A 144179-nucleotide genomic window follows, 5' to 3' on the forward strand; every position below is an offset into this window, starting at 1 on the left:
ATTTTATGACTATTCAAGGTGCCCTTCTCTAAATATGTTCACTATGCCCTGTAAGTCTTATTTGGTATGGATCCCACACACGCATACAATATTCTAGGATGGGTTATTGAACAAGTGTCTTGTGAGACATTCTCTTTACAGACTTTTCCCAGTGACCTACCAATAGACTGAAGTGTGCCATCTACTTTACCTACTACTGAATCTAAGTGATTATTTGATTCCATATTCCTACAGATAGAGAAACCCAGATATTTGTATGAGTTCTCTGGTCTCAGTTATTACTCATTGATATTGTAGTCACAGGGTGCTATGTTTTTGCATTTTGTGAAGTGCACAATTTTATATTTATGAACATTAGAAGCAGCTTACAAGTTTTTGCATCTATTTGAAATCTTATAAAGATCTAACCGAGTGATTGTGTGGCTTTTTTTGAAACAGTTTCTCACAGTGGAAAACTTCATCATCTGCAAAGAAGCTCAGGTTACTATTATTATTCTCTGCCACATCACGTCATTAATATACAACATGATCAGCAAGGGTCATAAAATTTCCCTGAGCCACACAATAAGTTACTTTCACATCTATTGATGACTTTTTATCCAATATAACTTCCTACATCCTCCCTACCAGAAAACCCTCATTCTAATAACAAATTTCATTTGATAATCTGTATAATCATACTTTCATTGGTAAGTCTTGGTGTGGTACTGAGATAAATACTTTTTGGACGTAAAGGTGTACTGGATCTACCTGACTGACTTGACCTGTGGCTTTCAGAATGACTTGTGAGAAAATAGCAAGTTTGGTTTCCCATGGCAGAGGTCATTCTCTTCCTAAAACCTCATTACACTTGAACTCAGAATATATTCTAAGCTTCCATGGATGTCAAACATGTCGGACAGTACTTCTGTGGATCACTTCTATGAGGGCAGTCAAATGAAAACCCAACACCTGCCACAACAGGACCATGGAATGGTCCTATATTTATCCCACTGGGAGATGGGACAATGAATTCCTGTCTTGTAGAAAATTATCAGTCACTGACAGGTCCACAACCATGCCCACTTTTGCACGTTGAGGAAAATGTACAAGTGTTTCCCAACCAAATCACTTAAGTGTAGCCTTTGTCCGATTATCAGTGTGGGGGCGGGTGTTATAGTGCAACAGGGTGATTCAGTGTGACAGCATTCTTACAGCACGAGGGGCAGGGCCTTCTGTTCAAGTTCCTCTAGTGTCAATGCGCAGCACTATGCACAAACCTACATGCACCATAAAGTCAAAATGTCCAGGAATGCTGTTGGACAGAATCATCCTGTTGCACGATAATGCCCACCGCCACACTGCCAATCAGATGAAGGCTACCTGGATCCTCCACCATGTGGCTTTCACATCATTGGTGACATGAAGGAGGATGTGTGTAGACATCGGTTTCAGTCAGATGAGGAAATGCAAGAGTGGGTCCGACAGTAGCCGAGCGCATTCTTTGAACCCAATTGATTGTCTTGTCTACCAGTGGAATAAAGGTCTTAGCGCATGTGGTGATTACTTTTGAATGGAACCATTCCATGGTCCTGTTGTGGTAGGTTTTCGGTTTTCATAACCCGACAGTTTGGTGGTAGGTTTTTGGAGGTACGTGGCATAGATGTTTAAGCACAGGTCATGTAATTCACGTGAATAGTGTGCTGCCGATTTGCAGACTCAGTGATGGTGCCCGATAGTGACCCAGATAGTTTCCATAGGATTTACATCATGAGAATTTGGTCACCGAGACATCAACGTGAGTTCACTATAATGCTCCTCAAACCATGTAGCATGGCTGTGGTTCTGAGACACTCACACTAATATCTGTATCACACATCTTGCAGTTGAATTAAACTGGGAGGGTACTTCTGGATTCTCATTTGTAAAGGAACATTTGAAAATTGAACTCAGCAGTTGTGTCTGTGTGTTGTTACCCTCTATATCCATCCCTGTGCCACCCTTGAGTGTCTGGACCTTGCTGTGGTTGACAGCCATTACATACAAGGGAGTGTTGAAAAGTAATGCCTACAAATTTATGCGAAAGCTCTAAAAGCTTTTCAAATCAAGCAACATTATTAACATTCTGCATCTTTACTCTTCATGTCTACATATCTGCAGACCTCTGTTTACATGGCGGTGTGTAGTGTAACAGTTGGTGCGTGAGAAATAGCATGCTGTAATTGAGTTTTGAATTTGAAGAGTTTTTCCACACATGAAGCACCCTCTCCTTCAGTATGGCAATGCCAGACCACACACAAGTGCTGTGACATCTGCAATAATCCGATACCTTGGGTTCAGTGTCATTGATCATTCTCTATACAGTCCCAACTTGGACCCACTCGATATTTTCATCAGTTTCCAAAATTGAAAAAGCAGCTTTGAGGACCTCACATTGATAGTGATGAAGTAGTGCTATCAAAGGTGAGGTGGTAGCTCAGTCAATAAAGGCAAACATTCTATAGCAACAGCATCAACAAACTGGGCTCTCATTGCGAGAAAAATGTTTGTCGCCAAGGTGACTATGTTGAGAAATAAATATGTAGACATGAAGATTAAAGATGTAGAATGTTAATAACATCTGTTTTACAAAAAAAAAAAGCTTCAAGAATTTTCACATAAAAATTTGGAGGCATTACTCTTCAGCACACCCTCATATGACCAGAATTTCTTTGGGTTTTGTAGGATATCTTTCACTAAGATTCTGCTACGGTTGTAGTTAAAGGCCTTCATGCACCACCCTCTTGACAGCCAAATGTGTTACACTCAGTATCTATCTATTCATTTATCTATTATATATCTATCTATAGGCCTATGCTTTGTATTTCACCTATTACACAGTAGTAACTTTCTTTACTAAGTTTCTTTGCAGAGACTGTGTACGATGGAGGGTCCCTTCCATCACATACTGTTCTACTAGGTGCATACGAATCCAGTGACTGGTCAACTGTTATGAGTCTGAGACAGAGCTACACAGTCTCTGCAAAGAAACTTAGTAAAGAAAGTTACTACTGTGTAATAGGTGAAATACAAAGCATAGGCCTATAGACAGAGCTACTCTACATGCTCCTCCCGAGAGTTAAATGCTTTAAGTTCCTCCTTGAGATGAGACTTAACTGTCTCTTTGTCTAATTTACTGAACATATAAATCTTTGTACGTGCTTTAGTTGCCCTTTGTACTTAATTATTCATTGTTTCTACAACCTTCTACATACTTCATTATTGCTTTTACTCTCTCATGAATTTTCTGTTGTATCAACAACTTGAAATACAGTCCTTGAAATTGAAATAAGAACACCGTGAATTCATTGTCCCAGGAAGGGGAAACTTTACTGACACATTCCTGGGGTCAGATACATCACATGATCACACTGACAGAACCACAGGCACATAGACACAGGCAACAGAGCATGCACAATGTCGGCACTAGTACAGTGTATATCCACCTTTCGCAGCAATGCAGGCTGCTATTCTCCCATGGAGACGATCGTAGAGATGCTGGATGAAGTCCTGTGGAACGGCTTGCCATACCATTTCCACCTGGCGCCTCAGTTGGACCAGCGTTCGTGCTGGACGTGCAGACCGCGTGAGACGACGCTTCATCCAGTCCCAAACATGCTCAATGGGGGACAGATCCGGAGATCTTGCTGGCCAGGGTAGTTGACTTACACCTTCTAGAGCACGTTGGGTGGCACGGGATACATGCGGACGTGCATTGTCCTGTTGGAACAGCAAGTTCCCTTGCCGGTCTAGGAATGGTAGAACGATGGGTTCGATGACGGTTTGGATGTACCGTGCACTATTCAGTGTCCCCTCGACGATCACCAGTGGTGTACGGCCAGTGTAGGAGATCGCTCCCCACACCATGATGCCGGGTGTTGGCCCTGTGTGCCTCGGTCGTATGCAGTCCTGATTGTGGCACTCACCTGCACGGCGCCAAACACGCATACGACCATCATTGGCACCAAGGCAGAAGCGACTCTCATCGCTGAAGACGACACGTCTCCATTCGTCCCTCCATTCACGCCTGCCGCGACACCACTGGAGGCGGGCTGCATGATGTTGGGGCGTGAGCGGAAGACGGCCTAACGGTGTGTGGGACCGTAGCCCAGCTTCATGGAGACGGTTGCGAATGGTCCTCGCCGATACCCCAGGAGCAACAGTGTCCCTAATTTGCTGGGAAGTGGCGGTGCGGTCCCCTACGGCACTGCGTAGGATCCTACGGTCTTGGCGTGCATCCGTGCGTCGCTGCGGTCCGGTCCCAGGTCAACGGGCACGTGCACCTTCCGCCGACCACTGGCGACAACATCGATGTACTGTGGACACCTCACGCCCCACGTGTTGAGCAATTCGGCGGTACGTCCACCCGGCCTCCCGCATGCCCACTATACGCCCTCGCTCAAAGTCCGTCAACTGCACATACGGTTCACGTCCACGCTGTCGCGGCATGCTACCAGTGTTAAAGACTGCGATGGAGCTCCATATGCCACGGCAAACTGGCTGACACTGACGGCGGCAGTGCACAAATGCTGCGCAGCTAGCGCCATTCGACGGCCAACACCGCGGTTCCTGGTGTGTCCGCTGTGCTGTGCGTGTGATCATTGCTTGTACAGCCCTCTCGCAGTGTCCGGAGCAAGTATGGTGGGTCTGACACACCGGTGTCAATGTGTTCTTTTTTCCATTTCCAGGAGTGTATAAGCATTACTAATAAAATTATTGATATTAATAGATAAGATGTAGTTCCACAACGAATAATTTGGTACTTGATTGTAACTTCCTTTGTGGCCCACTTCTACATACACTGATAAGCCAAAACAATATGACCACCTGCCTAATAGCTCGTTTGTCCATCCTCGGAACAAAATACATCATGAATTCTGAATACCAGGGACCCGAAAGTTTGGTGGTAGGTTTTTGGAGGTACCTGGCATAGATGTCTACGCACAGGTCATTAATTCGCATGAATAATGTGCTGCCAATTTGCAGAAACAGTGATGCTGCTCAATAGCGACCCAGATGGTTTCCATAGGATTTACATCAGGAGAATTTGGTCGCCGAGACATCAACGTGAGTTCACTATAATGCTCCTCAAACCATGTAGCATGGCTGTGGTTCCAAGACACAGACAATTACACTGCTGATAGATGTCATCGCTGTTGGGGAAGACATCAGGCATGGAGGGATGCAGGTGATTTGCAGCTGTCAGCATGTTTTTGATTACTACGACAGGTCCCATGTGAGCGCAGGAGATTGTTTCCCATAGCATAATACTGCCACCAACAGCCTGCATCCATGGCATGCTGCACATTTTGAGCCATTGTGCACCTTGATGACAGTGTTAGTGGTGGAGACAAGCATCGATCTAGGATAGCAAAAATGTGTTACACCTGATGAAGTGACACATTTCCATTGATGAAAGGTCAAATCCTGATGGTAATATGACCACCAGGTAGGTCTACTCTGGTGCTCCATGTTCCAGAAAGTGTGATGAACAGTGTCCTCTAAAACACTTGTGCATGCACCAGCATTGTGCTCTTTTGCCAAAGATTCCACAGATCACCATCTATCCTACTTTACAGACCAGACAAGCCTCTGGACACCAAGTTCTGTGAAGAGACATGGATGTCCTACCATTTAGTGCCTAGTGGTAGTTTCACTGTCCTACCTCTTTCCGTAGATGCCCACGACAGTAGCATGTGAACATTTGACCCGCTTTGCCATTTTCGAGGTACTTGTTCACAGGCTTTGCATAACAACAACCTGTCTACTGTCAAAGTCGCTTATCTCAATCAATTTCCCTATTTGCAGTCCCATACCTTTACTGGGGTGATCTCTGTTCTGTGCCTGCAACACTTACAAACTTTTGTTACCATGTCATGTGCCTGCAATTCCACCAGGCAGCATGATGGGCAGTGATGATCATGTTTTGGTGTATCAGTATACATAGCCACACCAATCCATATTGCATTTAATCTCCAAGTGTTCAATGTTATTTATTTCAATTAGAATGGCTGTGTCAGTGAGATACCAATCTACCAGTCTGAAGGTAGCCAGTATAGATAAATTGGTTTTAAGTGCTGACAGCAATTTTCACACCCCCCCCCCCCTCCCCCATCCCTACATCAATTCAACCTTCACTTATACAACTTGTTTAATTTGGACCATTGTATAGAAACAAATAGTGCCCAATGAGGTACAAATGTATCAAATCTGACCATTCTTTGCTAATTACTGTACATTCAAGAAAAGTTTGAGTGCCCCACTCTGTATATTCTTCCAGCTAAATGATAGCAGATTTAGAGGGTAGTCTTACAGCAGATGGCATTCAATCACATGACATTTATCTGCAACATCATGTGCCTCATTCAAAGTTTAGCCTGCATTCAGCTTTAACACACAAAATACTAAGCTATCATTTGCTATACAACTTCCATAACAACTAAGTTTCAGGAGGTAACTTCTGTCATTGGTTTACACGGGGAATTCGAACACTAATGAAATAAAATGATAAATGTTACACTAGAACTCTCAACATACCACTAATAGCAACTGGAACACTTCTAAAGGCATTGTGAAAAATGTCAAACAGGGACTTTTAACTCCCTAGATGTGTGTATCAAACATTAAGTAAAATACTAATGTCCCTAACATCTGTAACTAGAAATGGCACGTTTTGTTACGTCATACCCATAATTGTATAAAAATGTGACTGAATTCAGCTGATTTTTCAATTTTTTTGTCAAACTTCATTCTTTCTTCAGAGAACTTTCCTTTCTAAAACAAAAACATTTACTAATTGAGCTGCTCGGGGGAACAAAATGGTAAATGCCAAAATCACAGTTTCGAGATACAGCGCACTGAAAGTTTCAATTTATCTGCAAATCTGAATAATTTTTTTTAACAGTTCTTTTATTCTGTAGTGATTCAAACATCCATCTTCTACTATAAAGACATAAATGAAACTCAGAACTGACTAAAACAAATGAAATATACAAAAATTATTAGATTACCATACACCATTAACAACACATAGTGATAGAACATTACATATTAAATTTTACAGTAAGTCTTCAACAATTTACTGAAACTGCAAAATCATCCATCACTCTCATTACTGATGTCTTTTTCATCTAAAACTGTTGGCTTTAGTGACAGGAAAAATCCATTGTGGACAGGATGTATGTAATTTAGGAGCGACAGGACGTCAGCAACTTCCTTCTTTTCAATAAGCCTTGGCCCATTGTATTTAAGTCGAAGCATAGGAACTGGTGCTTGCCTTCCACGTTTCCTGAAGTTTATTTCACGCCAAATGTCATGACAACATGTCTCGCTGATGAATAAAAATGATGGATATTCAGAGGTCATCTTCCACCTACATATTTTCCTTAGGTTGACATCTCTGTCATCAACTGTCTTCTTTCTGAAGACAAACGCTTCTTTAGAGTGTCGTATTTGATAGAAATCCTCTCTTTTCATATTATATACAAGCCAACTTCTTGATGATCTCGCACCACTTATCTGGACTGTACACATCTTGTACTTGTCGGTGAACGTAATTTTCAATTGTACTTGAGGAACATAATGGTATGTACATGCACTTACCATTATGTTCGTGAAATGTACTAAAGACAGTATATTTACAAAATAATGTACCTCTGAGTCATCTGAATCCTTAGGAATGTATTCTGGATCCCTCTCGAAGATATTAGTATCATTGGAAGTATATTCCTCGTCTTCTGCCATGTTCACTGTTGCCATAATCTCAGAGATGTTTTTACTTGCCACCATTCTCTCTGTCACTTACCATTATGTTTCCGCAACAGACGGACAGTGGCGCTTACCATTAAGCTCCTCCCTGACATCTGTTGAATGAATTTGGAACTACTAGTAAGTTTACTGCATTGTGCATCCTACAGGTGGTGTCATTAGCCATCTACCGCAAAATACACGGCGATGGCGCTTACCATTGTGTTCCCCCGAGCAGCTCAATTCTGGAAAGTAGGATGACTATTGTCTGTTTTGTGTGTTTCTATTCAAAGTGCTAGAAATCTTGTCTTCTGAAGGTAAGGATTGGCCTGTCATTCTATTTCTCATTTTAATAAATTTTTGTATAGAGTGGGTATTACCAAATTAATTATAATTACAATTTGCAACTATTGTTATTATTCATATTTGTATGAATTATTCTTAAAACATTTCACAAGTAGTGGAAAATCACATTAGACTCATTGATCGTAAATACTGATGTATTCAAATATCTTTGAAGTGCAAGGTATGGTATCTTTGTTGTTGATTTTTGTATATCAATTATTCAGTTAGTTAGGGAGTATCAGTACTGTTAGTAGTAGGGTAGCAGTGAGTCATGGAATAGTACAATGTAAGTTTGTGTGTTATGGTGTAAAACACTGAACTATCTGCCATAAAATTGTGGTGCCAAAGAATGGATATTAGATTTGTTACAGACGACTGGAATTTGAGTAGAAGGAAATAAAAAGGCATGTTGAAATATCATCACGCAGCAGTGTCCTTATCTGTTACATACCAGCTTGATCTTACTGACATACGAAGATTTATAACCAGATAAGTATGTTTTTTAGTTTAAGTGTTATTTCAAACTTCCTTCTCACTTAAAATAGTTGCACCTAAAAGTGTGGCGTGAGAACAACTGATGACTTGTTACCAACGGTGGAGGGATTTATTATAGTATGGACTGCTGTAGGGAGAACTTAAGAAAAAATGCTGAATTATTATGCTGTAGAAATTACATAAATAAGGAACTTTCTTTTGCATACAACATGGGATGGAGAATTTCTGGGTGTTTAGGTGCAGAATGTCTGGGTATAAGTAAAAACAACAATTTAACATTGAAATTAAATAAATTTATTCTTCATTTCTTTAATAACAAATAAATTAACTGTATTATTTTTATTTACATAAGTACAGAATGTTCCTCTAGTGAACAATACTTATACCAGTCATACTGTAACTTTTATCGAACAGTCAAAATCAAAACTGCTAAGGCCATTTCGATTGAGGATATATATATTTTTAAAGGAAGAAACTACAATCTGTTATACAAAACATCTATAATTTATAGTTCTTTATCCAGTGCAAGTTCATTGCTACAGAATGTGAAGAATACCACTGTAACTTTAATGCAACCTTAATCTGTTGTGGAGGTTGAGGGTGAGATCCAACGATATGTACTGAAGGAATTTACATTTAGTTAAGTAGAATAAATTTTCTAAGAATTTGACACATTCTGCACAACAACACCTACCATTTAATGTGCTAGTACATACACAAGAAGCATCTGACTAGAAGCTTAACTGGTATACCATTTCTGCTGATAAGCAGGCAGATAACTACATAATCATCTGTTCAGCAGCATATATTGCATATATAACTGCAATTAACAAAATGGAAAGTACTTTGTTTTACTTAATTATAGCTTATGTTATCTATATCTAGTAGAATGAATAATACAACATGTCAATAAAACAGCAGTGATACATTTCAAGTACAAACTGAAAGGATTGTATTATAAAGTATAATACAATTAAAAGCAATTACAAAATTTTTAGGGCCTTTAAAACATTTTAAAGGCTGTGTATAATCCACTTAAATACTGGTGTATTTTTTTTAAAGAAATTATTAATTATACTATATATGTTACTCACTGTTCTTTGTGAGTGTATCATGGAATGTGTAAAGGAATGATTTTTTCCAAGTTACTACATCATAAAATGAGCTTTTCAGCATTACTGGACACTATTAACATTTAACTGTACATTAAGTGATATATTATTTTGAATAAATGGCACAGTCACTTTCTCTTCGGACACAGTGACAACATGAATATGAGAAACACAAAAATGAACACAGTAACCAACAAGACACATACAAAAATTATTTATACACCTGAAAAACAGTTTTAACAAAGATGTAACAATTATTTACATTTATTGGCATTTCATATATTATGTCAAGAGCCAACAGTGTTGTTAATGATTACAATAAACTTCAATAAACAATTTACTATTTAATGAAGATTTTTACTCTGAAAATGAAATCGGGGACTACGTGCCGGTTTACTGTATCTCCCAGTAAAACACAATAGCACACACAACTAACAGCATGCAATGACTTAAAAACATTTGTCTCAAATGAATATAGAACAGCCCGATCTTTCATAAGCATGGATTTGCAGAACATTTGCAGTGATCATTTATTTTTTTAATTTTCTTCTATTCCTCCATTTTACTCACCATAGGAATTCAAGCAAAGTATCTAAATTACAGAGTGCAACATTGAAAAAAGACAAAACATGCTCAAAATAATTTCGTGCGAGGTCTTTCTTGATAACTTAAATAACACTGGTAAGATAGCATAAATTCTTATTTCAACTGCTTTATTTGGAAAGTAACACAAATTTCTACACAATTATTCAAATTCATGGAGAGAGTACAGATAAAAGTTTTGCGTTATCTATGGCAAATAAATACACACAATGAAGACAAAGGAATTGGTATAGTGATTTTGATAAATACATAAACCCAGAACTTTATCACAGAGAACCTCTTATCCTTCACATCAAGCCACAAAATGTATAGAGGAAGATGAAATTTAAGTTCTGGTGCTGGAAGACTCACTAAGGAATACAAATGATTAATAAATATGCAAAAAACAATGAAGTACTGAGTGAAGAAATTTCACCTTGACAATGATGCAGTTAAAAGCTTCATAGTAAGAGAATTGAATCTATTAATAAAATATTGAGTACATGAGCACACAAGCTGAATGAAACTGTCAAACGATTCCTACCCTGATGCAGAATTTACCTCTCTCAATGACAAAGTGATTTCCAGTTAACTAATAATAAGTAGAAGGGAGGAAGCTGACAAAATAGAAAATTGTTAACCTTAGTATCTTCCTGGAAATCAAATGTACTTGTCATTGTAAATTTTACTTAAACATTTTCAATTTTACTTAAACACTTGTGTGAGAATGTTTTACTACACTGCCACATAAATTTTATGAGAGCATTTCAAGTCAAACTTTTAAAAAGGCACATTTTGTAACAAATGCTGATTCTATCTTACATGAGTGTACTCTGAACAACATTCATGAGAGATTTCTGCGACTAATGTCAAATAAAACAATCTTTTAGCACCTTATTTTTTGGTTACACATCACCAACGACCAGGTGCTTGATACACCTCTTGTGAATTTTAAATCAGAAGAAATGCAAATATTTTAATAAAATTAAAAATGTAATGTCATTTTGTATCAACACATTTTACCAACAGCTTTAGTAGCATACACAAATACAAACTAATTTAAATATGACACAGTAGTGGGTCACTGAGTAATTCTTCAGGAAAATGTTCTTTTCAGGTAATCTTTACACCATTTCCGGAAGTTATAATCTTTTGCACGCTAATAAACAATGACATTTTAAAAAATTCAATCTGTCTGAGTGCCAGACATTCACACAAGCACACACACACACAAAATTATCACAAACATAGTACGACTTTTACATCGTTTACTATGTATAGATTATTGGCATCTGTCGTGAGAACATACAATAGTTAACAAAGAGTATAATCTACAGAATGAAAATCTGTAGTATAATGCTTTATGGTTTACACTTGCTTCCAAGTAAAAAGACAGTCTACCAGTCTCCATAAATTAAGTTCCTTCTACAACATTAATGCATGTAGCTGTCTCAACAAAATAACAAATTTTGTATGCTACATGACAACTAGGATAAAAATACTGTTACACATGAATTTTACTTACAATACAGAAATTACATCTAGCTTATATATGTATGAGAAATGCACTAGTCTCCAGATATTATATGAAAAAGGATTTCACACATTCATTATCATCATCTCATTTCTTAATGAAAATGTGATGACAGAACAATATCAACACCTTTTAATAGACACTACTGAAGACCACGAGAAGAAGATTCAAGGGCACCTTCTTCCTCCAATTTTGAAAGAAATTTTATAATTCTGTACTGTTCCTCAGTTTGTCGAGCCATATCAATTAAAGCCAACAATTTCTTAATTCCTATAAATAACCTGTGCAGAAGAGAGAGAGCAATTAATTCTTTTATTTCAAAAGTACACAGCAACAATCTAACTATGCTATGTCAGAATAAAATGAGATTTAATCACTGCTGTTTTATTTTTCTTGTAACCAAGAAATCAAGCAAAGCAGTTAGGTGTCAATGTCTAAATTGAAACAGCTTTGGTTTTGTACAGTAAATTGTGTTTAATATCAATATAATTTTTGGCAAAGTTGACAACACATACTCTAATAATGTATTCATACTATATAGTGAGTGAACTTTGGTGTACAGTAATTCCAAACAGAGGGCTGGAATGAGTTTTTCGGTGTCTTATCATACACTATCTAAAGTAGAAAATGTGCACAGAAATAGAAAAGTCAGAACATTATGACCACTGCCCACCATGAAGTTTGACACCACTTGGTGGTGTTGTGGGCACGTGACAAGGTAAAAAAAGTATGTAAGCAGAGCAGACACAGAGTGAAGCTATGGGCTCACAATAGGGAAATCCTTTGAGATAAGTGACTTTGACAAAGGGCAGATTATCATCATACAGACCCTGTGAATGAGTATCTTGAAAACAGTGAAGCTGGTCGCTTGTTCCTGTGCTACTAGGTGCTAAATGGTTGGATGTCTGACTCCTCACAAAAAATGGGGTTTGGAGGCTTGTCTGTTCTGTAAAACAGGGTAGATCATGATCTGTGGCATATCTGCTGAAAGAGCACAATGATAGTGCACACACAAGTGTTTTGGAGCACACTATTCGTCACACATTGTTGAACAAGGAGCTCCACAGCAGACCTACATGTTTAAATTTTGACCCAACATCATCATCAATTACGGCTGCTTTGGGCATAGGACCGTCAGGATTCAACAGTTCATTAATGGAAACATGTTGGTTCTTTGGGTGAACCACATTTTTGCTATCCTAGGTTGACGGTCATTTCCACAAATGTCATCATTGAGGTAAACGATGGCTCGAAACATACAGTGGGGCACAGATGCTGGCTGTTGGTGGGAGCAGTAAAGACAGACAAACAAGCTATTAAGCAGGTGGTCATAATGTCTTGATTCATTTGTGTATGCAAGTACAGGGTGTTCAAAAAGTCTCTCCGAAGTGCCGTATGATTGTTAGCCGCGCGTGCTGTATGATCGTTTGCCTGTCTAGGTTACTTCCCTTCAAGTGGACTATCCCAACATTCCACTGTTTCATTTATCTCAACCAGCATCAGTAGTATCATTGGTGTGTGCCGTTACATGTTAACATGAACATTTAAGTTTAGTTCCTTTGTTTCATTTTTGTCACGGTTAAAATGCTAACCATTGAAGAACGCGTGTTTTAATTCGAACAAGTGTTCAAAGCTGGAGGTAAATACATAGTATCAGTTCGTCAAACATTTAATTCAGTTTTCCCGGAGACAGCACTCCATCGCGATACTGTGCGAGATTTAATTAACAAATTTCGAAGTACGGGTTCAGTGACAGATGCACCTTGAAGTGATCTGAGGATAAACTACTCAATATTTCCGATAAAATATCCACAAGTCTGAACAAGTCAGTAAGAAAACTCACCCAGGAAATTGATCTTAGTGTCGGAACGACCCACACAGCTGTAAGGAAAATTTTTTATCTTTTCCCATACAAAGTGACAGTCATGCAAGAACCGAAAAGTACTGATCATGGCAAGAGACTGTATTATTGTCAATGGTTCAAAAATTTCGTTTGACAAAATGGAAGGGATATTCTTAATGAAATGTTTTTCACTGATGAGGTGTGGTTTCATTTATCTGGGCACATGAACTAGCACAATTCTCATATGTGGAGTACTGCAAATCCATTGTGTATTCACGAGGAACCACTTCATTCTGTGAAAATAGGAGTTTGGATTGCAATTTCTAGACATCAGATTGTGGTTCCCATATTTTTCAATGAAACAATAAACGCACAACAATACTGCAGCGATATTCTGAACCCATTCATAGGAGAACTTATGTTAAGTGAAATACTGAATGGTTATTCTCAACAAGATGGTGCAACCGCACATACAGATCGCATTTCAATGTCACTGCTTGTTGATGTTTTTGGCGATCGCATAATTTTACAGGGACTTTGGCCTCCACGATCGCCTGACCTAACACCACCTGACTTTTTCTTCTGGGGTGCAGCAAAAGCAACTGTCTATAAAAACCGTCCAAAATCCATCAATTGTGTATTCTACAACGGGGGTAACACTTTCAACATTTAATGTGAAAATTTGTAAGTAAAAATGAATATTCAATAAATTAATAACTTTTATTTCACTAAGTTTCATTTCAGTATATTCACTGCGGCATATGGCACGCGCGGCTAACAATCATACGGCACTGTGGAGAGACTTTTTGAACACCCCGTAGAATCTTGTTATTAGCAATCCTTAAGCGTCACTAGGCATAAGAGTACCGTATTTACTTGAATCTAAGCCGCACCTGAAAAATGAGACCCGAAATGAAGGAAAAAAAATTTTCCCAGATCTAAGCAGCACCTGAAATTTGAGACTCTAAATTCAAGGGGAGAGAAAAGTTTTACACCGCACCCCCAAATCGAAACAAAGTTCGTTCATTGTAACATGAGAGACAATTTAGGTCCAATGGATGATGACAGAGCTACAGTAGTATGGTTCGAGTCGTAAACTTAACAGTTAAGCTTTACCAAGTAGCCATTACTGTGTGTCAGGTGCTCCGTCCGTATTTATATGGGTACCCTTCCTTTCTTATGTGCTTCGTCTGGTTTGAATCGATTGCTTATTTTGCTTCGATATGATAAGTGCCGTTCTCTTTGTTATAGGTGTTTACGTCAGTAAGCTGAAAATGCATTATTGTACTGTGTCATGCATTGTTTGTCACATTCTGATCATAATTGTTTATGACCTGTCACTGCTCGCGGCATGGCTTGCTTTTGTGCGTGCTACCACCACTTACAATAAAAAGAAGAGAGTAATTGTCTCATTAGGGAAACAATGGCAACAGACTGCCATTTGTTGTTACTTACACTGCTGCTTTCTTTCATAATGACCAACAAGAACCAAATAACAGACTGTGTATGATAGAAGATGTTCTGAACAAGAGGTTAGTGAAAAATTTTCTCCGTTTGAAAATCTTTGCAGATGCCTCTTTAGTACATTACACTCTGCACAGAAATTAAAGTCATCTTAGATTCAAAAATCTAGTCAGTTGCCGTGCATCATTTCTGACTGTATCATTATTCAGCATAAGAATAATATGAATATAAACATGACATGATATTATATGTATATTCTTTCGCGTTTGCTGTTGTCTCAGTATAGTTTCGTAGTTTATTAGACAGACAGGATTTAAATGAGTTAGCAGCAAACACGAAAGAATACATGGTATAATGTTTACATTCTTCTACCTTTTCTTTTAATTTAGTTAGGCCTACTGACGCAGAGGTTTTGGCGCCAGTATTTATCTTTGTGCCTGCAAAACATGCCTGTGTAGCACTACATATATTCGATGGCAGAAGTTAGTTGTGGCGGCACCTACCAACATTTTTCAGAACTTCCGCTTACTTTGCACTCGATTCTAAGCCGCAGGCGTTTTTTTCTGGGTTACAAAAACCGGAAAAAAAGTGCGGCTTCGATTCGAGTAGATATGGTATACACAGTTTTGAAAAGATTGAACTGTGAATTATTTGTTGCTATTTTAACACATTATCCTGCATAATATGACAAAGTACACATATTAGACACCTATCCTGATCAAATACAATACAGTGTGAAGTAGCCCACTTGATATGTTTGCCTTTAGTATGAGTATGTGTTTGTCCCATAACAGGTGCCACATGATTCACTTAATGCATAGTCACAGGATGAGATGTTGGATCTCATGTCCAAGCTACCCCTCTCCACTGTTGCACAGTAGTGGCAGAACACTGGATCTTTGACAAAAGTAGCAGTAACAGAAAATTCTCATCCGCTGTCTAGGACATGTGCCCAGGTTTTCTTCCGAGGCAACCCTGCCTTACCCAAGCTGCTGCAGGTAGCAGAATGTTTACATCTACATCTATACTCTGCAAACCACCATGAGGTGCATCACAGAGGGTATGTTCCATTGTACCACTGATCAGGGTTTCTTCCTGTTCCATTCATGTATGGAGCATGGGAAGAACGATTGATTGAATGCCTCTATGCACGCACTAACTATTCTAATTTTATCTTCACGACCCCTCTGTGTGTGATATGTAGGGGGTTGTATGTTCCTAGAGTAATCATTTAAAGCCAGTTCTTGAAACTTTATTAAGAGACTTTCTTGGGATAGTTTACATCTATCTTCAAGAGTCTTCAAGTTCAGTTCCTTCATTATCCCTGTGAAACTCTCCCTCGGATTAAACAAATCTGTCACCATTCGTGCTACCCTTCCCTGTATACGTTCAATATCTGTTAGTGGTATCTGGTATGGATTTCACACAGTTGAGCAGTATTCTAGAACTGGTTGCACGAGTTATTTGTAAGCAATTTCCTCTGTAGACTGATTCTGTCAACAAACTGAAGTCTACCACCTGCTTTATCTATGTCTGAACCTATGTGATCATTCCATTTCATATCCCTACAAAGTGTAACACCCAGGTATATCATTAACACTTTGCCATCTGCACGCCTCGTACAAATTTATTTGCTTGGAGCCGGCAGCGCTAATTGAGATTTCGTGGCCTGTCGCCAGATGTTCTTGACATTATCGGGAGATCGTAAATTGTTACGTTTTACTAATCTCATCATTAGTTCTCATAAGTTCTCAACCCTGTCCCCTACTTTCATGAAATTTCGAAGATATACATACGTAAATAAATACAAAATTTGTTTCTTATATTTGTTTATTTGCATTGTCTTCGGTACTCAGTATTTCGCTTACATATAACATGCAACAAAACAGTCACCAAGACAAAATGCAACTCAACAAGACTTGCACATTAAGTTTGTTGTGTTTTTAGTTGTTGTTGTTGTTTTGGGAACATACATGGCAGTGTCTTCATTTTCATTTATTTGTTTCAGGAATATGTAGGTCTATTAGTTGGTGTTATTTTATGTGACCAGAAAGTCTGTCAGCCAGATCATGATGAGACGTACGCGATGTAGTGGCAACCTCCAAGTTTTGCTCCACACAGTCTTCATAAATAATCGTATTGTCTCTTTCATCCGCCAAGATGAAAGGGCACAAGTACTTATAAGAACAAAAAACTTGATGTGTGTAACTTATTGTTACCTAAACAATAACACCACCAGACTTCAAAAGATACTAAAGTATTGTCACCGGCCACTGCACAATGCTATGCTCATGACACCATCGTGGTGTCGCTGGCCGTTGACCGCTATTTCGCATGTGACACCATTTGGTGTCACCAGGACAGCAGAGTGTTAATATACAACATAAGCATCAAGAGTCCCAACACACTTCCCTGAGGCACACCCGAATTTACTTCTACATCTGATGATGACTATCCACCCAAGATAACATGTTGTGTCCTTCCTACCAAAAAGTCCTCAATCCAGTCACAAATTCCACTTGATATCCCATATGATCAGATCTTTGACAATAAGTGTAGGTGAGTTCTGAGTCAAATGCTTTTTAGAAATCAAAAAATACAGCATCTACCAGATTGCCTTGATCCAAAGCATTCAGTACTTCAATTGAAAAAAGTGAGAGTTGGGTTTCACATGTTCAATGTTTACAAAATCCATGCTGGGTGGCACTGAGGATATTTAGTTTTGGGGATTACTTTTACTACCCTTCCCTTAGATGTGTGTGACCTGTGCCTTTTTCCAAGAACTGGGGATAGTTTTTTTGTTCGAGGGATCTACGATAGAATGTAGTTACAAGAGGGGCTAACTCAACTGCAAAATCAGTATAGAATCTGACAGGTATTCCATCGGGCCCTGGAGCTTTGTTCAGCTTCAACGATTTTAGCTGCTTCTCAACACCATTGACATTAATACTTATTTCCTTCATCTTTTCAGTGGTACGAGAATTAAATTAGAGCAATTTTCTTGTGTTTTCCTTTGTAAACAAACATTTTAAAATGGATTTAATCATATAATCTTTTGCTCTGCTACCCTTAATTTCGGTTCCTGTCTCATTCACTAGTTATTGGACACTAATTCTGGTTCCACTAACAGCTCTTACAGACGACCAGAATTTCTTTGGGTCCTGTGAAAGATCACTTGACAATATTCTGCTATGGCAGTCATTGAATGCATCACGCATTGCTCCCTTGACAGCCAAACATGTTTCATTCAACATCTCTCTACCTATAGCCCTACACTTTGTTTTACACCTGTTATGCAGTAATCTCTGTTTCTTTAGAAGTTTCTTTACAGTGACTTTATACCATGGAGGTTGCCTCCCATTATGAACTGCTGTTCTCGGTCCATATCTATCTATCCAGAACATGGTTAACTATTCTTTTAAACCTGAGCCAGAGTTCCTCTACATTCTCCTGCCTTGTGCTGAAAGTTACACGTTCCTCATCGAGATGTGACACTAATAATTTTTTGTGCAATCAGGTAGATGCTGTATTTCATGACTTCCAAAAAGCATGCTTGTTTTAGTTGTCCTTTGTACCTTGGTCATTGATACCAGTTTTAATGTGGACATCCTCAAAGAGGTCAGGTCTATTTGTTGCCATTAGATGCAATATATTTCCATCATGAGTGGGGCTCCTAGCTACCTGTTCTAAGCAGTTTTCAGAAAGGCATTTAGTATAGTTTCACAAGATGTCTTATCACAACCACCACTAACAAAACTGTTAATTGTTGGATGATAACAGTCTCCACCGTATGATTGGGGAACTTACCTAGAAGTGAACTGAGGTTTTCTCTAGTGTTTTTGGTTACAGAAATTATCATTTTATGCCCACACCTGATTCTGAGTCTTGCCCAAACAATCTCACATGCAGCTTCAATTTCTACCTCACTGGATTTGAGTTTCTTATCTACTGAAACAAATACACCACCTCCATTTCCCACTTGCCCATCCTTTCAATATACACTTGAATTTTCCCCAAAAATCTCACTGCTATCAATTTCAGGTTTACTAGAAATCCTGACAGTTTTCCAAACTTACATAGAGCAAGTGGAAAGGTAGATAGTGGCATGGAGTACCCACCACAACTCTTTTCTGTCAAGCTTTGGCCGTTGTGGCCTGAAAATCCGCATTTTTCCCTAAAGTATTTATATTGGCACAGAACTGTACACCTAACCTGGGCTGCCAAACAGCACTTGTCACTCACCCAAACAACAGGCTGCCTTCTAAAGTGACATGAGACGATTGGGATCGATAAAACAATTGCATGGTAGGATCCAGAATGCTGTCTTGGAGTTAAAAAAAAAAATCAGCCACTTGGTTGTATGCCTTTGCTCTGTTCATAATCTCTGTTGTTGCCTTTTGGGGCTTTCTCCATCTGATAGGTAGGTCCATAATTTAAAGTCATCACTAGTTTAATACTAATAAATCTGTAAATTCTTGCTGAGCAGAATCTGTAATGGCAACCTTTTAGTCTAAAGCCTCTTGCGGTGATAAATGCAGGGAGCATCTTTGCCTCAAGCCTTTTTAAAAGGAATTGCTTTAAATCTGTAGCTGGGAGGGGGGGGGGGGGGGGGCGTAAAAGAAGTGTTAATGCATTGTTTGTGCTAACAGTAATAATGACAAATTTGTCAAATGAAAAGTATGGCTATAACTTTTCCTTTGGCTTTTCCTTAAAAGGTAACCATTGTGGTGAGTAGTGGGCAGTACTTCATGTACAACTATCATTTCATCCTTTCCTGTTCCAGCTGCAAATGGCGCATGAGAAGAATGACTGTTTATCAATTCTGTGTGAACTCTGAGTCTAATCTTAGCTCTGTGGTCTTTCCACGAAATGTGTGTAGGAGAAAGCAATATATGGCTAACTCTGCTAGGAACAGATGGTCTTGGAATTTTAACATAAAACCACTCTGTGATGCACAACACCTCTTTTGTAGCATCTGCCACTGCAACTCAATGAACATCGCTGTAACATTTTGCACTTCGTAAATGAACTGTGAAGAAACTCACTTCTTGTCTATGGATCTTCTCACTTCCTCTATCAATCCTATCAGGTATAGAGCTCAGACTGATGAGCAGTATTCAAGTAATGATTGAATGAGGATTTTGTAAGCTACTTCTTTCTTTGGTGGACTACACTTCTTGAGGATACTACCAGGTGGCTATAATTAATCTGACGGTGCTCCAGTGCAACCTTTATATGTTGTAGGATGCTAAAACATCGTGGGTACATTCATTAATCAGTGAACTCGTGGAGTATGATGAAAAACATAGTTCCAATTTCTGCTACCAGGTGAAAATATGGTGCTGTAAGCAATCAACATGGTGTGTTGGGCAGGGAAAGGGCTGAAATGATCAAACACATGATAACAGTGGTTCTAGCACATTTATTAGGATATGGTCACAAGATACAACATGTTTTCAACATGATCTGTCAACTCAGCAACATGCTGCATCCCTCACACAGCATTGTCAACAGTTGCTCGCAGCATATCCAGTGTAATCAAAGTGATACATCATCGTATGCTATCCTTCAGATCAGACAGAGTCCAGACACATCCCTAATAGACATGACCTTTCCAATATCCCCACAACCAGAAGTCACATGGATTTAGGTCAGGGGATCCGGAAGGCCACAGACCTTGAAATTGCTTAGAGATGATGTTATCGCTACCGATGTTTCTTGAAACAAGTCTTTAAACAGGCAAGAGACATGGGGTTTCATCCTAGCTTGCACGAAAATAGTAGTGTGGACACAGTTTTGTTCTTGCAAAACTACAATCACGATGCACACACAGGTCCTTACAATGAACAGGTATCATTACACCTAACAGGTCCATGATGTGTCATCTCCTTGAAGAAAAATGGACTGAGAATGAAGGAGCCCGTAAAACCACACCACTCCGTCATGTAAGTTGAGTGCAGTCGATGTTCTTGCACAATATATGGTGGAGTAGAACTAAATATGTGACAGTTCTGTGCATTCACAGCACTGTGCAGAGTAAAATGTGCCTCATCCATCAAAATAATATTCCCTGGCCACATGTCAGCCACTTCCATGCATGCCAAAAAACAAAGGGCAAAGTCATGGTGTTGCAACGTACTTTGGGGCTCATTTGGTGCATATTCTGAATCTTGTAGCAATACCAGCGAAAATGCGCTGTAAAATCCATTTGAACTGTTGACCAAGGGAGATACAGCTCTAGCACTCGCTGCAGAATTTGAGGCACGTGCTGCACAGTTGGTCATAGCTACAGCATCTTAATGAACAATTGTCATGGGAATGGGCCGCCTCTCTCTTCCTGCTGCCCCACCTAATTCACCCGTTTCTTCAAACTTCTTGATCGTATTCTTTAGTCCATTTATTGACATGGGGTCTCTACGCAGCTGTTTCTGTCAGCGACATTCCCACAATGCAGTGCTGCTATTTCTGCCATTCTGATAAAACAACTTTACCAGTAGTACACAGTCTTTCTTCTCAATAGTCTCTGTGTTTCATACGGAGAACTTCAACCTTCTTAACTCCTTACAACAACAGTATGTAACAAAAGAAATCGACATGTGTCAACAAGTAACAAACAGAATACTGACATCAAAACAGGAAACATTTCACATTTTGACTACTTACAGTTTTTGCCCGATAGCGGGGAGTGGAACTATTATTTTTTTCAGCGTGCTCCATGAGCACACAGTAGTGGCATCTAACATACCTACAATGTTTCAGCATTATGCAATATATACAGCCCACACACCAACACTATGAACACTGTCAGTTTAATTACGAGGGTTGACTGAAAAGTAATGCCTCCACCTTCGTAACTCAACAGTTGGCAGCATTGGCACACGACAGGTACTGGCTTGTTCCGGAGCCTCTTCTCTACAGCTCCAGTTGGCGGGAAGCCTTAGCATTGAACAGTTGTGTTGTTACAGTATGAAGTATGGAACCCTGTGCAGACAGTTGGTCAATGCGATTTAAGCAGCATGCAGTCATTGAATTCTTGACAGCAGAAGGTGTCACCCAAAAGGAAATTCACGATAGACTGAAAGCAGTTTATGGTGATTGTGTTGATGTGAGTACTGTGCGTCATTGGGAGAGTAAGTTTAAATATGTTGAGGTGGGAACATCTGACCTGGGTGACAAACAAAGAGTTGGACATCCTGTGACAGCAACCACCAGGTTTCACAAGCAAAATGTTGACAGATTGATTCAGGACGATCGTCGTATCACTCAGAGAGAAACTGTAAGCAAAATCGGCATTTCACAAGAACGTGTGAAGAACTGTGAGATTGTGGTTGCGGAAACAGTGTGTCAACTTCTTCCAAGATGGCTTCAGAAAACTTTTTCATCATTGGCAGAAATGTATCCAATTGGCTGGCAATTATGTGGAAAAGTGAATATTGGTAATTGAAGATCACATTCTAAGGATTATTTCTGCATCTGATTTATTAAAATAGTCCCATCCAAACCCAATTAATGAAGGTGGAGGCATTACTTTTCATTCAACCCTTGTATTACCAATTAATCTCAGTCTCGCCTCAGCTCCACCTGCAATTAGTTTTATATGATTGTTCCAATTTAAATAACTTTGTACACATACTCCCAGGAATTTAATGGCCGAAAAACCTATTTTTAAGGTGTAAGGGGTTATTATCCTGCCCAGGGATTTACAATTCTATCACTACTCGCCATTCACCATCAGGTGGGCAGAGACTAGACAGGAAGGGCAAATCTGAAGGTGCAGCATCACCATGGATTCCTTGCATTAGAAGTGCCAAAGACTTAGTCTCAGGTGCCTCAACAGCATCACAACCCAGCATAGAAGCCTGAAGCCTGTCTTGGCAGCTACCAAACTTCCAACTGTTTCTGAACAGTGGCCAATTCTTCCCACATCTGTACACAACAGGCACAGTCTTTATCTATCTAACCTAGGTTTGTCTATACCACAGAGAATATAAAATTAACCCAAGCAGTCACTAGTTATGATGTAAGTACTTCTGCTATCATGTTTGTGATTATTAATACACTACAAAGCAGCTCAAGTGACACTGCTACTCTTCCAACATACTAACCACAGAATAAGTTTATGAGTGGTAGTCAGCACAGTTAAATACGCAGATTATGTTCACCTTTTTTCCACACAAAGGATAGAAATACTAAACTAAATCCTGTGTACAAATGGAAAAAAAGCAACAACAACAACCGCCGCTGCGCTCTCATATTTCTTTTGGCACCGATATAACTACCACCCCCGCTCCCCTCCCCATCACCACAGCCTTTGTGTGGTTTTTGTTATTCTGTTAACAAGTGAAAACATGTTTAACAATGGTATTACTTACCGCTGGCCCTGTATTTTCCGACTAATTGTAGCAACATCTTTCTTCGAAAAAACATCAGTTTCTTCTAGCACTGCTATAAGGTGCTCTGGTTTAGAAAGATTTGGTACATGGAGTACAGCTGTGAAGGCAGACATCATTTCCATGTCTTCAAGAACTTGCCTGCAATAATTTCACAATAAGTAATACTTCAACAAAAGTGCCCAAAAGTTCTTCACAGATATTTTCAATCAAAACAAAGAGATACATTTACCTTCTACTACTGGTGCACAGTATGAGGAGTTTCCTGCCTTTTGGTGGTTCTTTCTTCAGAAGCACTAAAAGTGCCTGAAGTGTCAAATTGGAATACCTGGGTCCAATAGGACCATAATCAAGTAAACGTTCAATATTATCAACAAGTATACAGCTGAGCTGTGACCTATATGCATCATCAAAAACCTGAAAAACAACATATTCACACATATTTACATTTTTGTATTTGCACAACAACATGAATATCTTTCACTACAAATTTATACTTCCAACTGCCATTCATATGCATCTCTGGCATAAATTAAACACACACCTCTGTAGACTATATGCCATAGCTTACATTCCTTGATTGTGGAGTATGATTCTACATGATTTTTAAAAAAAGCTGAACTGTAAGGTTGCAACTGGATTTAATGTTAAGCAATGAAACTTTTATCACACTTTAACACAATTTAAAGTAGTAAAAACAAATATGCACACCTTTCTGATTTGTAAACATTTTGCAGATTCTGTATAGCCAACCATTTCTTCAGGAGAACACACTTTGACAAATGGGAAATCTGAATCTTTTGCAAGCTGTGCAGCAATAGCAGTTTTTCCTGAATTAGGAGGTCCTTCAAGCAATACAGACACCAATCCTGATGTGTCTGTCATGCGAGCTTGTTGAATTAGAAGCATGCCATCTTCAAACACACCACTAACAGGTGTACCCCAATTGATAATACCACGTGACAAGAAGTGTTCCAGTACTTCTGCACTTGTACCAAAGGCCTGTAACCAAATAACATAATGATAATGAAGGTGTTTACTACTGATGACAAATATAAAATACAATGAACTGCCTTATTCTAATTCCTGGTCAACTAATCTTTCTCACATAAATAAAACATTGTCAGAGACATTAACACAGTTCACGCCACAATTCGTATTTAGTGACTGGCTTCAGTTATATTACCATTCTCAGACCAATTTAATATCCACAGTGAGACAGTAGCATTAATAGCGAAATACTCTCTAGTAACTGTCTGTCAAATGTTTAAAGGAAACAACTTCTCAGATATGCAAGCCATGTTATGGGTACGGAAAATAATATGACCGTATGCATATTGAATTCCAAACCTTTATATTTGTGTCCTACACTTATCCCTGTGTTGCCCCTGGTTTGAGAGATCTCCAATGTAAAATTCAACTTCCTGTGAAGCAATATTTTTCATTTAATCAGGACTATGGTGTACCATATTTGCAATCATTTAGGAGAGAGTTTTCTTCAAATTTATCCAAAGGAAAGTAGTCTGTGAAAGGCTAGTTGTGTAGTGTGTTTTGTGCCTATAGAAAAGTATGAAAGAATTTTGTATGAGATCTTTTTGGTGACACAAATGCTTAACATGTTTATATATAAAGGTGTAACAACTTCTTTAGGCTGTGACAGCTTAGCAAACTTCTCTGGTAAGAAAGTTTTGGGAAACTGTGCACTGATGGACCTTTTTATCCTTCATTTCTTGCTGTTTGATGATAACCTTAGTGCTCAAATTAAATTTAATTTTTGAAGTCATCCAATGCCTTTAAGATATGTTAGTGTTTCCAAGATAAATATCCAGAAGCACAACTATGACATCAGTAACAGAAACATCAAGAATTACATAAGTTGTAGAAATGTGATCCATTAATACTGTAAGTGCTGACATGTAATTTATTACTTTTTTCTGTGTAAGAAATCCTACAGATGAAGCTCAAGATATCGAACATTAGATCTGTTTCATCAAGGATTGAAGCAAGTATCAGCTGCACTCTCATTGCAAAAGCATAATTGCATAGACTGAATTAGGGGACTACAGCAAATGTATATCAGGATGGAGGCACTGACATTCAAACCTCATGCAATACTGGTGTACCATCTCAAAATCTAATTACAAAAATGAAATCTATATTTTCTAGTTTATCTGCACTGGAACTTGTTATGTGGAACAGACTGCTATGGCATTTTAGAAAAGTTTTTATTCCCAGTTCGTCTAAATAACCAAAAATAAATAATATTTTCTTACTGGCTTTATATCATGTTCCAGTGCATGCAGAAAGTCTGATCTGTCAACCAACAGCTTCTCCATTGCCTCAGGATCAACTTCAACTTTGCTTGATGCTTTGATGAGTCTGTTCATGGCAGTTGATTGAGCAGCACGCACCAGACCTTCCAGTTCAGCACCACTGAAATTTTTTGTCAGTGCTGCAAGCTCCTGTAACAGCAAGGCAATAATTAAATAACACACTACGACACACACATTTTGCTGGGATATTTATACTTCTGATTTAAGTAATTATTTCATTCCATGGCCGGACACTATCAAGTAAGCAATATGAAAGGGTTTCATTGAAAAGTAATTGAAATGCACACTTGTGTTTCTTTTTTAGTTAAGCAAAATATTGTACTATACAGGGTGTCCCAGCTATCTTGTCCACCCAAAATATCTCTGGAACAATAACAGCTATTGGAAAACAACTTTCACCAGTATCAATGTAGGGCTGGGGCCCATGAATGTATATATCTGGAGACATTCTAAAACGAAAGCATGTGTGTTTTTTAACACTAACTTATGTTTTTTTAAATGGACCTCCTATATTTTTTCTTCAGCAATCCATAGCATGACAAAGCACACACACAATGGCGTTGATTGCATTGCAATATTCCCATTACATCCCGAGATATTGAGACGCGAAGTTGACGCTTGAAACACCCGACATGCGCTGCTAGCGCACGTCCTGAGGCTCAGGCGTGAACCCCATGCTGCCCGTAATCGCAGCAGGATGGCAGCAGACTGTATTATTTGTTTCGGACCTCTTGATAAGTATGGAGGTGTGATTACACATGTAAATCACATCGCGATTACAGGCAGCATGGGGTACACGCCTGAGCCTCAGGATGTGCGCTAGCAGCGCATGTCAGGTGTTTCAAGTGTCAACTTCGTGTCTCAATATCTCAGGATGTAATGGGAATATTGCAATGCAATCAATGCCATTGTGTATGTGCTTTGTCATGCTATGGATTGCTGAAGAAAAAATATAGGAGGTCCATTTAAAAAAACATAAGTTTGTGTTAAAAAAAAACACATATGCTTTCGTTTTAGAATGTTTCCAAATATGTACATTCATGGGCCCCAGCCCTACATTGATACCGGTGAAAGTCTTTTTCTAATAGCTGTTATTGTTCCAGAGATATTTTGGGTGGACAAGATAGCTGGGACACCCTGTATACTTAAAACAAGCCGCAACAAAAAAATATTCAAACGCACAGTTTAATCTGCCAGGAAGTTTCATATCAGTGCACACTACACTGCAGAGTGAAAATCTCATTCTGGAAAAAAAAATATTCGTTTCAAAGTTCATCATCTGGCAAAATTCAGCCAACACCTCTTTTGCCAAGGTTGTTCATCAACCTCCTTTTGAGAGGTCACTAGTCAAACAGCATTACTGAACAATCCATCAAATACAAGGGCAGGTAAAATGAATACACACTGAATTAACTGTGGAGGCTGAGTATACAGAGTAAGACAAACTGTTTGATACATTCAAAATGGGTTCCCTCCCCATGCAACTAAGTAAAAAAAAAAAGTGGGAGTGGGTGAAGGTCACACAGTGCTATGAGAAAATGACAAAATAGCTGCAAGAATATGTTTACACAACAGCGTTTATTGAGATGTGACAGTTCAATGTGCATCTTTCATCGTATACATTATTACATTCATAGTACACTTTTTTTAACATTAAGGACACCAATAGTGGCTTTTGAGTGTTCTGATGATTCACCTCAACATACCAGAAACTTAAATACAAAAATACAGAAAGGAGAAAAACTTCTTTGCAGCACTACGGGCTTCCAATTACCTGTCTTTTTCCATAACATTTCTACATTGACCCCCTTTCATAAGCCAGCTTTCCTGCAATATCTTCACATCATATTAGATCATTTGATTTCTGACTGTATCCCTAACCATTCTGGAGTGGAAACTAAGTTAGAAATTTTTTTATACACTAGTAAATACAGTAAAACCCCTTTTTAACAAATCTATGGGGACCCAAATATTTTTTCCTTAAACAACAGTTTGCCTTCTTCTTCTTCTTCTTCTTCTTCTTCTTCTTCTTCTTCTTACATAGAAGGAGTGACCCTGAATCAGAATTCAGTCACGTTTAGGTTCAAATGGCTCTGAGCACTATGCGACTTAACTTCTGAGGTCATCAGTCGCCTAGAACTTAGAACTAATTAAACCTAACTAACCTAAGGACATTACACACATCCATGCCCGAGGTAGGATTCGAACCTGTGACCGTAGCGGTCGCTCGGCTCCAGACTGTAGCGCCTAGAACCGCACGGCCACTCCGGCCGGTTCATGTTTAGGTAATGTTAAGTGCTATTTAATTACAAAATTACCACTATCATGTGCTGCACATGTATAATTATTACACTTATCACAGAGCACATCCTTCAGTTTCTTTAAAAACCAAGATGACTTGTTTGTTTCGTCCTTCCAGCAAACTGTGGTGAAAGAAGTTGTCATTTTAGTTAGTTGATATAAGTTAAAATTGATTTAGTTACATTATAAGAGGAAAAATTTCTAGCAGCATAAATACATTGCATCATCATAGTCATAGTCATCCTCATCCTTGGCATCATCACCAGCAGTTCCTAAGTCACTGTTGCTCCACAAATATTTCACACATTTCACTTGCATCCATTTTGGATGTGGAAATAAGGAGATCAACATCATAAAGTCATAGAATATCACATTTTCATAAATACCAGTGATTCTTCTCCATTCTCCTGGAAAAACATTGTTCTCAGCAGCAGCTGATATGCTGCAGACAATGTTTGCGAAAGAATTTAACGCAATCTGTTATGTTATACTAACTCCATGCAACAACCTCCTCAGTTACTTCCTCTCAAGGAATGTAATCTACTTCGGCACAACTGCTACTCTGTATTTGGCATTAACGAGTACGATTCCCACTTAGACTTCTGCAGTTTGGAGGAACGAACATGACATTTATATGCCTCAGAAAATACAGGGCACCTGTCAATAATAAGTATAATTTTCCTTCCTACTGCACTAATCTTTTGATCTAAATGCCTGAAAAATCTCAGATTTCTGATGTCATCCAGGCACTATTGTTGTACATGTAAGTACAAAGTAGTGTTTCTGCATTGAGGTGACAAACGTCACGAGATGGTAATATGCACATATACTAATGGCGACAGTATCGCATACACAAGGTATAAAAGGGCAGTGCATTGGCAGAGCTGTCATTCATTTGTACTCCGGTGATTCATATGAAAAGGGTTCTAATGTGGTTATGGCCACACAATTGGAATTATCAGACTGAGAAGGAAATGATAGTTGGAGCTAGATGCATGGGACATTCCATTTTGGAAATCTTTAGGGAATTTAATATTCCGAGATCCACAGTGTCAAGAATGTGCCGAGGATACTGAATTTCAGGCATTACCTCCCACCATCGACAATGCAGTGGCTGACGGCCTTCACTTAATGACCAAGAGCAGCAGCATTTGTGTAGAGCTGTCAGTGCTAAGAGACAAGAAAGACTACTGGAAATAACTGCAGAAATCAACGTGGGATGTACATTGAATGTATCTGTTAGGACAGTGGGGTGAAATTTGGTGTTAATGGGCTATGGCAGCAGACAATTAAGTTCCCAAACAACGATGGAATTTTTATGGATGGCAATGTGCCATGTCACCGGGCCACAATTGTTCACAATTGGCTTGAAGGACATTCTGGACAACTCGAGCGAATGATCTGACCATCCAGGTCACCCAACGTGAATCCTATTAACATTTATGGGACGTAATCAAGACTTCAGTTCGCGCACAAAATCTTGCATCAGTAACACTTTCACAATTATGGACAGGTATAAAGGCAGCCCGGCCCAATATTTCTGCAGTCGACTTCAATGACTTCTTGTATCCATGCCACACTGAGTTGCTGCACTACGCTGGGCGACACAATATTTGGAGGTATCTTATGGTTTTTGTCACTTCAGTGTACATTTTCAAAAAATCTAGGAATTTTACATTTTTTTATTATTAGTGGACATCAACACCTCAATAAACAAACAGATGCACTTTGCACACTTCGTAGACTCACTTTCTGATGTCAGATCACATGACCCAAGTCGCATATTAGGCAGGATGGAAACTGATTTCTGATTGGTTCAATGTATCTGCCAGTACTACTAAAACGGAAGACAATAACTTTACTACAATCTCGGTATGTGTCGACTGAATTTATTACTGTTTACTCCATCACACAACACAAAGCACAGCATGTGTGACACCGAAGGAAATCAGAGATTCACTCTGACATGTTAGGAATTGCACGAAAACTGGATTTTAATGTGTAGAATGTTTCATATTTATTTCTTAAAAACTGACTTTTTCTTAAAGCAGTGTTGATTAAAAGCAGGGAGGAATAACACTGTTCTTACGGGAGTTGCATCAGCACCAACGTAAATTTTCATTAAAGGCTTGTTTGTCAATTCAGGGTTTACTATAGGTCTATATCCTAAGCTCCAAGTGATGTAAAGTAAACAAAATTAAACTGACATACAGGCATAGGAATGAGAGTTTCCTTATTTCAGTCATGCTCCTCTTTTCCATTCGCAACAACACAAGACTATCATTGATACACTCATGAGCTCATATCCTTTTAGCAGCACAAATATCTAAAAACAGCACATACATTAAAGCATTGGTACATCATACACTTTTCGGGATAACATATTATGAGACTAAGTCTCTAAAGAAAATGAGTTATGGATTACACATACTAATTAATGTATAAAGACGTAGATGGATGCATTATTAATTCTTTAATTAGAATTAACAACCCAATATGCAAACCTTTATGTCCACATCTGGTGCAAGCTTCTTGTGATCCTTCATTCTGCTTGTATGTATACTGAGGATCTGGAAACGCCCATTCTCATTTGGAAGACCTATTTCCATCTGGACCTACAACAAAAATAGATAAGGGAAAAATTTAAAAATGCAGCAAATGAAGCAGGCAAAAGGGAATACAAATGTTTAAAAAACGAGACTGACAGGAAGTGTAAAATGGCTAAGTAGAAATGGCTAGAGGACAAATTTAAGGATTGACAAGCGCATTTCACCAAAGGAAAGCTAGATAACACAACAGGAAAATTACAGAGGCTTTTGGGGTAAAAGTGAAGCACCTGCATGAATATCAAGAACTCTGATGGAGAACCAGTCTTAAGCAAAGAAGTAAAAGCTGAAAAGTGGAAGGAGTATACAGAGTGTCTGTACATGGGAGAAAACTTGAAGACAATATTATAGAAAGGGAAGTGGACATAGAAGAAGATGAGGTGGGAGATCTGATACTGCAAGACGAATTGGACAGAGTTCTGTCTCCTTTTTTGTGTAATAGTTTAACAATAGCATATTTAAGTCTATCTGGAGAAGTACCACTGTGGAGGGATTCATTACGAAAGTAACTCAGTATGTCACAAAGTTCTGCGGAGCAACATTTAATTACGGTAGTGCTGATTTCATCATAAACACTGGAACATTTGTTTTTAAGAGAGCTAATAATATTAGAAATCTTTTTCAAACAATATATGTTCCAGGATCCTGCTGCATATCGACATTAATGATATGGGCCTGCAATTTAGTCGATTCCTCCTGCTACCTTTCTTTAATATTGGTGTGACCTACGCAACTTTCCAGTCTTTGGGTACAGATCTTTAGTCGAGAGAGCTGTTGCGTATGATTGTTAAGTATGGAACTATTGCATCAGCATACTCTGAAAGGAATCCAATTGGTATACAGTTTGGACTGGAAGACTTGCTCTTGTTAAGTGATTTAAGTTGCTCACTACTCCAAGGATATCTACTTCTACATTACTCATGTTGGTAGCTGTTCTTGACTTTAATTCTGGAATATTTACTTCGTCTTTGTTGGTGAAGGAACTATGTTTCGTAACTCTGCTTTGGCAGTACTGTAGTCAGTATATCCATTGCTATCATGCAGAGAAGGCACTGATTGTGTCTTGCTGCTGGCATACTTCACATACAACCAGAATGTCTTTGGATTTTCTGCCAGGTTTTGAGACAGTTTTGCTGTGGAAACTGTATAAGCATCTTGCATTGAAGTCCACACTGAATTTTGAGCTTTTGTAAAAGATTGCCAATCTTGGATATTTTCATCTGTTTCAATTTGTCATCTTTTTTTCATTGTTTCTGCAACAGTGTTCGACCTGTTTTGTGTACCAAGGAGGATTAGTTCTGTCCTGTTAATTTATTTGGTATAAGTCTCTCAATTGCTGCTGATACTATTTCTTTGAATTCAAGTCACATCTGGTCTACACTTACACTGTTAATTTGGAAGGAGTGAAAATAGTCTTTCAGGAAGCCATAAAGTGAATTTTTATCTGATTTTTTGAATAGGTATATTTTTCATTTATTTTTGGAGGATTTGGGGTTTACAATATTCAGTCTCACTATGACAACCCTGTGTTCACTAATCGCTGTACGTATTTTGATGCTTGTTATTAGCTCACGATTATTTGTTGCTAAGACGTCAAGGGCATTTGCACAACCATTCGCGTGGGCTCATGAACTAATTGTTCGAAATATTCAGAGAATGCGTTTAGCATAATTTTGGATTATGTTTTATGCATACCTCCAGAATTAAACACGTACTTTCGCCAACATATCAAGGGTAAATTAAAGTCACCACCAACTATAATTGTATAAGTCAGGTAAATGTTTGAAATTAGGTGGGTCGATCATGTAACTAGTGAGGAGGCACTGTATAGAATTGGGGAGACAAGAAAAGAAGGAATCAGTTGATAGGACATGTTCTGAGACATCAAGGGACCAGCAGTTTAGAACTGGAGGGAATTGTGTGCATTAAAAATCTTACAGGGAGACCAAGAGATGAATATAGTAAGCAGATTGCAAAGGATGTATGTTGCAGTTGTTATTCAGAGATGAAGAGGCTCACACAGGATAGACTAGTATGGTGAGCTGCATCAAACCAGTCTTTGGTCTGAAGATGACGACGATAACGACTTCCATAATAAATTTTTATGCACAGGTGGCGATTTTTACATAGTTTTGAACATTTTGAATGACTTACCTTGATTTAAATGTAAATCTGTTAATAATGTGTCTAATTTGAAGTTTTGTCAATAGCCTTTGTCAAACTTATTTTATACAGCTTGCTGCAAAATTTTTATTTATTGCTTTTTACCTTTTAACGCAGACCAGCTGAATCACACTGTAGCTTCTCCACACACATCACATGTTATATCTTTTCCACAGGCCTGAGGTAGCCTGAGAGCCCCAAACAATGTAATCAACAGCAGAGGGAAAGAATTATCAAGGTGTTATCACCCATACTCAGTCTAACCAGTTAGGTTACACTACTTTCCTTACAGCAGTCTGATGCAAACTTGGGTTGTTCGTCGGGCACCAGTGTTTGCATGTGCAAGTTCAGTCTATTGTGAAATTGGGCGAAAGAAGACAATATCCAAACCAAACCTGCACATTCATGCCACAAGGAGTCAGCTTCTGCTGATTGTTAAATTAGTATTCTCTTTCAGTACATGATAGTCATGTTTCAATATGGGGGGAAACTGGGTGATAAGTGACAAAATGTGTGGAGAGTTAATAGTTTACACGCATACACATTTAACAAAAACGATATTCACACTCTCTTACTACAATTATTTTTATCTCTCTTCATTTCTTTCATTCAGAACTTTCAGATTCATGATTTGAAACAGAAAAAATTCATAAAATGGGAAGTAAATGGCTATAAGCACTTAAAACATTCAATCTCCTGTGGATACGATTGTTCAGAGATGAAATATTGCCGTGAAAAGAATGGAGTACACATGCAAAGTAAATGAAGGCCACCTTAAAGACACAACTTAATTTTCAGGTAATATCTGAAAATGAACTCTTACCTCTAAGCGTCCAGGTCGAAGCAGTGCTTCATCTATCATATCACGTCGATTTGTCATTCCAATGACTAATATGTTGTTCAACTGTTCAACACCATCAATTTTAGCCAGCAGCTGATTTACAACAGTGTCATGAACACCTGTGTTCCCCGCGACAGACCCACGGGACTTGCAGATAGCATCAATTTCATCAAAAATAATTATATGAAGACCACTGTTTGGACCTAACTGAAAAAAAAGCATAGTATATTTAACACCAATACTAACAAAATTCTTTGAGGAAAAAGAAACCTATAAATTCTGGGTATGTACAATTCAGTTTACTGTTAACTTCACAACAACTCAATACCATGTACACATCCTAGGGTTGCCACACACCACTATGAGATGGGCCAAAAGCCAAAATGTGATAATGGTTTCGAACTGGGCATGTCACACACTGTTGACATGTACTGTAGTAGTAGTAGTAGTAGTAGTAGTAGTAGTATGCAGCATCAGATCAGTTGTATTACTCTGCTGTCACCAAATGTCTGATACTGATGTCTATAAAACCACAGAGATCAACATACATGCTACTTCGAGCCAGCCAGAATCTTCATAGCAAAACCAAACATTAAATGAGTATGAAATTCTTAAATAAAATCCGCAAGTGGAACCATGAAAAATTTACTGAAGCACACACAGTAAAAAACCACAAAAGTAAATGTTATTCAATAATAATGGTGTCTAATTGTATGTACCTTTATTGTATCCAACAATATTGTTAAAAATGCTAACAAAACCATTTGACTGTTCAGTTCAAACTATTCTCTTAGAGAAACTCAAGTATTATGGCACCAGAGATCTCGCTGGTAACTGGTTTTCATGTTCACCGTGAAGAACATTCAGTACAAGTTACCACACGAATCAATATTGGGTCCACTCTTGTTTTTGTCATGTACAAATGATCGTCCACCATATATCCAAAAAGCAGAAATATTTCTCCCTGTTGATGATTCCATGGACTAACTTCGACATTTGAAAATGGAAATAATACTTTATCAAAAATTAATAACTGATTCTCTGCAAAAGCCCTGCCCCAAATAAGAAGTCAAACACAAATCACGGATTAGGCCTTATGACTGTTCCGACTGCTGACCACAAGGCAGTATGAGGAGCAGTCCGATCTTTCGATACATGATCTTCATTTCAACAATCCCTCCAATCGTTATTACCGATAGAAGAATTCTGATCGTACTTCTGCTTCTTTATTCAAAGAGTTTCTCATTAGGCTTTACAAAGCTAAATGGATCCTGTTCCACGCCCCTCTGCCTCAAGGGAAAAATTTCTGAGGTGGTACTAGGAATCAAATCCGGGTCTTTCCAAACTGAAGGTAGCAGGAAAAATCCATATCACTTCAGGCAGGGGGTTTACCATCATAGTCTCAGATGTTATTGTATTTAACATATGTTAAAATTCAGGAGCAAATAAGAAATACATACTTTTTTGTTTTCTCGAAAAAATTTCTGCTTCGAGACACAGGCCTCCAAAGATGACACTGTGAACACCATTTTCAAGATGCGAATTTCAGAATTTTTTTTAAAATGCTGTATCCCTGTAACATTTCTAGATATTTTGTTACGATTTTTTTTTTATTTGAAAGATAATTGCTTTATGATTACAATGGTATCCTCCATTTGGACATATCTGTTGATGTTCTTTTACTGTTGCCTTTTGAATTTTTTTATAATTTACAGAAATTTTTTTTCAAAAATGTCAATCCAGAAAAGTTAGATTTTTCTGTTGATTAGTATCATCTAGGACTATGTTCACTGTAAAGGAGAGCTTCCACTTAAGTTGGACAGGTTTTATCTTAAAAAATCTTTCAACTTTCAAGGGTAACATATCTTCACTGAAGTTTCTTACCAATTTATTTGTTACTATGTTTATTTGTATTGTCTTTGTTGCCGTTATTTCTTTTCACTTTCTTTGTTGCAGTTATTTCATTTCACTTTCATTGTTGCAGATATTTCTTACACTTTGTAGTTGTTTCTTGTCAGTTTATTTGTCATGGTAGTTAATTGCAGGTTTCTGTATTGTAGTTGTTCAGTGCCAATTTGTTGACTGAAGAGGGTTCTAAGAAATATGAGACCATCCAGTGTGTTCTGTGTTTTCATGAAGAATTTGCCAGTTGACACAGTTGCAGAGTGTTTTGTGAAAAGGACTGTACAAAACATCTTCTGACTGGGGCCACAGGAGAGTGAAGTGTGCTGACTATTTGCATATAAAAAAAAAAGAGTGATATATAACACAAACAAACAAAAATTGAATTTGCTCAGGTTGAGAATAAGTGTTCTCATTTGAAGACTATTTCAAAGTGAAGATGTTTCCAGTGACGACATTTTGTGTTCTAAATGTTTTGACAGACTAACACAATGATAGTATCCGAACAAGTTGAAGCCTCCTATGGTGCAGATGATGCAGATTTTGCATCAATAGAGGAAGAATTAAATACCTTTAATCAGTCAATTACAGAGGTGAGTGTTAGTCCTGTTAAGAAACCATGGTCAGTGAAGTAGAGTCGTAAGCTCTATGTATCAAGAAAGCACAGAGAAATTACTAAAGCTATGGATGAATACACTACAGCAAAATTGACCACACTCTTCAAAGTAGAAATTCCATCTTCAGGAGAAAATGAACCAAAGCACTCTTGCACCTCTTTCCAGGAATTTTTCACAAATATTAATTCACCTGTTGAATATTGTGCATCCTACAGTGAAAAGGTGCAAGGAAATGTGAGGTCTGTAAAAGGAGTCTTTGGAAGACCAAATCCCTATTATGGCCATCCTGGTGGTGGTGGTGGTTGTGGTGGTTAGTGTTTAACGTCCCGTCGACAACGAGGTCATTAGAGACGGAGCGCAAGCTCGGGTTAGGGAAGGATTGGGAAGGAAATCGGCCGTGCCCTTTCAAAGGAACCATCCCGGCATTTGCCTGAAACGATTTAGGGAAATCACGGAAAACCTAAATCAGGATGACCGGAGACTGGATTGAACCGTCGTCCTCCCGAATACTAGTCCAGCGTGCTAACCACTGCGCCACCTCGCTCGGTATATGGCCATCCTGTAGAAGCACCTCAAGTTCAAATAGTGCAGTCATTTTGTCTGAAAGATAGAAGAGTCTGTTCTTGCCAGAGTGCCAACAAAAAAAGACACTATGCCTGTAACAGTTGAAGGTCGAAAAGTTGTAGAAATGAAGAGGTACATGACTCTCAGTATTAAAGAAATTTTTGCAATTTATAAGAGCAACTATACAACTTCACATATTGGAAGATCAAATTTTTGTGCACTACGACCTAAGTGGGTAGATCCACACCCACCTAGAGATGTCAATGTGTGTACTGTGCGAATTTTGAACTTTTGTGTGGTAACTTTGAAGAACTTACATGAGCGTATGACATATGACACCTTGGTTGGGTGTGTGAAGTCATTAGTAGTCTGTGACGTAAAGCGAGAGACTTGTTTGTTTCAAGAATGTGGTGACTGCCCTGGAAAAGGAGGACTGGCATTACAGACACTTGGCCTGGAAGACGTAGCAGACAACTCTATAGAAATTACATATGTGACATGAGAGGAAAATAAACTAATTAAGAAAACTGTTGCCTTGGACAGTTTCATTGATGAACTTGGTAAATGGTCAGTGAACGCAGTAACACTCCAACATCTGAAGAAATTGCAACAACAATACATTGCAGAAGGGTGTGTACAGACTGAAGAACTATGTTTAGTACTTCACTGTGATTTTGCTGAGAACTGGTCTGTAGTTCTCCCACAAGAAGTACAAGGGTATCATTGGAGTGATGACCAGGTTTTAATTTTTACAGGAGTGACATTTTCAAAACAAGACCACAAGTGTTGCAGTTATAAGTGATGACACAGGACATGACTCAGCTCATGCTTTGCTAGCAATGTGCAAAATTATTCAACTGCAAACAGAGGCAGAGAAGATGATCATTATTTCTGATGATGCTCCCAGTCATTTTAACAACTGTTGCCAGCTGTTTGAATTGAGTAAGTCGTTGGTGCCAACTGACTGGGTATACAGTGTTACTGGTCACAGGAAGGGGCCTTGTGATGGTGTAGGAGGCCTGCTGAAGCACCATGCTACAAAACAAAGTTTCCAGACCAAATACAGCTGTGATTCAGAATGCTGAGGATTTTACAATAGTTGTGAAATCTTACACATCCACAGCCCTCATTCTTTTGTCCAAAGAGGAAATCAGAGAATTCCGTGAGCAGAAAAAAGAAGAGTGGTCTAAACAAACTACTCCTGTGAAAGGAATTCAGAAGACACATTTTTTAACTCAAAGTGATGCGCAAACTCATATTGCACACACTTTAAAGAGCAAGAAAAAGAAATTTCGTTTGTTCAGCCAACACCTCAGAAACAGCAGGATAATATTCAGATTCTCAACCCGAGAAGGGAGATGTTTGTGGTGTGTGTGTATGACTGTGGCTGATGGATTGCAGATATTATAGACACCAGTTATGAGTTAAATGAAATTGTAGTGAACTTTATGCTACCACATGGACCAGCTGCTGGATATAGGTTTCCAGCTTAAGGGTGGCAAAAAAGCCATCAGTGCTCACTTTCTGTTCACAATGTTTTGAAGATTCCTATTGGTTCAACAGGAAGGCATCACACTATATCAAAGGAAGATACCATGGAACACATTTTTAATTTATTGACTGGTTAATTTCAGTACGAAACATTAGTCCACACAAGTTGTATAAATTGAAACCTTTAAGTCTTTGGACCTTTCACATTCATTTTGGAACCATTTAAAATGCTTGATAACTGTGTCTTTTACTCATCTTTCAGAACTAAAATTATGTTAAATAAGGCTAGGTTTTGATTTTTACAAGCCTGTTATGTGATAATTTTATGTATGGCAAAAATTTCCAATTTTTACATAACCTCTTCCACCTAAAAGTGGAAGCTCTCCTTTTCACGGAATGTAGAACTATATGGTACTAATCAACAGAAAAAAAAAAAAATCAAAATTTTATGGATTGGTGTTTTTGAAAAATTTCCATAAATTATAAATAGTTCCGAACTCTGTAGCAAAAGAACAGTTAAGTCCAAATGGAGGATTTCTTTGTAATTACAAAGCAATTATCTTTCAAATAAAAAAACACCAACAAAATATATAGAACTTTTACAGAGATACAGCATTTTAAAATTATTTCCAAAATTTGCATCTTCAAAATGGTATGCACAGTGTCATCTTTGGACAGCTGTATCTTGGAGCAGAAAGCTTTTTGGAGAAAACAAAAAATGTGTGTTCATTACTTAGTCCTTCATTTTAACATCTACATCCACACTCCGCTAGGCACTAAGTGGTGTGTGGCGGAAGGCACAATTCACACCAAAGTCATATTTCTCCCCCTCTGTTCCACTTGTGGAACGCGTGAGGGAAAAATGACTGTCTGAACGCCTTCAGTATGAGCTCTAATTTCCCTTATCTTTGAATGGTGATCATTGCACAATTTGAAAGTTGGTGGTAAAAATATATGCCCTACATCCTCAGAAAAGATTGGATTTCGGAATTTAGTGGGCAGCCCCTTCCGTTTAGCGCGCCGTCTATCTGCAAGTGTGCCCCACTTCAAAATTTCTATGAGATTTGTAATGCTCTCATGACACAGACCAGTCACGAATCTTGCCGCTCTTATTTGGACCTTCTCAATCTCTTGAATCAGACCCAACTGGTAAGTGTCCCATACAGATGAACAATACTCTAAGACTGGGCAAACTAACGTATTGTAAGCAATTACCTTTGTTTAAGGACTGCATCGTTTCAGGATTCTACCAATAAACCGCAATCTAGAGTTCATCTTGCCCGTTACTTGTGTAGTCTGATCTTTCAATTTGAGATCATTTCAAATAGTCACACCCAGGTACTTATGCTACCGATTCCAAAGGCTGGGAATTTATTTTGTACTCTTACATTAATGGGGATTTTTGCCTTGTTATACACAGTAGGTTACACTTACTAATATTGAGAGATAACTGCCAGTCATTATGTGAGGTGTGTGCACTTTGAGTGATATGGGACCCCTGACACATCTAGATACGACTGACAGGTGACACGTACGTAAGTATCCTGTCTGATCACTTGCCTCCATTCACCATTGTGCATTCTGACAGACTTGGGAAATTCCAGCAGGACAATGTGATACTCCACATGTCCAGAATTGCTACAGTGTGGCTCCAGGAACACTCTTCTGCATTTAAACACTTCCACTAGCCACCAGACTCCCCACACATGAACATTATTGATCATCTCTGCGATGCCTTGCAACGTACTCTTCAGAAAAGATCTCCATCCCCCTGTACTACTACAGATTTAGGGAAAGTCCTGCAGGATTCATGGTGTCAGTTCCCTCCACACTACTTCAGACATTAGTTGAGTCCATGCCATGTCATGTTGCATCACTCCTGTGAGCTCATGGGGGCCCTACATTATATTTAGACAGGAGTACCAGTTTCTTTGGCTCTTCAGTGTAATACTAAAAGGAGGAATGATTTACACTGTTCATTATGCAGCCTTAATGTGGGACAGAAAGGAGTGGGGTATACAGCCATAAAAAAAGATCTTTGACCACGTAAGTGATGTGAAGGATTTAACTGAGGATAAAATTAGCTTTGAACACGTACATAAATATCTCTCTCTCTCTCTCTCTCTCTCTCTCTCTCTCTCTCTCTCTCTCGCACTTGTGGAAACTATGTAAATGGTCAGCATGCTACCGTATTTTTCACCAAGAGAGTGCTTTATAATTGTGAAACTGCCTAGTTCCACTTCATAGTGTTCAGAATTATGATCCACAGAACATGAAAGTAATGAACTTTTTTTAACAGAGTTTCACATTAGGTTTTCAATTTTGCAGAGTCAGATTTTTCTCCCATGTGACTAATAATCTGACTATATTGATTCTTAATACAGTAATAACAACATGTCAACTCGTGGCATCATTACATTTGTAAAGACCCACACTAGATAACATACTATATTTAATGGTTAAATTTGGCCAAAATTGGTAATTACAGTTAAATAAATGTTATCTAGACTATTTTGTGTGTAAATTTTAATAAACTAATATCCTACCACAGCTTTGCGGGGATAGCACTAAGTATTTAGTCAGATGACTTACCTGGTGCAGCAGTAATAAATCATGTACACAAACCTTTCTCTTGAGTATGTTAATGAAAACAGTATCAAAATCCCTACAGTATCTTTCAAGATTAGCATTACATACAGACAGAAAAATACAGCAGGGGACTTTAGTTCCTATTGTGTAGAGGTAAGTATCTCAGTTTCTTACCACATATAATATTTCACGAGTCTGCATTCAATGGGCTTTATTTAAAGAGGAATCGCAAGAAGAAAGTACGCCTCAAATAGTGACAATCTAACTGACATGATATTACAGAATGACAATTGCTTATATTTAGCATATATTTTTTAAGCTTAGGAATTTCATGTTAGCAAAGTCCCAAGACATGAACCAATAAAAGTTATCTTCATGTTTTACACAATATATTCTACTCACTCTTTTTTCCTCCTCCTCGGCATCTGCAAATAAACGTCTAATGTTGGCCTCTGATTCACCAACATATTTATCCAAAATTTGAGGGCCATTGACTATTTTGGGCTCACGAGCATTAAGCATTGTGCCTATCTGTCTTGCCATCAGTGTCTTTCCCGTACCTGGAGGTCCATATAACAGTATGCCTTTCACATGTTTGCAGCCTGTAAACAGTGAACTAATGTAATTCTATTTTGAAACAAAAATTAGGTTTCTAAAAACACATTATACTAGGACTGATTATTTTATTGGTGGGGAATATCATCTACTATGCAGATTTTTAAGCACATAAAATGTATGGGTAATTACTCAAGCAGGCAAGAAACACATTCTAGAATAGTGGCTCTCTGTTTCTTCTACATTTCAAGATTTACCTATTGGATTACAGCTCCTACCATTGTATTATAATGAAATACACCCACAATAATGCCACAGAAACTCACTGTGACCAAATTCAGTACAAAACTCAAACATAGGTGTCTTCAGTTTAATACCAAGGGAGAAAATTGTGAATAATTTTGTAATAGTTTATCAGAATTGATTACTGTCATAAAATTATTTGAGGCTATTTCATATGACTCACTTTTTAATATATAATTTTATTTAAATGCATTTTAAATGGTGTCATAACTTCACATGTATTAAAAACAATTGTTACTTCCATTGTTAAAAATTATGTATCCACCTTCATGCACAATTTTTAGATTTCCTGTGTCCCAAAACACAGTAATAAATTTTATTTCAGATTACACTGTGATGACAGTGAAATTTAATAATAAAAAAAAAAAAAAAAAAAATAAAATAAAAAAAAATCGTTCAAAATCTACCAGCACAATGTGGCAGAGCTTCTTGTTTAAGCAAAATATCTACACTCATACTAAGGAGATGGAAAAGGATGGCTGCTTTCCCTTCCCCGATGTGTTGGTCAAGAAGAAGGTTGATGGTACATCAGGGCATGCCATTTACAGGAAGCCTATTCTCACTGACTTGTATCTACGTGCTGATAATTGTCATTATCCAGCTCAGCATGAAGGGGTACTTCATACCCTGATTCACAGGGCCAAGGTCATCAAGCCCTGGGAATTTATCAACTGAGCTAGCTCCTCCTGAGGTTACCTTTAGCCAGAATGGTTACAGCAAACTACAGATCAGATGTGTGTTGCACTACCTACCAAATGTGCACACCATGAGAGATGACAATACCAAGGTCGCACCAAAATCTATAGCCTTTTTGCCTTATGCAGGGAGCATTTCCAATAGGACTGATTGCATTTTGCAGAAATATGATGTGACATGTGTTTTTTGACCATCATCAAAGATTAGAGTCCTCTTGGATTCGATAAAGTGTGATCTTTCTTTGCGTAGCAGGTGTCAACCATATTTCTTGCAGCTGTGGTATGTCATATTTTTGTCAGACTATCAGGACTGTTGAGGACCAGTGTACTGAGCATAAGCATCAAACACACTTACAACACCTGAGTAAATCTGCTACTGCAGTACAATGTCTTAGCAGTAGTCATCTTATGGAATATAACACAAAGATACTGGTCTTACTGGTCTGCACTTCCAGCTATTTGAATAGTGTTATTAAGAAAGTAGTTGAAATTAAACTAGCAAGTAATCTTATAAACAGAGATGGGAGTTTTGTTTAGATTATATGTAGAATCCTGCTTTCTCCATTGTCAAAAAACATAGGAACACAGCTAATGCTAACTCAACCATTGGTTATTAATTTTCAGTATCATTAACTTCTGAAATCCACCTTCTTTCGTTGTTTGACAGTGCTAGTATAATGAGTGTGTGTGTGTGTGTGTGGGGGGGGGGGGGGGGGTGGCTTTCCAAACCCCCCTTGAAAAATGAAAAGGTGTGCACCTGTCAAAATATTGACAGTTGCCAAAAATGTCACCCAGCTGCATTACCATAAGTTATTTGATTGAGAATATTTGGAAGAAAGCAAATTCTGCCCTCACAAAACCAAGCTTGGTAAATTTAGATCTCCATTATTTCAGAAACATTGTGCAACAATTCTCCTGCCTTCACTGTACATCTGATATAGGGATCATGAGAATAAAATGAGAAACTAAGACATGTACGTTGGTACGCAGACTATCATTTTTCCTTGTTCCACACACAAACAGAATATAGTCAAACATCACTTGTGTTTGTATGAAGCACACTCCATGATTCACTGTCGATACGTTGCAGAAGGATATATACATGTTATGCATGTGCAGATGCAGAGATTTGACACTGTGTCTCAAGAGTCCAGTCAGAATTTGGAGAGAGAGAGAGAGAGAGAGAGAGAGAGAGAGAGAGAGAGAGAGAGAGAGAGAGAGAGAGAGAGAGAGGGGCGGGGCTAAAACCATTTCAACAAAATTATTTTTTGTAACTGAACACATAATCCTCTACACCCAATGTCTACAATTACTTTCTTGCAATATTTTGCAAGCACTTCAGGACACTACTGCACAAAATTTTAGTAATGGAATCTCAATACTTCATTTTGCTATGAGATCTCTGAACGTTATTAAAAACTCTGAGGCAGCCACTCATGATGGATTATAGTAAAGAATGAGAAGTGTGTTGTAAATGAAAAGGGGAAAAATGGGCAAGGAGATGACACACATTTGTAACTAGAGAAAGTGACAATGATCTAGTGTAAGTATAAGTGGTACGAGAACAAGAGCTGGCATGGATTCAGTAAGATTTTGGCAGCAAGCAGCTTTCTGCCTGACCAAATGGTAAGGCAATGAATCATTTCATCTTACTTTGATGTGTGTGAGGGAAACAAATTCTGTGAGGCATTCTTGCTTAAAGATGAACTTAGTAATAAGGAAAATAATAAAAATAATTCCAGATAAAAAGCCTATTGGATTTTCAAAAGACTGGAGTCAGGTGCACAGCCACTTCATAAATATATTCAAGTGGGAGATATTTTCACCTGATTCACTTTGTTTTTTTTTTTTAGTTTGTATATTCATTTTGTTGGGGGGGGGGGGCACAATATTTTTTGATTTATGATACATTTCACTGATCCAATTAGCAAACTGGGCATCTTTTAGAGATAAATAGAGGGAGTACAAACGTATTTGAAGTGAACATTCCACATCCTACAAGGTTTCTTACCAAAGTGAGGTCCATGACCCTAACCTGTAATATAATACATATGCACAGAAGCAAGCAGCAGGCAGATAAATTAATGAGGTCTGTTTCTGGCATCTCAGGTGGGAACTGGTGTTAGTGACAATATAGGGGGAGAGGAGGGAATGGGGGGGGGGGGGGGGGGGGAAGGAAGGACATTAAATTTTCTTGCCTAGGCATCAGATAAGAATACAAGGGAGAGCTGGTAAGTCTGGGAAATTTTGATTAGGTAACAGGAAATTGCGCTGAGTGGCATAAATGTTCATAAGAATATTTTATTGCTGAAACTTCCCAATACTTTTCAGACAAACACTGCAAATCTGACATCGTCTGGATGCCTGAGAAAGTTTTCTTCTAAAGTAAATGTCAATACAATTAATGGTATCATTAGATTCTTGAGAGATGGTAGGTCTCTCATATAAATGGGCACCCTATAAACTGAATGAAATTCTATGTATCAATTACTGACCAAAAAAGCTAAAAGAACGACATTTCAGAATTTTAAGTTTAATTCAAACAACTATTATTTTCATATGTTGTTTCGTATGACACACTTCACATGCTGTCATCTTGTTAATATCAACAGCTGCACTATAACATTTATTTATTCATCCACAAGGGAATATGTGTCATGAACAGGGTCTCAGGTATACCACACAATACCCCTTAATAATTAGCCCCACAACAGAATGGGGCTCTGACCTCAACCCACTAAATCCCCAATTTTCATGGGACCAAAATGCGGAACACAACACAAAACAAAAACTGAGGGACTTGATGAAACCTCACACACCCAAGCACCAGAGTTGGAACTGGTGACAGCTGTTCCCACAAGTGGATTAGATGATACACCAGTCCCAGCAGTGGAAATTGCCACAGAGAAGTTGGACGATGTCAAGACCAAATCCTGGTCTGAGGCTAAGAGGAGAAAACTTCTAAAAGAACAAAAAGAAAAGAAAGCCAAAGAAAGGCTTCAAGAAAAGAAAGACTCTCTTAAAGTGAAAGTGAAAAGTGAAGGTAGTAAACATTCAAGAACTGTTCATTGTATGTTAATGCTTTGTGTACGTGGAAGTTCCCTTAGAAAGGAGACTGGTTTCTGTCTTTGCTGATTTTCAAGATCGTGCCTTTTTCTATAGTGCTTAGCTTATGGTGGTCTGTAAACATTGAATTGTTTGTACTGTATTTCAATACCCTGATGTGCTCTTCGTATCTTGTGTCAAATGAACTGCTAGTCATTGGATGCAGATTTTTTTAACAGTCCCTGAACTGAACTGGTAGATAGATTATTGGTATCTATCTGGTTTTGATTTTAGTTTAGAGATGTGTTAATGTACTGAACTATTTGTTTTGTAGGTAATGTTTATGCCCTATCTTTTGAATATCTCATGTATTTTGTAAGTGAATTTGCTGTTGTAGGTAGGCCACTTTCTTGTGGTTGTGCTGCTTCTATGTGATGTGATTTGGTTCATTCCATCATTTTTGTTCTCATTTTTCTGTTAAATTTACCTAATATTTTCTTTGTATCCATTTTTTATTCTATCTGTTTCATCTGACTGCAGCTTTTGTAGTATTCTTGATTGAATTCAAAGTAGTTTTGTTGTGTTGTTAACGATAAGAATTCTACTGTTTCATCTGTGTGCGTGTTCATGAAGTAGCTGGTTTTGTGTTTCAGGTTTTCTTCAGAGATAATGGTTTCGTTAACAGTGGTGCAACTGAACATGCTTTCTACATCAAAGTGTTATACTGGGGACTTTTATAACTCTATAGTCTATTGGCTGAGTGGTATTTCTTATTGTCCTATCATTATCAAGTTTATAATATTGGGTGAGCTCTGTTTCTCCCTGTCTGAAAATGCATGCTCTGAGTGTTTTTAATGTGTTTAAAAACTGTTTGGAGGCACAATGGTATTGTCTCTGTTACATATTGTTATAATAATGATTTCTGCTTGCAATTTTTTCTCTAGATTAAGTTTTGATTCACCACAATTATTTTGGATTTGTTTCCTTCTTTAATCTGTGGTGCTACGTTTTCAATTTCCTCTTTTATTAATTCTCTATTTATCCTTGTATTTACATTACTGTGGTCATTTTTTTCTTCTATTGTGAGAATATATTCAGATTCTATAATGAAATCTTCTATTTGTTCATTTGTGAGTGAGTCAACATAGTGTTTCAAACCTCTTTTCTAACAGCTGCTGTTTGCTTTCGCTTTCTATTATGCTTGTAAGAGTGACAACCCTTGGATGGAAAATAATTTTGTGTGTGTGTGTGTGTGTGTGTGTGTGTGTGTGTGTGTGTGTGTGTGTGTGTGTGATGAGATTTTGTGCAATTTGAGAAATTTTCTTTTTCTGTGATGGAAGCCCCACTGGACTTTTTTTCTAAATCGTTTCAGGCAAATGCCAGGATGGCTTGTGCTCCGTCTCTAATGACCTCGTTGCCGACGGGACATTAAACACTAACCTCCTCCCCCTCTTTGGGTAGAAGGACCAAATAAATACTGTTAACACTGTATAAAATAATTGAAAAATCACAGAATGAATAACAAAGTTTCCTTTCCCATCCTTCACTACTTCCACCCTCCCTCCCCCCCCCCCCCCCCCACTCTCCCTTCATCCTATCTCTCGCTCCTCAGCATTTTCCTCTCACTCACTCTCGATCCCACTACTCTGTACTCAATTTTCACTTATCTCTGCCTTCCCCCTGCCAGTTGGACCCCACACAAAGAATATATGTTGCATGGTGAAAGATGCTCTTATGTGCACTAGTCTATGATAGGCTGCGAGACTATTGTATCACAGAATAAAGCAGAACAGAAAGTGGCAGCTACGGAACATTTCAAGGTGCAGAGGTTGGACTGCTTAGCCATAAAAGGTAGAATTAGCAGCACACCCACTGCTGGGATGGACACCAGCTTCAATTACACAATGGAGGCAGCAGCAGCAGCAGTAGCAGTAGCAGCAGCAGCAGCAGAGGCATATAGTTTAAGAATAGGAAATAACTTGAAACCTTTATGAAATTCTGAATCCCACACCAATATAGTGAATGAGGTAAATATAAGAATGGTCAGTGATATGCCGGCTGATTATACAACAACTTCCAGCTGGTTCAGTAAACCTTTCAAGGTAACAACTGGAAGAAAGGAATAATGGAAGAACAAACCTCAATACAGCTCAGGAGACAGTCTGGTTTATTGGTAGCCTCAAAACAGATGAGGGCATTGGGGCCAGGGTGTATGATGTACAAACTAGAATACAGAGCAGTCTCTATACAGAAGTTTGCCACATCTAATTCCATTCAGACAGCCAAGTAATCCTGAAATCTCTATTAGTTCCTGCAACGAGCTCAAAGATGATTGCAGAATACCATGAAGCCCTTGTAGGATTACAGGAAAGCAACAGGGTAAGCTCACTGTAGGTCCCCAGGTACTCAGTAATCAGTTACAATGAAGAGGCTGATATGCTGGCCAGGAAAAGTGTGATGACTCCATCTGTAGGACCAGAACCTGTCCCAACCTTCACTATGATGATGATAAAAATAAATCTACATAGACGGATTACAAGGCAGCACACATAACAATGGAATAATACAGAAACATGCTATGCTAATGATACTGAAGTCATATTTTGAAAGAATATCTGTAAACATAACTTGTATAAAGAAAGAGAAAGAAGTTCCTAAATGCAAGCTGCACAGTGAAGGGGATCAAACTGGACCACGTCGAATCTTGAAATGTGAAGTGTTGAAAGCCAAAAAAACACAGCATATTTGGGTCATTAATTCCTGAAGAAGTTGTGTCTAATGAAGAATTAGAAAAAGATCTACTACTCTAAAGGTACTGGCTGGCTTTACTAAAATCACAGGAAGAGAAACCATACAACAAGCATAGTTTCAGTGTGGATAACAGTGGGTTAATATCACTCTTTAGTCTCCCTGTGTAAATCCAACCAATCATCAATCTGATTAAAACCTGTATTCCTGATTTACAGTATAACCTTGTACTGCACGAGATATGATTAGGCTCTCAACTATTTTTAATTACACTAGAATGCAGCATCCTCGTCATTAGCGACATGTGCATGTCTGTGTACGTATCTGTGTGTGTGTGTGTGTGTGTGTGTGTGTGTGTGTGTGTGTGTGTTCAAAATGGCTCTGAGCACTATGGGACTTAACTTCTGAGGTCATCAGTCCCCTAGAACTTAGAGCTACTTAAACCTAACTAACCTAAGGACATCACACACATCCATGCCCGAGGCAGGATTCGAATCTGCGACCGTAGCAGTCGCGTGGTTCCAGACTGAAGCGCCTAGAACCGCTTGGCCACTCCGGCCGGCATTCTTAACTCAATGATGCTATCAGTGTAAAGGCTGCAGAAAAATTCCACAATCAATTTATAGGCAATGAACATGGCAAGTATGTAGTATTTACCTAATTGTTCAACGACTTCTGGAGGAAAAACACGTGATGCGAAAGCTCGTCTGAATATAGCATTGAATTCTTTATCCAGACCACCAATTCCCATTTTCTGAAAATCCCAGTCTGGGTTGATAATAGACTGCCGTGGCTGTTTACTGTAAACAGAAAGATAATATATGAACACTACTAATAGTCAGTAAGAAATTATTTTATTCTAGTCACTTTCATTATTTACAATTTAAGAGCCTTCTGAAGTCTATTAAAGTACTTCACTCCATCTGAGGAATGACTGTGACTGTCTTGCATGACACAAAGTAGTAGAAAATATTCCAGAGTGAATGTGTGTGTGCGCGTGTGTGTGTGTGTGTGTGTGTGTGTGTGTGTGTGTGTGTGAGAGAGAGAGAGAGAGAGAGAGAGAGAGAGAGAGAGAGAGAGAGAGAGATTTTATCATTAACACAGGTACTACTATTTGATATTATCAATATTGCATACAATATAATTTACATTTATTTTAAAATTAATGTGTTTTAATTGTCCGAATTTTTCAGGTAATTAATGTCACGCTAATTTGCTGTGAATGGTCTATTCAGTACCACATTATACTCTTAGACTTTCTATTCAACAAATTTACATTTAACTGCCAAACAAACGGATAATGAAACAGCAACCTATTCTTGCATACCAGTACTACAGACACACACACACACACACACACACACACACACACACACACACAAGCGTGAGTGATGCCAATTTTCAATTTCAGCACAGTGACTGGAACTGTAGATTAGCTGCTCACATGCTGATCTTCTCTAAATGTGCACATATACTTTATAATGCAGGAATCTCAGCTTGAGCTGATGTAATAAAGTATCCTTATTTGTAATGTGTTTGCTTCCCTTTGAGTTCATTGAACCATGCTGGATATGGTATTAAATATAACAATGGATTAAGCCACCAACAGACATTTCTTTGCTACACTGACCAGTCACATTAATGTGACCATCTTTCGAAAGCCTCTATAATCATCTTTTGCAGCACAGACCGCTGCGAGATATGCGGGAATAGAGTCCATGATCTTCTGGAAGGTACCAACAAGGACGTGGAGCCATGCTGACTCCATTGCCATGGCCAGCTGCACTAAGTTTCTCAATTGAGGATCCAGGGTGCGAACAGCCCTATTGGCATGGCCCCACAGATTCTCAATTGGGTTTAAATCTGGGGAACTTAGTGGCGAGGGGAGTACAGTAAACTCACCTGGTGCTCTTCAAACAATGTACGCTGCAGATTGTGTGACACATTGCTTCGTCCTGCTGGCAGATACCATTGTATCGATTGTGTGTGGGGGTGGTCGTGGTCCCCAAGGATACATACATACCTGTGTTGAGCCACTGTGCCTTCCAGAATGACAAGATTACCAAGGGAATGGCATGACAAAATTCACCGGACCATAAAGTATTCAGGGTGTTCACTTTCAAATCTTTTATGTTGCACATGCCAACAGTGATAGAGGTACTCAGGGTACCCTCCGCCACACACCGTCAGGTGGCTTGCGGAGTATGGATGTAGATGTAGATGTAGAAGTGATCTGTCCAATGGAGCATAAAATGTTATTCATCTGAGGAGGCCACCTGTCGCCACTTAGTGGATGCCCAGTTGCATTACTGCCATGCAAATTCCAGCCTTTGTCACAAATGAAAAGCAGTCAACATGGTTGGTAGCTCCTTTGTTCATTTGAGCATTCATTCAGTTGTTCAACAGTTATAATCTATTCATCTGTACACATCTCACAGCTATCATTCACCACAATCATCTACATCCTGTGGTGCACCACAGTTGCCTCTGTGCCAGTCTAGGACAGTGCCGTTTCGCCACGCACAGTATACTTTAACCATGGTGGCAACTGAACAGTTTACAGACTTAGCTGTTTGGGAAATACTTTGTCCAAAAGCCAATGATCATGTCCTTTTGAACATCAGATAAATCATTCCGTTTCCACAATATGATACTGTTGTCCGCTCCCTCTCCCCCAACTCACTTTATACACCCACAACTGCAAGTGCTGCCATCTGAGTAGGTACTGCATATTAACATCTAACATAGTCGCTGGCCACATTAATATGACTGGACAGTGTAGTAACAAATGTCTGCCACACTAGCATGTGGAAAATTTTGTCAAGACTTGTCATAATTTTGTACAAACAATTCCAAAAAAATTTAACTATTCCTGGCCAAATACTGAACATTTTTTCAAATATATACACAATGTTAAGCAAGTAGCAGTTTCAATTTGTTATCTAAATGTTTCAGCAACAGTAATGTTATCAGTTTACTACAGAGAAGAACAATGGGAAAGAAAAAGTGAAGGAAAAATATAAATGTGCTGGAGAGAAAGGGAAATCACTCCAAAGTCTGGACCAAAACACTTATTCCTAGGTAACTTCTTTACCTCCAGTGCCCATACATCTTTATTTTTCTCTATGTCCCATCTGCATCTTTACACTCATAAATCAATTTTCTCCTGGTTACACAACTGAGGTGTACACTCAAATTCAATCTCATATCCAAATATAATGCTTCTTTAATGACTTTACCCACAATATTTACATTAATTCATTCAATTTAGATAACCCTCACAATAACAATAGCTTAATAACAACACACACACACACACACACACACACACACACACACACAAACGCGCGCGCGCGCGCTAGAAGAAATGACTTTTTTAACTACATTAAGATGCACTCTATACTATTTTGTGTATACACTGAACTATAACTATGTAATACCCACACTATATTACTCGGAACCCTAACAGTGACTCAGTGCAGCTCATTTTATCTGTTCCTTTCACCATATCACATAAATGAGGACTCAGAACCATACGAACCATGCTATTTGATGCCACATTCCTGTGAGAGATTAAAAACACTCTGTCTAGTCATTTGTAGTTACATTAACAATGCTTTCCAAGTGCCTTGTGTTTCCAGGCAACATTCAATGCCTTCTATATGTAGAATAAATAGCGAATGCCACATAAAAAACTCTACAATTTTCATGGAAGTTCTGTTTTTAAATTCACTCATCTCACTTTTAACACAATTAAGTACAAAGGAGAAAGGCGCAACCATGATCTGAGTGTAACTGACCCATAACATTGAGTTACAGATTTTCTTTAGAAGAAGCTAAATTGAAGCATGTGTTTCAGGAAGTTACAAATTACTGACAAGAAGAGCTAAACTTTCAGTAACTGCATTGAAGTAAATGCTGACTCTAAAATGCAATATTACTTAACATCAAACAGAAGCGGCACTCAGAAGCAAACAGGCACAATCCCAGTAACACATACTACTCAGTGCCTCTTTTGCTTGGCACATTTTGATCTATTTTCAAATGAATATTATAATCAGTTTGGATTTTCTAACAGTGCATATATGCAATAAAAATGTTACTCAAAGCTTTAAAATATTTGTGTTACATTACTTTTTCCCTGGATTAATTTTAAAAAGATTATTCCATTCTGATTCTTTCATAAAACAAAGGAAGGCAATTTTAAATACGAACAAAACTAATACCAGCTATTGGAAGGAGAAGGGAGAAGAGCATCAGGTTCATGTGTAACAAAACAGATCTCCCATTGCCTCAGCCACTCCCTGGAAGATCAGTTACACCACGTCATTCATGATGATCATTTAAAGGACATGACTGTCGCAATTGAGGCACCAGTTATGCACTCACTGATCTGCACCTCATGCCCGGTCACATAATATGGCCATTATGGGTTTTCAAGCACTCCCACAAATTTGACTGGCCACAATCACTCATGAGCAAGAGTCATTAGACACACATCTCCTACATGTGGACGTATATTTTCCATTATTAAACATCGACTGACAACAGTGGTATTGGCTGTGACTTACAACTGCAGCAGCAGCACAACTGACCTCCTACCTACCACGAGCCAACCCAATGTCTTCTGGCCTCTGCTGGCCTTGACATCACTGCTGCCAGCAGGAGTGATGACCTGTGCACCACCCCAACCAACCCCCACCCATTCACCAATGATACCTGTCCAGAACCACTTCTGCTGGTACCACACGATTCGCTGACTATACCCACAACTGTCATTTGCTATACGACATCCCAAACTCTAGGCATAGTTTGCAGAAGGGGCACTGAACTGTACGGGATACCTCATCTGCCTAGACAGGATGGCAATGGTTCTCTGCCACCTCACTATCACAGCAACAGGCTCTTCATTCTACACTGCATCAGGGACCGACACTTCCTCATTGAGCAGCTCAGAAGTCAGTACTTTGGAACCCTCTTCCATATCACCGACACCTGCCTACTCATCCCTCAAGCTTTGTGTAGCAAATGACTCCATAATCTGAGTCTGTGGATCTCAGACCCATATGCTGGATGTGGGTTTTGATTTTGTTCTCATCTCAACATTGAGAGTTATGGGTGTTAGTCAGCCAGTAATAGGTGGAGACTTCCTTCAAAACTTACGTATGGGTCCTGACCCTTACAACAGTGTTTTGACTCACTACTAGTGGCTGCTCTGTCAGGTGTTGTCAGTCTCGCCCCTCAGCAGACCAGCACAAAGAACGTCACTGAACATGACTTACAGCTGCAGCAGGACCGCAGCCACAGTGGGAGCTTATGCAACTGCTTCCGCCACTCACCAGAATGCCCAATGGCCACCAGTGCATTCAGGACTTCACACCATTTATCGCATTCAGAAATTGCAGCTCTATTTTGCCTTACACGTGACAAACACCTATCTGCAACACAAAAATTCTACTATCCAGCACAGAATTCACCAAGTTGAGGAGGAACTCCTAGTGGCGCAGCACTGCCTTGGCCATCTTCATCGACCACCTCCGCCCGATTCCAACATATGTTTTGTTTCCCTGCACCGACCCAATTGCGAAGCTTTACTGTCATCTGCAGATACAACTACAGCATCAGCACCATCTGCACTACAAAGACCATTACTGCACTTTTCACTTGTCTTCCCTTTGATGTGCCTGAGCTCTTCCCCACAAGACTTGTTTGTGCAGTGCCCTATTGCAAACTGAACTGTTCATATGATAATCACTAACTCCCCTCCCCAGTACATCACAGACCAAATAACCTACTGCCCATTTAGTCGGGGCCACTAAGGTAGCAGCAGATTAACTCCCACATGGGCTAGCATCATACAGCCCTCTGACTGTTACCGGGCTTCACCCATCTAATTAGTTCCCAAAAGAGACTGATGTGTCAGGTTGAGTGGTGATTAAGAGTTCTCAGTGGTCATAGTGTACTGCAAAGCCACCCAATCCTCAAAATCCTGGACTTAACTCATTAACTGGCAAACGCCACTGTTCTGCACACCCCTATGTCCCTTGCCGATATCCAAAATACAGATATTATCACACCTTTAGGCTTGTTTGAGTTTATGCTCATGCCATATGGAATTAAGATTGGTGTTCAAACATGGTAGTACTTTATTGATGGTGTACTTTTCATGTTCTTGTTCATTTCCTCCACAAGGCTCTGCAAGTTTGTGGAGTTACACAGTGACACAATCTGACCAACCTTCGAACCCCATACTCGGACCCCCAAATGGAACTTTGAAGGGATGACTGTACCTTTGACATACTATTACATGGGAAACCTATGACACTGACTGTGTCTGTCAGTTGCGTTAAGCCAGCACGGGCTCTGCAAGAAGCTTTAGCAGGTGGTGATCTCTAACCAACACCCTTCACTAAATTGGCCGATGACTCGTCCCATCCTGGTGACATACGCCGAGCTTATGTTCAAGATTTTCTCTCTGAAGACCATAATCACAAGTTGACTGACAATGAACTACTTGTCGACGAGAGAATTCAGATCACCTGACAGCAGACAACTATCACCTGTCATTTCAAAACAACCATTAAGACACCGCCGATGTTGATAGGATCACTCTCACTTACCGTTTCTCTGCCGATAGTCTCCTCACTGTCACAACTGATCAACCACCCCTTCAGCTCTCACACCTTCACTGGCTCCACATGGCCCAAGTGACCTCTCCACCACACCAACACCACCATGCAGTCACATTTCGGCTGCCCCACCATGTGTCTACACATCTTCATGAATATTACCTGTACAACGTGTGACATACACTGGTTCTGCAGGAGATACCAACACACCCATCATCTCCCCAGTGTCCTGAGGACCTCTCCACCTCCATGTCATCTCATCACCTCCGCACTGCACACACGTACCCTCTCCGTGCTCCGCACAAGGGGAAGAGAGGGAGGGGGGGCTTTATGGGAACTCCGTGACAAACAATATCGCACACAGTCAGCTGAGGCCATGTGTGAGCAAGCTGATAGACAGTTTTTGTATTTGTGTAATGACTTCAAGCAGTGCAGATGTCCCTTTGTTGTACTAACTGTGCGAGGATAAATTGTGTGCTTATTCGGATATGGATTGTGTTGTTACACGTCCTCCATTCTGTCTATAGTAGAGCACCACATACTCAAACAAGTGGTGGCCAATATAACTTTGGAATAAAGTTTGAAACAGTTGTATTTGGTCTACAGACTAGACAATGACCATCTAGATGATCAGTCCTAAAAGAAGCAACAGAATTTGTTAATATTACTGAATATTAACAGACTTTACACATCAGTAAAATATGCAGAAATCAAGAAAATAATCACATGTAGATGAACAATTGACATATACACAAGCAAGTTGAAGAAAGAAAAACTACTGACAAAATATTAACTTCTGTGTTTAAAAAAACTCATAGTAATTCCTGTACGTGTGCTTCACAGACACCGGTGATGCATTTTATTATTTAAAATACTCCAAATTGTTTGAAGTATGTTGACTTATACAGACACCAGAGCAACTGATATCTTCATAGAAGCCAATACATAAATGAAATATTTACAGTAAAAAAAAAAAGGAATATTTAGAAAAGAGAACATAATGAAACATCAGAAAAGGGTTTATGCTATCTCTGGGTTCCTGATTTACATGGAGAATTAACTGTGAGAGATGTAGAATGAACTGGCATGGAACATGAAATTAAAATTTGAGCTCAATTAATCAATAACTTTAGATAAGCTGATGATAACACTAGTAACACAAAGAATACTACATCAAAAAGAATAATTTTATCATCAGGGACTGAAATTAGTATCAAGACACACATAGATGCCTCCAAGAAAATTGAAAAATATGGGTAAAGCTGTCATCGGCCCAAAGGATGGTTTGAACACCATGGTGCTATTGAAGGTGGTATGCTCTTTCCTTCTTCCAATCATTAAACCATCTGAGCCAGGAAGTTTTAGAGCAATCCACAATCAAATGTGGACACAAATCACAATATAACTCAGCAATTTTTACTTATACAAATCATTGTTAGAAGTGAAAGAAGCAGATTTAGATGTGCAGAACACTTAATATTAAGGTTAAAAGTGTCTCCTAGCTCAAGGTTACAAGTAAATAAGGTGTTTATGCTGCACAGACTCACTTATGGAACATTTTAAAAGTTACATGCTAAGACATTGTGAGAAGGGTTCCTCTGCTGTGAGTGAGTTTCCAGTACAATTTGGCAACACTGCTTTACACCATCCGGTCATGTTACACCATCCAGTCATGAAAACCTTGTACAACATAGAAACAAGACACAATTTTAATTGTCATTTGTCATGGCTGCCTGCTCTTGTGCTACGTTAGTTCTCTTGTTACTGGAATGAGTGTCGTTATGGTTGGCAGTGAATATATGAGTGGTAAAGAGTTGAAACTGATGAATTGTGTTATTGTGCACCTGCAATGACAAACCCGATAGCTTGTAACATCAGAGATGATGTTATTTGTGGTTCATGAAGGTGACCATTGACTAAAGCAGTGAAACAAGCATATGCCTTTGATTTCAGGTGTCAAGTTGGGAGACAAAGATAAATTGTGGCTCCACGCTTATGTTGCAACTTATGTTCATCAGCACTGAATACTTGGATGCATGGTAAAACATCTGCATAAAGTTTGGTGTACTTGCAATTTGGCACAAATCCACACATCGCACTTCAGATTGTTATTTTCGTATGGAGTCAATACCAAGACGAAGAGGAATTCAATGTCCTGGCATCCCATCTATCATTTGCCCTGTGGCTCATGGCAAAGGACTGCCACATCCTGTTCCCTCATGTGTACCACCATCAAGCAGTACTGATGATGGTGAACTGACACATCAGCCAAAAAAGTGCAATCATCTGCCAGTGATACTGACACAACATGTACAACAACATCGTCTTGAGAACCAAACAAAATCACACAGTGTAAACTTAGTGATCTGTTTACAGATTTAGATCTTACAAAGCATAAAGCTGGACTCTTGGCCTCATGATTGTTGCAGTGTAATCTCCCCACTGGCCTGTACATTTTGTCTGTGTTTCAGGAGCATCAGAAAAAGCTCGAGTGTAATTTCAGTAATGAAGATGACATTACATTCTGCAGTGGCACTGATGGTTTGTTGGAAGACCTGAACATTACAGACAAGCCAGATGAGTGGAGACTCACTATAGATGGCTCAAAAACAAGCCTGAAGCCAGTACTGTTACACAATGGTAATGAAAGCCCATCCATCCCTACCGCATATGCTGCCACAGCTAAAGACATTTACACCATGTTAAGATCAATTGTAAAATGAATTACACTAAGCGTGAATCGCTGGTACGTGGAGATTTGAAAGTCATTGCAATTTTTTGAGTGTGCAAGGGGGTTACACCAAGTATTGCTACTATTTGAGCAAGTGGAAAAGTCACACATGAGAAAAACACTACACACAGAGAGAATTACCTCCACAGACAGCTCTGGTGCATAGGTCAAAAAATATTGCCAAAGAACCTATAGTGAACTCTTAACAAAATTGTTCTTCCACAATTGCATTTCAAGTTGGGACTCATGATAGTAGTTGTTAAGGCTGACCACAGGAATGAAGCAGGATTTCAGTATTTGTGTAAGAAATTGCCATGACTCAGCACAGAGAAGATCACAAAGGAGACATGGGGGTATTCACTGGTCCACTGGTATGCCAGATGTTGGAGGACACACACTGAGTCCACTATAATCCCTGATCAAGCTGCAAGCTTGTAATGGAACAACATTGTTTGTTCTTGGGTAACAGGAGAGCTGAAAATTACAGGGACCTTGCAGATGAACTCATTTATAATTATACGGTAATTGGCTGCAACATGACCCTGAAGATACACCTCCTTTACTCCTGCCACAAAGTGTTCCCAGAGAACTGTAGTGCATTCTGTGATGAGCACAGCAAGTGGCTGCACCAGGACATTTCTCTCATGGAAAAGTGGTACACGGCATAGTGGAGTACTGCTATGCTGGCTGATTTCTACTAGATTCCACAGATAAATACGCCATATGCTATCCACAAGAGGAAGGCAAAGAAACGGCATGAATGAACTACGTAAGTTCAATTAATGTGTATGTTCTGTTGATTATGGTAGAAATGTAAGTGAGACAAAGTCCCATCTCACTTGTAACCCTGAGCTAGAAGACATTTTTAATCGTGATATTCATGTTTAGCATATCAGAACCTACTCTGGTTTCTGCAAAAAATCCATTGTGGACCAGCATAAGCAGAAAAAATCCATGGACAAACCAAATAGTGAAACCAGATCTTTGGATATGGTAGTTAACACTAATCCACAAACCGAGCGAGGTGGCACAGTGGTTAGACACTGGACTCGCATTCGCGAGGACGACGGTTCAATCCCGCATCCGGCCATCCTGATTTAGGTTTACCGTGATTTCCCTAAATCACTCCAGGCAAATGCTGGGATGGTTCCTCTGGAAGGGCATGGCCGACTTACTTCCCCATCCTTCCCTAATCCGATGAGACCAATGACCTCGCTGTCTGGTCTCCTTCCCCAAAACAACCCAACCCAACTAATCCACAACATTACTTTAGCCCTTGACAAGTAATTCCTGTGAGGAGGATAGTGCCTTGAAAGTCTGCTTTAACCAAAACAAATTAAGAAAATGAAAACTTTCATTTCAAGCAAGAATGGCAGAGACTTCTACTTCCAACAGCCTTATATGGGTGTGGAGAAATTTAATGTTACAAGGAACAATTCTTTTGAAATTTTGGTTTGGAGACTGAAAAATATTCAAAACAGGTTTTGTTTAAAAAAAGCTAAACTGCTTTTGGAAAGGTAAATACTGTAGATGAAGTTGAAATCTTTGGGACATAAGGCCAAAGAAACATCGGAGAAAGTAAAAGAGTATGTCACATACACGGTAAAATTTATGGTATTTGCTAGATGAGTTGGACAAAAAACTAGAATATTGTAAAAAGAGCTGTAGAACCACACATTCTTCAGAGTTATAAGGGAAGACATTACTCTTAATACCATGAGTTGGAAACAATGGGTTACAACAATGTAAGTAACAGTTACAATAATGCAGCACACACACACACACACACACACACACACACTGAATGGTGACAGAAGAAATTAAACACATACCCTTTGGCTTTTCCAACTAGATTAAGAGAAGAATTTTCTGCCTTCTCAAACTGGACAATTGTGTCACCTAAGCATCTTCCCAGCCTGGTTTTCTTTGGTTTAGCATCCTGGCCAGCTTTGATAGCATTCAAGTCAGCAGCTGAAAAATACACTTGACAGTCACATTATGAAGACAAAAAAATCAAAACTTAATCCTGTTATATTCTACACTACTATTTTCTCATAGTATCCTGGATGTTCAGCTTGGCAAATAATCTGACAAAAGTCTTTCTCCACACAGAACTTACTATAGTTATCAGCACAGGTCACTAGAAATACACAGAATAAATTAAACATGTAGTATAAAGATTCATTCCTGGTTCACAATAAAGGAAGTGGAATTGTTTTTAAAAATGAAAATTAAACACGTAATGTACTTTGCGATGACGTGTCAAAGGAACGTGCAAAACATTATTTAGGTTGAGTAAGAGAAGCAACGTCAGATTGGGCAATGAAAAGATATTGCAATAGGCCTGCCCTTGAAAGTAATACAGACAGGTTTGGCACAAATAATATTTAGTGTGAATGCCACCAACTACCTCTACATATGGCCACTGTTAGGTTTCCTTCAATATTTTCAATGTTCTTACACTAATACCACAAGATCAAAGATATTTCAGTTTCATGGCTCAGATTAAGGGACATCATACAGTCACTTAGTGCTAAGAAATAGTAGAGATTTCATTCAGTAAAATTTCCACTTCCTTTCCCATTACAACCTCAAAACTTAATAACAACACTTTGTAATTTTATTTTTGAATGAATCATCCACACTTCACACTTATGTTTTTGGAATTGCATAAATGGAAAATTGGAAATCCAGATAAAACTGCTATTATAGAAGACAGTGTAAAAATTAACATACCTTCAAGGCTTTTCACTACAAGTCCCAGTAGCTTTTTATCTTGAAAACTAAATGCCAACTGTTGACCAACTGTGAAAGCTTGGCCAGAGAACTGAAGCAAGAACTCACGGGCCATAAGGTCTGTGTCATATGGCTCCAGTGATACACTGTAACATACACAATTCAAAATATTTTATTCTACTACTAGACATCTATTGTAAAATCTGATTGATATTCAGTGTGTTGATTATTAAATTTTTCAAAACTTACAAAACGGAATATGCTGTTAGGTCTTACATGCATAGCATTTGGTGAAATGTTATTTTTCTCCCTATTACATTTACATCTGTGCTCCATTAATTTCTCTAATTCTGCTGTCACAGTCAGGCCATAAGATGTATTTTTAGAAAGTATTTATCTTTTGAAATGTACTGGAAAATGAGATTTTGGAATATGTAAGTATAAACTACATCATCTTTCTTGTAGTGTGTCCAACTGCAGTTTTTTCAGTAAATTTGTAGCGCCATCATGCTGCCTAAATGAACCAGTGAAAAAGCTTGCTGGTCTTCTTTGATATTTTTCTTTCAATTCAACATGGTAAAGGTGCCAGACCATTAAAAAATCCCCAGGAACTGGCCAACCAAGGGTTTTGTAAGTGTTCTCTTTGTGTGTGAATTACACTTCCTTACAATTCCTACAATAAATCTCAGTCTGGAATCGGCTTTCCAGATAGCTGGATTCAAGTGGCCTCTCCACCCTTACTTGTTCTGGACATGCACTACTAAATACTTAATGGTTGTGATCTAAGAGGCTTATCAATGATTTCATCCTCAAACAACATGGGACATTTTCATTTACTTAAATAAAATATAGATATTTAGGTATAAAATCTGTTCCCAAACTCTGCACAGGCACTGATCAACTTCAAATGTATCTGCATTTTTTTCAACAATTTCCTATCAATGACACTTTTCTATACGCAACACCATTGTCTGCAAACTGCTGCATAGATAAGTACATATTATCTCCCAGGTAAAACTCCTGCATTTACAAGAGTGAATGGCAAATAACGTAAGTGTTTAACTGCCTCTTCACTTAACCCTTAACTACTATCGACCGTCTCTTAGAGCGCTACAGATTTTTGTGTCTAGATATTTCTCACACCCCCGCAAATCCAAATGGACTCTTCTGTGTACCTTCCTATTGCTTGACAAGCTACATGTTCCAGCATTCTTACATTGTTGCTGCACTTTGTTTCCTAATTATTCGCTGTCAGAGATCTCACAGACGTATCATAGTGTCTGCGCGCTGTGTTTTTGTTGTGTCCTACTGTTTCTCCATGGTGGGGAAAGCTGGACCTCCTATGCAATGTGAGTTTTGTGAGACGGATGTGGATGTTCAAGATCACCCCATTGAATCTCCGGATGAAGACTTTGAAGACAGCGATAATGACCCTGATTTTGAGATATTTAGTGATCACGACACTAATTCTGAGCAGGAAACTGAAAGTGATGAAGGTGTGACAGCTGATGACGATGGAGCTTACTTCTTCGGTAAGAACAGATGTTTTCAATGAACAAAAAACCAGCCACCAGCTAACATAAGAACAAGGCAACGCAACATTGTCTTGCAGCTTCCTGGACTGCGACAGATGGCAAAAAGTCTTTGAGAAAACCCTGCTGTTTTGGAGGTATGGAAACTGTTCTTTACACCAGACATTCTAGACAAAATCATTCGATGGACAAATCTGAAAATATCTATGCTTAGAGCACAGTATGCTAATGATTGCTTATCCTATCTACAAGATGTTGATGTCATTGAATTGAAGGCTCTAATTGTTCTATTAGTGTATTCAGCCATTTTCAAGTTGGGGAACGAGTCTGTTTACAGGTTGTTTGCAACCGATGGAACAGGCAGAGATGTTTTCAGATACACTGTTAGCAAAGGAGATTTCTGTTTTTATTGTCTGCATTACGATTTGACAATTCAGATAACCAGGACGAAAGAAAGAAAATAGACAAATCAACATCAATTTCACAAACCTTTTTCAGTATCATCAAAAACAGTCAACTTTGCGACTCTGTAGGTGCAACAGTGTGTGTCGATGAAATGCTTGTTCCTTTTCGTGGAAAGTGTGGGTTTAGAATGTACATGCCAAACAAACTGGCAAAGTATGGCTTCAAAGTTCAGTGTTTGACTGACACTTGTACAAATTACTTGTACAATGCATACATTTATTCTGGAAAAGGCAGCAACGGTCACACCCTTCCCAGCCATGAGAAAGGTCACAGTGTTCCCACACAGGCTGTTCTTCGACTGGTGAAACCCATTGAAAACACAAGGAGAAACGTAATAGGTGACAACTGGTACTCATCAGTATAACTAGTCAATGAACTTTCAAAAAAAGGTCTCAAATACGTTGGTATGCTGAAAAAGAACAAAAAGGAGATTCCACAGAACTTCTTACCTAATAAGAAACATGGTGTGAAGACATCCCTTTACAGTTCTACAGAAGACATGACTCTGGTTTCCTTTGTGCCCAAGAAGTCCAAAGCTGCAATACTGATCTATTCTATGTGCCATTCAGTAAATAATGATCCTGAATCAGGAAAACCTGAGATCATCCTGTTTTATAACACAACAAAAGGTGCTGTGGACTGTCTTGACCAAAGGTGTGCTTCTTATTCGTCAAGTCGCTGGACAAGAAGATGGCCTTTGGCCATTTTCTTCACATTAGTGGATGTTGCTTGCAGTGTAAATTGTTATGTGGTACATCAAGCTTATCCAAAGGCAGAAGTAACAACGAAATTGAGCTTCATGAAGACTCTAGCAAGAGACCTAGTTGAACCTCATATGAAGTGTACAACTTCTATTGGACACTTGTCATGAGAGTTGAGTGACACCATCAGAAGAATACTTCACTTACAAGATGAGCCTCAGACACTGAAAGAATTCAAAAATCGAAAAATGTGTGCCTTTTTCCCTCCTCATCTGAAGAGGGAAACAAGATATCCGTGTCAACAGTGTGGTGTTCTGATTTGTTTGGAGTGTTCCAGGAAGGTCTGTGTGAAGTGTTTGCAGGAGGAAATTGACTGAAGTATGATTCAGAGGCACATGAGAACACATACTTAGTTTTTACTTGTAATTTTAGAAGTAAAATGTGGCAAAATTTCTCCATCCATAGACTTATGGACTGAAACATTCGCTCTACATTGCAAAGATGAGTCTTAAACTGAAAGATGACTTGGCACACAATTTATCGTTAAGACAAGTTGGATTTTTTCACCTATTTATATTGCCTATTTGTAATACAATCTCTCTGATGATGATCTGTGTATGAGTAGAGAGCTATTTGCTGTCATTTTCATAATTCATAAAATAAAAATATACTCCAAATTTCACTTTGTTTTAATTGTTGAAGTGTTTAAAATACTGTGTTGTTTTTAAAAAATCAAATTTCTACAAAGTCCACATCTAAGAAGTGTAATGAACGACAGGAATTCAAGAAACTATATATATTCAGCAAAATTCTGGTTTGATATAGAAAATATAAAAATGCGGTCTGTGAGATCCCTCCAGAGTGACTGTGTTCCTGTGAATGACCATACTAGTTAAGGGCTAATGAAGTAGTTGTATGCTCATCATACTTGGTATGCATTTAATTTCCATATGGAATGCCTTACAACATTCCAAATGTATCCGTAAAAAGACTGCCACCCACATATACTCAATATGCTATACTGTCATGCACACATTCCTTAGGGTAGTATCTAATCTGCAGTACTGTTTTTCTGACTGACCATACATTTGCAGAAGATAATTCAAATGACAGTAACTTCTGGATGCATGGTATATGTGAATCTCTTCCAAGGTGTATCCAGATAAATCCTAAAAACATTTAACTCTTGAAAGAGATAAGTGATTTAACATTACCACAGCAGAAGAACAAGTACAAAATTTTCTTCACTCACTAATAGCACAATAGGTGTTTACAGGTTGAAGCAAAATATTAGTCAACAGAACATGCACTAGTTAAACTGGACGAGGTTGGACAATTGTTGAGCGTCTTATCACAACAATTACCCAAAATATTTTAGTGTCATCAGAATATTTAAACCATGATTGTCAAACCAGGGTTTGAACACATTGTTCCCAAAGAGGAATCTAATGTCAGTTTGACATATGCAGTTTCATCCAGTGTTATGACAGTTACTCTCTAATTAATGCTCTATAAGTAATGCAATAGGTTGTTCTCTCATTCGCTAGTATTCAATAAATCACTAAAACATATACATGACTAAATATGCCACTTGTAAAGTGCTCATACTTATTACCAAAGCTAGAAATGTGAAGGCAATGCACAATACTCTGTTGTTCCGCTTACAGTGATTTGTGCATGGAATTGTGTTCAGTCAAAAGGTGATGTTGTAATTACACCTAACAACAACACAATTAGCAACGAGTGTGGTCCTGTTCTCGATACAAATTTCTCCTCTGGTTGATCCCTTGTTTATTCTCACAATGGCTGTTGGTGTTATAGAGAACATCTTACATCGGTTGGTTGAACAGTAACAATCATTCACCAAGACATTGCACCAAGTACCACAGGTGCTGGACAATAAAACACAGGTACTTCAATCACTGGTTTCTGTTTTGTCTAGTTAGCATGCTCATCACTCTGTGCCTCCAGCTGGTTTCCTCCCCACAGCCTCCACAATTTGTATGCCTCCCTTTTCTACATACGATGAGTCCATTGAGGAATGAGATGCATACTAGAAACATCTCCTACAACACTTTCAAGCTTTTGGGATTACTGATGCCATTTTGTGTCATGGGCAGCTCAACTCCATGGGTTAAGTTGTCATCATTTTGTGTCCGATGTGCATAAAGAGCCGTATGCTGATCAGATTGTGCAAGATGCTATCATATTTCTAGCACAGGATAGTGAGGTGCTAGAGTGTGCCCTGCAGTGTGAAAATTCATCCCTCTCCGAGGTTTTAGCTATTGCACCGTCATTAAAGTGTTGCAAGATGCGGGTAACCAAATTGGGTCATGGTGTGAGGTATCGGCAGTCCAACCCTCTTCTCTGCACCAAGTTTCAGATAGTTTGCATGGGGAAGACATGGTAACAGCAGCCCACACACAATCACAGCATTATGGCAGCCAGTCTCGCTCCCAGCAGCAGCCACACGAACAAAGTAAACAGGCCAGTGAACAGCAACACACGTGATCCATACTCCATTCCTGCGCTTATTGTTTCATTAACCATGAGCACCCACACTGTCGGGAATGCTAGGCTACCTATCATAATTGTAACAAAAAAGGTCACACTGCTTCTGTTTGATATGCAAAAATGCAGCACAATGATTCTGATGCAGATACAGACATATATATTGTATCGGCTATTTTTGTTGTGCCAAACAAGCTTTTCATTGATGTTATAGTTCTTTGTAAAGTTCAGCACATGCAAGTGGATACAGGAGCTGTGGTAACCTTGATAAACTTACATCGACTTGGGCTCCACTCCAATTCTCTTTGTGTCAGAAAAGTTAGTAAATTACAATAAACAGAGTTTTCCTATTCTCAGCCAATTCTCTGCCCCAGTGACCTACAAGTCAGTAGTCCGGTCACTTACATTTCTTGTTATACATAATGCACATATGGAGAAACTTTCTGGATTATATGCTTTTCAGTTGTTTGACTTTACCATTTCTGATAAAGTGAATTTAGTGTATGAACAAGTGCCTTGTACACAGTTAGATGCATAATGTTCTGAGTTTTCCTCTTTGTAGTCTCCTGGAATGGGGTGTGCCAACAATTTTCAAATGCGTGTTACCATATCATCATCTGTTCATCCTCTCTCTCTCTCTCTCTCTTTTCAGGCCCATCTGGTTCCAGTGGCACTCAGGGAACATGTCAAAGATGAATTCGATCGCATCACAGAATGCAGTGTTTTTCAGCCTATTGCATCAAGCGAATGGTCTACCCCGTAAGTTATAGAAAAGAAACCGAAGGGCCAGCTATGCCCCTGCAGCGCTTTTGAAGTTTCTGCAAATGCACAATCTACAGTGGATGCAAACCCAATACCACACACAGACAAACTCTTTGCAAAGTTATCAGGTGGTCAATATTTCTCAAAAATTGACTTGTCGGATGCCCATTCTCAAATCCCTTTAGATACAGAGTCACAATGAATGTTAGTTTTCAATATCCCATACTTGTGGATGCCTTTTGGAGTTGCCACTGCTCCCACTATTTTTCAACATTTTTTGGGACAACTTACAGCCTCAGTATCAGGTTGTGCAAACTATTTGGATGACGTTTCTGGTGCCACCGCTGAGGAACATTTACAAAATCTCTGTATTCTTTTCTGTCCTCCAAGCAGCCGAGTTGAAGTGTAATTTAGAAAAATGCCAATTTTTTCAGCCTTCTACCATTTATCTTGGGTTTGAAGTTTCTTGCGAGTGTCTCAAACTGCTGCATCAAGATGTTTCTGCTAATGTGTTGCTTTCACACCCTATGTTGGTCAGAAAACTTCAGGTTTTTCTAGGCAAAGTCACCTACTTGCATAAATTTTTGCCTAGGGCAGCAACAATCACATAGATGTTACATGCGTTGCTGTGCAAAGGGACTCAGTTTTGCTGGTTGCTGGCTTGTGAAATGGCGGTTTCCACCCTTAAAACCAAGTTGCAGTCTGTGCTCTGCTTAGTGACATACCCACCAGGTCTCCACTTGGTTCTTGTAATAGATGCTTCACAGTATGGATTGGGGGCAGTACTGGCTCATAGACATGACCATAGCTCCAAGTGGCCTATTGCTTATGCCTCAAAAATGCTGACTCCTGTTCAAACTGGGTACTCTCAGGTAAAAAAGGAAGCTTTGGCCATTGTATACGCTGCGAAGAAATTCCATGTTTTTCTCTATGGTACCAAATTCCACCTGCGAAACAATCACAAACCATTGGTTTCCTTATTCAGTCCTCCTGCGTCATTACCAGTTTAAGCAGCACAACACAATCAACACTGCCCTCTTTTCCTTTCACATTACAACTAGAAGATTCATTTATGCCCTACAAACCAACAGGCAAATGCTGATGCTTTGTCCCACCTGCTGGCTGGTCCAGATCTAGGATTTCATCAAGAGGAACTCCTCTGTTCCCAAACTGATGTTGCTGCACAGCAGAAAGTTGATGGTTTTCATGTATCTAGCACACTGATTGTGAAGCCTGTAGCTTTGGATCCCACTTTGCAGAAAGTCATAACACTCATACAACATGGTTGGTCAGATTCACCATCTTGTCGTGCGTCTGACCCCTCCATAATTATTAGATCTTTTGACATAAATTTTCTGTTGTGGACAGAGTTCTGCTTTTACAGACGGGTTGCACCGCCCCTTGGTTTGTGATCTCCTCAGTGCTTCATTTGGAGGTTCTCCGTTTATTACAAGCAGATCATTGGGGTGTATTGCGCACAAAAGTGGTGACCCATCAACGCATGTTTTGTCCTGGTTTGGACGGTGACATTACTTGCCTGGTTGCCTCATGTTCAAGCAGCTCCCAGAGTGTCATCGTCTCCTTGGCTGATGCCGTTGCATGCGTGGGAGACTGTACACAAGTGGATTTCACTGGCCCGTTTCTCAATGGTTATTGGCTGTTGGTGTTTGACTCATATGCTCACTTTCTGTTCATAGTTTGTTGTGTTTCCACATCCAGAACTGTCACCATCACAGCCTTGTCCAAAATTTGTTCAATCGAAGGCTTGCCCACTATGTTAGTGTCCAACCGCAAGAGTTTGTAGTAGTAGTAGTAGTAGTAGTAGTAGTAGTAGTAGAAGTGTTTGTGGGCGCACAACAGGAAGGTCTTCAGTGCCCGTGCAGTATCAGCAAGAGTTTGAAGCAATTTGTGATTCCCATGGTATCCGTCACATAATTGCCCCACAGTTACAGCCCCAATCTAACAGTGAGGTGGAACGCCTAATGTAAATGTTCAAAACTCAGATGAAAAGTATATTGCCAACTCTTTGTTTGACAATGCCTTAGATCTGTTTCTCTCCACATACCACTTCACACTGTTCTACAAGAAGACTCTGGAGGAACTACTCATTGGGCACCAGCCGAGGACATTGCTACACCTCCTGTGTCCTCCACAGGGACATCAACCCGTGCCAGCATGGTGTGGTGGTCTGGGCATGCAGTTTTGAATATCATTCTAAATGGATTCTGGCTGTCATTGGCACATACCAGGGGCAGCTCTCTGTGACATTCGCACAGAGGATGGCCTCTGCTCGAAGCACCGTGATCAGTTCCGCTTTCGTGTCGACTGCTGGGGGTCCCCTGATGTCACACCATCGCCTCTGAGCCAGTCCACATTGGGTGTCACATCACCTACTGCTGCCAGTTTTCAACTCTCACACAGGAGAGGGCACCTGTCCTCTGTGGCTGAACCAGCAGTTCCTCTATTGCTTCTGACACCACTGTCAGGGATTCTGTCAACTGTTCCTGAATGCCACAAGCACTGTCTCCAGAGCCAATGCCCCAGGACAATGTAGAAACAAACCCAAGTCGCAGGTGTTGCCGTATGGTTTGACACAGGAAGGTGGGTGCAGAATGTGTCAATGCCCAAAGCACTTCTGACTGTACGCTCCCGCTGCAGCACACCACCTCAGAGTTCAGCAGGCAAGGACAGTGTGGACATCTCTAAGAAAATGTGATCTCCCTAAGAGAGGAGGATTGCAGTGACACATGTGCATACTTTCAAAAGGCCGTGTGTGCGATAGTGCTTTGTCGTCCGCAGAGGGTGCCTCACTGTGTGTGTGTGTGTGTGTGTGTGTGTGTGTGTGTGTGTGTGTGTGTTTCTACCACCCCCCCCCCCCACCACCACCACCACCACAGACTCCACTCCAAGGCTAGCCAAGCTACGCTCATCCTCAGTTCTCTCTGTGTATTCTACAGCTATCTGTTCACATAATTGGTTCCTGCTGAACATTAATTAAATACTGTGTTCAAGTTGTTAATGCTTCTGTGAAATAAAGTTGTGTTCAGTCTATTGGTTGTGTTGTATTTAATTACAACACTGCTGTACAGAAAAAGGATCACCAAGTAATGTAACTACACAGATGACAGATTTGACACACAGTACTAATGTGTAAACTGTTAACTACTACTGTATGAAAATACCTGGTAACACTTCACCATTCAGATTTCAAGAAATACCCCGCAAGTCAAGTATCATCATCATCTCATTGTGATAAAATGATATTTGTAAAGAGCAAGAGTTATATATAAAATACAGCATTACATTGTTTATGGCATGATGGAAATTCCATACTAAATTCTCACAGAAGTACAAACATGTGCCTTTCTTCAAGTACACAGCACTTCCACATACAGTACAACCTGGAGTCCAAAATTACCTCTCCTCATGGATGACAATTATATCCATGCATAAAATGTGACATCTTTAACAAATCACCATCGGTCCTGCTCATACACAATTTTACCATTCCAAAATTACATTTTTCTTTTTGTTTCCTTTTTCTTGTCTTACATGTGAGCAAACTGTGTGCATTGCTCTTATCAGACAAAAAGAAAGGATGGCAATTGTCATTACTCTCCTTAAGGATAGCCATTTTAGCAAACAGCAAGACATGTAAGCCAGAGTCAGAATGAGATTTAAGTGTAGCTCCTTCCAATTAATATTTCAGTATACAGTATATTACCCAACTCATCTTTGAGCTTTAAGTCTATTTCTCAAATGACTAATGTTTATTTTTCTGCACATTTGGCAAACCAATTGACAGTATTTGTATATGGTTTCTACAGTGTAGTGCCTTTCAATTTATTTTTGTTGTTTTCCTTCTAACACACTGGGCCATTCCTGTACACCTAAGCGAAATAATGATTCAGTGAAGAAGTTAGCATCTATCAACTGTGCCTAACCACATAGTGTCACTGTTAGAGAACAAATGTCAGCTGGTCAGCTATAAAATAACCCCAGTGCACAAAGTCAAAACATTATAATTCATTTATTACTTGCATTTTGACCAAGGTAATTAACTTTTACTTAAACTTTATTTCTGCTTCATACACCTCAAAATTTCCAAGCAGGATGAAAATTAGTGTTTCATTGCCAACTTGAATTTTGCAGCCCAAATATTTAATGTAAGCACTAACACTTTCAACTTAAATGACATATTTATTTAATTAAAAAAAGCAGCTGGAAATGTGAGACACAATGTCTTCGTTAGTTTTATAACACAAATAAAATTGAAGATACTGCATGCAAAATATTTTACAATTTTCGGCAAATATGAAAATGTTTCTAATGTAGGACGATCTTCAGCAACTCAATATCTACACAGTAAGGGCCAATGTCCCTGAGCACATTTAATAGTTTACAAAAGAGCTTTCATATTTATAGTACAGTGTCAATTTCCATGAATGAGAGGAAAAGGGCAAGAAAATTCTGAACAGTTTTAAATAATAACTAATTTACAGTGTTTCTAAATATGCCCAAATTGTCTTGTTCTCCTTTCTGACTCCAGTATTTTCACCAAGATAAATAAAGAAGTGAGGTCTTTCTCCCAGAAGCAAGCTTTTTAACTTCCAAACAGAAAAAACACAGATTATGTATAGAATATTAAAATATGAAATTGTGCTTAATCATGATAATGCAGGATGAATGAATGTATTACACTCACGATTTCTTTTGCAGAAAATCTGCTTCTAGAACAATGGTGCACAAGCACTCTGAACTGGAAGTAGGATCAAAATAATATGGTTTCACCAGTATCTCTTCATTTAGTGACAACATTGCCCATTTGCGTTGAGGTAAGCTGAAGCCAACATGGCCCCGAGGTACATCAGGATGGAACCGCACACTGAATATAAACTCTTTCCCATTCTTGGGTGTGACTTCTATATGTCTGCAATTTATAATTCCCAAAGGTTATAGGTAAATGTATTATAGTCATAAAATAGATTTACAAATTTGTAAAAGGAAGACATTTGTAATTGAAATAAATATCATCAGTTCGACACAGTAGCAAAAGCATTTATTTATAATTTTGTAGTGCACATTCTGAAATTTTATTTTCCAGATAAAATAGCAACGTAGAAATAATTAGATCTGAAAGTTTATACTTTATAATTTAAACAATGGAGTGTTCAGGTTGAAAAATCAACAATATTATGAAAAGAATAGATTGCTATTCACAATAAAGATGACATGTTGAATTGCAGGCGCAACAGAAAGACTGTTACACATTTAGCTTTTGGCCACAGCTGTCTTTACAAATGCGCATGAACACACCACTATCGGGCCACTCCACCCAGAAGGCAATTGATGCTGTGATGAAGCAAGCTGGGATAATTTTAATTCCTCTCTTGTTTTGCCGTCTGCCTCATGAAATTTGTTTTGTTATTTTTAACTATTTACCATTAGCATATGTGAATATAATCTGCATTTTCATATAAGAGAAAGGTTGGCCCTGAGTTTTAAAGAATTTAACACCAGATCTAATTTTGTGCTTAGTTTTATGTATGTAACTGATTTTCTAATTTATTTCAACTATCAACCCATTCATTGTCGGGAGATATCAGTAATTGCTTTGTAACTTAATTGCTATTGTTGACATATAAACAAATACAAATTCTATAATAATTATAAACGTTTAGAAGACAAAAGTTAGTAATATTAAAGTATCTATTTCGCTCTATTCGAAAACATGTTTGCAATGTCAGCACTTAATTCCAAAGTAATTAACAGTTTTGTCAAAAGTATTGTTTACATAACTACATTTGTTAATTTAATGATTTAAACAAAAAATTTAGCCTAAACCTTGTAGCAGAAGAAACTGTTAAAAGGAACAAATTTTTTGATATATTCAGTTAATTTAATGAGTAAAGTTTTAATTGTAATTTCTGTAAATTTAACTTCGAATAATGTGTAGTTTCAGTACCTATTATTGTGAGGATATATAAGGGCCTGATTTTTGGTCACAAGGCAATCAGTCCATGGCCGAGTTTCAGACAAGAAAACTGTGTTGCTTCAACTTAACTGTGGAATAAGTGTTAAACAATTAGGCCATGTGTAAAAACAGTCACAGTGTTTGCTCCATACATACCTTTCTATTCTTCAAGAACAGTGAACTTTGTGGTTATGTTTTTACTGCTCGAAAATGTTCAACAGTAAACTATTGTAGCAGTATGTGGATGGTTCATCTGCAAACTATTAATGAGGCTTATGGAAAGTTAAATAATAGTGCACTGGCCATATAAACGTGTATATGGGAGGTTGTGAGAAGTGAAAATAAAAGACAGTCAAACGCAACAGTGCATCTGTCGGCAACATTATTTACAGTAGTCAGTGTCCAAATTACAACACGATTTTTCAGCCAGTACATCGACACCAAACATAAACAACGAAGAAATAAAAGCAGGCAGAACCACTACAATGTGTTGAATAAAAGCAGAAATCCAGAGTGAGGCAGGGAAGGGGAAAGAACAGCAGAGTGTGGGTAGAGGGAAGAGCATGCAGGGACTAGACTGCAGGAGGACAAGGCTGCCAGACGCAGTGTAGGGAGGCTGTAGGGGGTGGGAGGGAGGGAGGGACGGCAGGGAAGAGGGAGGAACGGGGAGCAGGACAGGAAAAGAGCACAGAAGAGGAAAATGCCACTGGTTGCATTGGCAGATTGTGGCAACAACGAGTATGAGGGAACATGAATTGGGAGTAGATGTGGGACAGAGGGGGTGGAGGACATGGGAGTAGGTCAAGGTAGGGATAATTCCAGGAGCAGAGAATGCGTCTTAATGGTAACTCCCATCTGTGCAGTTCAGAAAAGCAAATGGTGGAGGTAAGGATCCAAATAGCCCAGGTTGTGAAGCACCCACTGAAATGAAGCACATTTTGCCACAGGGTGGTCCACTTTCCTCTTGGCCACAGTTTGGCAGTGGCCATTCATTCTCATGGAGAGCTGATTGGTAGTCATGCCAACAAAAAAAGCTGTGCAACGACCGCAGCACAGATGGTATATGACATGGCTGCTTTCACAGGCGATCTGGCCACTGAAAGAATAGGACAAGCCCGTGATGGAACTGGAATAGGAAGTGCTGCATGGGTGGATTGGGCTGGTCAGGCTACCTGTGAAAGCAGCCATATCATATCAGCTCTGCTGCAATCATTGTACAGCTTTTTATATTGGTATGGCTACCAACATTTGTCCACTAGGATTTACCAAGCATCTGTCCATCAGGATGAATGGCCACCTCAAAACTGTGGGCATGAGTGAAATGGGCCACCCTGTGGCACAAAGTGCACCTGAACATACTGTGCTTGATTTCAACAGCTACTTCACAGACTGGGCCATCTGGATCCTCTCCTCCACCAACAGCTTTCCTGAACTGTAGAGACAGGAGTTATCCTTACAACACATTCTCTGCTCCCGGAATTATCCTGACCCAACCTATGGTAACCTAAGGTTTCCACACCCTCCTCCGAAGAGTTTCCATCCCGTCCCACACATCACCTGATTCGCGGCTTCTCACCCTGACTGCATGCTGATCTCTGCCAATGTACCCTCCAGTCTTTGCCCCTTCTCTGTACCTCTCCTTCTCCCCTCCCCACTCCTCCACCTCCCTCCCAACACTGTACCTGACAGCACTGTCCTGCTTCCACCTAGTCACTGCATGCTTTGCCAGACAGCCTTCTTCTCTCCCTCACCAGTACCCTGCTATCCTTCCCCTTCTCTGCCCCACTCTGGATTTCTGCTTCTGTTCAACATGTCAGTTACATTCTGGCCTGAATGGCCAGAGACAGTAGCCATGCGTACATGAGGTGTGCTTGACTGTGTGTTCTCTTCTGAAGAAGGCTTTGGATGAAAGCTGATTGTGTAACAGTCTTTTCATGGTGCCTGTCTGCAACTCAGCTTATTTGTAATTTAACAATTTGACACTAGCTGTAAAGTAAATAATTCAAGAAAAATACAGAACAGTTTCTTATTCCAACTAGGCTAAGTTTATTAATACAGTATATATAATTTTTACTTACTTTACATCATTGGGAAAATCCCCTTCATTCAAAATTGCACAATTTGTCAGCGTCAGTTCATCAGTTGGACAGCGGAAGACTTTCATACGCTGAAAGGATTAGCATAATAGTCAAATGCAGTGAAACTAGAAAATCTTTCCAAACAATATTTTCTAATGGACTTGTTCATGCAGCAGTAAGTACAAGCCAACTGCTGAGATCTTTCCCCCTAACCAAGAAAAATATTCTAAAGGCACACTAAAATTTTTGATCCATTTTCATAAATAGATAAGAGACAAAATTTTACTTTTTCTGTAGGAACCAATAAATGAGGAAGATGTGGTGGCACTGTAGGAGGGTGAAAGAGACAGGAGAATGATGCCAGTAAATAAAGCAACAACTATGGAAATGTAGATGAGAAAAGGTCATTAAATGTGTTCTACTCATTCTAATCTCAATCTGGTACTTGCTTCTTTCTGTTATAAAAAAATTCAGCATACTTCTTTGACAGGCTTATGAATGAAAGGAGTGGTTAATGACAAACTATGTACTTTCATCTAGGATGAATTTTCTGATAAACTATTACTTTTTGCATAAATACTTAAAATCTGTTTAACTTTTATTGTTTATTCACAATGAAGTAATGCACACATTAGCACTTTGTTGTCATCCACAAGAGTGCACTATGAAAGATCAATACTGTGAACTTCAGATAGAGCCAAAGTGCCTGTTTAAACCCTGCCGCATATGCTCGTTCTCAGTTATGATGTTACTGCTTGGATACATTTGCCTTAACTTATTGATTTCAGTGTATGTCATGGTTATTGGCATACATGTCACAGTCTAATAAAGTTGTACAATGTTCGTGGTTGTGTTGTGTATCCAAGTGACAACACAAGTGGTGACAAGGATGTGATTGTTCTCTACATGGTTTTCTGTCTCTGGTCAGTCCTTTGTTGCACCTACATTGTCTGATGGTGCTACTGATGAGTTTTTATGCTGGCTGGTTGATCAGCAAGGGGTTCTTACTGCTGCATTGCAGCATCTCAGTGAACAGCAGGAGATGTTCGCCACAGCACAACACAATCAAACCCAGGTATTGCACATGCCTGCCTTTGTTTTGGCCAGTTCGGGTCCGCCTTCAATCTACATTGCCTGCTGTGTTACCCCTTGAACCTCCTATTATGCCTGTAGCTATCCCGCTCATTTATCTCCCACTGTTTCTGGCTTACGATGAGTCTGTTGTAGAATGTGAAGCCTACAAAAAATGGTTGTGGCAGAATTTTCATGCGTTTTGACTGACTATTACCATATGCTGTGCTTTCTTTTTGTCTTGGTTATTGCCTTGTATGTATCAGCTACCTTACCAACTGGCCCCCTGCAGAATTCGTCTTTACTCTCTTTTCATAAGATGTGTGACCTTCTTCCAAAATACTACTGTAAATGGATGCACATAATTGCTGCTCAAGTTGAGTTCTATCAGTGTCGCAAGAAACTGGAACATTCCTACAAGACTTGGGTAATTGAGCTTCATAGTTTAAGTCGTCGTCATCAATTTGTCACTGATGTCTGGTTGAGACCCGATTGTGGGGTTTCTGAGCAGGCCCTTCCCTCTCTGACGTTCTGACTATTGCACAATCGTTTGAGGTTTCGAGAGCTGAGGCTACTCAAAGTGAATTGTGGTGTGAGGTTTCAGAAGTTTCACCCACTTCACCCCATGGTTCGTCAGATGGTTCACACTGGGAGAATATGGTGGCAGCAGTCCGCATGCAGGCAAAACAACATGGCAGCTGGTCCACCTCGCTGCGGCAGCCACGGCCAGAGCAGCAGCAGCAGCAGCATCATAACAGTGCAACGAACAACAACGCAAGCATTCCATGCTTCCCTCTTGTCCAAGGTGTTTTGTCACTCATGAGAGGCTGGACTGTCCTAAGGGGCGAGTCGTTTGTCACCAGTGCAACAGAATAGGCCACATTGCTCTTGTTTGCAATGCAAAATTCCAACAGTGTTTTGCAGATGCTGACATGGATGTAAACTGCATATCAGCAATCTCTGTTGCACCCAATAAGCTTATTATTAATGTCAAGGTTTATCAGAAGGTTTTGCACATGCAAATCGATACTGGTGCTGCTGTGTCATTATTCAACTTGCAAATTCAAATGGACTTGATTTCTCACCGTTTAGTGCCAGTGCCTGTATATTAGTCACCAACAATAAACAAAACATTCCAATACTAGGTAGTTTCTCAACCCCAGTCACATACAAATGTGTGGTTAATCTACTGACCTTTCTGGTGGTGGACAATGCACACACTTAAAACTTGTTTGGTTTGAACACCTTTACTCTTTTCAGGTTTACCGTTACCAATCAAGTTAATCTCATCCCTGATCAAGCGCCTTACACACAATTCGACTCTTTACGCTCTGAGTTTTCCGCCCCGTTTTCTGTAGGCTTGGGTTGTGTCAATAATTTCAAATGCCAAATCACCATGAAACCTTCAGGCAGACCCCATTTCTTTCAGGCTCGCCTGGTACGGGTGGCGCTTTGTGACCAAGTCAAGGCAGAGCTCAACTGCCTCATGGCCTCCAAAGTCGCCTTTACCGACTGCTTCCAGTGAATGGGCTACCCCTTAGTCATTGTCAAGAAGCTACCAGGATGGTTACGCCTTTGTAGCTATTTCAAAGTTTCTGTCAATGCTCAATCATTGACACGTACCCTTGAAGTACCCTGATGAACTTTTTGCTAAGCTAACTGGTGGTCAGTATTTTTCCAAGATCGACCTCTCTGATGCACATTTTCAGCTTCCCATTAATGCTGACTCAATGGCACTTTGTCATTAACACACTTTTTGCAGTTATCATTTGGTGTGGCCAGTGCCCTGGTGATTTTTCAATGGTTTCTTGATCAGTTCACAAGGTCTGTGCCAACTGTTTTGATGATATTGTGGTCTCTGGCTCTTCCACTACCGAAAATCTCAAGAACTTACATATGCTTTTTTCTGTGTTACAGGCTGTCAGGTTAAAATGCAATTTGGGAAAGTGCCGATTTTTTCAGCTTTCTATTGTTTATCTTGAGTTTGAGGTCTCTAGAGATGGTATCAAACCAGCTTCATCAGAACATCTCTGCCATTGTGGCTCTTCTGTGTCTTACAGCTTTCAAGGAACTCCACGTTTCCCCCTCCCCTCCCTCCCCCCCCCCCCCTGCCCTCCTCGCCCAGGTAAGATTGCTTATTATCATCAGTTTTTGCCGGAGGCGGCGTTGGTAGCACAACTGTACCATGCCTTGCTGTATAAGGGGACATCTTTCCACTGGTCGCAGGCATGTGAAACAGTGTTTTCTAAACTTAAGTTTATGTTAAAATCTGATGGCTACGAGCAGCTTACTGCATATGCATCAAAGATGCTTAATTCGGCTCAGCCTAGATATTCACAAATACAGAAAGAAGGCCTCAACATCGTTTATGCATCAAAGTGGTTCCATGCTTTCCTGTATGGTGTAAAATTCCATCTCGCCATGAATCCCAAGCCATTAGTTTCATTGTTTAACCCATCAGCATCATTGCCACACAAAGCACCACATCACCTTCAATGTTGGGCGCTGTTCCTCTCTTGCTATGAGACTCACTTCTGCCCCACAGCTACACATGCAAATGCTGATGTGCCTCCCATTTTTAGGCCAGTCCAGACCCAGCTTTTGATTGGGAGGAGTTACTCTGTTTCCACTTTATTGAATGTGCTCAACAAACTGTCACTAGTTTTACAAATACAGGCAACCCACGTCATGTAGGCTAGTACTACAATCTGACTTTACAGAGAGTGATACACTGCATACAACATGGGTGGCCTGAGGTGCCTATTGCGGGCATCTGACCCCTCAGTAACTACTGTGTGTTTCAGCATCTTCCTCTGTCATTGATGGTGTTCTCCTCCTTGATACGGTCTATTCAGCTCCTCCCGTAGTGGTTGCCTCGACTCTCCATTCAGAGATCCTCCAACTGCTGTGCACTGATCATTGGGAAGTGTCATGCACCAAGATGTTAGCCCACCATCATGGTTTTCGGTCTGGTTTGGATGGTGACATCACTCATTTGGTTATGGCATGTTCTCACCGGTGGACAAACCCGGTGCAGCTTCTTCAATACCGCTACCAGTACCGATGCAATTGGCGTCTGTACCAGAGCTGTCTGTCTCCTCCACCTCATTCGCCAATGAGGGGAGGGGGGGGGGGGGGCACCACCACCACCACCACCACCACCACCACCACCACCACCACCACCACCACCACCACCACCACCGGGCCCTGGACCTGATGTGGACATGGAGCTTGTGCTGGCATCACCCGTCCTACCATATGAGTTGACACAAGATGGCGGACTGCGATGCTGCCTGCACCCCAAGTACTTCTGACCATCACCCCAGTATCAGCACGCCATCTCAGTCAAGACCCTCACGGAGGAAGACGCTGTGGACATCTTGCAAATCTGAGCTGTTCCCCAAGGGAAGAGGAATTAAGTAATGTCCACACACTTGAAAGCGGTGTGCATTAGCAGTATGTTGTCATCTGTGAAGGTGCACCACGAAAGAGCAATACTGTGAACTTCCGACAGACCATCATGGGCAAGTGCCTATTTAAACCCTGCTGCACTCAGTTATGTCGTTACTGCTTGCACACATTTTGGTTATCTTACTGTGTTTACAGTGTGTTATGGTGATTGGGATACATGCACCAGTCTAATCAAGTTGTTCTAACATTCTAGGTTGTGTTGTGTGTCTGAGTTACCCCAAAATTGAATGGAATTAAGTGTAGGTTTACATTATAAGGATTCTGCCATGTGCCTGCCATTCACCTAAAGGGATCAGCAACCCTTCAGATGCTGAAGCATCACAAGTTTGCACATGTACAAAGCATTGCTTCCCTGGACTGTCTCAATCACAACAAAAATAACAGCCGGTAGAACAAGCACCACCAGAAGTCCTCCAAGCCAGAGACCTATTTCCTCTGCCGCGTCATTTACAGAACTGGATTGCCACAAATTCCTCTACATCTACATCTACATCCATACTCCGCAAGCCACCTGACGGCGTGTGGCGGAGGGTACCTTGAGTACCTCTATCGGTTCTCCCTTCTATTCCAGTCTCGTATTGTTCGTGGAAAGAAGGATTGTCGGTATGCCTCTGTGTGGGCTCTAATCTCTCTGATTTTATCCTCATGGTCTCTTCACGAGATATACGTAGGAGGGAGCAATATATTGCTTGACTCCTCGGTGAAGGCATGTTCTCGAAACTTCAACAAAAGCCCGTACCGAGCTACTGAGCGTCTCTCCTGCAGAGTCTTCCACTGGAGTTTATCTATCATCTCCATAATGCTTTCGCGATTACTAAATGATACTGTAACAATTCGCGCTTCTCTCCGTTGGATCTTATCTATCTCTTCTATCAACCCTATCTGGTACGGATCCCACACTGCTGAGCAGTATTCAAGCAGTGGGCGAACACGCGTACTGTAATCTACTTCCTTTGTTTTCATATTGCATTTCCTTAGGATTCTTCCAATGAATCTCAGTTGGCATCTGCTTTACCAACGATCAACTTTATATGATCATACCATTTTAAATCACTCCTAATGCGCACTCCCAGATAATTTATGGAATTGACTGCTTCCAGTTGCTGACCCGCTATATTGTAGCTAAACGATAAGAGATCTATATTTCTATGTATTCGCAGCACATTACACTTCTCTACATTGAGATTCAATTGCCATTCCCTGCACCATGCGTCAATTTGCTGCACATCCTCCTGCATTTCAGTACAATTTTCCATTGTTACAACCTCTCGATATACCACAGCATCATCCGCAAAAAGCCTCAGTGAACTTCCGATGTCATCCACAAGGTCATTTATGTATATTGTGAATAGCAACGGTCCTACGACACTCCCCTGCGGCACACCTGAAATCACTCTTACTTCGGGAGACTTCTCTCCATTGAGAATGGCATGCTGCATTCTGTTATCTAGGAACTCTTCAATCCAATCACACAATTGGTCTGATAGTCCATATGCTCTTCCTTTGTTCATTCAACGACTGTGGGGAACTGTATCGAACGCCTTGTGGAAGTCAAGTAACACAGCATCTACCTGTGAACCCTTGTCTATGGCCCTCTGAGTCTCGTGGACGAATAGTGCGTGCTGGGTTTCACACGACAGTCTTTTTTGAAACCCATGCTGATTCCTACAGAGTAGATTTTTAGTCTCCAGAAAAGTGATTATACTCTAACATAATATGTGTTCCTGACTATAAAGGACAGCACAAACCAACACGTTGGCAGTTTGCTCCACCATACATCTGAGCGAATTCATGTGCCAGCTCTTAGCAGCCCATCAGTCAGAGCCTGGTCAAATTGCACCGCAGTGAGACCTACAGCTTTCTAGCAATAGCCTGAGATGTGTGTGTCAGCCAACTATGTCAAATGATTAACTTCCGTCATTAGAGATTATCAGTGGTATAGCCTTTACATCCCACTACATTTTTTTAGTTTGTGTTCCAAGCATATGCCTGTTAGTGCCTGAGAAGTTTTATTATTTTGTTACTGAGAAGAGTTTTCCTTTGTTATTAAATATCTCTACTCTGGTCATAGTGAACCCTTGTTCTTTTTTACCCGTATCTTATTATTTCTTATCAAGCATCTCCCCATGGGAGATATAGCAGACTCCTACTTGACATATGACACAGCCATTCCTGGTTGGAGATTTCGAAAATAATTCCATTTCAATGCCAGATTAAGTCAAAACAATACCCCATGTCGATCACCTTCCTATTATTGGACTGTATCCCATACTAAATTTAAACAAGACCTGCTTTGAGACTTATGTGCTCCACTTCTGTAAGTCCTTCAATAATATTTTTAATATTTAACAGCATGGTCTTTTCTGATTGAAAATGGTCCTACAACAAAATTGTCACCCCCCCCCCCCCAAAAAAAAAAAACACCACTGTTTCCTGTAGTGCCATGTTGGACAAAGCAAGTGTCTTGGAACAACACTATGTAATTCACAGCTAGCTGTTATAAAATTTAAAACATATTAAAAATGTTTCTGTGGCAGTATGCACGAATAATTGACTGGCTACAGCAAAATGCTATCTTCTGCAAGAAACTATTGCACAGAATAAAAGGACTTCTGCAAAAGATCTTTCAAATTAAATTTGAAAATTTTTGTTTTAACACTGTGGTCTGCTGCAAGTTTATTGGAAATAGAACCTCTAGAATAGTGCACATCTATCTGTATGGTGGTTAAAAAGCGTTATTAATTGGTTATTGGAGTTAAAGAAGATTATTGGAACAATTACATGGAGTCCACACATCTCCAGCTGAGGGATGTGGATCGGTGTCCCTGATGGGCAGGGAGCCATTGCTTCCTAAGTTGGTATGGAGAAAGCAGCAGGAGGAGAAGAGCCCCCAACCATATGAAAGGGTCGATTCGAGCATCCCTGAGAGCTCGTAGTAGGATGCATAATGGAGGAGAGTACCACCAGCAGAGAGGGTAGGGACGTCATAGCCGTAGGCAGCAACATCATAGCTATAGCATACGACATTGTCATGTGTGTAAATCTCTCTGCAGATGCTCATACTACCTCTTGGCCTCGTAGTATGTCAATCTGTCTGGAGTCTTATATTCCTGTATTTTTTCCCCCTCCTCTCTCAGGAAGAGCAGGGAGAATTGTGTTCTCCACAGCTGACACAGATGGGGGAGGAGCAATGGCTATTCACAGTCCCAACAGACTGGACTGGGATTGCAACATGAAGACCTGCCCAAATTTCATACATTTGAAGCACTGTATAAGTGAGGTCGGTGAGACATACACTTTCACATCACATCAGTATATCACCGCATTTACCCTTTCATGCAACTAATCACCCTCAAAGGCCAAGATGAAGGCCCAGGTAGCAACCCTATCGTCCTCTGGCCCCCTACGTACATGACAGACAAAGTGTACACCTTGTCGCTTTGGCATGTAGATCATCTGGTTGTAAGAGCAGGACTCTGTGGAAAATAATGGCCTTAACTAAATTTACACTGTTATGGGGAGTGACAGTCACTGGAATGTTACTCAACTCGTTACAAGGAAGCAACGCCCATGGCTGGGCAGGGAATGCTGTTTTAATCAATACTGACCCACTCTTCATTATGGAGATGGCTGCAACTTACCCAAACTTGTCCTCTATAGTCTCTACAAAGAAGAAAGGCTTTAGGATGAAAAAAAGAATCCCCAGCTCTCCCTGTACAAACCGGGTATTGAGGAGAATATTTCTCTGCTTATTGTTAGCTCTACGTTCCTCCCATGGCATAGTCAGGGAAGGAAACATTTTGGGGTCATATATCTCTGTGTTGAACAAAATTCTTTCATTCAGAAGAGATAGCTGGGGCCGCATGACTACCAGTGGGAGAAACCTTCATCTGTTTCATACGTGAGTCATCCACAATGGTGACACCTGCCCCGAATGAGGGTTCTCCCCATGGGCACCACCCAGCCTCAGAAGCAGCTAATTAGCCAGTAATTCATTGCTCAGATTCCCTGTGCCCCAGCCACAATGGACACATACTCCTTGGCATACATACGGAGGTATTACTTCAGGCACCAGCAATGTGATCCCTGTGTGGTCAGGGAGCTACCATTGTGCAGGTACTTGACGCCCCCCACACAACGGGATGGCTACCTTGCTGGGTTTTGGGCATAATGCCTTATTAGAAAGGAGGGGTGTCAAGGTGGAAAGGAACAAAAGTGAAACAGACACCACACTGGGCAACCTCCGCTGCATGATCCGTACTTCTGAAAATTTTGGAAAAGTGGTGGCAGGTCAAACCCAACAACTGGGACCACATATTTATTAACAGAAAGGTGCAGAGTGCACTGGAAGTGAAATGAAAAAACTAAGGTTCTAAATCATATACCAGATTCAAGCAGGAACTGCACCAGAAAGACCATCCAACGGAAAGGCACGGGAGGGGGAGTATAGGCTAATTATGGGCTTGCAGCACAGAAAGGGAAGTAGTGCTGCAAAGGCTGGGGCCCTATGGTAGCCAAGTACATACTCACAAAAGAGTTGTGAGCCCCCCCTACCCCCAAATGGGGAGTGTTACTAAACTGCAAATACTTTTTCCTGACAAATACTCACAGAACACTGTTCTACTTGAATAAGTTTGTACTGTCAACTACAAATTCCATGTATGTATGAAGGCAGAGGAAGGACTCTTAAATGCTTTAACAATTGTCCATATGAAGTTCACAAATTGACACCACAGATCTTTGACAGTTTTCTGGTTATGTATGCACAGTTTCCCAAAAATATTGTAGATAATAAAATGGAAGCAAGCAAAGTAAAAAAAAAGATTTGTCACTACAAAGTCAAGGTTATTGCTAATTGTATTACTAAGGGAATATCCCAAAACCCGGTACCAGTTGCAGGTTACCTAACAGCCACCAGAGGCAACAAAAAATTTCATTTTCAAAGGTTTGCCTAGTTACTGATTGAATTTAAAAACTTAAAATGCTGTCATAATCTGCTGATTAAGAGGCATAATCATACGTTAATTTTTTAAAATAATAAGACAAGTATTACAGTTAGAAATGTGTTTGCCTTGAGGCAGTGTAATTGACAGTATGCGAAAATTGCCTTTATTCAATCAGTATTTGAGAATGAGAGCACTTAGTGACTTCTAACAAACTTTAAACATAATGAAAAACATTTTCTTATCTTTTTCTCTCTCAGATGCTTAATGTTAAATGCTTGACACAAACTCACACATACAGTAATCCGATGTTTGAAGCTATTTTATACATGGGAGTCCAACTCTTTTAAAGAACTGGGGATTCACTGGTAGTAAAGAGAGCAGAAATAAGTTTTGGCAAATGGATCTTGAACCTGGTACATCCAAGAAAGTTTTTCCTCTTCCTACACTCCTAAGAATTAAATTTTTGACTTTACTGAGCTGTCCACAGATTAAAAGGTTGCTTTTTACTGGGCCTGGGGGGGGGGGGGGGGGGTGCTGATCTTCTGGCTCTTTGTCAACATTCTTTCACAAAAAACAAACTTATTCACAGTATCTCAGAAAGAGAGGGCAAGTGATATTGTTGATGGGGGCCTATCAGTTGGATGAGCAGTGCATTAAGCTCAGCAGCTATTTTAGTGCTAGTCAAAAGGAGTTGGCCTCACCTACACATAATCACAGAATCTGTAAATGAGGATTACTAGCCTTTAAATTCAAATATTATGGAGGGAAGAAAGATAATTTTTACAGGGTGTGTTGACAAGGCAATCATTAGCAATGGAGAACAAGCTCAGATGGGACAAAATTGGAGCAGTAAATAACCTGTGTTCTTTTCAAAGGAGCAATTCCAATCATTCACCTAAAGCAACTTAAGAAAACCACTGAAAATTGATATCTAAATGGAAGGAAACACATTTGAACATTGCTCTTCCCAAATCAAAGTCCAGCACATCAATTCCTGTACCACCTTGTTTGGTACATAATGAAAATAATAAGCAGAATGAAAGCTTTCATGACTGATGTGTGTGTGTGTAAGCCTATGAGGAAAGCAGCACTGGACTATATAGCCTGAAAGCTGCTAAATGAGTCACTATAGATTAGTATACTCTTGCTAGTGCAAGAATGAACATGCCTAAGGGCTATATTAATGGCCATCAATTCAGCAGTGAAGACACTGCAGCCATCTAGCAGAGTGTGGAGTTCAGTACACCATGCAGGTGTGTATGCAAAGTTTGCTCATCCATCCATTGTGGACCCGTCAGTGAATACCACTTCTGAACCCAGACACATCTCAAGGACAGCCAAGAATAGGCGGCACAAAATTGTGGGGTCAAGGGAATCTTTTGGACCAAATGATACTTCGAGACAAATTTAAGGTCATGGCACAAGCCATGGGGGTTGGTTGGTTGTATAAAGGGACCAAACTACAGGGTCATCAGTCCCTTTTTCCTGATGCAAGCAAGGCTCAAGGTACAAAAACAGCCAACACCACACCTGAAAAGAAAACGAATGGAACGAACAAAAAATGGGGAAAACATACACCACAAGGAAACGTGGAAGAAAGTATTAAAACGATAGAGCATATGGTTTGGTCTGGCTGATCACAATAATAAAAAAGGATGAGCCAGCCACTCTGCAACACATTAAAATGTCCACCCCAAAAAGACAAGGCAAGATGAACACATGTAGGCAAGAGACGACCACCAAGACAAATATATGCAAAGGAAGTGTGACATAGTTAAAATGGAGGGAGGGTGGCGACCTCAGAGAGAAGTCTAAATGCCCACCCTTAGATGGTATGATAAAAATCCCTCTCACGAATAAAACATAAAACTACATCTGCTGCAGAGGCATTGTCACCCAACACCGAAGATAAGAGTGCTGGGAATGTTATAAGTCTGCTGTGGAGCAGTTAAAAGTTGGCAGTCCAGCAAGATGTGGATGACAGTCATATGCGAGCCACAGTTACACCGACTGAGGTGGGTCCTCACGATGGAGGAGGTAGCCCTGTGTTAGCCATGTACGGCAAATGCAGATCCTGCAGAGAACCACACAGCCCCTGTGAGAGGCCCAAATGGAGGTCTTCCACACATTTGTAGTCTCCTTAAGGGCATGCAGTTTGTTGTGCGTACTGAGATTATGCCATTCCATCTCCCAAACCTGAAAAATCTTGCGGCATAATAACAATCGCAGGTCAGTTACAGGGATGCCGATCTCCAGAAGCAGTTTCCATGTAGCCTGTCAGCAAGTTCATTTCCTGGGATTCCGATATGGCCTGGGGTCCACACAAACACCACCGAACGACTGGACCGTTACAGGGTATAAATGGACTCCCGGATGGTCACTACCAAAGGATGGTGGGGGTAGCACTGGTTGATAGCTTGTAGGCTGCTCAAGGAGTCAGTACAGAGAAGAAACGACTCCCCAGGGCATGAGCGGATGCTCTCAAGAGCACGAGAAATGGCTGTCATCTCTGCAGTCAAAACACTGCAGCCATCTAGCAAGGAATGCTGTTCAATATGGCCTCCATGAACATACGCGAAGCCAAAGTGACCATCAATCATCAAGCTGTCAATATAAACCACTTCATAGTCCTGGTACATGTCAAGAATCGAGAGGAAGTGACAGCGGAGAGCTGCGGGGTTAACTGAGTCCTTAGTACCATGCGAAAGGTCCAAGCGGAGCTTCAGCCTAGGTGTACACCACGGAGGTGTACGTGAATGGACCTTGAGTATAGATGGTAAAGGCAAGGACTCCCCTTCAGACAGAAGAGATCGGACATGAACCGCAATCTTAAGCCCTGACCTGGGCCTCCAATGCGGGAGATGAACCGCAGTGGATGGGAAAAGGAGATGGTAATTCGGATGCTCAGGATAACTATGTATGTGTGCAACATAACTGGCAAGCAACTGTGCACGTTTAACCTTCAACGGAGGGACACTGGCTTCCACCAGGACACTGGTCACTGGACTCTTCCTAAAAGCTCCTGTTGCCAGTCGAATGCCACAGTAGTACACTGGGTCAAGTAAATGCAATGCTGAGGGCTCCATCAAACCATTACCCAGATTCCTATAGTCAAGGCGGGATTGAAAAAGGGTTCTGTAGAGCTGCAGCAGCGTAGAGTGACCTGCACCCCAGTTTGTGCTGTTCACGCAGCAGAGGGCATTGAGGTGCTGCCAGCACTTCCGTGTCAGCTGATGAAGATGAGGAAGCCACGCCAACTGGGTGTCGAAAACCAGTCCTAAGAATTGATATGTCTCCACTACAGTGAGTGAATCATCATTAAGGTAAAGTTCTGGTTCCACATGAATGGTACAACGCCGACAGAAGTGCATGACACATGACTTCGCAGCTGAAAACTGGAAGCCGTGGACTAGAGCCCTTGACTGCACCTTGTGAATGGCTCCCTGTAAGTGCCGCTCGGCAACCCTAGTACTGGAGGAGCAGTACGAAATGCAAAAGCTGTCTGCATACAGAGAAGATGAGACCGACGGCCCGACAGCTGCTGCTACACCGTTAATGGCCACTAAAATTAGAGATACACTCAATATAGAGCCTTGCGGGACCCATTCTCCTGGATATGGGGGGAACTATGGGAGGCACCAACTTGGACATGGAAAGTAATCAGCAATAGGAAATTTTGGATAAAAATCGGGAGCAGGCCCCAGAGACCCCACTCTCATAATGTGGCAGGGAAATCATTCCGCCAGGTCGTGTCATAAGCTTTTCGTAAACCAAAAAAGATGGCAACCAGGTGTTGGCATCTGGAAAAGGCTGTTCGGATGGCACACTCAAGGGAAACTAGATTATCAATGGTAGAGTGACCCCGGCGGAAACCATCCTGGCATAGAGCCAGTAGGCCAAGTGACTCCTGGACCCAACACAACCACCAACTTACCATACATTGTAACAGCTTACAAAGAACGTTGATGAGGCAAATGGGCCGATAGCTATCCATATCAAGTGTGTTTTTACCAGGTTTGAGCAATGGAATGATGGTGCTCATCGCAATGGAAAGATGCTATCGCACCAGATCCAATTGGAGATGATGAGTTGATGTCGCTTGTAGTCAGACCAGAGATGTTTGATCATCTGACTGTGGATCCAATCAGACCCAGGAGCAGTGTCGGGGAATATTCAAGGACACTGAGGAGCTCCCACTCTGTAAATGGAGTACTGTAGGGTTCACTGTGATGTTCAGTGGACGAGAGGGCTTTCCTTTCCATCCGCTGTTTGAGGGTGCAAAAAGCTGGGAAATAATTCTCTGATGCAGAGGCTCGAGCATAGTGTTCAGCAAAGTGCTCAGCAATTGCGTTTGCATCGGTAGATAACATGCTATTGATGTTGATGCCAGTAACACCTGTCGGGGTATGGTACCCACAAACACATCTGATCTTTGTCCAGACTTGGGAAGGTGACGTATGGCACCAAATGGTCGAGACGTACCTCTCCAACAGGCCTGTTTCTGTCTTTTTATAAGCTGGTGAACCCGGACATGGAGCAGTTTAAAAGCTATTAGGTGCTCTACGGAAAGGTGCTGCTTATGTCACTGTAGAGCTCGCCAATGCTCCTTAATTGCCTCAGTGATTTACGGCAACCACCAAGGTACTGCCTTTCGCCGGGGGCACCCTAAAGGGCAAGGGATTGTGTTTCTGCCGCAGAAACGATCATTCTAGTGACCTGCTCAACTACCACATTGATGGTACCATGTGGTGGAGATTCAATGGTGATAGCAGAGGTGAAAGCTTCCCAGTCTGCCTTGTTTAAAGCCCATCTTGGTAGATGCCTAGGGGAATGGAGCTGGAAGAGTGACAGGAAGATGGGAAAGTGGTCACTACCACACAAGTCATCGTGGGCTTTCCAGTGGACAGATGGGAGAAGTCCTGGGCTGCAGAGGGATAAATCAATTGCCAAGTAAGGGCCATAAGCCACACTGAACTGTAGGGGAGCCCCAGTATTTAAGAGGCAGAGGTAGAGTTGAGACAGGAAAGTTTTGACATCTCTAGCTCAGCCAGTAAGCAGTGCTACCCCACAAGGGGTTATGGGTATTAAAATATCCCAAAAGCAGGAAAGGTTTAGGGAGTTGATGAACCAGTGCAGCCAATGGGTTCAGGGGTTCTGCACCATCGGGAGGAAGATATATGTTGCAGACAATTATTTCCCGTGTCGCACTTATCCTGACAGCCACAGCTTCAAAAGGGGTTTGAAAGGGCACTGGTTCACTGCATACTGAGTTCAGGACACAAACTCCACCTGACACTCTGTTATAGCCACTACAGTTCTAGTAAGATCCCCCATAGCCACGAAGGGCAGGGGTCCACATTGCTGGGAACCAGATTTCCTGGAGGGCAATGTAGAAAACAGGGGTAAGGCTTAAACGTTACCATAGCTCAGCCAGGTGGTGGAATAAAAACGCAGCTATTCTACTGGAGGATGACGTTATTGTGAGGCTGGGAAGGCATGAAGCAGGCAAGGAGGCAGGTTACACCTCAGGGTCACCTGCTGCCACTGACTGAGTATTTGTATCCATTCATATTGTGAATGAGGCATCAGTGAGATCCATATCCTAAAGGGATGCTGAGATCTCCACCTCATCCACAGGTGCAGAACTAGTAGGGAATGGTGGTGTTGGGGCCACCGGAGGGTCCTTTCTCATAGCAGACTTCATTTGCTTGCCCTCTCACTTCTCTTTAGGGGCTAGCTGGGAGGACTTCTCTGAAGTAGCTTCAAGCATGGAAGAAGACCGTGAAGCTCTTCGTCCAGCAGCTTTTCGCTTAAAAACTGGCAATTGTCCGCTTGGCATTAGTGGATACCTTGACAAGAGAGGGTCCCAAGGGATCCCTTCCACAGAAGAGGAGCTGGAGGAGGCTGTTGCTTCTCCGGCTGGGGTGAGGGGACCAATGTCCCCTGTGTTTGGGGGGCGGAAGGAGATTTTTCCCCTACCACCAAGGGGGCAGATGTATTCTGGAGGCCCAGAGAGCTCACTGTTCATGGCACAGTGCGTGGTATGACTGGTACTTGTGATGGTAATGTAGCTGCAGCATAAGAAGTAATCGTTCAAATTTACGTTTAGCCTCCTGGTGAGTCAACCGGTCCAGGGTCTTGTACTCCATGATTTTCTGCTCTTTTTGGAGTACTGTGCAGTCTGGCGAGCAGGGGGAGTGCTGCTCTCCACAGTTGATGCAAGTGGGAGGAGGCGTACAGGGAGTATCTGGATGGAGTGGACGTCTGCAGTTTCTACATGTGGTGTCGGAAGTGCAGCGGGAAGACATGTGCCCGAATTTCCAGCACTTAAAGCACCGCATAGGGGGAGGGACATCTGCTTCAATGTTACAGCGATAAACCATCACCTTCACCTTTTCAGGCAATGAATCACCCTCAAAGGCTAAGATGAAGGCACTGGTAGCAATCCTGTTGTCTTTGGGTCTCCTGTAAACGCACTGGATGAGATGAACACCCCGCCATTCTAGATTGCTGCAGAACTTGTCGTCAGACTGCAAGAGGAGGTTCCAATGGAAAAGAATCCCCTGGGCCATGTTGAGGCTTCTATGGGGAGCGACGGAAACAGGAATATCACCAAGCTGGTCACAAGCAAGTAACGCCCAGGACTGGGCTGGGGCTGCTGTCTGAATCGAGACCGCACCGCTTCCCATCTTGGTCAGCACTGTCACTTCCCTAACTTATCCTCAAGGTGTTCAACAAAAAAACTGAGGCTTCGTATGTAGAAAGGAGTCCCAGTCCATTCTGCTACAGACTAAATACCGAGGCAAATTTGGCTCTCTTCTTTCTGTAGCCCTACGTTCCTCCCACGGTGTAGCGAGGGAGGGAAACAATTTAGGGTCATATCTGTCAGCATTGTACTCTACCTTGCCATTCTAAGTGACTGCTGGTGCTGTACGGTCACCAGCAAGAGATGACTTAGTCCACTTCATTACCGGTCATCTACCCTGATGCCACCCACTCCAATCAGGGGCTCTCCCCATGGGCGCCACCCAGCCACAGCAAAGGCCACCTGTTTTTTTCTTTGTTTTGTTTTGCTTTAGGGTGCAAGAACAATTGCAGTCAATACACGCCCAAGTCAAAACTATAGAACACGAACACAGACAAGAGTTAAATGACTATACGTCAGTCCCTATGGACAGATTAGGAGACAGCTAAAAACAGGCACATGGAAGAAAGGCTAAAAAACACCATACAGAAATTGAGATCCAAAAATAAAAATTAAATGGCCTTCGCCATATTGCTTCGGCAGATAAAAAGCAAAATTCGGTCGACAGCCCGCGCACCATTCACTAAAACAGCTGATAAATTAGATGGCAAACCCAAGGTGAAACGTAAACTGTTAAGAAAAGGGCATTCCAGTAGGAAGTGGTGGACAGTTAAAATTCGGGCACAGTGTGTACAAATTGGTGGGGTAGCGCCACTTAGCAAATGACGATGGCTAAAAAGGCAGTGCCCAATACACAGTCGAGTTAAAATAATCTCCTCCCGGCGGGAGTTCAAAGAGGAGGTTTCCAAGGTGCTGGAAGAGGCTTAATAAGCTGCAGTCTTGGCACCAGCGTCAGCAGCCTCGTTACGTGGTAGACTGACATGACCAGGGACCCACAGAAATGTGAAATTGGCTCCACAAAAAGTGAGAGTGACAGTTTTCTTGGACCCGCTGTACTAAGGGATGAGCAGTCTATAGCGCACATAGACTTTGGAGGGCACTGAGTGAGCCTGAGCAGAGAACACAATTGGAAAGGCTGTGTTGCCGGATGTATTCCATGGCCTGATACAAGGCGAAGAGCTCGGCTGTAAATACTGAGGCGTGTGCTGGAAGCCGGTATTGAAAGACACAGGTGCCAATGACGAAGGCACACCCGACCGCATGGTCAGTCCGAGAGCCATCAGCGTAGACAAAGGTATTATCGCGAAGTTCCATGCGAAGGTCGTGAAACTGGAGGCAATAGACCGAGGCTGGAGTAGTGTCCTTAGGAAGTGAATGAAGGCCAAGGTTAAAATGGGTTGCTTCACCAAGCCAAGGTGGTAAAGGGTTCACACCCACTGGGAAAGTTGCAGGTAGTGTGAAGTTAAGCCACTGTAGCAAGTGGCAAAGGGGGTTCAGAAAGTAACATAGCAGAGGAATGAGCCCAATACTGAAGGTCGAAGGAACCATCAAAGGAGGAGGCATAGGAGGGATGGCCACGCATGGCACACAAACGGCATGCGTACCTGTTGAGGAGGAAGTCAGGGCTGTAGGACAGTGATAGTTCAGCAGCTTCAGCATACAGACTCTCAACCGGGCTGGTGTAAAAGGCACCCATAGCCAAACGGATGCCATGACGGTGGATAGTGTTGATGGGTAGAGGATTGGCGTGCAGTCGCATAAACAAAGCACCCATAGTCGAATTTCAAACGGACAAGGGACCGGTACAAATGGAGGAGGGTGGTTCAATCGGCACCCCAGGAAGTGCCACTGAGGACATGTAAGACATTGAGGGACCAAATACAGCGGGATGCCAGGTAAGACACATGGGAGGACCAAGAGTTTCCTACAGAGCATGAGCCCCAGGAATTTAGTAGTTTCAACGAAAAGAAGGGGAAGAGGTAGAGATGGTGGGAGGAACCATTTGTGCTGCCAGACGGTTTTGTCAGGGGAAAAGCAAAAGCCACTGTCAACGCTCCAGGAGTAAAGATGATCAAGACAGTGCTGAAGATGCTGCTCAGTGAGACAGGTCCGTGGGGAGCTGCAATAAAAGACAAAATCGTCAACAAAAAGGGAGCCAGAGGTGCCCAGTGGGAGACAGGCGATGTTAGGGTTAATGGTGATAGCAAAGAGGGCGACACTCAGGACAGAACTCTGAGGCACACCGTTTTCCTGGATAAAGGTGTCTGACAAGGCAGAATCCACACGCACCTTGAAAACTCAATCATGTAGAAATGCCCGAAGGAAACAGGGCAGGCAGCCACGGAAGCTCCACGTGTAAAGAGTACGAAGGATACCAGTTCTCCAGCAGGTGCTGTAGGTTTATCCAAATCGAAAAACATGGCCTCAGTATGGGCTTTCCACAGAAAGCCATTCATGATATGGGTGGACAAAGTAACGAGATGGTCAACTGCTGAACTCCATGCTCGAAATCCACATTGTGCATTCATCAGTAAATTGCGAGACTTGAGCCACCATACCAGCCGGGCATGAATCATACATTCCATCACCTTGCAAATGCAACTGGTAAGAGATAGGGCAGTAGCTAGTAGGATGGTTATTGTCCTTGCCTGGCTTAGGTATGTGTATGACGGTGGCTTCACACCAGCGTCCAGGAAATGTGCCCTCTGCCGAGATGCGGTTGTACGTATTAAGCAGAAAGTGCTTGCCCGCAAGGAAAAGGTACTGCAAAATCTGAATGTGGATGGCGTCCAGCCCTGGGGCAGAAGATCGGGTTGAACTGAGAGCATGATCGAGTTCCCTCATAGTAAAGGCGGAATTGTAGCACTCACGATTCGGAGAAGAGATGGGCATTGCCCAAGCTGCCTCCTCTCGTTTCCGTTGGAGGAAGGCAGGGTGATAGTGCGAAGGGCTCGAAACTTCCACAAAATGGTGGACTACTGTGTTGGAGATATCAATAGGGTCCACAATAACATTGTCTGCTACTGTCAGGCCAGAAATTGGGAAATGGATCTTGGTCCCAGGGAGCTGTCGGAGGTCGACCCACATGACAGAGGAAGGGGTGGAACTGTTAAAAGAACTAGTGAATGATAGCCACCTAGCTCGTTGGCTATCCTGAAGGATGCAATGACACTTTCCACGCATGTTTATAATGAATGCAGTATACCATCGCAGGTTGATGGTTAAAACCGTGGAGAGCACGTCTCCGTATGCGAATTTCATCGCGGCATGCCTCTGTCTACCAAGGGACTGGAACACAACGTGGTAAAGAGGAAGTACGAGGAATGGAATGTTCTGCAGCAGTGAAGATAACATTGGTGATATAGCCCACCTGGTCATCACAACTGGGGAAATATTGTTCTCCGAAGGTCGCCAGGGAGGAATAACGCTGCCAGTCAGCCTTGGTAAGCTGCCATTTGGGCATGCAAGCGGATGGGGTAGGAGTCAGCAAACGGAGAGCATATGGGAAATGGTCGCTCGAGTAGGTGTCAGAAAGAACGGGCCACTCAAGATGATGGGCAAGCTGGGCAGTGCAAAAGGAGAGGTCCAAGTGGGAATAGGTGTGCAAGGAGTCGGCAAGGAAAGTGGGTGCTCCAGTGTTAAGGCAGAAGTAGTTAGGTTGGTTAAGAAGGTCTGCAAAGAGGGCACCTCTCTGACAGGTCCTGGGAGAGCCCCAGAGAGGATGATGCACATTAAACTCACCGAGTAGCAAAAGCGGGGGAGCTAGCTGTCCAATATGCTGAAGGAAGTCTGCCCTGGCGACATCGAAGGACAGAAGTACATATATGGTACACAGGGAGAAAGGCAGGCTGGGAATGAAAAGGTGAACTGCAACAGCTTGAAGACGGGTAGTCAGGGAAATGGGCTGACTATGAAGGTCATCCCATATGAGCAGCATGACGTCCCCGAGACGGAAAGCCGATCTCAGGGGGAAGGTCAAAATGAAGCAGTAAGCAACGCGAAAGCTCAAAGCGGTTATGAGGGCACAATTTCGTTTCCTGAAGGCAGAGTACAAGGTGATGCTGTGATGCTAAAAACAGCCGTAAATCCTCTTTGTGGAACCGAAGGCTGTGAACGTTCCATTTGAGGACAGTCATGAGGAGGAAGAGACTGAGGTGTGTCAACTCAGCAGCCGCCGAGTGACAGCCGGTGTAGAGTCACTACTACAGGGCACAGGAGCAGTAGGATCCTGCTCCATTGGGTCCACAGAAGCATCAACTTGCTTGTGCGGTCGGTCCGTGGAGTCCAATGCTGAAAAACGTTTGACAGTGCGGTCCGGTGAGACATAGGTCGGCCGGGCTAAGGTACCACGTGGTGACAATGTCGAACAGGATCGTTGAGTTGGGGAAGGAGAAGACCGTTGGCCTTTAGCGAACTTCTTCAAGCCCTTCTGGTTAGAGGAAGTCTCTGGTGTTGTTTGGCTGGAGGGACGGAGGAAGTCTTCATGGGAGTACTCCTTCGATCCTTTCCTGCCTACTGGTTGTGTAGTGTAGTCGGTGGCTTCGGCCCTTGAGGCGAGAGTTTGACGGTATGTTGCACAGCAGGACAGGGAGATGGTGATGCTACCTTGACACTGGGCAATTTCACAACCTCTGAGCTGAATTTGAAGTCACATGTCTGCGTGGCCATGTCCTTCATGGAGCAGGGGGTAACAAGAACAGAACTGTAGGTGCCAGGATGGGAGAACACAGAGTTTGCAACTAGCCAGTAATTTGGGATCTACTGGGTAAGGCACTTTTTCCTTTACCTGAAACTCTTGAACAGCCCACTCATCTGGATACATAGGACAATCCCGAAAGAAGGTAGCATGGCCACCATTGCAGTTTATACAGTGGGGAGAAGGAGGCGGACAATTGCCCTTGTGTGCATCCCTGCCACAGGTTACACACTTGGCTGGGTGTCGACAAGATGTTTTAGTGTAGTTAAAATGATGACACTGGTAGCAGCGCATTGGGTTTGGAATGTACTGCCTGACTGTGATAATTTTATAGCCTGGTTTGAGCTTGGACGGCAGCACCAATCTATCAAAGGTGAGGTAAAGACTGTGGGTGGGCACTAAGGAGGAATCTACCTTTTTCATTACATGACGAACAGCAATGACACCCTGATCAGAGGGGTAAGATTGTATTTCAGCCTCGGTTAGGCCGTCAAGCAGTCTGGTGCCAATTACACCACGGGAAGAATTCAAAGTTCTGTGGGCCTTGACATGAACAGGGTAGCTGTGGAGAAGCAAGGCAGCAAGCAGTTGTTGTGTTTGAGAATCACAAGCAGTCTCCAAAAGCAAAGTGCCATTATGTAAATGAGAGCAGGATTTCACAGGGCCAGCAATTGCATCAACACCTTTCTCAATAATAAATGGATTGACTGTGGTGAAGGACTGACTGTCTTCAGTACGCGAGACGACAAGGAACTGTGGTGCAGCGGGAAGGGTCTTTGAATCAATAGCCTCATTACGCTTATGTTTGGTAGACGCTGAATGGGGAGACGATTGACTCATCACGAGAAAATCCCCCGAAATTGCCAGTGTCTCCGATGGCTCACTCCTTCCAACTGGGGGGCTCCCTGCACAAGGGGGTACACCCGCCTTAGGTGATTATTTACACATCAGGTCACACCTCCCGAAGATCTGACAGAGGGACCAATTGGCAATTTGGGAAGGTTGCAGCTCAAGCAATCACCCCTCCCTGGGCCTGGCCTGTACCAGGGGGTACGTACGAACCCTATCTGTCAACCCGGGGCTGGGAATTATCCATTACCGAGTCACCTGTTACACATCAGATGTGTGGGCCAACCTTCAGGAGCACACAGGTAGGAAGAAGAAAAAAGGAGATCCTCTAATGCTGAGACAGAGGAATGAGAGAACAGAAACAAAGAAAGGAAAAGGGAGTGAAAAACAAAGGTGAGACTGTTCGCACATCAGAGACGGAATGCAGAACATTCCCAATGATACCCCAGACATGTTCCCCAAGGGAGGGAAAAAAGAATAGCAAGAGGATAGACATGCAGCATGGAAGAGATCAGACATCAGCAGTGCGATCCCTGTGTTGTCGGAGGGAGGGGGGGGCACCAAATGGGTACATGATGGCCCCATCACAAAGGGCTGGCTACCACGCTGGATACTGGGCGCAGAGAAATCCATACTGTCATGGGGGCGAAAGAGGACAGGAGACAATGGAAGACGATGAAATACCCCAGAAAGTGTCCTCGCCCAAATAGTTGAATTGCAGGTGGAGATGCAAAGCCATGACAAGAGGTTTAGGAGATCGAATCTAAGGGCACTATGGATACTCATGCACCACATAAGGTGTCCTTCCCCATATGGCCAGCACTTCTGTAGAATTTGGAAAGTGGCAGGTCAAACCATACCATGGGACCTGAACTTATAGGGCTGAAAAGTGTGAGACTCCTTTTAGTCACCTCTTACGACAGGCACGGATACCTCGGGCCTATTCTAACCCCCAGACCCACTGGGGACAAGCCATGGAGGCAGATGCTATGTCTACCTGCCCACACGCGACAGTGGAGGAAGTTGCAGTTCTGAACATTCTAAACATAGTCACTGTAGGCATGCAGCAATTGTAAACCCAGTTGCGAGTCATAATTGTGGGAGGGGGAAGCTCCCTTCCAGGGAAAAGGACATGGTAGATGGGATGTTCAGGGAAGCTACCAACACACTTAGATGAATTCAGCAGCTGTTGTTGGTGCCAGACAGGTAATGGACAGACTCCAGCCTTGACCAGTGTGCTGTTCAGGGATAATTCAAATGGTTCAAATGGCTCTGAGCACTATGGGACTCAACTTCTGAGGTCATCAGTCCCCTAGAACTTAGAACTACTTAAACCTAACTAACTCAAGGACAACACACACATCCATGCCCAAGGCAGGATTCAAACCTGCGACCGTAGCGGTCTTGTGGTTCCAGACTGTAGCGCCTAGAACCGCATGGCCTAGGGCTAATTCTGAAGGCTCCTGTTGCAAGTCAGATCCCACCATGATCAATGGGGTGCATTATCCGCAATGCTGAAGGTGATGCTGAACCTTATGCAAGACTCCCATTACGGGAGACAAATGGGACAGGATCAGGGCTTTGTAGAGCAGCGAAAGATAGAGTGATCTGCACCCCATCTACTGTTACTGAGGCAGGAGAGACTATCAAGGCATTGCCAGTACTTCCGCTTAAGTTGGTGAAGATGGGAAAGCTACATCAGCTGGGAATCAAAGATCAGTCTCAAAAAGTGGCTACCATACCAGGTTTTGGACATACTACGATGACAGGAAGGAAGGGTGCCAGGGTGGAAGGGCTCAGAGGTACAGAATACACCACAGTGGGCGACCTTCCATGCATGACACGCACTTCTGTAAAATGTGGAAAAGATGGCTCATCAAACCCAATTATGGTGACCATATAATTGTTACAGGAAGGTGAAGATAGAGCTGGGAGTGAAACTGGAAATGAAAATCAAAATCATGAACCAAGTCCATGCAGGGTCTGCACCGAAAGGATCATATGGCAGAAAGCCAGAAGAGCTAAAAGATAGTCTAAGTGTAGGTTTGCAGCACAGAAAGAGAAGTACACTGAAAATGCTTGGGTCCCATTGTAGCCAAGCACATACCCACAAAAGAGTGGCGAGCCCCCTGGGGGGGGGGGGGGGGGGGGGGGTAATGAGAAAGTTGCACACGATTTCTAGCCCCATAGTTGTATACTGTTTCCTGGCAGGATTCCTAGAAATCAATCACTGTAATTATATAACATACTGATCAAATCATCATTGTGGGTGCTATGGCTGTTGCAATGACATACTACACATCAGAGTAATTGCCAATGAAAATAATATCCTGTAATGATCCAAGAAAATTACTGCAAGCCTGGAATTTTATTCCTACAATAGTTACACAGAAGATTTGGTGCATTCTTGTTAGTGAGAAAATGCAGTACTTTCTTTGCATAAGTTAAGAGTTTTGCATTAACGTCAGTTGCCATGAGAGAGTCAACACATCATGTCAGTTCTCAGCTGAATGAACAGACTTTGATATACAATTTGAATTAAAGACCCTTTCCTCTTACAAAATGCACCTGTGCTAAGAATATTCTTGTTTCTGAGAACTACTGACATAGAATATTTCAATGCACAAGAGCATAAAATAAAATCAGATTAAGTAAACAAACCCCCATAAATCTATGCCTGAAACCACATGCAATTCTCTGCTGGCAAGAGATGTTAATTTCAGCCCCCACCCCACTGTGTAAATATTTAATTTATATTTTATTTTTTGGATTATTTATTTTGTCTTAGTGTTACATCCAGGTAGTGAGTGTATCACAGGGATAACATGGAACTTTCAAAATTGTAGAGATCAAAAATAACTTAATGACAATAAAAGACTATTACAAATAAAATATTACAGAAAACATACGCCATGGAAAATTGTTGTACTTAAACTTGAGTCACCAGCTTCATAACATTTAGCAAGATAAAAATATCATTTCCAACAAACTTTAAATTAAGATATGCTAATGATAGCATTTTAATGTCACTAAGCTTCAGTCTTCACCTCTGCTCTGTTACTATGTTTAGCAGATGCACTGTCCTTAGTTCTACTTTGACATACTACCATCAAATAGATAAGTTTCTACACAAGTTATTTTTAGTATGCGTTATAGTTGTATGTATATAACAGGAAGTAAAGTATGAAAAATGGTGTTCACTGAAGCAACTAGAGGAAATACTGTGATTCATGAGCGAGTAATTCAGCTCCACATTCCATGTGCCATAAATAGGAATGAAATTTTCTCCAAGTTCACTTAGATCATATCTGGAAGCATAGTAGAGTCTATCCAGATAATTTTGTGAAGACAGAAACATATCAACCACACACATACTCGAATCAAAATTACTGTCTGATAAACGTTTCTGTGAGTCAAGTGGTAGGAGCCATCCACCAAAATAACCATAGTTCTTTATCAAATGCCATGAGTTCACTGCGTTGCCAGTTTTGTTAGCACATGCAGGGCCTTGCCCAATATCACTGGTTGCCCACTGACAACACTGCCCCCCTGCTATTGCAATCTGTCAACTATGAACTTATTTTAATCTGATTATAATTTTTAACAGATGCCTACACTCTCTTTTGAAAATGTGAAGTGTCCCACCAGTTAGGCATTTATTTTCCGAATGACAGTAAACATCTTAAATTACTGCTTTCTGAACATGTATTCTACAGGTATCTGTGTGCCAGTTTTTGCCCCATAATTATAAATTTAAAACACTGAATAATTAATCCCAACAGAGAAAATGTTACATTAGTGAAAAGATAGACTGACTATCCCAATTTCATGGCTTCAAAGGAAACAAGCTACTTCAGTCTCAGTTATTTATTTTCTGAAGATTTGTCTCCAGTGGCCACAACAATGGAATCAATTCTGCAACATTTCAAAGTGGTACCTTACTCAGAATGGATTTTCAATACAAATCACCCAAAAATAAAACAAATTGATGAATAAAATTTTCACACTATAATGATGGTAATTTTGTTTCAATACACCTTAAAGACAAAATAATCAAAATACTGTGCACCATACGAAAAAATTCTCGTGGGAATAAGCTATGAAGCAGACACTCTCAAGCAATGAATTATATCTAACGACACTTTGGTACATATATTGAAATAAGGAATTTAGTAACTTGAGTAAGATGTAGCTTTATATGAGAAATGTTTTAGCTGTCAAAGTTCATTGTAAGTTAATTTCATTTTCCATGGATCATTTGCATGATAGGACCTACATTGTAATTATGTGGATTGGTTGGTTGGTTGGTTTGGGGAAGGAGACCAGACAGCGTGGTCATCGGTCTCATCGGATTAGGGAAGGATTGGGAAGGAAGTCGGCCGTGCCCTTTCAGAGGAACCATCCCGGCATTTGCCTGGAGTGATTTAGGGAAATCACGGAAAACCTAAATCAGGATGGCCGGACGCGGGATTGAACCGTCGTCCTCCCGAATGCGAGTCCAGTGTCTAACCACTGCGCCACCCCGCTCGGTTAATTATGTGGAATGAGTCATTTTATATTCATATTACAAATTATTTTGCAAATATGCCTACATGCCAACAATTTACAAGATTTTTTTTAATGATGTAAACATGCTACTCAGTAATACCTACTACCCCTTTTACACATAACAATAGCCAGCCGGAGTGGCCGAGCGGTTCTAGGCGCTACAGTCTGGAACGGCGCGGCCGCTATGGTCGCAGGTTCGAATCCTGCCTCAGGCATGGATGTGTGTGATGTCCTTAGGTTGGTTAGGTTTAAGTAGTTCTAAGTTCTAGGGGACTGATGACCTCAGAAATTACGTCCCATAGTGCTCAGAGCCATTTGAACCATCTGAACACATAACAATAATAGATATTCTTCTATAGAATAGAAGGAGTCATCATGAAGGAAGTTTTTCAGTTTGTTTCTGACTTTTACTTTTCTGTCTGTCAGATATTTTATGTCACTGGGCAAGTTATTGGAAATTTTAGTTGCCGCATTGTGCATCTATTTTTGTACTGAAGACCACCTTAATGTGGAGTAATTGATGTCATTTTTCTTCTGGTATTGTAATGACTTACATCATTGTTTCTTTGAACTGCAGTGAATGATTTACTATATATTTGATGAGGGAATAAATATACTGTGATGCACTAGTCAAAATGCTCAACTCATAAAGATATCTGTAAGATGATTGTGGGTGAATACCACATAATATTCTTCTTCAGGTTTTTAAACAACAGAAGAAATGGTAAACAAAGTTCTTACAGTATCATTGACTGGTTTTCTGCAAATGGTCTAACCCTCAATTTTAAAAAGAGAACATATTCAGCTTTACACATGTAGGGGTACTAATCAAATTACACTAATGATAAGGTAACACATGGCAAGGAAGTAATATATAGGGTGGAAACTTCAAAATTCCTACATGTCCATATTGATGAGAATTTTAACTGGAAAAGGTACATTTTGGAACTCCTATACCAAAACTTAGTTCAGCCACATTTGTGTTTGGAATCATTGCAAATCTTTGGGAGAGAAACCAGTAAGTTGACGTATTTTCATTCAGTAAAGTGATATGGAATTATGTTCTGGGGTAAACAAAAAAAGAAACAAACTTGGATATGTTCACAATGTAACTATATGTAAAAATTAATTTGCTATGCGATTGTAAAATGACTTGTTCCCATCATTCTAACCTATCGTGCAAAATGATCCATGAAACATGAATCCAACTACCAATGAAAACCTTTCTTAAAGATGAGTTACCCCAGAACATTATTCAATATGACATTGCTGAATGAAAATATGCAACATATGTAAGCTTACTGATTTGTCTCTCACCAATATTTGCAATGATTCTAAGGGCAAATGTGGCAGAATGAAGTTGTTTTATGAATGGTTCAAATTCTCATTAAAATGGACACCTACAAATTTTGAAGTTTTTACCCTAATTAATATTTCCTCACCTTGAGTCACTCTTATTGGTATAGTAACTCTGGATGTAGAGGAATGAATATGGTTTGTCTTTTTAAAATTGAGGGCGAGACCATTCACAGAAAACGAGTCAATGATACTTTTAAGAATAACTTCACAATTGCCCTATGTATGCTTGGACCAATTACAATACTAGTGTTACCTGCAAAAGATTTATTTCTGGTTGTTTTATGTTAGATGGTTTACATATATGAGGAACAATAGCGAATCTAGTTTCCCCATTCTTTTGATCAAATATGACATCCACTGGTTTGTTATACCATGAATCCTATAAAACCAACTGTCTAAACAAAATATGGTGATTCAGGACCATGACATTTTACCTAGCTGATAAATCAAGTCCCAATTACATACAGCTCCTATAAACATATTTAAGGCACCCTTAAAAACACAAATATCACAATATATTATTTACCAACATGAAAGTATCAGTCACATAACACATGCAGGCTAGCTTACAACTATTAAAATCTATACTACCAAACAAATGTTTGCTTGTTTATAAACATGACCTTATAAACAATGTTGGTACATTGGAATTGTTGAATATAAACGACAAATGTTACCCATTAACAAAAAAAAAAAAAAAAAATGAACGCATCTCGGGAATCGTTGAACTGATACAATACATTAACTTATGAGAATCCACTTTATATAGACCATGGCCTTAAGGGTACAGCGACGAAAAATTTCCAGACAATTACAGTTTTCTTGTTGCACACAGATGAAAATACGTTAAAAACTTACGAATCGTTACCAAATTATGGTGACGTTCCATAACGAGATGAATGAACAGAATATAGATACATTACAGCAATTCCCAATTGGTCGGATGAGGTTTAAATAACCACAATGGTAGTTACTACTATTACTACTACAACTACTAACACCAGTAGTAAGTAAAAACAGTAAGAGAAGCAGTAGCAGCAATAGTAGTAGTAAACAACGTAATATTTACGTGAAACAAATTCACCTGGAAATCAAGGGTTTCATTTACTGCATGAACGATTTGTTTGGATATAAATTCATGCAAAAGACGACTATGCAAAAACATAAAATTTTCCACATTAGATTAGTAGAGCTAACATTTTCTCACAGGAGAACGCAAGTGATAAGACATCGTTTAATATGTAATCTATATAGCATTCGTTTAATTCACTTTAATTTTATCTTGTATAAGGAATCTACCAAAACACTACAGCATACTTTCTTCCTTCCATAAGAATCTGACAGTTTTAACTTCACGCTATTCTAATATTCATTATTCGTCAACGTGGTTGCTAAATTGAACATGGGCGTCTTCATTAATAAAAATGTACAACTACAAGCGGCCTATAATCTCGTCTACTTTACAGTATATGGGCATTTAAATTCCATTTTCGTCCAACTATGCAAGGGTATGCGGGCCATTGGATACTTGTAACACAAATTAGTATTAATTATACTGCAGTTTGGAACAACGCTTATTATGAAGATAAACAAAACAATAATCAGATTATAGGAATGTGTATTTACCGCGCCAGACGACATGTCTAACATGCCCAGGAATATCAATACACGGAAAACTGCAATGCAGAACACGTAGCTTACAGTGACACAACACTAGCAGACAGCTCACAAAACGCATCCAACCAAAGAAGTATGTAAAGATAGCACTACACGTGCCTCCCCTCTACGAAAGATTAGTGAGATATCTTTGACTGCTAAAGGATCAGCGAGACTCCAGCGAGAGACGCTAGATTCACCTAGGTAACATTTCTCCAGAGCTCATATATATTACGATGAATTGTCCACCATGTTTTCCCTAACTTTGAGGATTCGTCAATGTTTACTCTGTTGGTAGTTAACCTAGTAACGCAACTTTATACAATATTTCTTATAAAATAGTTGATGTTGCATGTATGCATTGTACCGGACAGTAATTAATGCGCATAGAGAATGCCGTTTTCATATAACAGAGAAACTGAAATATTATATTACACGGCTGTAGAAATGTAGGTTCAGAACTTGCCTGGATTTAAGTCATGAATTAAGACCTCAGTACTAATGTTCTCAAATGTTACGCAGTAACAACCTAGCCTATTTATTAGTTTTTCCCTGTATACACTTGCAAAACTGGTGTTCCTTTTTTTAACCATAAGTAGGTTCTATAAAAAAATGTAACGTTTTTATTGTACAGAGGGAGAAAAAGTATAGTTTCACGATACAGTGAAAGACATTTTCATCAATAATTCCATCTGTTATTGATCCAGTATTCATTCTGTATACTTCTAGACACGTTAATTCAACTTAGTGAAGAAGTGTCAGAGAAGTATCAGAAAATAATTTGTTGCCCTAACTTCTATCTAGGCATAACGTAAGCAAGTAGTAGGGGTTCTGGAACATATATTGTCGAAATTAACACACTCAAGCTTGCCTCATGCATACCTTCAAAATATTTTATGTTAAAAAAATTCATATTACAACCTTGAGTTGCTAGTAACGTACTTAATTTATAGAAGCAATTTCAGTCCTCTGACCATCATCAGATTGCTAAAATTTGAAAAAATATAAAATCATTATTGTCGGGTGATAGAATCACGAATAATACATTGTCATCATATCATAATAAAAATCTCGTCGTGAGTCCACAAAAACTGTGCTACTGAGTGCATTCATTTATGTTAAAGCTGTAGTAGATTTTAACGTTGTCACTTACCACCGGATGACAATGATTTTATATTTCACCTACCATGGCATCGAGTGATGATGGTAACTCATGTGTAAAGTGCAAAAAACAAGATATAAGCACAGAAATAGTTTTGATGTGTGTACTATGGTGTGGAAAATTCTTCCACAATGATTGTGTAGGCCTCAGTAACAGTGAAGGTCACGCCATGATGTGCTCAAAAGGAAGAATTAAGTTTCATTGTGAAGCTTTTGGGAAGAGCTAGGCATCAAACTTTTTCGAGAAAAAGGAACACAGGAACTTAAAAAATTGAAACATTATGTCAACAAATGCGTCAGCTTAATGGAGTTAGTACAAAATCTTGTCGAGCTAAAAAGTGAATCATCAGATGATAACTCAGCAATAAACACAAAGCTACAAAGTTAAATATAGTTCTTATTCAAATGCAAGATTAGGAAGATACGAGGGAGGATCGGAAAATAATGCACAATAATTTTTTTCTCCCGTGGCACTGCAGCTGTAATCTTGAAATTTCATGACGATATGGTTTGAAGTTTGTGTTAAAGAAGTTATTTTGTTTTCATGCACAGCACTAGCGAGAGAAACATGGCCTACGAAACAAACATGGCGCGCAGGCTACTGTCATCAATTTGTGAAGAACAAGAAGTGTATTTCGATATTTGTATACCGAAGGGCATAAACCGAGTGAAAGTCAAGGGACGTGTGTGGCGTGTATGGGGACGACTTTACGGACTGTAACAATGTCTCCAGAGGGTGTGTATTCTTTCAAGAGGGCCATGTGAACGTAAGTGATTCGCCATGCTCTGGGTGGTCAGTAACAGCTGCAACCCCACAGAATGTTGGAGCCATTTAGATAGTAATTTTGAACGACCGGCGTGTGCAACTGCAAACGTTATCGCAGCACTTCAACATTTCTTATGGTACAGTGTATAATATTGTTCGTGATCTGTTGCAATTTTGTAAAGATAGTGCTCACTGGGTGCCTAAGAACCTGACAGACAATCACATGGGCCAATGAATGGTGATCAAGCTTGGAACACTTAACATGTTACACAGTAGAATGGTATGACTTTCTGAAAAGAATCGTAATTGGTGATGAGTCGTGGGTGTGCCACTACATGCTCAAAACCAAGCAGGCCTCTTTGGAGTGGAAACATAAAGGTTCCCCAGTACAAAAAAAAAGAAACTCAATCTGCTAGGAAACTGCTTGTGACAATGTTCTGGGATATCCATGGTCTGTTATTGGTGGACTATGCTGAACATTGGAACACTGTGAATGCTGCAACTTTGGTTACATTGTGTTTTGCTCTTTGTGACAAAAAGTACAACATTAATGCTGAGGGTTTCAGACTTCTTCATTACAATGCTCGCCCCCCCCCCCCCCTGTCGCTCCTCCACTTCGTGAGAAATCGCAAAATTTGGATGGGAGGTGCTCCAGCATCCACCATATGTTCCGGACCTTGTGCCACTGGGCTTTCGTCTGTTTGGTCTCATGAATCAAGACCAACTGCGAGCAAGAGTAACTTAGAAGTAGATGTCCTTGGTGTAGTGAAGCAGCTTAAAACACTTAGGAAAGGCAAAGCATCCAGTCCAGATAGTATACCAGTCAGGCTCCTTTCATAGTATGCTGTTACAATAGCTTCATACTTAACAATTTTATACAACTGCTCACTCATGGAAGCATCAATACCCAGATCCTGGAAAGTTGTACAAGTCACACCAATATAGTGAAGTAATCCACTGAATTGCAGACCCATATCACAAACGTCAATTTGCAGAAGGATTTTGGAACGCAAACTGTGCTTGAAAATTATGAATCAACCCAAAGAAAACGATTTATTGACAAATAGACAACAAGGATTAAAAATATTGTCCTTGTGAAACACAACTAGCTCTTTATTCTCATGAAGTAATGAGCACTATCGACAATTTCGATATTCCATATTTTTAGATTTCCAGAAGGCTTTTGACACTGTTCCTCACTTGTGACTTCTAATTAAATTGCATGCCTATGGAGTGTCATTACAGTTATGTGACTAGATTAAGGATTTCCAGTCAGAAAGATCATAGTTCATAATAATTGATGGAAAGTCATCAAATAAAACAGAAATAATATTTGGCGTTGTACAAGGAAGTGTTATAGGCCCTCTGTTGCTCCTGATCTACATAAGCGGTTTATGAGACAATCTGAGCAATGCTCTTAGACTGTTTGCAGATGATGCTGTCATTTACCATCATGTAATATCAACAGATGATTAAAACGAATTGCAAAATGATTTAGAGAAGATATCTGCATGGGACAAAAAGCTGCAATTGACTGTAAATCATGAAAGACATGAAGTCATCCACACGAGCACTAATAAGAATCTGCTAAATTTCAGTTACATGATAAATCACAAATCAGAAATCTATAGGCTGTAAATTTATCTATGTATTTAGGGACTACAATTACGAATAACGTAAACTGGAACAATCACAAAGGTAATGTTGTTGGGAAAGCAAACCAAATACTACAAGTTATTGAAAAAACACTTAGAAAATGTAGCTCTTCTGGAGAGTAACTTGTGTGATAAGGGATCCAAATAAGATAGGATTGGCAGAGAACATACAAAGGAGGGCAGCTCGTCTTGTATTATCACGAAATAGGGAAGAGAGAGCCACATACACGATACACGGGGTGGCAGTCATTAAAACGAAGGTGGTTCTCGCTGCTGCAGGACCTTCTCATGAAATTTCAGTCACCAACTTTCTCCTCACAATGTGAAAATATTTTGCTGGTTCTTTCATATTAAGGGAGAAATGTTCATCTTAATAAAATAAGATACATCAGAGCTTGCTTGGAAAGGCTGAAGTGTTCGTTTTTCCCACACACTGTTTGAGAGTGGAACACTAGAGACGTAGTTTAAAGGTGAGTTCATGAATGCTCTGCCAGGAACTTAACTGCGAATTGCACAGTAATCATTTAGATGTAGATGAAGAGATTTATGGTTGGCCAATGGGGGAGTGAAATCAGTGGTCAGCATATGGCTATACTCCAACCAAATGGACTTCCACAAACAGGGCATACTGAAACTGGTAAAACGATGGGATAAATGGGTTGAGAACGGCGGTGACTATGCATAATGTAGGTAATAGATGGAAGTTCATTTGTGATATTTTTTGCTTTATTAGACATTAAACAATTTGGTAATAAAATTATTGCGCATTACATTCCGATCTTTGCTTGTATTTATTGCAATCGTCTAAGTGCTTTGAAAAAATGAAGTGAAGAAATCCCTAAAAACAGCATGGTGTGTGTTGAAAGTGATTCTACAAAACGAAAAACAGAAACTTGTGAGCAAGACAATGATACAAACTCACCCAACCAAAGCGTAAACAGTTAACAAATGAAATGTTGTACACTGGATATCTCATTACATCAACAAGCTGATGATAATAGTTCGTTACATGTTGCAAATGTTTGCCCCAGACATTTCACTGGTAGCCAACAACAAAATGCTATGGAAGGATGTGGTTCAACGTAATTGGTTTTAACACTGCAATATATCACCCGACAACAACGATTTTATATTTCGCGTAACATGATGCTGTGAAAACTTTTATGATCCTGATGATGGCCAGATGACTAAAACTGGTTGTATAAATAAAGTATTTTACCAGCAGCTCAGGATATATAAGAGTTGCGAAGCACCACCTTCTGAAAATGTTACAGTAGCTTAGATTCCGTTACCACAGAGTTAATGCCTATAATTTAGGTTAGTTAGACATAAAAATGTGAAACTTCATGGCAGATTAAAATTGTGTGCCTGACTGAGACTCGAACTCGGGACGTTTGCCTTTCATGGGCAAGTGCTCTTGGAAGGTAGGAGACGAGGTACTCGGAGAATTGAAGCTGTGAGGACGGCTCGTGAGTCGTGCTTGGGTAGCTCAGATGGTAGAGCACTTGCCCGCAAAAGGCATAGGTCCCGAGTGCAAGTATAGGTCTGGCACACAGTTTTAATCTACCAGGAAGTTTCATAATTGCACACACTCCGCTGCAGAGTGAAAATCTCATTCCGGAATCAAGATGTGATTCCATTCCTTCTGTTGAGAGGGAAGTCTACAGAGTTAATGCAAATTTTGTGTATCTGGAATTCATGCTGTTATTAAATGTCTTTATTGTTAACATAAAAATAAGACAGAAGATTTGTTGCTTGTTCAGTTGTGGTTAAAACTTCATTGTTTGAAGGTTATTTTACTTGTGCAGGTTCCCTCACAGTGATCAATCTGCTATAAAAATACCTTAGTTATTACTCTTACTACCAAACCTATGTAAGAAATGGGGTTAAGTATTATTCAGTTTTTGTATGTATGTTTCTGATAATGAGTATTAAATCCATCACAATAAATATTTGTCTCCACTTTGCCAATTGTGAAAATATCTCTGGTCTTTAAAAGGTTTCAAAGAACTGTTTCAGTAAAGTCTTCAAGTGGCAGAACAAAAGCACTTGTATACAGCTGGTTTCATGTTTATAGCTATCTTTATTAACAGATACTTTCAATCAGTGCTTGATTTGTAAAAAAAAAAAAAAGAAAGAGATTTCAGTACTGTGACTTGAAATTTAGACCACTGCATACGTACAGATAAAGTCCAGTCTAGTATAAACCTGTCTTTGACAAGAACGGGATATAGGAGGGTGATCCTTTGAGGAGGTCAGACGTGACTGCAGGATTCTGGTGTGGAAAGACGCTAATAATGTAACGTGCCATTTATTTTACCAATATGTTTACACAGGCATACCCTAATCTTACAAAATTTCACCAGTAATATGAATTTCTTTAGATCTCAAAATCACATAAATCAACCTACTCTGATTTAATAAAGTAAATCTTTACAATCTAGCAAAACTGTGGTAAAATAACTAAAATTTTAAATACTCTTTCTTAGTTTGCCTGATAAGACTCATAAATTTTAATAATACGAGAGGGGACCCAAAAGTAACGGGAACTGGGCTGCGGTGGGGAGGGAGAGAGGAGGAACCCATTGTTCGACAGGTGTCCGTTATGGTCACGCCACCTGAGTCAGTGTGCGAAATTGTGTCGCTGTGAGTGCATCGGTTCGCCAGCGACAGCTTTTTTAGCAAAATAACTTCTTCCATTTCGGCGAAAACGTGATGGCGCGGCTGTGAAATTTTGTTTTCTGTTCGGGAAATTGGCTGTGGAAACTATTGTAATGCTTAAGACTGCTTATGAGGATGCTGCCCTAGGTAAAACCAGAGTCTACGAGTGGTATTCACTTTAAAAATGGAGAAATGTTAATTGAATACCAACCCCGTTCAGGACGCCCCTCAACGTCCAGAAGTGAAGAAAACGTCGACAAAATCAATACCGTCGTTCGTGAAGACCGTCGCCGAACCATTGATCAACTCTGAGAGATGTCTGGAATATCATGGAGTTCAATTTAGAGGATTTTATCAGAAGATTTGCACATGAGAAGGGGTGTAGCCAAATTTGTCCCTCCCCTTCTCACATATGAGCAAAGGGAGCGTCGACTTCAGGCATGTTTTTAGCTTCAGAATCAACTACTGGTGACGAATCGTGGTGCTATGGATATGACCCTGAAACAAAGCAGCAGTCAAGCCAGTGGAAGACAAACGGCTCTCCTCATCCCAAAAAAGCTAACCAAGTGAAGTCAAAATCAAGACAATGCGCATTTATTTTTTTCGATTGCACAGGTGTTGTGGGAGTGGAGTTCATTCTCCCTGGTCCAACTATCAACCAAGAGTTCTACTTGGAGTTTTTTAAAAGATTGATGGAGAGTATCTGAAACGAAAGGGCAGATCTTTGGCGCACAAGTGAGTTGTTCTTCCATCATGACAACGAGCTGGCCCACACTGCCCTATCTGTAAAGTAGTTTTTGACCATAAACGGCATGACACCGATTGTCCATCCCCCTAGCAACCGGAATTTTGGAAGAGAACCCCCTGAGATTTCTTTTGTTCCCCAGATTCAAAAGGGACATGAAAGAAAATCGTTTTGCCACTGTGGAGGAGATAACATAAAAATTGCTGGAAGGCATAAAGAACATCCCGATAGACGAGTTTAAAAACAGATTTGAACAATGTAAAGAAAGTTTGAAGAAGAGCATTGCAGTAAATGGAAGATACTTTGAAGGTAATCTGAATTTGGTGTAAAATATTAAGAAATAAAGACATTCAGACGAATTTCTCGTTTTTTTGCCCCCCCCCCCTTGTACATTAAAGAAACACAGCGTTGTAATTTCCGCCCCAAACAGAAGTTACAAACATCAATTTAACTAGAATGGCTAACAACTCAGACTCCATAACCAATACCAGCTTTCATCACCGAATTACAGTGAAATTTAACAGGGAATTAAAATGAGCTCTCATGATAATCTAATTTGATTGCTTAACTGCAGTAGGATAATTTTAAACACTCATAACCAATTGTATAAAACTGTCCAATTAATATATATAAAGGTGAAGACATTAACACACTTCTTTAATTTAATTTACACTTGGCAGGTATCTCAATACAATGAAATCTCTCTTCCAAAAGTTTCTTGAAAGTATCATAGCAAGCCTAGTCAGTTTAACAGATAAATTTATCTTTGAAGGATAGCACCAGTAACCTAGAGCCTTGGGACTGTGGCTTCACCAACACCATTTGCAAGTAGACCCATACTATCGAAAAATATCTCTTCAGTTACTTCCTAGTTGAAAGCATGATACAATTCAAAAACCAAGAACTCAACTCACTCATACATCAAACTATTCTCTTAACTGAGTGTGCAAAACAATCACATCACATCAAAAAGCACTTAAACCAGAGCAACTTGATATTAACAAATAGAATTAATTTCGTTGCCCTTCTGGGCGTGTTCTGGAGCTGCCCAGGAGCTGAATCAGCAAGACCACAGCTTCATGGCTGGCACCTTGCACACCACCACAATACCTGAACCCAGTCCCCTCCTTCACAGTCTCCCATTAATACCAGAGCTGCAACAACCTCAATGTATAATCTTCTACAACAGATAAACGTCCAGTTCATCACATGCCAATTAAGGAACCTCCAACTGCTGTGGGGCCAGCTAATAGGCATGCAAACTTTCTAAGGTGAGTGTAACCCTGCACAACTACAGTTAGGGATTAAATGTTGGCAACACCTTTCATTAACAGGAAATCTCAAGCTGATGACAGGGTACCTATTAACATAACTGTCTTAAACAAACCTGAAAACATTAAAGAGCAAGGTCCACCTCGTCATAAGAGGCACATCATCATCAGATATTTCTATGAAATGGTCTGACAGTTTAAACAGCACGTCTGCTTACCAGAAAGGAAGTTCAAACATCAACTCGGTCACAGCAGCTCATGTTGTACCTGCGTCAGGCAACATCATTTCCACTGGCTGTCTCATCAGTGAACTGTACTCTGCTCCCCTTGCACTGTACAGGTGTCTCCTTTACAACTTCCATGGTGTTGGCTGTCCAATCTGTTCTCGATTAGTGTCCTCTCTTCTTCATTCCAAGACTTCCAAGAGAGGCCACAACTCCACAATTTCAGCTGCTTAAAAGCCCACCACCCACATACTCCCTCTGGGCCGAGCACATACTCTTTGGACCTACAGTACGCTCACAGCAAAATCGGTATGGGTGTATCACTAGTATCACACTAAGCAGGAAAATTTTACATTGTTTGAACTGCAGCAAAAGTTCTATCGTACACATCTCAAAATTATGTTCCTAACTTCTTTCGAAAAAAATACTGGTACATAGTACTGACACACTGTCACAAATCAAGCACTACATACTATATACATTTGGGCATCAGGTCCTGGTTCCCTGTCGTCCCTGCAGCAATATATAGTTGATCTTCCCCATTCAGGGTCACTTGGATATCTAAACCTGCATAAGCCATTTCTGCAATCGTTAGTAGAGTTCACAGCTGAGCAGCCACCCATATTTATGACAAATTCTTCAATACATTTAGTTAGAAATCTCCGCTCGCATCGTGACTGTTGTGCCAAGTTGGCGGTGAGTGGCAACAGTAATTCATGTGTAAAGTGCAAAAAAAAAAAAAAAAGTGAAATCATGAAAATAGTTTTGATGTGTGCACTGTGGTGCAGAAAATCCTCCCACAATGACTGTATAGACCTTAGTGACAGTGAAGCTTGTGCTGTGATGTGTTCAAAAGTTCAAAAAAGGAACACAGGAACCTAAAAAATTGGAAAATTGTGCCAACAACTACGTTAGCTTACTGGAGTTAGTACAAAATCTTGTCAAGCTAGAAAGTGAACTGTGTGTATATATATTTGAAACTATCATGTATCTCAAGTTAAATTTTACATGAATACTAAACAGAGAATTACACAATTACAGCCCAAGAGTGAAATATGTCCATCACACAACAGTACCCAACAGTACAACTGCCTGAAAAAGACACTGCTAAAGCAAGGTTCTTATTATACCACAGATCACATCACAATTTCATAAACATAGATCTGCTGCCAGTTTTCAAAACAAAACCAAGAGAACTTAAAACAGCTTGTCTGTACAGAGTTAAGTGATTTTGTGACACCAGTGAAAAAAATTGCAGTACCGAAGCAATACTTTGAGAATTGTACTATATACACTGTCTCAGTTAAAAGTACATTCGAAAATTACTTATGTCTCAGGTATTGCAGCAGAAATTGAAATTGGTTGCCTATACATAGTACATTATATCAACATTAAAATGTTGGATTTTGCTATGTGCTCCTTAATTATTTTACATATGTGTATAAGGTTACTGTAAAATGATAATATATGTGCTCACCTTATAATTTATCCTGTAACTATAATTGTAAATGTATACTGACATATTCAATATGGCTGTAAACAGTAATCAAAGAATGACTAAGTGGAAAAAAGTAAATAAATAAACAAGTTGGAGCATCCTATATTTTGGGGAAAACAGGCTGGATAGTTCAATTCAGGTTATAGAACTCTTACACTTCTCCATGATGTCACAATGATGTGTATATGCCCAGTTATGAGTGTTGGTCGTATTGAATCTGAGCAGTGTGAATCTGCCTTGGAATGGTTATCAATCTTTTGCTTATGGAGAGGCATTACTGTACAGATTTGACTCAGGAGATTGCTCCATCATTGTGTTAATGCAAGTCACCACTGATGGAAAGTTTTTGTAACAGCAGTTTACCAGTCTGAAAGAATGTGACTGGTTGCTGTTTTCAATACCTAATTATTTCCAAGCATGAAAGTAATGTGTGATGACAAGGTTATGTTCTTTTCAGAAATAGTTTGCAAATATTGTCACATAGTAAGTAGAAGAATTACGAACACTAACTTCACTTAACGAAGGTTTATTCAGCACTTGCACATACAAGAGCGCGGAGCGAACTGCCTCTGGGCAGAACACATACAGTTACAGAACATTCCAGTACGATGATTCTTGCCCTTTGTGGATACTTCTAGAATGTACTCGAACTGAATATAGAAATTAAAGTTGTGCAGGCTCGGTGAGTTTTGAACTCACGACCTTCGAAGCAACAGTTTAGTATCATATCCAATACACCAGGGTGGTACTCACCTTCTTCTGTGAAATTGCTCCCTCCTTAAGCGAACAGCGACTTGGTGTTACGTCGTCCTAGTCCGGGAACGAGTCATAGGTCCTGCATACTCTGACTCCCGATGACTGATGTTTGCCCTGGCGGTGATCTTTTCCACTTGCCGCCTGTCGCTGGAGCTTCGTATTTACCCTGGGTTGCAGGAATCCTTATAGGGCTTCATTCGAGGGACGTGGACTGTATCTCTGATCTTTTGTCGTCTTGTGTCGGGGTCAAAATCTTCAACTTCATAAGGTCGAAAGTAGCTCCTGGGGAGCTTCTCAGAGGGACCATCTGAACAGGAGTGAAGATTCAGACAAGGTCACCAGACCAGTAGACAACAGGGCGGTGGCCCGCATCATACCTTCGGCGATCGTTTTCTTGAGCCTGCAGCGTGAGGAGTCGAGCTAACTGCCGAGCTTCCTCAGCTCTGGTTAACACCTGGCCGATGTAGTCGTCGTCCACGTCATCAGGATGTTATGGAAACACAGTATCCATCGTTGTCATCGCCTCACGACCATGCGCCAGGAAAAATGGCGTAAACCCTGCGGTGTCTTGTTTGGCTTTGTTGTAGGCAAACGTCACAAAATGTAGCACCTCATCCCAGGTGGTCTGCTCAACTTTGACGAACATTGATAGCATGTCGGACAAGGTCTTATTAAGGCATTCAGTAAGGGTTGGGTTGGGTTGTTTGGGGGAAGAGACCAAACTGCGAGGTCATTGGTCTCATCGGATTAGGGAAGGACGAGGAAGGAAGTCGGCCGTGCCCTTTCAAAGGAACCATCCTGGCATTTGCCTAGAGCGATTTAGGGAAATCACGGAAAACCTAAATCAGGATGGCCGGACACGGGATTCAACCATCGTCCTCCCGAATGTGAGTCCAGTGTGCTAACCACTGCGCCACCTCGCTCGGTCATTCAGTAAGCCCGTTAGTTTGCAGATGGTAGGCAGTCGTCATGTGATGAGTAATGTTGCACCAACAGTTCATCTCTGTCACAAGATTAGATTGAAAAACCTTGGTGGACAGAGCCAACAAAATCTGCGAGCTGGCTTACTTATAAGATGAACTAAATCACTTTCGGTCAGCCTTAATGAAAAACGGATATACTAGCAATGAAATTGATCGAGCCCTCCATCAAAGAAGAAAAGAAACCAGAAGTCTAGAGCAACAACGGTCACCTACTGAAAAAGTTTATTAATGACTGGTAGGAAAATGGGCCGTATCGGGAAAGTTCTGGCCACTTATGGGAACAAAACAATCTTCAGACCCACCAAGAAGATTAAGGTATATTTAAGAACCACAAAGGACGGCCGACACCCCCTAGCAACACCTGGGGTATACAAAATTCCATGCAGTTGTGGACAAGTATATATTGGAAAAACGAAAAGAAGTGTAAACACCCACTTACCCATAAAAGAAACTGTCGCTTAGGACACATCGAAAAATCGGCCGTAGTTGAGCATGTTTTTCGAGATGGGAACCACGAAATTAAATTTAATGAGACAAACGTTCTAGCACGAACATTCCATTATCATGCGCGCATATATAGAGAAGCAATAGAGATTCACAAACACCATAACAATTTTAATACAAAAGAGGAAGTTTTACAGTTAGACAAAATATGGATGTCGACGTTGCGCCAGCAGAACGACAGTCGATTACTCTTAATCGAGAATGATGACGCCTTCCAAAGATAGGCACACCGTCGGCATCACGTGACGAATGGTGGTGCCCTCTATGCGCTCTCTAAATGCGAGAGTACCTGAAGCCTCAGTGGCAGTAGCCAGACGACTGCAGATATCTCCCGCATATGGAGACGAAACGTTAGGTGGAAATTTTATACATCGACCACAGGCTTTCAGCCCGGAAGTTTCAACTGAACACAACACCGGCCGTGAAAGCGTACATTGTTTGATTCGTCGCGAATTATTCGACGTTCCGTTGCTGACACACGGTATGCTCTCTGGCATATTGGTTGATGGTCTCCAGTGCTAATCCGGTGCTTCACCATAGATTTGCCTAATTTGCTCTTCACCTGTGGACTGATGCATTCAGAGAACTCTTGAAGAATGGCAAGTAGCTTCTTCTGTTGTTCCTTAGTGAGATCTGGTGACAGACTAGACATGGGAGGTTTCTATGACGCTGAGCTGGTTCAAATGGTTCAAATGGCTCTGAGCACTATGCGACTCAACTGCTGAGGTCATCAGTCGCCTAGAACTTAGAACTAACTAAACCTAACTAACCTAAGGACATCACACACATCCATGCCCGAGGCAGGATTCGAACCTGCGACCGTAGCGGTCACGCGGTTCCAGACTGAAGCTCCTTTAACCGCACGGCCACACCGGCCGGCCGACGCTGAGCTATTCTGCAATTAACGGCTCAGCGTTTGCTATGCACATGCATCTTGGAAGGATCTGCGGTTCTTGGAGACACTTAAATATCCACAATTCACTGAATCCGTTCTTCAACGAGACGACACAGGCTGGGATGACCAAGTTATTCTTCAGTGGTATGCTTCTCTTACATTCCACTACAGATCCATGGGTTGACGCATGGCATGACACGACAGCTACCTTTCTAGCGCTGACTGCAGGAATGATCACTTCATCCAGGACAGATAGTCTCCACTCACTCGGATGCACATCTTCCTGTCCACAGTATCTCATCTCGTCTAGCATAATCTTCGAGCGACCACAATCTACAATTGCTTGAGAAACTTTCAAAAAGTCCCATCCAAGAATGATGTCATGACTAAAATCTTGTAAGACGATGAATTCTAAGGGCTCTGTATAGCCACTTGTACCCACACAAATGACACATCTTCCTGTAGGTTTTACGTATTTCCCATTAGCCACCTTCAGCAGAGATGTTTCTTGTCGACGTTACAGTTTTCTGCTACTGGCGACGGTACTTCTCCGAAATGACTGAATATGATGCTCCAGAGTCCACAAGAGCTTGAGCTGGTCGGCCATCCATGAGGATTCGACGTAGTTTCCTATCATTTTTGTAGTGATCGACGGCGGAGTATATTTCTCTTCGGCGGCCTCACCTCTAAGGAAGGTCGCATCCTTTAGTTTTCCAGGTTGCGGCGGCTAGGTGATCGGCTGGAGCCTCTAAACGGCGATGGAGACCTTTATCGGCGTGTTGGGGAGCGTCCTCTCCAGTGGCTAGCTTGCGGCGATGGTGACCTACGTCGTCCTGCACCTACATCTTCTTGTTCATCTTCGCCGTCCCGGAGTTGGCGTCGGCTAAGATCGGTCTGCTGTCTTCTGGCGCGGGCGTCATCAAACATCCGCCGCCTTTCTCGACAAAAGCGCACCACATGTCCCGGTCGTCCGCAGTGGAAACATACTGGTTGGTTATCCTGGGTCCTCCACACATCAGTCTTCCTTGGTGTCCAAACAGGTTCCTCATGCGGCATTGTAGGAACATATCTTCGCGTGGGTCTCGACTTTTTTATCGTTTTAAAAGGAAATCAAGGACGAGAGATTGGGTTCAATGTCTGTTCCACTTCCTCCCTTATGACCCCTTGAAGCGTCTCGGTTTTTTGCTCGCCGTGCAATCAAAGTGCCTTCTGAACTTTCTCTCTCACTATCTGACGAAGAACATTTGTGAAATCCGTTTTTTCATCCATCACAGACATCGATACGACGTTTGGAAGCTGTTGAGACTTCTTGCGTGCAATTCTTTTTTGATGCATTGTCTCGATATACTGCACCATTTTTGAAGTCGTCTGCTGTCGAAACCTCCTTCAGGAGTAGGGCTTGATACATGTCCTCAGCAACACCCTTCATGAGATATGCAACCTTATCTTCCTCCTTCATTCGAGGATCCACTATTTTACACAGATCCAAGACGTCTTGAACGCAGGATGCTGTCGTTTCTTCTGGACGCTGTGCCCTACACTTTAATTTATCTTCAGCCTTGCACTTCTGTCGTTGTGTGTCGCCGAAATACTTGTGCAGTTCCGCCTGGAATTCTAGCCAGCTTGTGAACTTCTCCTCGTTGTTCTCATACTATTGCTTGGCAGTGCCCTTCAAGTAGAAAAATACGTTAGCCAAACACACAGTGTCATCCCATTTGTTAAATTTGGGTATACGCTCATATACCTTCAGCCACTTATTTGGATCTTGGCCATCGTCACCAGAGAACCCGGAAGGCTGTCTCATGTGGTGGCACACAGTTGCTGTCATAGTGACGTACTCTTCTTCTTCTGTCTCCGATAGATTGCGATCTGTCGAATATGCATCTAACTCGGTTGTCACGCCACGTAAACGGCAGCTCTGTCGTGGCCCCTGTGTCGTCGACAGTGTGTGCTATCACAAGCTCCAATATCCAGCGCGTCCACCAGATTAATGTCACGTAGAGGAAGGTGTAAATAGATGAATGACAAACACTAACTTCACTTAACGAAGGTTTATTCAGCACTTGCACATACAAGAGCGCAGAGCGAACTGCTCCCATCACATACAGCTACAGAACATTCCAGTACATGACTGTTGCCATTTGTGGATACTTCTAGAACGTACTAGAATCGAATATAGAAATTAAAGTTCTACAGTTGAGGTGAGTTCTGAACTCACGACCTTCAATGCAACAGTTTAGTATCCTATCCACTACACCACAGTGCTACTCTGCTTCTGCTGTGACAATATTAAATCACTGTGTGTGTCTCTTTAAGTATTAAAAAGCTGAGATGGATCTATTGGTAGTTCACTACTGGATAAGTCGCATCTTCTCTCATCTTACTCAATTTGATATTTTTGTTGGCTTCATTTTAACTTATCTGTTTATTTATTTGAGAACCATATGTATAACATAATTTTCTGTAGTTACATATACAAAATTATACGTGCTTCACACACTAGAATAATAAATGTAGTACTGTCATGACACTCTTAATGGTAAAAGTGTGCAGGTTGTGTGAAATATGTTCTAGTTTGTGCATAAAATTAAAATTCACTGTGAGAAAAATGAAATTCTTTCTTTGCACTTGAAAGTAATTGAAACAATGACAAAAAACAGCAGCAAGCACATTCCTGTACAAGTGGCAGAGTACATTCCGTCTGCATATGTATAAGGTGTTCTTGTTTGGAGAAGTGTCTCCTATAAGAACTAGCTTGTAAATTTTGTTTTATACTTCACAGGCATCTAAGTTACCTTTTATTTCTTTTCCAAATGTATCACTCTCCTCTATACATTTTTAAGTGGTACTTAATTTGTTGTGCCAGATTATCAACATATTTCGAACATTTACTGGCCTTTTCTTATTTCATATTTAATTTGTAATTTCTTGATAATGACAACTCATTCCAGGAAGAGAGCACTTTTATATGCACATAAAATTGAATATTACAGAACATATTTTCCTTAAATTAATAGGGTACCAGAATCTTTTAAAAAAGGAAAGTAAAAAAATTGTTCATAACTCAAAATTCTATCCATTATGCTACTACCGATACTTGCAGTGAGAAACACAGTTTTGTACTTAGAGATGCTGAAGACTTCAACTGTCATTATGTTTTTACCTTATATTTAATCACAACAAATCATATGCAAAATGGGCCACTGTCAATATCTGAAGGAACATTTATTCGTGGAATATACATTGTAGTTTAAAGCCAGCTTGAGACAGGCAGCTAATGTGGTGCTGCAGCATATGGCTTTCTGTAGTGGCATCGTCAGCTACCATTCACACAGGATTCCACAAATTCTACATAGTTGCAGAGCTTTCAATATGGTGTCAACTGAAATCATATGGCTGGGTATGAATGTTACAGTGCAGTTCATGCCACTAGAGCTGTGACAAGAGTTAGGGGCAAGAAGATGAAACACAAATGTTAGATCCGCAAATAGATTTCGCACAGGAGTTAATCAGGGACCACAAACACATTTACGTAAGAAATAAAACTCAGAGACGAAAATGCTGTCTGCAGTGTCAAACTAAGCAACAGCAGGATTCCAAGATTTTAGAATCTTTTGTATTCATTGATACAGGCATTTTAAATACTTAATTTTTAGATCAACAGCTGCCACATCATACATGGAAGCTATTTCCCACTCATAATCCACAACTTATAGACTGCTTGGTCTCACGAATCACGAAGTTTATAGAACTCGCTTTTTTTGGTTACAATATTAAGTTTATTTATTTGTTCATCCAAAAATCTTTTAAAGCTGTGGGGTACTTCATTGGTTTGCAAATATTGCCCATCCATCCACCTGCACACACACACACACACACACACACACACACACACACACACACACACACACACACACTGCTGCAGAACATCAAACACAGGTACTGTTCTGGCAGTTCCAGAAGCTGCAGAGGAGGCGGAGGAGGGGGTGGTGCCCTTTCAAAGGAACCATCCCGGCATTTGTCTGAAACGAATTAGGGAAATCACAGAAAACCTAAATCAAGATGGCCGGACTTAGTTTGAACCGTCGTCCTCCCGAATGCCAGTCCAGTGTGGTAACCACTGCGCTACCCCACTCAGTCCAGAAGCTACAAAAGTGTACCTGCTGACCACTATTTTCACTTTTTTCAGTAAGAAAATGAAAACACACTGAAATCGATTGGAGCACAACAGACAATTACTCCATGATAACTGTGACAGAATTCTTGTGTTTCGAATTATTGGCATAAGTTGCTCCATTAAGTTGTGACACTAAAAACTGGGAGTTCACACATGCAACTGTGATGCAATTGCAGTAAGCCACTAGCTATGGGGACACTTTGTTGTGTGTTTGAACCCGGCTTAAAACCTATCAAATATGGCTTCACCCATTTTTCAGAACTCGATACAAGCACAAAACTCTATAGACGTCCCTGACAGTCGACACTGGACATTTTCACATCATAGTGATGTCACAAAATGTTAACAAAGTGAATGTAGTGTCTCTTGTCTAAACTCGGGTTTCCACAGCCACTGTTTTTTACACGTGCATCCCCTAACCACTACTCTTACATGCATGTTAGGGTTTCCACACGCCTGACGGAAATACTAGCGGTACTTACGCGATTTTCAAGTGTCGACAAGTGAAATTATTTGTACTGAAGACATTATAGCAATGTTGGTAAAGAAACCACAGACACAAAGATTTTGGATATGGAAACAAACACCTTATAGGAATTGTTTGGGAATATCAAATACGCTAATAATGGAATTTTGTGATGAGGACGATGTTTTGTTTGAAAATTGTCTTATAATCAGTAAAACTAATAATTTTTTAGTCCTATTTCTGGCCCTGTACAAATGTCTAATAAAGTATGCAAGCTGTCATGCCAGCTCATATTAAAGTGCAAGCAACATTGAAAAATTTGGCAACTGGTGTTACTGCAATATACATATTACATTCCAAAGGGTACTATTTCTAAATTTTTATGTTATCTACAACACACTAAAGGTACATCGGAAAGTAAGGTTTTCATCTAAACACTAAACAGTTTATATTTGTTTTTATTTTCAAAGTTAGTCAAGGTTTTGTAGGTTGCAGTTGCTGTTTTCCTTGTTTTTTTCTTTTTTTACCAATATGGTACTTCATTTTGTAACCAAATTTTGTACTACTGTGCACAACAGTCATTACTCAATGATAGCGCCAATATCATATGAATATGGTTATATTTCCATAGGATTTTAGTAAGGGTCAAGAGTAGTTTTAAATATCGACCCGATAAATAAATTTCCTTTTCACTGTAGGATTCACACTCAAAGGCTAAAGTAAAACCATACTATTGTTATATGAATTAAATAAATTAAAATTGTTATATGAATTAAAAAAGTAGTATCTTTACCATGTTGAATCATGTTGCAGTAATATGAACCTCATCAAGTACACACTCTCAGTTTCAATACTTTTTAATCCATTTCGTTATGTCATATGATGGTGTATTACTCTATTACAAATAAAAGATTATAAGGAGTTGAGTGCTAGAATGACAGTCCTGTCACACTGTTTAAAAACATTTTGCCACTTTGGGAAGTATTTATTTACTTAATTGAAGATTAAGCCCATTATTTTGGTGTGATGCTAAATTTCCTTGTACATAAACAAATGGTTCTAGATCTGTGCTGTCGAATAAGCTAGAGCAGAATGAGACAAATGCAACTAGTGGCAGTTTCAGAAGCTGGTAGTCAATGGTAGGTGGAGCAACATCGTGCAACAAGGTAGAACCTCTTTCAACTTTCGTAACTTGCGTGTATTACAGTGTGTAAGCAGAATGTGTCCATGTGTAAGTTGATTTTCGTGAGTAATGATGGGGATGCACATGTAAGAAATGCAGTCCTATGGAAACACAACTTAGCAGTACCAACTGAGTGCCAATAAACCTTTCTCATCTTACCTTTCAAGTGTCATCCTACATGATAAGTGTCTCTTACGGAAATTTTATTAAATCGTATTAACAAAGAGCTGCCTGTGATCAACAAGCTCATAAGATAAAAGCATGTTTTGATATAATCTGAAAACGTTCAATGGTGCAAGAGAAATGTCGGTCAACCAGCTGATTTATTGCAGTCAATTCGAATCATACATAATGAGTGAAGTAAGACAGGCAGTGAGAACTTCATCTGTAATAACTAAGGGAGAGAAGTGGTATTAACAATGCTTACTAGATGATATATGAAAACACACACAGTGAAAATCCTTTGCTGAGAAGAAGGTGAAGAGAATTTCACCAAAATGAAAAATTGTTAACTAATGCACTGTTAGAAGAAACAGAAGTAGTTCATTCTGAAATGTTGCAAAAAATTTAAAATTATGATTGAAAATTCTGTGGCTCTATGTTTCTTAAAATAATATTGACATTCCACAGACAAATAGATTTTCGAGTAGCTTAATATTTGTATAACACATTCTTTAACAGAAACGGAAGAATAGCACTTGAAAGAAATATCAAAATATAAGTAATTACTCTGTGTATTCAGTTTAAAGGACAACTCTAACGAGAAATTTGTATATAGTGGATGAGGCCCCTAAAAATGGTTTCCCTATAATGGGTTCTATGTCACCAAGGAAGTGTCGCAGTGATGAAGATCCCCAACCCATATTTACAAGGAACAGGATTGACATAACCACCTGACTACGTAAGTTTAATTTTTTTGCAATTCCCCTAATAACTTTACTGTAATGCTATGACAGTTTCTCTATCAAGGTCACATTCTAATCATACCATCATCTTGATCAGATCCAATGTGATACTTGTCTTACAGTGACTACTATGTTGACAGGGAGCTACATTCTAATGTTCTATTTATTCCTCTGAATCTATGTCAGTATTCAATTTTACGCCCCCTGTGCCATCAATTACCAGTATGGCTCATTAATACTCTAGCCAACACGTACAAACTTCACGTTTTTGACATTTACTGTCAGTTAGAAATTTACGCATTATGGTGATACCTCGTGAAGATCTGACTCAATAGCTATACTTTTTCTTATTCCATACTATGTGCTGCACCTCTTAATGGGTAAGAAAATATGAACGTTATAAAGATTAAATTTACTTACCATTTCATTATCTAGTATCCCAAGAATCATAAATATAGGTCATCAACAACTGAATGCATGGTCAGCAGTAACAAAATTTTTGGATGATTCGTTTTTCATTTTGGATGATTCAACAGAAATTGTGAGCTGTATTGGATTCAACAACAGAAATACAATACTTTACTTGAATTTCTTCTGGTGCAATGCTTAACCCCTGGTTGAAATTAATATTGTTTGATAATGTTCAGATATACAGGATGCATTGCGTATGATGCAGCACTCCTTTTATTTAGTGAACAGTTACACACATCGAAATGCGGTTTTTGGCAAATGTTAGAGCATCGAAGGGCACATATTTTTTGTTTGTTTAATGTCTTTAGCGCTGATATTAGCTGAGATATTGAAGCATTTAGGTTTTTTTAATGGAACCATATACTTCTTATAATTGCGTTCGATAGCTCTTGAAAAGGCAATTACAGCGATACAGCGTTTGTAAACGTTGACGTTGAATCCTGTCTTTAAAAAATCGAGAAATGTCCTGGAAATGGAGAGCATGGTGGCTGGAATCGGCATTAGTGGCGCAAACATCTCAAAGCAGAGCTCTCGTGCTATGCTGTGTCAGAATGTCAACACATATGGCTGTTTACTTGTCTGTCCCGCAGGCTGCTCATTTCTGCTACAGTATCCGTTGCGAGCAGACATGTACACCAATGATGAGAAGTTGGAAACACTACTTTTATATGGTGAATGTAAAAGAAATAAAGAAATCCTATACAAACAGTACAATGGTATAGGGTTACTTATCAGGATTGCCAATGTCCGACACAGCAGGCAATTGCTCGAATTATTAAGACGTTAGTGCGGACAGGCTGTTTGAACGTCAAAAAAAGAACAAGAAAGAAGACTGCAACTGATAGACAACACGAAGAAGGTGTTCTGGCTATGCCGCTAACGAATCCACACAGTGATACAAGATATACTGTAAAAGAATGTGGAATGGGCCACTGTCATTCGCATCCTACATCGACATATCCTATCATATGTCACAACATTAGGCACTCGACGACCGTGATTTCGAACGTCTTACAAATTGTTGTTGGTTTTTCCTTCAGCAACTGAGAGACGATCACATGTTTTCCACCGTCTGCTCTTTACCGACGGAGTGGCGTTAACTAACTACGTTAATGTAAATTTGCTTAAGAAGCACTACTGGACAGCCAAAAATCCACACTGGCTTCGCCAGGTACAACATCAACGTCTGTGAAGAGTTAATTTAAGATGCAGCATAATAGGAAATTACACTGTGGGACCTTACTTATTCTCAGGCGTTCTAAATGGATATTCGTAACCACACTTTCTGACGAACACTGTGCCGGTTCTTCTAGAAGAAATACTACTGGATATTCGACAGTGTATGTGGCTGTAATACGAAGGATGTCCAACTGACTTGCTCTGTATTGCAACGCAAATACTGAATGAGAACTTTCTTGCGAGTTGCGTAGGACGAAATTCTGCTATTAAATGGCCTACGAGGTTTCCAAATTTCTTTCTTTGAGGAGTACTCGAAGATGCAGTCTATGAAGAAGTCCCAACTACGTCAGAAGACAAGTGTCGCTGAATCATCAGTGGATGCTCTGCCATATCAAACACAGAAAATACATCTGTTCATCGTTCTTTCAAATGGCAATGGAAAATGTGCCCTTCAGTCCATGGTCAACAGTTTGAACACATGCTTAAATAAATGATGAAGTCACTTTTTGGAAGACAAAAGTTTTGTTATATGATTTGGGTTGTTACCAAATCACAGTCAGAAATTTTTTTATTTCATCTACATGTGCATGAAATTGCATTGCAGTGTCAAATAGTTGATAGTGCATATTGCATGTAGCGTTTAACACTGTCATTACACGCTTACCTTCAGCATGAAATAACGTTTCGTTGACAAGAATACTTATTTTGTGGTGTATAGGTGGTCACCAAAGTATTTTTTTAAATGTTTAGCTCAACGACTGTATCCTATATTATATAATTTAGAGCAGTGTAGGTAGAGACAGTTGTACAACAGCGTGTGTTTAATCTCTAAGAAGCACACAGCCACATATAGGAAAAGATAAGTCAAATCGTACTTTTAATATTTAGATATTAATACAGTAGTTGCTTTTTGCAGTATATAAGACCTCTTGATTTTTGAAGAATGAACAGTTGATTTCTCTGTTTCAGCTTATGTAAATCTGGGAGGATACAGAAATGTAAAATAGTTGTCCTAAGCCTTTTGTGATACGCTAGCTTCTGCTCTATGTCGTATTTCCATATACATCATTCGTAGGCGAACCTGCATCTGGGTCGAACGTTAGTTCAAAGCGAAATAAAACCTGATTGTCGTAGCGCAGGCCTATCTTATGGTACACAATTACGCATCCTAGTCCAAGACGCCTGCCAGGCAGTGTTTGCACTGCAAGTGCCGTTTCCAGTCTCCGTTCTCCCACATTCCAGGACATTTCTCTAATTTTTTTACTGCAGCTTTCGTCGTGAACATTAACATCACTGTAATTGTCTTCTCAAGAGCTGTCAAATGCAGTTATAAAAAGTATACGGTTCCATTTAAAAATAAATACTTCCTTCGATATATCTGTTGATACCAGCGCCAAAAATATTAACCAAACAAACACAAAAGTGCCCCTCGACACTCTAACATTTGCGATAATCGTGTTTCGACATGTGTAGCAATTCACGAAATAAAAGGGGTGTTAACGTCTTACATGACTCGCTCTGTATGTGTGTGAACTTGATGCGTTACTACACTTCTTGATTTCCAAGTAGAGGAATTAATATTAAACGAATATTTTAATTTAATTATTTTGCAGCATACCCATTCCAGAGTTAGACTCTAATCTCTTACTATTTCAAATAGTCTAGCTAAAATTGGCAACAAGAATTATGGGGACCAGCAACACTGCTATTGAGAACATTTTTCTATAGGCATTGAGATTAGAAAGTCGTAGTCTAATTATTGATTCTTAATCTCAGAGTATAAATAAATAAAAATATGAGGAAAACTATAAGCAACAACTGAAGCAATAACTACTAATTTTTGAAATATAGTCTGGAAAGTTGTACACAACTCCAATGGTATTAATGAAATATAATATATTCTGGAACATAGGCATAGATAACAATGAAAATAGTTTTCCTAAGAAATTAACTACTGGAAACAGATTAACTGTGCCTGAACACTGGGTTATATTTGCAATCAGAACATCATATAAAGCTAAGAGGAAACCCTTCTTGGCATCATGGGACAGAGATGATGGCAGGTGTAAGTTGCATTACAAACTGTGCTGAAAGTTGTCAGCAAAGTCATTAGACCACCAAAATGTACACATTTTTAAGAAACAATACATTCCTCAAACAACAAAATTAGAACTACTTGGAACATACTGAAAAATGAGGTAGGAGAAACAAATCATAATTGAATTCCTTAAAGGTTGGTAATAAACTGATCAAAAACAGCTCCAAGATTGCAGCAACATTTCATAAATTTTGTATTGTCGATAGCAGATAATGTAGGTTTTAACTCTTCCTTATTAGATTGCACTCAGGTCCTAAAAATAGCCTTCCAAAACTAGTTTCATAAAACTATATAGGTCCACTGTTGATAGTGTTTTCACCTACAGCTCCAAAGATGTTTCAGTGTTGTAAACTGTCTTAAAGTAAATGATCAAGTGTTTGTGATAAAATTAGATGTAAAACTGTGAAATGTTCTTCAGCTTAACTTAGTAATAAGTTGAGTTAGCAACAGAGTGAATCTTTTTACAGCGACATTTTCCCAAAGACAAACATGCTATTGTCAGGTCACTTCACAAAAAGGATACAAAATATTGTTTGGAATTACTAACCAATCTCACTGCTGGCAGTATTTTCAAAAATATTTGAGAAGATTGTGTACTATAGAACTCATTAAACTTAGTGAAGGAAAATATATTCAGTTACAAGTACTTTGGGTATCAAAAAGTTCTATCTACTGAACATGCCATATTTACCTTTACAGATGTTACATTGGATTCAGTAAATCAGGAATTACTGTCATTGAGAATATTTTATGACTTGACTATAGCTTTTGATTCTGTGAGCTGAGATTCTGTAATGCAAAAGTTAAAATATTATGGGGTTGCTGACATGGCAGGTCCATGACTTTATCTACTTTGAATGACAGAAAGCAAAGTTTATCACCTCCCTGTCAATAAAATAACAATAGGCACTCAGAGTGCAAGCAACTGAACAACGTTGAGGCATTAGCCTGCCATCTCACAACGAAAGTTAAAAAAGTTAAAGGTTTCTCAAAGGTGAAGCAAGAATTTAAAAAATTGCTAATTGTGCGAGTTAGTATAACAGGACAGTCACGACATGGAGGCAACCCCCATTGATGATGTATAATTTTACTATGAAGCACACAGTGTGGTGCTTTTATACAATTTACCTTATAGAAATCCACCATTGTGTAATTTATTTGCAGATCATCTTGATTCATCAGGTCATCTTGATATTATGCCATTAAATAGGCTTGCAGAAATCATTGTTCGGAAACGGAAACTGATCAGACCCATGCAGTTTTAATTGTAAAATATTGCATTCAGCTGAGAAACGATCAGAATAAATATTTCACGAGGGTTCGGACACTTAAATGAAAATTAATTACCGAAAGGGCACTACTTATGTCCAATCATCCATATCTGAACAATGCACCACCAGCTGCTCCTATGTTATGCTGTAAAACACAGAAATCACAACACAAATGATTAAGAGTCAAGGTAGTGGCTTGAATCAGTGACACAGCGGAAACAACAGAGAGATTTAAATACATTGACATTTATGAAACTTACATCTATTCAGCTTGGGCTTCAGACAACAAAGTCTACAACACAGGAAGAAGATAAAAGAGTGGCTTGGCCTCCAGCACTTTTACAACTTTTGGTTACAGTTCCTGCAACTTTTACTAAGTTAAATGCAATCTTTGAACAGATACTGAATATGACTTTCCTGAAATGTTTAACTGGTTTTACAAGTGAGACATGGTTTTTGTATTATACATCATTACACTACCAATTCTGAGAAAAAACATTTAGGGCAAAGACTGAATGATAATATGAAATACTTTAAGGTGTACCACAAAGATCTATTTTGAGTCCTCTGTTGTTTCTGATACACATAAATGATCTACCATTCGCAGTTTTGGAAGACACAAATTTTGTACTTTTCGTAACTGATACAAGTGTGTGGATAAAAAGTAATATCAGGCTCCTTACTGAAAAGGCAGCTTATGAAATATTAAAAAATACTAACAGGTGGTTCATGACACAAACTATTATTGAATTTTGTCTAGATTATTCGGCATATTGCCATTCACTAATGAGTCATGAAATGATTTTTGTAGGAACTCAGTTTACAGGAACTGTATTTCCAGTATACAGAAGTGTGTAAGAAGAATTACATCTTGTCTTAATTCAAGAACATTTGCCAAGACCTCTTCAAGAAGCTAATTATCATGCCAACTACTTTGCTATGTCTCTCCCTCTCTCCCTCCCTCCCTCCCTCTCCCCCCCCCCCCCCTCTCTCTCTCTCTCTCTCTCTCTCTCTCTCTCTCTATATATATATATATATATATATGTGTGTGTGTGTGTGTGTGTGTGTGTGTGTGTGTGTGTGTGTGTGTGTGTGTGTGTGTGTGTGTGTTTGTGTGTGTGTGTGTGTGTGTTGTCGTTAAGGTTTTATAGTTACAATTAGCAATGTAAAGTTACAAGAGGTGGCTTTTGTTTCAGTACAAGGGAAGGCTGCGAATTTATTACCAGCGTGATTAAAATTCTCAAGTTCTGTAAATTTTTTGCCCGTTCAGTTATGTCTCGAAATATATGTTTTTCGTGGTTCTGTTCAATGTGCACATTGCGAAAACCCTCAAAGTGCAGCTCAAGTATTAAAAAGAATTTTGAAGATACTGCACTACATCAACCATATACCATCAGCAAGCAAGGGATTTGTTAACAGCTGAAAGCAATGATACAGATTTCATGCCCTATTTCACCTAATCATTCATGAAACTCTTGGTTACCATATTTTAACACAATCTAGTGTAGCAGTTTACAAACTCACCATGCATTTACTGTCATTGCCACAAACAAAAAGTATTTCTTTTAACACTCTCAAAATATTAGTGTTAAATGTTGATTAATGACACATCAAAGGACAATAGAGAGATACAGTGATTGGGATGCTACTGTGGAGGTTCATTCATCCTGCTGATGTCCCTGTCTTGTAAGCAGCAGAGTGTTAAAATCTCATGGAGGGTGGTCTGACTCCCTTAGGCTCAATTAGGTGATCCTTCTGGAAGCCCGTACAAGCTGTATTCCATAGAAGCCATGCCCTCAGACCACTGCTACATTGTGTTAACTGGTGTTTCAATGTGCATCCTGAAGTCTATCTATGATGTGTTTGACAAACATGTCACTTGATAAAAATATCTGTTAAGAGGTTTTAAAATGTTGACAATAATTATTTAAATGCCTGTGGAAAATATTCGAAATACTTTATCATAATTTAAATTGTATAATACAGTATTGAGAACTATATTTTAATATATTTTTGGCACAGCTCCATCTCTGAACCTTTAACTCTGAGCTGTGTCTGATCTTTAATAATTTTATGCCATTTCATAATATTGCACTAAATTAAATTAAATGTCTCTTGATTTCTCTCCACACTTCATAGATCCCTCTCCATGGGATCCGAGGAATACAGTTAGTGCAATAACCTTAATAAATAATGAAGACGAAACTACAAATTTCAGGAGAAAAGCTTTGAAATTATTAGTTTCGTTAATAGATATTTCGTCTTTTTTGTAGGAGAACACTAGTAGGAAAGTATACCACGACTTTTGTAACTTTTAAATGAGCCACAGAAGCAAAGCAAACATCACAATAAATATTTAGAAGACACAAATGTACAAAATCCATTTCTATAATAGGAGTGAGCTTGGAAAGAAGAGGTTTAACTTCCAATGTTAGGAAACGTCAGCACAGTCCCCTGTATCTGTACATGCTCAGTGTGTAACGTACTCAGAAATTTAGAACTCTACACTTGGCACGGTCTATAGATCATTGACATCACAGACACACTAGCATAGTGGTTGGTTGCTGATTTACATGGAGGCATAAAACGTAGTCGATTTTGACCAGAAACTCTCTTGCATAAAAGGGGCTTTAGTGTACACACTTTGGGGGTGGGGGGGCAGCACTTCAATTGGAACTCGCTACTGTGTTCCTCGAACCACCCCATCACACTCTTTGCCTTGTGACACAGCTCATTATCTCGTTCAAAAATGTCGCTGCTGTCGGGAAAATTGATCGTCGTGAGGTGGTGTACGTGGTCTGCAACCAGTGTACCATACCTCTAGGCAGCCATGGTACCTTGCACAAGCTCCATTGGACCCATGGATGCAAACATGAATGTTCCCCAGAGTGTGATGGAGACACCGCCAGCTTGTCTCCATCCAGCAGTACAGGTGTCAAGGTACTGTTCCCCTGGAAGATGACGGAATCGCGCCCTGCTGTCGGCATGAGGAAAAAAGTACTGCGATTCATCAGAACATACAACGCTATGCCACTGTGCAAAGTCCAGTACCAATAGTCACGTGCCCATTTCAGTCGTAGTTGTGATGTTGTGGTGTTAACATTGGCACATACGTATGTCATCGGTTGTGGAGACCTATCGTTCAGAGTGTACAGTGCACTGTGTGTTCAGATACACTTTTACTCTCCCCAACATTAAAGTCTGATGTTAGTTCCACAACAGTTCGCCTCCTGTCCTGTTTTACCAGTCTGCCCAGCCTACGACATCCAGCATCTGTAATGACAGGTGGCCACCCAACCCCACAACGTCTGGACGAGGTCTCACCTTGGTTTCGCCACATGTTGAAGACACTCACCACAGCACTTGTCGAACACCCGACAAGTCGTGCAGTTTGCGAAATTGTTGTGCTGAGCCTCCAGGACATCACAATCCGCCTTCGGCCAAACTCAGACAGATCATACACATTCCCCATTCTGTATAGGGGCAGCATTGAGAGTTGGCAATACTCTCTTAGGATTTAAAGGTTGGCTACAGCGCGCATACACAAGCTCTGGAATCTAAGATAGTGTTGTCGTGCAGCGCACGGATTGTGATGGGGTGGTTCGAGGAACACAGTGGCGAGTTCCAATTGAAGTGCTAGCCCCTCAAATCGCCAGGTCTGAACCCAATCGAACACATCTGGGATGTGATTGAACTTGGTGCCAGAGCTTATCGCCCTCTCCCCGTAATTTACGAAAATTAGGTGACTTGTGTGTGCAGATGTGATGCCAGTGCAAGGATTAATGAGTGGCAGTTTGGAAGCCAGTGTAGGAGCCCGCCTGCTGTGGTGCGCACGTGTGTTGGGCGAGGAGTCGTCGCCGAGCTGCCGTACAGCCGTGTCCGCCAACAGCGACACAGGATTTGGTATTGAGTTGATATTTTTTATAATTTGCAGCGCGCTTACTAATTTAAAGAAAAGGTTTTGTGTATGTGCGTAGCAGCAGACGGTAATTTTGATAATGATAGGAGTTGAATTCTTAAGGGAAACCATTGTTAGGCGAATAGATTAAGTATTGATTTTTGTCATTGATTTCTTTTGTAATTGTCAGGGAATTGTTTCACTATGTATTTAATTTAGAAGTATTTCAGTCTGTCTCAGGAGTTTGATTAATTTGTAATATTGCTTTAATGCCACTGGAAACAGATTTACATACGAAGCGATTGTTCAAAGAGCTTCTATCGTTTTGTTAATTGAATGAGAAAGAATCGCTTTCAGAATATAGTTTTTGAAAAAAAGGAATTACTTGTTTGGGTTATCATTTGTCGAGTTCAGATTTGACCAATCCCTTTCTCTTGAATTATATGTAGTTGTAGTAAGCAGCAGCAGCCGCAGCAACAGCAGGAGCCGCCATACAGAACATGCATTGCACTCAGCATGAATAATAGGTTTTTTAATGTTTTTGTTAAATAATGGAATGCAGCAGATCAACCAGTGGCAGCAGAAAGACCAAGTAAGTTATCTGTTGCGCATAGAACCAATAAAAAAAGTTTAGGCGATCTCTGTAATAGTAAAGTTAACAAGAGTACAATCACGAGATTTTCAGTAGAAAACACGAGATAGGAAGATAGAGCTCGCGACTTTGAGCATGCCCACTGGTACTACGTGCACCATACCTGTGTGTGACTAGCAGTCATTCCTCAACAGGTGATGCTGCTATCGCCTTGATGGGGTTGCTCATACCTGAGGTACTTGGACTATGCACAGCACTGTTTAAGAAAGGACAGCTTGATATAGTCATTGGGTCGAGACAGGCACATCTGGTTTTTGCCCCACAGTTAATTCATTGTAAACAATAATTAGTAGCTGTGGTCCTGCAGTCAGATCGCCTATGCATGGCTAGAATTGCGAATTAATAAAATACACAGAAATAAAAAACAAAAGATTAATGAAAAGGGTTCTATTCTAATGACTGAAATTGATGTAGACGAGAGAAAATTATGCTGAATATTGTTTGTTCAAGCAATAACATCTCAAATACACTACTGGCCATGAAAAATTGCTACACCACGAAGAAATGCAGATGATAAATGGATATTTATTGGACAAATATATTATACTAGAACTGACATGTGATTACATTTTCACGCAATTTGGGTGCATAGATCCTGAGAAATCAGTATCCAGAACAACCACCTCTGGCCGTAATAACGGCCTTGATACGCCTGGGCATTGAGTCAAACAGAGCTTGGATGGCGTGTACAGGTACAGCTGCCCATGCAGCTTCAACACGATACCACAATTCATCAAGATTAGTGACTGGCGAATTGTGACGAGCCAGTTGCTCGGCCACCATTGACCAGACGTTTTCAGTTGGTGTGAGAGATCTGGAGAATGTGCTGGCCAGGGAACCAGTCGTACATTTTCTGTATCCAGAAAGGCACGTACAGTACCTGCAAAATGCGGTCGTGCATTATCCTGCGGAAATGTAGGGTTTAGCAGGGTTCGAATGAAGGGTAGAGCCACGGGTCGTAACACATCTGAAATGTAACGTCCACTGTTCAAAGTGCCGTCAATGCGAATAAGAGGTGACCGAGACGTGTAACCAATGGCATCCCATACCATCACGCTGGGTGATACTCTAGTATGGCGATGACGAATACACGCTTCCAATGTGCGTTCACGGCGATGTCGCCAAATACGGATGTGACCATTATGATGTTGTAAACAGAGCCTGGATTCATCCGAAAAAATGACGTTTTGCCATTCGTGCACCCAGGTCCGTCGTTGAGTACACCATCGCAGGCGCTCCTGTCTGTGATGCAGCGTCAAGGGTAACTGCAGCCACGGTCTCCGATCTGATAGTCCATGCTCCTGCAAACGTCGTCGAAATGTTCGTGCAGATGGTTGTTGTCTTGCAAACGTCCCCATCTGTTGACTCAGTGATCGAGACGTGGCTGCACGATCCGTTACAGCCATGCGGATAAGATGCCTGTCATCTCGACTGCTAGTCATACGAGGCCGTTGGGATCCAGCACGGCGTTCCGTATTACCCTCCTGAACCCACCGATTCCATATTCTGCTAACAGTCATTGGATCTCGACCAAAGCGAGCAGCAGTGTCGCGATACGATAAACCGCAATCGCGATAGGTTACAATCCGACCTTAATGAAAGTCGGAAACGTGATGGTACGCATTTCTCCTCCTTACACTAGGCACTACAACAACGTTTCACCAGGCAACGCCGGTCAACTGCTGTTTGTGTATGTGAAATCGGTTGGAAACTTTCCTCATGTCAGCACGTTGTAGGTGTCGCCACCGGCGCCAACCTTGTGTGAATGCTCTGAAAAGCTAATCATTTGCATATCACAGCATCTTCTTCCTGTCGGTTAAATTTCGCGTCTGTAGCACGTCACCTTCGTGGTGTAGCAATTTTAATGGCCCGTAGTGTAAATGGGAAGTAATCCTGCAGTATTCAATTAAAATAAAGACATAAATACCCCTATCAACTCCAGTAAAATAAATAGTCATGAAAGATACGCAAAAACTAAGTCCATTTCGTGATCACAATGCATGGAAGATTCACCAGCTCAAAATACTTCAGAGTTCAACATCATAACTCACAAATTAGCTCATGTGATACAAAGAATAGTAACTCACTCTTGGTCTGTTCTCAGTCCTGTAAATCAAGCGGCAGAAGTTTGAGTCCTGTTCCGGAACACATTCAGACCTCTCGAAGTATAAAGCCGCTCCAGAAGTCAAGGTATGGTAGCGACTGTTTTCCACCCAGAATCAATCAGCTATATGACTGAATCACACACGTTAGCTCAGACAGGTCTGCCTTCTTCAAAACACATAAAGAGCCCGAGTTACTCCCTTGAGCTCTTCATTCGAAAAGTCCGAGTCACCACCTGACGCCCATAGTGTTCCTCTACTGTCTGCTTCTCCGTTGGCTGAAGGCCATTCACACCAAAAATACATCGTACTTAAGCTCTACAGACATGATATGATTCATCTTGACCATTTTCCCACACTAAACCAATATACCAGATGGTTATAATTAAACTTTCCAAGTTTAAGACTTATAACACGGAAACTAATTACGGTCCAAGTTCCAAACTTGGTAGCATTCATGTCAGGGACGTGATGAGGAGAAATAATGCAGAATCAATTCAACTGAAACACTTTTAATGTGCTGGTATGGTACATCATACCATTACATCGAATACCATTCCTGCTACAAAAGGGGTTCAGTATGTCGAACATCAGTATTCAGAGGAATCTGAGAGCGCAGGGTTGCATTCTGCACAGCAGAGCAAAGCATGTCCGCAGGTATGCTGGCTACCTGTCTTGATACGCGGTGCTTCAGATCAGCATATGTGTGAATGTTCCCCCGGTAAACCCTGTAATCAGGTAACCCCACAACCAGAAATCACAGAGAATGAGATCAGGTTATCGTTCTGGCCAAGCATTTGAAAACGATCAGCTGATACTTCGATCGTTTCCAAATGTGTTTCGGGGAAGCAGGTGAACTTCACGAGCAATGTGCGGTGGGACCCCATCTTGCATGAAAACTGTTGAGTACAAAGCGTCTCGCTCCTGTAAGGCGGGTATGGCATGATGGCGGAGAATATCGCAGTAAGCCGGCCGAAGTGGCCGAACGGTTCTAGGCGCTTCAGTCTGGAACCGCGCGACCGCTGCGGTCGCAGGTTCGAATCCTGCCTCGGGCATAGATGTGTGTGATGTCCTTACGTTAGTTAGGTTTAAGTAGTTCTAAGTTCTAGAGGACTGATGACCTCAGATGTTAAGTCCCATAGTGCTCAGAGCCTTTTGAACCAATATCGCAGTAACGCTGGCCAGCCACACTGCATGTTTTTGTTCCTTGAGGACCAACCTCTTCAAAAAATGGAATGTGATAAAATGGCCCAATGGATAGCCCATAAAAACTCAACACAGATCAAGCATGAAAACAGGAAGAAGGTGTACTGAACTGTGAAAAATGATGCAAAATAGAAACAGTGAACTGTGGAAACTGAAGGTGTGCAACGCGGAGCGACTTGCAAGAATGACAGCGTCGTGCTTTTGTGGTCACGGTGCTGGACTGCAAGGTGGTAGATCCAGGTTCAAATCTCCCTGACGCTCTGATTTTTATGGTCACAGATTTATGAACTGTCCATCTGGTCATTGACGTGTCTGCTCTCTGTAGTCTCTGTAGTCTTGGCAGTTGTCATACTCCACACTGTTATTGAATATGAGTCATGTGGCAAGAATATATTACCTCTGTAAATAAATGTGGTGAATGGTGAGAGCAGGTGAGATGTCGTGTAGACCACTCACAGAAATGAAAACAACTAAACGGGCGTGAAGTATCTTATAACAAAGGAACTCAAGAGTCAAAAACTTCCAAAACGGAACGCACGAGTCATAACATGTGGTACTTGTTTGTAACAAATAGAAGGTACGTACGTCTGGAGGTGTCTTCCTTATATATCGCTGTTGCAAATGGACGTTAGACCATGACACAGACACAAATCTGAATACAGCGAACAGACACGTCAGTGACTGGATGGACAGTTCATAATTTTGTGAAAAAGTTGGGGACAAGGAAGAATTGAACACAGATCTCCCACTTCTTTGTCCAGCAGCGCGGCCACATAACCACGACGTCGTAGCTAATGAAGTTCGCTCGATGTTGCACTTCTTGAGCTTGGACCGTTTACTATTTATATTTTGCTTCTTTTTTCGTAGTTTAGTAAACCTTTTTCTTGTTTCCATGCTTGATCTGTATTCAGTTATTGACGGGCTATCCGCTGGATCATCTTACCACTAAATATGAGGGAGGTGTGATGCGGAGTTTCGCTCTTAAGAAGGGACAGAGTCCACAAAAGACGCTGAATTGCGTCGCCATTGTCTACTCTGAGACCGGCCAGGTGGAGAGGTACTGAGTTGTGTTTATTCAGCAGCGGTTCGGCGTAGAGGGGAATCTTATTTCTGCAGATTCCTTCAAAACAACACGGCAGCCTTCTCCGGCCTGGACCTGCATCTTTGTAACGCAAGTTTCCAAGTTTCATAAACTCTGAACATAACTTTGCCATACCATACAGTGATGAAAACTATGTAGCGACAGTGACTCAACATAGCGAAATAATGCGAACACGTAACAAACCATTCAATAGTAAAGATAGATAACATAATACAGAGGAATAACTAAATGAGCGCAGCTGAGCTGAAAAGGGCATACCAGTTAATTCTGGGACAATGGAGAGCGTGTAGCATACAAATGTAAAGATAGTTAGGCCCCTACGCCTTGGGCCTCTTCACACGGAGCCACCGAGAAGTGCTTCTCGGTGTCGCCCGACCCTCTTGGAAGTCGCAGCAGCAGCTTGTGAGCTGCTTTGATGCTGCCGCCCTGCCGCTGCTACGCCTGCAGCTGCCCTGCTGTGTGTGCGTTTCGTCATAGTCAGACGAGGAGGATGCCTTTCTTTTACTTCTCTTACCGAAAAAGAAATGCAAAAAGAGGAAATTTAAACGGAAATTCTGGGTTCGTCCATTTCTAGAAGGAAGAATTTTATTTTATTTTATTTATTTTTATTTACACGTCAAGTTCCGTAGGACCAAATTGAGGAGTAAATCTCCAAGGTCATGGAACGTGTCAGTACATGACCTTACAACATAAAAGTAATAACACATAATAATAAATGTTCATGAACCTGAAAAAAAGTCTGTCCATAAGTTTAAGTAAACGCTATCGACAATACAATAAGAATCAGCTTAATTTTTCAAGGAACTCCTCGACAGAATAGAAGGAGTGACCCATGAAGAAACTCTTCAGTTTCGATTTGAAAGCGCATGGATTACTGCTAAGATTTTTGAATTCGAGTGGCAGCTTATTGAAAATGGATGCAGCTGTATACTGCATACCTTTTTGCACTAGAGTTAAGGAAGTCCGATCCAAATGGAGGTTTGATTTCTGCCGAGTATTAAGCGAGTGAAAGGTGGTTATTTTTGGGAATAAACTAATATTGGTAACAAGAAACGACAATAAGGAATATACATATTGAGAGGCCAATGTCAAAATACCGAGACTCGTGAACAGGGATTGACAAGAGGTTCGTGAACTCACACCACTTATTGACCCAACCGCCCGTTTCTGAGCCAAAAATATCCTTCTAGAATGGGAAGAGTTACCCCAAAACATAATACCATACGACATAAGTGAATGAAATAAGCAAAGTAGACTAATTTACGTGTCGAATTATCACCTACTTTTGATACCGTTCGAATAGTAAAAATTGCAGTATTAAGTCTTTGAACAAGACCCTGAACGCGGGCTTTCCACGACAGCTTACTATCTATCTGAACACCTAGAAATTTGAACTGTTCAGTTTCACTAATCATATGCTCGTTCTGTGAGATTAAAACGTCAGGTTTGGTTGAATTGTGTGTTAGAAACTGTAAAAACTGAGTCTTACTGTGTTTAACATTAGTTTATTTTCTACAAGCCGTGAACTGAGGTCATGTACTGCACTATTTGAAACCGAGTCAATGTTGCACACAACATTCTTTACTATCAAGCTAGTGTCATCAGCAAACAGAAATATTTTAGAGTTACCCACAGTACTAGAGGGCATATCATTTAATCATTTAAATAAATATGGAACAGGAGCAGCCCCAACACTGATCACTGGGGCACCCGCCCCCCCCCCCCCCCTCACTTGACAGTACCCCACTCAGATCCCACATCACAGCCGTTATCAACATTGTGAATAATGACCTTTTGCTACCTGTTGCTAAAGTAAGAGGTGAACCAATTGTGAGCTACTCGCCTTATTCCGTAATGGTCCAACTTCTGGAGCAATATTGTGAGATCAACACAGTCAAATGCCTTAGTTAAATCAAAAAATACGCCATGCGTTCGAAATTTTTTGTTTAGCTAGGGATTTGTTTCATACATTGTATAACGACCTTCAGCAGGACGACGGGAATTTTTTTTTCTGTATTTCCAAATGTCGTGGGGATCCTTCGACGAACTCTTTTCCGCTGTTCAACCTGTTATACAGGGAAGAAGTACCAACATGCAACCTTCCATTCGAGCAAATGACAAGCATGCGCTCACATTAAGGTGAAACACTTTATATTGATATCCAGTCAGACATTTATTGTCTTACAAACTACAGATCAATTTCTTATTGAAATTATTCTAAATTTATTTGTGAATAGATACTTGAATCTGATGTATTGGATGTTAGTCTGTAACGCTGTTGACTTCCTACGTGCATGTCTGTTTGAGTGCTCTTAAGAGTGACTCAGTTGGTCTGAGGAAAGTGTGGGAAATTTCCATGTTGCACATGTCGCTTCATGTAGTACCATTCAGGATGATCATATGGAACTAAGCTGTGTGAGGTGTAAGACGTAGAGCTACAAGCTACTGTGACACTTTGGATCCTTGCCTTTCTTAAAAGACTTAAAATTTCCTCTTTTGTGTCTAATATTAGAAGTTTTGGAAGTTTTTCAAGTTCAGGCACTAAAGATAATATAAACAATGTATCTTCATCGTTCTGCTTACTTGATGTTTCATGGCTGTAGAATTTAGCTTTAAAAGTTTCGATAAGCTCGTCTGTTTCTGTAGGCTCCTTTGAACGTTTTTTTTTCTTTTTATTGTGAGTGGGACCTACACGTTTTTCAGTCCCTTCAACTTGTAATTCATCGTGCTAGGAGTCATCCTCAGTATCTCCTTCAATACTGTCACATGTAGCTTTAACTGGCATTTCAATTAAACGTAAATTCTCAAAGAAAATGTATTGTTTTCTCCCAGCATCTGTAGAACTAGACTGCTCTTTCTTTTTTGCCAGTGCTCTGGTGTAAGAACATCTTAAGCTTTTCCACTTTCGTTGAAAAGTGGATGCTGAAAAGAAAACGAAAACAATTAGTATCTGTCAGCACTGTATTCTGAGTGTTTTTATGTAATGATATGCTTGGAACAGCAAAGAAAATGCTTCTTGTGCGTAACAGGCATTTGTCGTTTTCAGGTATCTTGCAGCCAGAAATGTCGGAGTTTCACCTACAATGTCGAATTGCCCTGTCAACTACATCTGGCATATTACAACCGTGTCAGGCTATGTGGCAGTGCTTGAGACTAGGACTGCTGATATTTTTAAAATGATCGGGAGTCCGATATATCGATACACAGAAAATACCATTGTCGGCTCTCGAAATGTGGAAATGAAGTATCGATAGATCAACGGGAAAATATCGAAATATTGTCATGTAAAAATATCGGCTGCGCATTGTAAATATACTGCTGGTTTTAGAGCTGTATATTTAAGTTGGTTGGTTGATTTGGGGGAGGGGACCAAACAGCAAGGTCATCGGTCCCATCGGATTCGGGAACTATGGGGAAGGAAGTCGACCGTGCCCTTTCAAAGGAACCATCCCGGCATTTGTCTGACGGGATTATGCAAATCATGGAAAACCTTTGTCAGGATGGCTGGACGCGGGTTTGAACTGTCGTCCTCCCGAATGCGAGTCCAGTGTGCTAACCACTGCGCCATCTCGCTCGGTGTATATTTAAGTACCGATTTATTATTAGGTATTCTGTACATCAACAAGCTAGTAATCTGCTTTTCCCCCGTACAGCAAGAATTGAAAGGAAAACGAAGCAGGTTCACGCTTGACGATAGCCGCTTTGCTAACAACGCACAACGAAAGATGTCCGATGGATCAATCGTTCGATTTCGTCGCATATCGGATTTCTCCGGAACACTTCATGTCGACTCCCTGCATTTTTCATTTCTGCAAACGCCAGCGAACTAGCAGTTGTAGAGTGGAACTTGCGTGGTGAAGTTGTACGTTGCAGATTTTGTTGGTAGCGGCAAACGCCTCACATTTCTCCACCCGCTGCAAAGACCAATCTTGTCATTCAGATATTTATTTATCATTTTCAGCAACTGTTCTGAAGAATGCCGATGTGAAGAAATAACACATTAGTAGCATTAAAAACTGTTTTTAACGCAACTGGTGTGCTATTTCTTCACACGGGAAATCTTGTTATTCCATACAAACCGCCACCCACCAGTGCAATCAGACTTGTTCTTTGTTCCACCTATACTTGCTTCACACAATCGAAGATGAAGTACGGACGTGATGAAAGTTCAAAATTAGTAAGACTCCTTCACACAGTGAAAATAAAATTATGTTCTACTACAGTTTCAAAAGAACAATTTCAAATACACTCCTGGAAATGGAAAAAAGAACACATTGACACCGGTGTGTCAGACCCACCATACTTGCTCCGGACACTGCGAGAGGGCTGTACAAGCAATGATCACACGCACGGCACAGCGGACACGCCAGGAACCGCGGTGTTGGCCGTCGAATGGCGCTAGCTGCGCAGCATTTGTGCACCGCCGCCGTCAGTGTCAGCCAGTTTGCCGTGGCATACGGAGCTCCATCGCAGTCTTTAACACTGGTAGCATGCCGCGACAGCGTGGACGTGAACCTTATGTGCAGTTGACGGACTTTGAGCGAGGGCGTATAGTGGGCATGCGGGAGGCCGGGTGGACGTACCGCCGAATTGCTCAACACGTGGGGCATGAGGTCTCCACAGTACATCGATGTCGCCAGTGGTCGGCGGAAGGTGCACGTGCCCGTCGACCTGGGACCGGACCGCAGCGACGCACGGATGCACGCCAAGACCGTAGGATCCTACGCAGTGCCGTAGGGGACCGCACCGCCACTTCCCAGCAAATTAGGGACACCGTTGCTCCTGGGGTATCGGCGAGGACCATTCGCAATCGTCTCCATGAAGCTGGGCTACGGTCCCGCACACCGTTAGGCCGTCTTCCGCTCACGCCCCAACATCGTGCAGCCCGCCTCCAGTGGTGTCGCGACAGGCGTGAATGGAGGGACGAATGGAGACGTGTCGTCTTCAGCGATGAGAGTCGCTTCTGCCTTGGTGCCAATGATGGTCGTATGCGTGTTTGGCGCCGTGCAGGTGAGCGCCACAATCAGGACTGCATACGACCAAGGCACACAGGGCCAACACCCGGCATCATGGTGTGGGGAGTGATCTCCTACACTGGCCGTACACCACTGGTGATCGTCGAGGGGACACTGAATAGTGCACGGTACATCCAAACCGTCATCGAACCCATCGTTCTACCATTCCTAGACCGGCAAGGGAACTTGCTGTTCCAACAGGACAATGCACGTCCGCATGTATCCCGTGCCACCCAACGTGCTCTAGAAGGTGTAAGTCAACTACCCTGGCCAGCAAGATCTCCGGATCTGTCCCCCATTGAGCATGTTTGGGACTGGATGAAGCGTCGTCTCACGCGGTCTGCACGTCCAGCACGAACGCTGGTCCAACTGAGGCGCCAGGTGGAAATGGCATGGCAAGCCGTTCCATAGGACTACATCCAGCATCTCTACGATCGTCTCCATGGGAGAATAGCAGCCTGCATTGCTGCGAAAGGTGGATATACACTGTACTAGTGCCGACATTGTGCATGCTCTGTTGCCTGTGTCTATGTGCCTGTGGTTCTGTCAGTGTGATCATGTGATGTATCTGACCCCAGGAATGTGTCAATAAAGTTTCCCCTTCCTGGGACAATGAATTCACGGTGTTCTTATTTCAATTTCCAGGAGTGTATTTACCGAAAACTGCGAAAACATATAATATCAAATAAAAATATCGCACTCGAAATTGCCATTTCGATATCGAAATATCGGTGATAAATATCGCCTACGTTTATGGACTTTATTTACAAAAGATATCGATACAGCGATCTTTTTATCAACAGTCCTACTTGAGACGTGGCTGCTTGCCCCCACTGAAAGTAAGTCGACTTGCGGAATCTGCCACAGGCTTTGGAAGGACAGCCAATTTCCCCAACTGGGGGGCAGCTATAGATGATAAACATCCAAAAAACGTTCAAAAACTTTTTCTCCATGCTGTTGCTTGCCTTGTATGATTCCCACTACAGATTCACGTACGTTGACGTTGGTGCCTATGGTAGATCGTCAGATTTTACAGTGTTCCAGAATTCATTCATTGCTTTATAAGAATATAATTGAGGAAGACATCAAATTTCCTCAAAGTAGACAGTTCTATAGAGATTCCGATTACTTTTCTTACGTAATTGTTTGTGATGAAGGTTTCGGTATGTCATCGTTCTTACTAAGATCATATGGAGGCAAATCCTTATCGTCAAAAAAAGGAGTTTTCAGCTACCTCTCTGTAGTACTAGAAGATACACTGAGTGCACTTCCGGTTTTCTTGCTACTAAATGGAGAATGTTTCATAGTCCACTGAATCTGTCTCCAGCACTTGCTGAAGACATTATAGAAACAAGCTGTGTGTCGCACAGTTTTGTACGTGATCGAGAGGGATAGAGATCTGAGGACACTTTGACTAAATGTGATTTCGATGACAAGCCAACACACGCAACACAGGCGGGAAGAAATGTGAACAATGTTCGTGCCAAATTTGCAGAAAACGGAGGGACAACTTCAATGGCAGCTTGAAAAAAATACGAGTTCACCTTCCTCAAAATTTCCTGTAAGTGAAGTATATTTTGTATGCGTATTCGTTTCATAAAACTGAAAGAGTGATATATCTAATTTGTTAAACATTTTGTTGTTATGGCACTCACCAGTTGCCTTCTTCTCTACAGCACTTGTGTCTCCAAT

General features: G+C 40.5%; 1 protein-coding gene across 1 annotated transcript; it reads right to left on the reverse strand.

Annotated features, from left to right (window-relative positions):
- Positions 1–8875: 8875 nt before the first annotated feature.
- On the reverse strand, positions 8876–103724 carry LOC124721934 (vesicle-fusing ATPase 1). Its single transcript, XM_047247092.1, has 14 exons — positions 103614–103724; positions 74402–74490; positions 71055–71279; positions 60379–60524; positions 59475–59613; positions 48940–49082; positions 41339–41538; positions 33756–33980; positions 30668–30778; positions 25803–25991; positions 24241–24531; positions 23762–23946; positions 23512–23670; positions 8876–12113 (listed from the first exon to the last, which is right to left on the reverse strand). Exons 1-14 carry the CDS (start codon positions 103635–103637, stop codon positions 11975–11977), a joined length of 2265 nt encoding a protein of 754 aa, XP_047103048.1. The 5' UTR covers positions 103638–103724; the 3' UTR covers positions 8876–11974.
- Positions 103725–144179: the final 40455 nt, after the last annotated feature.

The sequence above is a fragment of the Schistocerca piceifrons genome, chromosome X (genome assembly GCF_021461385.2).
Source record: "Schistocerca piceifrons isolate TAMUIC-IGC-003096 chromosome X, iqSchPice1.1, whole genome shotgun sequence".
NCBI lineage: Eukaryota > Metazoa > Arthropoda > Insecta > Orthoptera > Acrididae > Schistocerca > Schistocerca piceifrons.

Coding starts and splice junctions, on each gene's coding strand:
- LOC124721934 (XM_047247092.1), bottom strand. CDS start 103,637: ATGTTAGACATGTCGTCTGGCGCG. Junction 71,280..74,401: donor GATTTTCCCAATGATGTAAA/GTAAGTAAAAAT, acceptor TATAAATTGCAG/ACATATAGAAGTCACACCCA. Junction 33,981..41,338: donor CCGAGGAGGAGGAAAAAAGA/GTGAGTAGAATA, acceptor CTTTTTTTTCAG/TTAGGTCCAAACAGTGGTCT.